The 139,537-nt window shown below is 51.3% G+C and overlaps 5 protein-coding genes and 1 pseudogene across 7 annotated transcripts in view; 4 read left to right on the top strand and 2 right to left on the bottom strand.

Moving 5' to 3' along the window:
• The window catches only part of GNL2 (G protein nucleolar 2), a 22,641-nt gene extending 183 nt beyond the window's left edge, over positions 1–22,458 (top strand). Inside the window, exons 1-16 of the mRNA XM_075554044.1 lie at positions 1–33; positions 2,341–2,425; positions 3,746–3,840; positions 5,379–5,518; positions 9,031–9,215; positions 11,044–11,110; positions 12,228–12,386; positions 12,899–13,012; positions 15,793–15,921; positions 16,589–16,693; positions 17,447–17,605; positions 17,782–17,895; positions 20,578–21,056; positions 21,529–21,596; positions 21,743–21,828; positions 22,273–22,458. The exon at positions 1–33 is cut by the window's left edge and continues 183 nt beyond it. Coding sequence (XP_075410159.1) covers positions 1–33; positions 2,341–2,425; positions 3,746–3,840; positions 5,379–5,518; positions 9,031–9,215; positions 11,044–11,110; positions 12,228–12,386; positions 12,899–13,012; positions 15,793–15,921; positions 16,589–16,693; positions 17,447–17,605; positions 17,782–17,895; positions 20,578–21,056; positions 21,529–21,596; positions 21,743–21,828; positions 22,273–22,419 — 2,165 coding nt within the window. The 3' untranslated portion in view covers positions 22,420–22,458. The remainder of the gene's footprint in view (positions 34–2,340; positions 2,426–3,745; positions 3,841–5,378; positions 5,519–9,030; positions 9,216–11,043; positions 11,111–12,227; positions 12,387–12,898; positions 13,013–15,792; positions 15,922–16,588; positions 16,694–17,446; positions 17,606–17,781; positions 17,896–20,577; positions 21,057–21,528; positions 21,597–21,742; positions 21,829–22,272) is intronic.
• A 180-nt stretch (positions 22,459–22,638) lies between these two features.
• Positions 22,639–35,823, bottom strand: DNALI1 (dynein axonemal light intermediate chain 1). The gene is made up of 6 exons (XM_075554049.1): positions 34,334–35,823; positions 33,492–33,637; positions 27,395–27,564; positions 26,004–26,182; positions 25,547–25,711; positions 22,639–24,063 (listed from the first exon to the last, which is right to left on the bottom strand). The coding sequence occupies exons 1-6, from the start codon at positions 34,412–34,414 to the stop codon at positions 24,028–24,030; spliced, it is 777 nt and encodes a 258-aa protein (XP_075410164.1). The 5' UTR covers positions 34,415–35,823; the 3' UTR covers positions 22,639–24,027.
• Positions 35,824–35,999: 176 nt separating this feature from the next.
• Positions 36,000–49,837, top strand: SNIP1 (Smad nuclear interacting protein 1). Its single transcript, XM_075554040.1, has 4 exons — positions 36,000–36,302; positions 38,755–38,857; positions 46,687–47,285; positions 48,394–49,837. Exons 1-4 carry the CDS (start codon positions 36,082–36,084, stop codon positions 48,656–48,658), a joined length of 1,188 nt encoding a protein of 395 aa, XP_075410155.1. The 5' UTR covers positions 36,000–36,081; the 3' UTR covers positions 48,659–49,837.
• A 5,122-nt stretch (positions 49,838–54,959) lies between these two features.
• LOC142438334 (U7 small nuclear RNA) lies at positions 54,960–55,034 on the top strand (annotated as a pseudogene).
• A 6,175-nt stretch (positions 55,035–61,209) lies between these two features.
• On the top strand, positions 61,210–87,064 carry MEAF6 (MYST/Esa1 associated factor 6). 3 transcript variants are annotated; one of them, XR_012785351.1, is made up of 8 exons: positions 61,210–61,366; positions 62,553–62,668; positions 67,974–68,061; positions 68,225–68,270; positions 81,758–81,950; positions 85,334–85,392; positions 86,026–86,059; positions 86,499–87,064. XR_012785351.1 is itself a non-coding variant. In XM_075554032.1 (7 exons), exons 1-7 carry the CDS (start codon positions 61,277–61,279, stop codon positions 86,505–86,507), a joined length of 576 nt encoding a protein of 191 aa, XP_075410147.1. In that variant the 5' UTR covers positions 61,210–61,276; the 3' UTR covers positions 86,508–87,064. The 3 variants fall into 3 exon arrangements, 2 of the variants coding, with proteins under 2 accessions (XP_075410147.1, XP_075410151.1); XM_075554032.1 differs by lacking the exon at positions 85,334–85,392; XM_075554036.1 differs by lacking the exons at positions 85,334–85,392; positions 86,026–86,059.
• A 7,409-nt stretch (positions 87,065–94,473) lies between these two features.
• ZC3H12A (zinc finger CCCH-type containing 12A) lies at positions 94,474–103,172 on the bottom strand. The gene is made up of 6 exons (XM_075554027.1): positions 103,026–103,172; positions 101,771–102,250; positions 97,609–97,748; positions 96,590–96,824; positions 96,133–96,239; positions 94,474–95,985 (listed from the first exon to the last, which is right to left on the bottom strand). Exons 2-6 carry the CDS (start codon positions 102,214–102,216, stop codon positions 95,111–95,113), a joined length of 1,803 nt encoding a protein of 600 aa, XP_075410142.1. The 5' UTR covers positions 102,217–102,250; positions 103,026–103,172; the 3' UTR covers positions 94,474–95,110.
• Between the last annotated feature and the right edge of the window lie 36,365 nt (positions 103,173–139,537).

The following is a 139,537-nucleotide window of genomic DNA, read 5'->3' as shown; positions in this document are numbered from 1 at the left end:
CCATCAACCCCTCCACGGCCAGCACGAACCCCGGTACGAGCGGCGGGCCCGCCGAGGGTGCTGCTGAAGGAAGCGCGGAGGACGGGCTCCGAGGAGACCGACGGGGAGGAGGGGAGCGCCGCGTTGCTTGGCGGGACCTTGAGCAGGTTCTTGGGAATGAGTAGGGGGAGGAGGGCAGTAGGGGGGTGGCGTCTGCACCCGGATGCTGCCGTCTTGCTGGCCGGAAGGGCAAGGCCCAGGCCCCTGGGGTCAAGTCGGACAAGTGGGCAGCCAGGCCTGGCAACCTGGGCGCCTTCAGGGCAGCCAGCCAAAGGCTGGCAAGCTCCGAGTTGGAGGGGAAAGAGCGCGGTTAAACTTGCCCTCTTGCGTGTCTGCGTTAGGTCAGGTGCTGAGTGCCACGCCTCCCCTCCCCACCCCTATTAGATATTCGTCTTGGATTTGCTCCAGCTCGGGAATTTGCTACAAAAACCATATCCACGAAAAAGTGGCGTTCGCCAACGCGGCGCGCATTTTAGCCCTTACAACAGGGCTGCTGCCGCCGTGGTTGTGACGGTAAAAGAGAGTAGACGCGGCACACGGAACCATCCCATCTAGTAAAGTGCATAGGAAACTGAAGATCGCTTCAACGAAGGTCTTTGGGGGAAGGGTGGATCAGAGATTGCATGAGGGCCCACCTAGAGGATGAGTCTGATCGCCTTTGATGGGAATCCCTCCCATTTCGATTGAGTCAGAAGTTGGCTGGCAAAGGTGATTTTGAGGGTTTGGGGGTGTTTTTTTTTTGACGGGCTTCAATGCATATGAAAGGTTTTCTGTGGTTGTTAACACATCATTCCACTTTTACACACTGGTATCTGAGCGTGTGGGGCCTTGGAAGGGCCCTGGTTTTTAGTTCCCTTCCAGTCTGTTCCTGCTGGCAGCCCCCACGGGTGCTGAGCAGAGCTGTTCCATAGCATTTACTGGCTTTTCGAAAGCAGGTTGTCAGGCCTTGCTTCCGGTGCACCTCCAGATGGGTTCAGGCTACCAACCCTGTGCCTAGTATGTTGAGTGAATTGTGCCACTCGTGGGCGGACGGACGCCTTTTGGAAAGCTCCGAATGGGTAAAATGAGAGATGGAGAAACTTGAGCCAATATAGAGAAAGTGCCTTGTGGCCTAAGGTCTCTCTAGTTGTCTGGTTTCTTCCGCCTGCTTATCTACACCACTTGTGGAGTAGGCAGAATTTGGAAGGCTCCTGTTATAAAAAGGTAACCTAATATTAACATGTTGACTAACCCTCTTTAGGGTTGAGATGTAAGGCACGATTTACTACCTATTTGACAGATTAGAGAAAAATCAAGTATTTCTACACTTAGGTACTAAAATTGTAGCCTTCCTGGTGCTTTGTTTATACTGGGCCCACAATTTTGGGTAAGCTGAGACCCAGGTGTGTGACGTACTGGCGCAGAGCACAGGTGCTGGCTCACTGGCCTGGGTTCACAGTCTAGCTCTGCCATGAAATAGTCACTTGCAAGGCGCATGAGCTGACTGGGCCCCAGTTTGAGTCTGAAGAAGGAGCATAATCATCTAGCCTACTTTTTAAGATGATTGTGTGCTTTCAAGCAGCGGTTCTCAACCTGTGGGTCGTGACCCCTTTGGGGGTCAGCCTTTTCACAGGGTCACCTAAGATCATCAGAAAACACATAGATCAGATATTTGCATGACGAGTCGTAACATTAGCAAAATTACAGTGATGAAGTAGCAACGAAAATCATTTTATGGTTGGGGGGGGTCACCACAGCATGAGGACCTGTATGAAAGGGTCGCGGCATTCGGAAGGTTGAGAACCACTGCTTTAAAGGAAATACTGCTGAGAATGTGGGCAGATAATTCATGCTCCAAAAAATAGGTGCTGTGATGGTTAGCAGGCCATCCTATTGAATACCAAAGAGTGGGGCAGCTGTGTTTACCGTGTAGCTCCAAATAACAGTACCCTGTGGGAGCATAGGGAGCCCTGGCGGCGTAGTGGTAACACAGTGGGCTGCCAGCTGGCAGGCCAGCAGTTCTAAACCACCAGCTGCTCCTCATGAAAGAGACAGGCCTTCTGCTACTGTAAAGAGCTACAGTCTCAGAACTTCACAGGGGCTGTTCTACACTGCCCTATAGGATCGCGCTGAGTTAGCATCAATTCGATGACAGTGACTTGGTTGTTGTTGGAACAAAATAAAGAGATCGTAGTAGAGGTTTTGCGATCAGGTAGCCAGCCACTTGACTACCGTGGGTGAGCCCGTTAGCCTTCTGTAAACAATGCTCGTCATGTAACTGCTGGGGTTCCAACAGCGTGCTTCCATCTCCCCCTCTCCTAGATCGAGTGCAGGGGGCAGGCGGACAGAACATGAGGGACCGCGCCACCATCCGACGCCTGAACATGTACAGGCAGAAGGAACGCAGGTGAGCACCAGCCACTGCCAGGGGCCCTCTCGTCGTCCCTCCGTGCCACCGTCCGAAGCGGAGTCCCATTCAGTCTTGGCTGTGCCCACCCTCTCCTTTCCCAGAGAGAAGTCATATATTTTCAGATATCGACCATCAGTGTTTTCTGTGGGCATTGTTACCAGAAACTGTCCCTTTTCAGTGGAGGCCTGGGTACTGGCTGGTGGGATGATGATTGGGCCGGGCAGGAGTGGGGTGGGGGGACCCCACAAAGTTTCTTTTCACAGCCTCAGCCTCCACCAGTAGCACAGTCTAAGCTCAGTATCTCTCGACAGAAGTGGAGTTGGTTTTTTATTAATCATTTATTGGGGGCTCGTACAACTCTTATCACAATCCATACATCAATTGAATCAGGCGTGTTTGTACATATGTTGCCCTCATTCTTTTCTAGACATTTACTTTCTTTCGAGCCCTTGGTTTCAGCTCTTTTTTTTGCCCCCTCCCTCCCCTCCCCTCCTAGCCCCCGATAGACTGTACATTGTTATTATCTTCATCTCTCACACTGACCGCTGTCTCCCTTCCCCCAGGTTTTCTGTTCTTCCCCTGATAGAGGGGTGCATGGTTATGTGTCGATCATTGTGATTGGTCCCACCTTTCTCCCTTCCTCTCCCCATCTTCCCCCTGGGGTTTTCTTTTTAACAAGAAACACAGGACTGTCGTTGGAAGCACATGCCCTTTGAATGCCACACTAGCGAGCACGGCATTCGGCCCTTGTAAACACGTGGCATGCTGGGTTCTGCTGAGGCAGCCTCTCCTGCACGAACTTGCTGAGTGCGGCACTTTATTAGCTGCTCTTAATTTGTTTGTTAATTAGATTCTTCATCCATTCTAAAAGATGTGCTTAAAACCCGACAATTAATGAACTGAATCGGCCTTAGTCACCCACTTTGCCTTAGCAGGTGCAGTTCTGGCCTAAGTTACCCTCGGCTTTCAATTGATTTGAACCAGCCCTCAAAGAATTACCCCCCAAAACACTCAAGTATGTGCTTTTTTTTTTAAGCTAACAAAGGAAGCAGCGTTTTTAGCATCGCGTTATTTGTTATTCATGTAGCAGAAGTCCTGTTGTGCTCTGTTGCAAGAGGTGAAGGGACTTTGGGGCAATCTGTTTCAGATGTGCAAGTCTTCTCGGTTTGCTTACTGAAATCTGTGTTTCACGATGCTTTACAACCAGAAAAAAAAAGAATAGGTCCTTTTGATGGAGAGGCGATTCCCTCGACCAAACTTTGCTGTGGCCTTTCTTCTGCTGGCGATTTCCAATCTATTATTATCTCCTCAATTTAGGAACAGTCGGGGTAAAGTGATTAAGCCCCTGCAGTACCAATCGACCGTGGCTTCGGGCACTGTCGCGAGAGTGGAGCCCAATATCAAGTGGTTTGGTGAGTGCTGTGGCCGTGACTGTGCTCTCCCAGAGGCTCAAGTGTCCACCTCCCCTACCCCTAATTTTTTTGTTTGGGGTGAGTGGGACTGACGAGGCTCCCATGAGAAGGGTAGCTGTGGAAAAGGACCCCAAACAGCCCTCAGTAGGGAGCGCTTCCTGCAGAGCCCTGTTGAAGCGAGCTCAGCACCGCTGGTCCTAAGTGAACCCTGCTGAGCAGCCTCAGTGACCAGCTCTGTGCTGTACCTGAAGCCCTTTTGAAACAGTGTTTCGTAATGTCCTTGTGTGCGAGCCAAGGTGGGCCCTTCCAGAGGATGAGTCGTGTCTCTCCTGAGTCCCTGTAGACCCAGGCTAGCCCCTTTGGGAACTCACCTGACAGTTCAGTACTGGTGCTTCTCCACTCCTTCCCCACTGCCGCGTGGGGGCCTCTGCAGGCCCTTGCTGGCCTGGGGCTCCCCTTTGTGCTCAGGAGCCCTGGTGGTGCTTCGGGGTAAACATTGCCCTGGCAACTGCAAGGGCAGTGGTTCAAAGCCACCAGCTACACCGCTGGAGAAGGCTTGTAAAGCTTGACACATTTCAGAAAGCCTGCTACATCGGGTAGCTCTGAGCTGGCGTCAACTCAGCGACAGTAGGCTTGGGTGGCCCTTCGTGCTTGGAGATAGACAGGAACGCCCTTCAAACATATTTGACATCCTTTCGTGGGGGTGATGCCCCCTTGGACACTGTACCCCAGATTCTCACCCACGAAAGGCCCTCAAAGGGGCATTTGGCCTGTCCTGGGCTTGGGTCGTGGCTCGACCTTCTGGGTGCCTGGGAACAAGTTAGTGATCCTCTGTGTCCTTTCCCAAACGATCATGAAAACAGGACTCACCTCCCAGGATTGCCGTAGTTTAAAAGAGTCGCTGTGTGCAAAGTGCTTAAGCGGTGCCTAGCCAAGATGTGTGCAGTGGAAGCAGGTGCTGCCGTCCGCATCGCCACCACCAGCACGCTGCTCTGCCTCCCGGCAGGTGTGCTACCGTCTCATTGCATTCGTTCTTCAGGGATGGATTCTCTCCAGGCCATGTTATCGCTACTTTATTTTGTTTCCCGTGAGTCTCGGCTTCAGAGTGGCCCCTTCAGTTCTTCTTTACCCTGCAAAGTGTGACCCCATCTGCTTACCAAAGTCGCCTTGCTTCCAGTCCCCAGCCAAATTCCACCCCGAGAGCGAGCCAGGAAGTGGGCCTTTTGCTAATCTCACTTCCATTCAGGCTGGTTTTCAGTTGCATGCAGTCAGGAGATGAGGTTCAGGAAACCAGAGAAGCCTTTGGTGTGTCTGGGTTGGTGGAGTAGTTCATGCCATACCAATGTAGGTGAGGGAGTTGGGACACCCCCCCCCCCCTTACTGTTTCTTGTACAGTAGAAACTTATCTAAAGGGTTGGGTGCAAGGGTTTGGGGCCTGGGGGCAATGTGACATCCATGTTTCGCGCATTGTGTTCGCCCATTGCAAACACAGATGCACAATGCTTCTCTTTGCAATGGCAATGTTATTTGTCCAACAGGTAACACACGTGTGATTAAGCAGTCATCTTTACAGAAGTTCCAAGAGGAAATGGACACGGTTCTGAAGGACCCCTACAAAGTCGTCATGAAGCAAAGCAAATTGCCCATGTCTCTTCTCCATGACCGGATCCGGCCTCATGTAAGCCGGGGAGGGTGGCCCCGTGCATGCCGTGGCTTGGTCAGACCCCACACAGACACCCCACCCACCTCCCACCCCTCTGAGCAGACTTGGCTTTCGTCCTGCTGGAGAGAGGGGTGGCCCGAGACCTGTGTCTGCTGGACCTGTGTCGGTCTCCCTTTCTGTGGGGCTCTGAGGCCGCCAGAGGCGCGCTCGGAGCTTTGTGGCTACAGTCCAGGTTTGAAAGTTCGTTCTGCATGTTGGTCCTTGCGCCACGCCTCCCTGGGTTCAGTCCTCAGCGAGCCTTAGCATTGCAGACTGTAAAGCAGAGGTCACCCACCTCGTAGGTCTCCATTCCACGTGGCTTAAACGTCTGTCATGCGTGCAGTGAGCTTGTAGCTAAACCGACACAGGCAAAGCAAGCCCGCTGCCAGTGAGTACCTGGATTCCCACCCCCGTGTCGAGGTTCTGAGACGTATGGGAGAAGACAGCCGGGTCTTTTCTCCCTCAGAGCAGCCGGTAGGCGTAAACCACCGACTTTGTGGTGAGCAGCTCCGTGCTTAGCACGCCCCACAGTAAGAGCTGAAGAAAGAGCTCCCAGAGAAGGCGAGCCCGCCGCGGGCAGTGGCTTGAGCTTCCGTGTCACAGAGTGGAACTGAGCCCTGTGGCGGTCTCCTGCTTTTGGCCAGAGCAGATGGCCCGGTCTTTATTCCACGCTTCAGCTGGTAGTCGAGGGCCAACTGTTGTCAACACCCAGAGCCAGCTAGATTCTCTTGTCGATGGATTCTGCTCACTGAAGCCGCACGTCACAGTGTGAAATGAGCCCACAGGTCTGCTAGGCCACATCACCGGGCCTTCGCCCCTTGGAGCATCTGGGTGGGCTCAGACCACCAGCCTTTGGATGGGCGGCTGAGCGAGCACCTCGCCATTGCGCCACCAGGGCCGCTGCTGTGAGTGCGTCCCACTCAGCAGCCCTAGAGACGGCGTTATGGGCTGCCGTCTATGGGAGCAGCGCCACATCGTTCCCTCGGGGCTTTTTAGTTAGTAGCTTAGCGCTTTAACCGCTGTGCCCGAGGTAGGTCATCACTATTACAGGTGCAGTTCCCCCTTTATCTGTATTTCTAAAAATCATTTTGTTGTGAGCTCATACATTTCTTATCTCAATCCATACATCCATCCATTGTGTCAGTCACATTTGTACACTTGTTGCCATCATCGTTCTCAAAACATTTGCCTTCTACTTGAGCCCTTAACATCGGCTCCTCATCCCCCCCCACTGCCCGCTGCCCCCTCCCTCATGAACCCTTCATGATTCATACATAATTATTACTTTGTCTCATGTTATACTGTCTGACGTTCCCCCCCTGCCCCCACTTCTCTGCTGTCCCTCCCCCCGGGAGGAGGTTATATGGAGATTCTTGCAATCGATTTCCCCTTTCCACCCCACATTCCTTCCACCCTCCAGGCATCGCCACTCTCACTGGTCCTGAAGGGGTCATCTGTCGTGGATTCCCTGTGTTTCCAGTTGCTATCTGTGCCAATGCACACCCTCTGGTCTAGCCGGATTGTAAGGTAGAATCCCCCTTTTGATTGTGTTGCATTAAGTGGCCTTTGAGGAAATGGAGAGTTGGGTTCATGTGGACAGGACTCCCTTGGGTGCTGGGTGCACCCATAAGCTTCCACGAGGCCTCGGGAGATTGTAGTTGGCTGAAGAACCGGAGCGGACTTGGGTGGAATGAGATTCTGCAGCCCCATCAAGAGGTGCAGCAGTGGCCCGTGGCCCGCGTGACCTTGCTTGGGTTGAACAATCCTTCCCGGGCCTGTCTCGAGGACAGCAGCTCAGTCCCAGTATGGGGAGGGCGGGACCACCGACAGGCAGACGTGGATTAAGCAGCACGAAGCAGAGTGGCCCCGGCCTGGGCCATTGAGTCAGGTTTTGTCAGTTCTGCTTTGTTTCATGAGAGACTAGAGAATGGCCCCTGTTAGGGGAAGGCTTGACTCCTTTCAGGCAAACACATGAGCGTCATTCATGAACCACAGACAAGTTGCTGATTTCCCTTGTTCTTTTGCTTGCCCTAAAGGCCTCTTTTAGCCCATGATTGAATCTTGTTTATGGGTGGGTGGGGGAACAGAGGTTCTATTACGGGTTTATTGCTTGGTTGCCCCTTGGGGTTGCCCATCGCATCTCAAATCCAGTGCTTCAGCTCCGGTGTCGGATGCAGGCTCCCCAGTTGTCCCCGTCCACGTGTCACAAATGGTGTGTTGTCTGTTGGGGACTGGAAACGCCTTACTGACTTTCCTGTCGTGCGGTCCGGCTCGCCCCTGGGACCCTGTCTGCACAGCGGCGTGATCAGATGTGCTGCTGCCTGTGGCGCATGCTCTCCGGCACACGCGGCCGTCGGTGCCCGTGAGCAGCATAAGCACAGTGCTGTCTGGGGCTGGCTCGTCCAGATGAGTGCGCAGAGTTAGGTGTGCATCCACAGGCGTTGTGTTCCTAGGTGCCTTGAGCAACTTTCAGGGCGTTTGGGTCATGCTCAGTTTTTGACCCAGTAGCCTAATTCTTGTGTCAGGTTGGCATCCTCTGTTTGGGGGAACCCTCTAGCTGGTGGGTAGCAAGTAAAACAAAACAGGCATTGGAGGATCGGAGAGGACAGTAAGAACTTGGGGGGCTGTGAATTGCAGAAGCGGGTGGGGTGGGGCGCTCCCTCATCCTGTGAGTCACCGGTGCTGACAGGGACTTCAGCAGAGGGCTGCTCTCACCTTCTGTAAGACAGCACCAGCTGCTGCCAGAATCCCTGCTCCTGCGCCTCCTTTACTGGCCCTTCAAGTTCAAGTGAGGATCGGGTGCCTCTCTTATCACATCTAAACTTTGATTTTGGGCCTTTGCTAGATGTTTTTCCTCCGCAGCCTTCTCCATGTGTGTTTAATAAAACAGCGTTACCTAAATTAGGGAGACTGTTATCTGAAACGAAACTGCAGCTTACAAAACAAGCAGTTCCTTTCAGCCATGCAAGAAGTGCACTTCCAAGAAAAAGCTGGCATTTACACTTGGTTTCCAAAAAACACACACATTTGACTATGATGGTCCTTGACAAAATCTGTGAATTTGGCGAATTTTACGCACTTGTTTGAAAGCTCAAAAGGGTGATCAGAAGAGATAAGTTCATTTGCATCGTTGCGCGGCCTGATTGCATCTGACCGGAACGTATGATAAATGCAATCAAGCAGGGTTTTTGGCAGGCAGGTCGCATGCAACTATCCCTCTTTGCTGTGATGATTTGTACTAGTTGTGGATTGCTCCCAGGAAGCGGGGAGAACTCTAGAATGAGGGGAGCAAGTGGGGTGGGCGCCTTGTAAGGAAGCTGTTGTGATCTGAAACTGGGCGGCAGCCACGTTTTTCTAGATTTGGGGATGGGTTGTACTTGGGGTGGGGGGGCGGGAAGCAGGGAGCATTGCCAGGTGGGCGTGTCACCACTCCGTGTTCGGCTCCCACTGCTCCCCTTACTTTCCCTAGTCGTCTCCTTCCCCTGCAGAATGCCAAAGTGCACATTCTTGATACTGAAAGCTTCGAGACGACATTTGGCCCTAAGTCTCAGAGGAAACGGCCGAATTTATTTGCCAGCGATGTGCAGTCTCTTGTGGAAAATGCCGAGACGTCCACTGAGAGCTACGACCAGGGAAAGGACCGCGACTTGGTGACGGAGGACACTGGTGTGAGGTACGGTGTGGTTCGCCGCTCACCCTCCCGGCCCGATGTGCGGCATGTGCTTTGCACAGGTCTCTGCGAGTTAGCACGTTCGACTGGGAGCGTTGGACCCCTCGCCCAGGCTGAAAATCATTTCACCTGGTTTGCTTGCCACTTGCTCTTAGGGAAGTCTTTCCCAGCTCTGTCTCTGCGTTGCCAGCGGGAGAAAGAAGGACTGTGATGTTTTCTTCTTCATGAGAAAGCCTGTACAGCTCCAGTGAAGCCTGTTAACAGATACATAATATCAGGATGAAATGTCCTTACAGGAGAGAAGACAAGTGAAAGGATATACGTTTTTTTCCCTCTCTTCCAAATAACAGTGTGTATTCTTCCTCAATACAATATAAAGCTAGGATATACTTTTGGACGAGGAGCCCAGGTTGTCCTCCAAACCACTCCCTGTACCTTCAAGACTAATCTTTACAAGAACAGACAGCCTCCTCTTTTTCCTGCAGAGCAACTGGTGGGTTTGAACTGCCCACCTTGAGGTCAGCAGCCTGATGTCTAACCCAGTGGTTCTCAGCCTTCCTAATGCCACAGTTCCTCATGTGGTGATGCCCAACCATAACATGATTTCCGTTGCTACTTCTTCACTGTCATTTTGCTGCTGTTGTGAATCGGGCGACCCCTGTGAAAGGGTCGTTTGCCCCCCCCCCCCAAGGGGTTACGCCCCACAGGTTGGGAACCACTGGTCTAACCCATAGTGCCATGTATACTTCTTAGGTTTTCCTTCAAACCCAAAACCAGCCCTTTCACCATTGGTTCTTTTCGCATTGTAGTGATCCTATATAGGTTGTCCAGGGCTTCAGCGGGAGTTAAGTCCACTTAAATTTTCCTCATCGAGTTAAAGGGTCCCAACGCCCCTCGGTGATCTCGTAAAGGAACGTAGGCGTGGTCCACGGACTCGTAGCTGTGACCTCAGGACTGTTGGCTGCTCGTCTCAGGCCCTGGCCTTGGCGCGTCTAGTCCAAGCAAAGGTGCAGCAAGTCCCTTATCCTTACAAGTCTTTGAATTGTTTGGACTTGCTGGTTGACTTCAACCTTCTGCTGACTTGAATTTTTTGCTCCTCCAAAAGCTGTAGTAAGGAGTGGGGGAAGCCAAAGCATTTTTGTTGAGTTTATCCTCGGTTTGATGCTTTTGAGGCCAGGATATAAACGGATTTGAAACATCAGCAGAACGATTTCAGCTAACTTCCGTGGGAGCTGTGCAATGTCCTAAACCCTCCCTGCCATCGAGTCGATGCGGACTCCATGGACCCAGTAGATCTGCCCCGTGGGTTTCTGAGCCTGTACCTCTCTCTGCACGGGCGCAGACGGCAGGCAGGCTTCCTCTCGCTCCGCGGAGCGCCTCGTGGTTTCAGGCGCGTGCAGCCCAGCATGTGGCGCCCCGCACAGCGTCGATTGTGGCTCGGGATGGAAGCCAGGGCGGACGGGCCGACTCTGGTGAGGGGAGTGCTGCACGGGCTCTTGTTGGCTGTCACCTTGATGGGAGCACATCACCAGGCCTTTCTTGTGCAGCGCTGTTTGCAGGTTTGAACCATTGGCCGAGAGGCTAGTGGTAGAGTGCAGTCGTTTGCCACCACCCAGCAGCCAAGGTGATGATTCAGGTGACCTGCCAGTTCCACTCCACAGTACTCTTGTGACTCAGGCTCCCTAGTTACAGTTCAATTGGTTTGTCTCCATGTCATACCCGACCATTTGGGGATTAGCCTTTCCTTCATTGCCTGGTTGGCTTTTCCCTCGAATATCTTCTGAATCTCCCGAGTGTTTCGGTTACTCATTTGGGGTGCTTTCTTATTTAGAAATGAAGCCCAGGAAGAGATCTATAAAAAGGGACAATCCAAAAGAATCTGGGGCGAGCTCTACAAGGTAAGGACCGCACGTTCTCTCGCTGAGTGCGTGGTTCCTTTGTCTCTCACAGTCCTGTGGCAGCAGGTTTTGCTCTGTTGCAGCTCTGTCCGCCCATCTTATCCCTGTTCCCCGCAAAAGCAACCAGTTACTGCAGCTGCGTGCATTCTATTGAGGTGCCAGGTAACTGCATTTTAAAGATAGCTGTGACACTAACAGCAGCCTGTTATAGACTCAAAGGTTCCTTGTTGATATTTCTTTAGAGCAGCTACCAAAATGGCACTCTGGTTTAGGTGCCCAGATCAAACCCAGCTCACCGTCCCCAAGTCCCTTCCAACTCCGCAGCCCTAGAGAACAGCAGAGCTGCCACTGTGCTTTTCTGAGCCTTTACCTGATGGGAGCAGAGAGCCGTGCCATTCTCCCTTTGAGACCCCGGGGGCTCACACCGCTGACTTTGCTATTAGCAGCTCGATGCGTGGCCCACGACGCCACCCGGGTTCCTGTACATAGATGTGTATGTGCTGAAAACCACACGAAGTTACGGTGTCCGGCCCTCTGGTTTGATCCTGAGAAAGCCCGTCTCCAAAGGTTGACAGCCTTCCGACAGGCTCCTCACACACGCACGCACGCACGCACGCAGGCCCGATACACACCCTACCCCACCCTGTAGGAGAGGCTTTGCGTACCATGAGCTCTGATCTAGTGATTTTCAACTGGCTAAACTGAATGTCCACGTGCCAGTACAGTACTGGGATCACAGACATTCAAGCAATAAATTAACACATAAAGGAAACTAGAACCATGAAGACGAACAGAATTTGTTTTCTGTAAAACTGTCTGTAACCATAGACTCTGGGGAGTTGTGAAAGTAAGATAATGCATAGCAGTCTTGCAGGTGAGGTGGGTGCCACGGAAGCCAGCTTTCCTGCCCGAGGTAGGACACCTTTCCAAGACCCACCAGCTGAAGCGGCAACTCTGCACTCGGGGCCTTGAGCGCGGCCGCCACTGACTGTTCCTGTGGTGCAGCTGCCTCTCCATATTCTCATCTCCCCTGTTTCCCGAAAACTGTCTCCCCCCCCCCTCCCGTCTCATTGTGTCTGCATCTGGTAGCCAGCCCTTACCGCCTCTGAATTTGCAGGTGATCGATTCGTCAGATGTTGTAGTTCAGGTTCTCGACGCCAGAGACCCGATGGGGACCCGCTCCCCTCACATTGAGACCTACTTGAAGAAAGAGAAACCCTGGAAACACCTCATCTTTGTTCTTAACAAATGTGACTTAGTTCCGACCTGGGCAACGGTAAGGCCGCCCGAGCACCGGCTCCGCATCCTCGGGGCCACCTCTGTTTCGTGGTTTCTGGGGTGTGGGGCACTCGCCCAAGCGCCGCCTTCTTGAGACAGCTTCGAGTCACTGGCGTGTTCTCGTTGAAAGCGGGATTCCAGTGTGCTTCCTTGGTGCCGGGCACGGGACGGGGCGGCTTTGATCCACTGGCGGTTTGCAATAGGACGGCCGCGGTGTCCCCTTCAGAGAGACAGCGCCACCACCACTGGCTGGCCTGTTTTAGATTATGCAAAATAATTGCATTTTGCTCGCAACGAAGGCATTGTTGGAATATTGTTCTGCATTTGTAGAACAAAGACGTTTATAAAACAAAAACTGCCGTACTTGGAAAACCAGTTCAAAGAATGCTAGCTAGTTAGCATTTTCCTGAAACAACTGTGTATTTGCAGGGCAATCCAAGCTTCAATTCCTCTCTGCCCTGTAAACAAACCCACTGCTAATCAGCGCGTCTTCTCTGTGTTTACCCTTAGAGACGCTGGGTTGCTGTCCTCTCTCGGGATTACCCGACGCTGGCTTTCCACGCAAGTCTCACGAACCCCTTTGGCAAGGGAGCGTTTATCCAGCTTCTCCGGCAGTTTGGAAAGGTGCTGAACGGGCCCTCTGTCCCAGGCCCCGCTCCTCGCACGTGGTCCACAGTGACGACCTGCAAAGAAGTCTTCTAGAGGAGCGACCCGAGAGGATTCGGGACCGCCTCGCAGCTCCAGCCTCTGCTCCGGCATCCGCCTCCCGCCTGTCCCGTTCCAGCACCCGAGGCTACACCCCCCCCCTTCCCCTGCCTTTACAAAGCCTGTGCACTGTCAGGCAAGCCCTGTGCCTGTCCTTGGGTAGTTGGGTGGTGACTTGATTCGTTCCCCCTGGCTACTAACAAAAAAGACCACGGTCCTTGACCCCACTTCCCAGAAGCCCTGAGCGGCCCTCTCCCTTCTGTTGTTTCCTCCACGTGTCTCACGGGTGCTTGTGGTTCTGGCTCTCCTGCCTGGCCACCCCCGTTTCTGGGTGCACTAAGGTTCTGCTACGGACGATGAAATTCTGACTTTCTTACGGGTCTCCCTCCACTCCTACTTCCTGCTCCCCTGGTCTCAGTACCATTTATATCCCAATGTTTAGTTCAGGCATTGTTGCATTCGGTGTTTCGGTTGCTATGGCAGAGTAATGGGCTGGTCACAGCTGAGCCCCCCAGGGTGCCATTGTGAAAATTCCTTTCCCCTAAGCCATGGTGCTTATGCGTCTGGCTGCAGTCTGCAAGGTTGGCAGTTCAAAGCCACCAGCTGCTCCTTGGTGAAACATCTCGGAAAACCCTACCTGTAGGGTCGCCATGAGTCAGCACTGACTCACTGGCAGTGCGTTTGGTTTGCTTGAAACCTTTTATTTTCTCAACTACAATGTGTCCTGTTGTAGTTGTGTCGGTCACTAATGTGTGTCTCCACCTTGGTCCCCAGCCCCCTTCTCTGGCTGAGTAGGAACTCCCAGAGTACTCAGGTGAGCAGGCCGCCTGTTTCAGGCGTGGCCCGTGGCCGTGTCCCTTGGGTCTGGGCCTGCTGCAGTGTCCTGCCGGGGCCTTCCTGCCCCGGCACCCAGGCATACCCACGGCTGAGCCCTGGGAAGGCACCTTGCTTGTCGGCTCTCTTCTGGAGCTCTTTACTCACCTGTTTCTTCCTTCTCCTGGAAGACACTTTTCAGAAGCTGAAAATAACCTTTGTTCTGCCCTCCCACCAAGCACACCTTGTCCAGGTGTAACATTTTGGCAGGAAATCCCTTTTTCTCAGAATGTGGCTCAGGCCCCAGCCCCCAGACTCCGCTCCCCTGGCCATGATCTTTCCTTTTTAAATTTCCATTCTAAATGTTCCCATGACGCACCTCGTGTTGTTCAGTGGGCGTGGGGCACAGCTGCCCCCCTGCTGGCACCCCGCTTCAGGAGTTGGGTGTGTTCCTTCTCTAGGTCAGTGTGATCTGTCTGGTTCTGCTCGCCGGGCCATACCCTTTACGGGCCCCTCCGGCTGCTCCATCCCAACACGTCGTTTTCCTATCCCTTTGAACTTCCAGTTTCTGAGAGCGCTTGTTTTACTCTGTTGGGTTTCTGCACCACCACCACCCCCAACACACACGCACGCACGCACTTGCATCCTGTTGTGAGTGGATGCTGCTTGCTCTCTGGCTGTTGGAGAATATTACTGAGAGAGATATTTCGAAATCCTCCCGGTCCTGTCATTGGCTTTGCCTCCTCCAGCTCTCTTCCGTGTGTTGTGCTGTTTTTCTCTTACAGCCTCACTCGACTGGGGGCTGTTCTTGGCTTGCTGTAAGCACCGGGAGGGCTTGCTGCCCAATGGACTTCACTGCAGGGTGGTTAGGCAGTTTGCTGGCAGATACCCTAGATGTCAGTGTTTGTCAGTCATCCTGGTATTGGGGGCCATTGGTTCTCCCCAGCAAGGACTCCCCCAGCCAGCAGCACTGGGAGCACCCGGGCCCTCGGGAGTAGGAGGCTGGGAACTGCTGCCTTCAGCTGATGTTTCTCTCGATCTTGGGTTTCCACAAACACTCTCTCGGTCCGTTCCTTAGGAGGCACAAGGACCCAGGCTCTGCTTTTCTTCCGAGGGGAGAGAGAGGCTATGTGCCTGGGCTGAAGGGGGGAGTGGGGCAGGGCCGTTGGCGCTGTTTACAGGGACTGCTAGCCCGGCCTCCTGCGCTCAGCCCTACCCTCACACGTTTCTGGGACCCTTCCCCCCCCAAGTCCCGAGGCTTTTGGCAATTTGTTGGCATGATCTCTGAGTCTTTCTGTTTCAGCCATTTAGCTTCGTACTTGGAAGCAGGTGAAGTCAGACAGGACTTTGTAATAAGCTGCTGGCATTTTGTCACCACCCTCCAACTGCTCCGAGTCGGTCCTCTCTGTGTCGCTCGGCTGTCTCCTCGCTCCGTCAGCAGGGCCCGGCACCGATTGACAGGCCTTCTTGGTAACTGCTGGAGACTCCCCCAGCCTCTAGCTTGTGCGGCTGCTCTCCCCACCCCTTGTTTACTTTTGTGAGTAAAAATGTTCAACGTATTGTGCAAAAACAAGGGGAAGTCATAAGAGTTGGTAAATCTCTGAAGAGCCTCTTTCCAGTGGACGGTGGTGTTCTGAATTGATGACTAATGAGCTCTTTGTTTCTCGACCCACATACTTTCAACCTTAAGACGCTCATCTCTAATTTCACATGCCCAAGGAAATGACTCACCTCTGCTTTATTAATAACGCTATGGGTCCAGCTGTGTGGGTGGCGTGGGCCTCAGCCCCATATCAAGCTTAGCAGCGGGTAAGGCAGCCCCTGTTGTCCCGGGGTCACTCAGGATTGCACGTGAACTGTGCATGGTTTTGTTGTTTCCCCACCAGCTGCACACTGACAAGAAACAGATCAGCGTTGGGTTCATAGGCTATCCAAATGTTGGCAAGAGCTCTGTGATAAATACACTGCGTTCTAAGAAGGTTTGCAACGTGGCCCCCATTGCCGGTGAAACCAAGGTACGTCTGGCTTGAGAAGGAGGTCTGGTCACGGTGGTGGGTTAGGGCCTGGGAGGTTCGCCCCTGCTGCTCTTGATCAAAGACCGCCCCTGGAGGTTGGTCTGCCACCTCCTGGTTTGGAGTGTCCCTGAATTGTTTCTGCCCGCCTTGATGGGAGCAAGGGTGACCGTGCCAGAGTGTGGTTTCATCAGTGCTCTTCGTGTGGAAGCCTGTGTCACGGGGTTGTGACTCCTATCTTTTACTTGATTCTCCAATAAAACTAACCCCAGGCCCATGTGTTGCCTGGGTCAGTTGGAGAACTCTGCCTTCCGTTGGGTTCTGACCATTGGAACATCGCCCCAGGAACACAGTGTCTGTTTAAAGCAAGAGCGGTCAGGCCAGATTGAAGTGCAGAGAAAGGTTTGCAGGGTATTCTTGCCCTAAGCAAGTTGGAAATCCGGCCTCCGCCTTATTATGACCCCCTCGCTGCTGGGAACTCTCGTTGGTGCTTGATGGCAGTGTCTCAGGCTGGCACAGAGAGAAGAGTGGATTAGTGGCTCAGTCAGTCAGCAGGTTGCTTCACTGTGCCCTCCCTCCACCCCCATCACGCCCCCGCCCCCCTTCTGGGTCTGTGTGGGTACTAGGTGGCTGGGGCGGGGCCGTGAACTTGGACGTCTCTCGTCCCCAGGTCTGGCAGTACATCACTTTGATGCGTCGGATCTTCCTGATTGACTGTCCAGGTGTGGTGTACCCCTCTGAGGACTCGGAGACCGACATTGTGCTGAAGGGGGTGGTGAGTATCGGGGTCCCGGCGGGCCCTCTCTCTGCCCCTGGGCGAAGCCTGGATCCCTTTGCTCTTTCCACATTCAAAAGGCGGTGGGGGTGTGGCAGGCTGCCCGACCAAACTCGAGGAGCTTGATGCTACACAGTCGGCCTTGCCACCCCACCAAGGGCTGTGTGAGGAGCTGGCGCAGCCACGGGAAGATCTGGGCAGTGTCATCCCACAAAAGAGTGTTTCGTTTACAGACAGGGTCCAAAGGGAAGGCAGGCCTGTTTATGTTTAGTGATAATTCATCTCCATGGGTTTATGGGCTGAGTCATTCTGGAGCCCGGTCATTTCCTCACTTCGCTGCTGAATACGACCAAGGCTCTTAGATGGTTCCACTTCACTTGAAACCAGTGCTTCTGGCTATACGTACTGTGTGTGCACCTCCCTCCCCGCTCTCCCACACGATCCTGTTCTCGGGGCCCTGGCATCAGCAGGCGCTCAGCCGTTTCTGCCAGTCCAGTGTGCACTGCTGGCGGAAGCCACAGCCAGCTCGTGGTGACCTGGGATTAGTGCTGTGTCCCGGGCTCCCTCCGCTGTGGCTGGCTTGCGGCGGTGCTCAGCCGGCCGTGTCTCGCCACCTTGGAGATGGCTCCCGCCAGGCTCCCCATGCCCGTGGTGTTGAAATCTTTTCCAGTGTGGTTCCTGAGGACAGTGGGGACATCGCTGCTGCCATTACCAAGGGGTAAGGTAAGCAGGGCACTTCCTGTCGCCGTCTAGGTTCAAGTTGAAAAAATTAAGTCTCCCGAAGACCACATTGGTGCCGTGCTTGAACGAGCAAAGCCAGAGTACATCAGCAAGACGTACAAGATTGATTCTTGGGAGCACGCTGAGGACTTCCTGGAGAAGCTGGCCTTCCGGACCGGGAAGCTGCTAAAGGTGAGCCTTCGTGGGCAGCAGGTGTTCGGCAGGGACCCCTCTGCATGCTTTCCGCGCGCCGTGTGGAACTGTCCCGCAGGGGCTGGTGAGCGCCTCCTACCTCTGAAATGCCTGGCAGCTGGCCGGTAGGTCTGTTTTGCTTTGAATTTAACTGGGGACTCTCTGTGGCACTTCAGGGCGGCGAGCCGGACTTGCAGACCGTGGGGAAGATGGTCCTCAATGACTGGCAGAGGGGCCGGATCCCCTTTTTTGTCAAGCCGCCCAATGCAGAACCCTCGGCCGCCCCGCAGGTGAGAAGATGGTTCTCAGATACCGAGCCCCCTCTTGGGAAGCCTGGGGTCCTCTGCCTGCCTCCCTCCCTTGATGGAGCCTCCCCTCTGTGCCTGGTGGTGGAAGGAAGCTGTCTGTCTCTTGCTCCCGCGACCTCTGCAGGGATAGGAAGCCCGCATTAGTCCCAGTCTTGGGGGAGTTAGCCCGAGGGCTCCCTAAGGCCTCCTGTGACCTGAATCTTGTCCAAGGCACAAGGAAAGATTTCTCCGAGCCTATGTGTCACTGGCATAGATTAGGGTGGCAGCGTGCCGGGCATGGGGGAGAGGAGCGGATCGCATCGCCGTGCCTCCAGAAGCTTGCCATCATGGCAGCGGGTGCTCAGGGAAAGGAGTCTTCGAGTTGGGCCTCCTGGGCGGAGGTGAGACGCTGCTCTCTCGTCTAGTTCTCTGAGCCAGCCAGCAGGCTCCTTCCTCGTCCCGTGGTAAGGTGTGCAGTGGTTACGCGTTGCCATGCCACCTGCAAGGTCAGCAGTGTGAAACCACCCGCGGCTCCTGGGGTGGGAGACGGCCTCCCTCCTCTCATAGAGTTACGACCTCAGCAACTCCCAGTGGTGGCTCTAGGGTCGCCGGGAGTCACTTCTGGCTCACAGGGAGCCTGGGTACAACAGAAGGAGACACCCCTCCCCCCTCCCCCCCCCCCCCCCCCCCCCGTCCGGCAACATGCTCTCGGGTTCTTCAGTGTTGGCCCGCTGTCATAGCCCCTGGTCAGTGCATCTCGTCACCGGCTTTCCTCGTCCTCCTCCCTGGCCCTTTGCTTCCCCAAGCACGCTACCCTTCTCCTGAGCCTGCTCTCTTGACGACCGGGACCAGTTCACCATCCTTCCCTCTGAGGTGCGTCGTTAGGAATGAAGTCCTGACAGCTTCTCCATGGGTCACAAGCGCCTGCTTGGTCTCCGTGCTCCAGGCTGTACTCCTTGGCCTTCACCAGCAGGCGCTTCAAGCCCTCCTCGCCTGGAGCGGGCAGGCTTGCGTATCGCAGGCTGAGTAAGCCTTCATCCCTGCCCAGGTCCGCCTTTTCATCATATAATCCAGCTTGTCTGGTGAGTGAGAGGCTGCGACACAGGCGCACACCATCCCTGACTTGAAGCTATGAAGTGGTTCCCTTGTGCACACCCACCACTGCCTCTCGATTGTGTCCCTAAGCAGGGCACCCCTGTTCCTCCTTAGTCCAGAAGCTGCGCTGACACGGGTGTCACTTGAAATACCAGTGACCTGGCTTCCGTCATCACAGCAACACAGCCACCGCAGGATGACAAACGGACAGGCTCCTCCTCTAGCTTAAAGAGGTGGCTTGGGATTTCATGTGTGTGCTGTGGTCTTGTGTGTTTCTGTGGCCCCGGGTTATCTGCTTCCTTGAGCTCCAGCGTTCCAGAATCAGCCGTTCGTGCCCCATTCTGTGGTGCATTTAGTAAGCATCTGTCGAGCAGCTCCTAAGTACCAGGTCCTCGGTCCGGTCCCGAAGGCACCCTCTGGCCTTGTCTTTCAGCCTTGGCAACGCACAGCCACCACAGTGCAGCCAACTGACAGACAGCTGGTGGGCCCCAACTGACACGCCTGGAGAAGGCCCGGAAGCCTGAGGGTTGTGAGGAGACAAGGGCAGTGCTTTTGTGTGCAGCCAGGGCGGGGAATGGCCTCGGAGCAGAGGCCTAATGATGTATGTGAGGCAGGCCCATGCTGAGACGTCCTGGGAGGCGAGCACCCAGGCAGAGGACCAGCAAGCTGCTCTGATGGAGAGCGGAGGGGAGCCACCAGGGCTGGAGTCTGGAGGGCACAGGGAAGCGTGATCCACGGGGAGCCTTGGAGGGTTTGTGTGGGTGAGGCGTCTGCTGCCCTCTCAAATGGTCTTTCTGGAAGTGTCTGTCTCTGCTCTCTGCTGACCCTGTGTGGCAGTCATGGAGTTGTCTTTAGCCCGTCACCCATATTTAGTAAAGTTTAGGCGGTTAAGATCATTCTTAACAACTGTGGTGTGTGTGTCTGTGTCTTTTGTCTGTCTCCCTGGGTCCTTGTGTCCCTCAGTGTAGAAACCTGTGAGAACCTGAACACTAAAAATCACCTCACCAGAAAAAGTTCAGCTGTCCATCCACCTTCTCCATTCAGCTCCCTGGGTGGGTTCTTGACGTCGGTCACGCTTTCTGTGACCGCTGGTGACCCAGGAGCATCTCGAGTCCTGTGAGAGCCTCCGCCGCTCCGATGAAACTGGTGCATGTACAGTGCCGTGAGAAGCCTGGCACGGGCTGGCCCTGGCACCGTTGCCGACAGCAGCCCCTTCTTCAGAGTGCCCAGCTCCAAGTACTCAGTCTTCGTCCTCCCTCACCAAGCCCCCTGGCATTGCGCCCTTCCTGCAAGAAGTCTCCTCGTACGCGAGCCTCGGGCGAGGAAACGATGCTCGTGCCCCTGTTCCCTACAACAGCGGGGCTGCCTGGCGACAGTCGCTGCAGTGGGTTTTGATGGCCAAGTGCTACTAGGACGGCCGCACTCTTTGGGACAGTGGATACATTCCTTCCGTAGTCTGAACACTGGACTAGGTCATTAACGTTGACGAGCTTCCTGAAAAGACTCCGGTGTGGGTGTTTGGGGAGTTCCCTTAGCCCTAGGAAGAGGGGTACATATTCTCATTTTGTCTGCTCTTTCCCCTTTCCACAGCCTGCCTCCTCCTCCTCTTCCTCATGTCTGGAAGTTGCCACAGAGGCTGCTCCAAACAGCCTGGAAGAGGAGCCGCTGGCCCCCGTCGGGGAGGTGTCGGCCTCTGCCCTGGAGGAGGACGGAGGGGAGGGCGAGGACGGCCCTCGGGACACCAGCTGGGCAATGCAGCAGATCCTCGCTCGCGTCCGACAGAACTTCGGCAGGATCAACGTGGCGCCTGAGTTTTCCGGGGACGACCTGGCTCCCGTGGAGGTGTCCTACAGCGATGAAGAGCCCGGGAGCTGCTCTGCGGGGGAGGAGGAGGAGGAGGAGGAGGGGCAGGAGTCGCCAGGCGACGAGGAGGAAGAGACTTGCCAGGAGCCCCAGGAAGAGCCTATGGAAAACAACAGCAGGGCCATTCTCCAAGCCCTGGATGAAAAGATCGCCAGGTACCAGAGGTTCCTCAGCAAAGCCAGAGCGAAGAGGTTTTCAGCCATCAGGTAGCGCTTTCCTTTTTCTCTTGTTTGATGTTTGTGAGTTGCTTGTGTTCCTTTCCCTCAAGTGAGCAGAGGGGTGTGGGTGTGGGTGTGCTGACTCTATGTCCCTGCAGGACAGGAGCACTGCCCCTCTCAACCACAGCAGTTGAGAATCCCACGCGAGCCTCCTTTGCACTTGGCAGCCCGAGAGCGCAGGGGCCGGCTTTGCCCTCCTGCAGGCGGGCGAATGGTCTGCGTCGTGGTAAAGCACACTGCAGTGCACGGGGAGATGGAGTAGGAAGACTCGGATTTTCCCTCTTGGAGCCACTTTGGTTTTTTAATGCCCTAGGAGCTAAGGACGCTGGGAGGGGGCATCAGTTTCGGTCAGGGGTAGGGGGCTGCATGAGCAGGGCGTCTGTTTCCCTGGCTTGTGCCCACATCACGTGTGAGCCGGGCACTTGTTGGGTGCCGCCTTCACTCCGCTTCTCCTTTGCAGAATATCCAAGGGGCTGAGCGAGCAGGTCTTTGCTAAATCGGAAGAGCCCGAAGACGCACAAGATGAAGGTAACCTGGAATTACTGAGAGCGCGCTGCATCTGTAGGGCTGGGGAAACCTGTGCGCCCTCTCCGCAGGGGTCTCCTTGTGGGCCCCACAGCCCTAGGATGGGTCCCAACCTAGCGTTTCCCTTTCTTTCCTGGGTATGTTTCTAGCACCTTCCAGGAAGGGGAAGAAGAGAAAGGCGCCCAGAGAAGAGGAACGTGGAAGTAAAACTCGCAAGACACTCACGTCCAAGGAGGTGCGTGTTTGGGCTCTCCGTCTTGCTTAGTGGGGACGCAGAACTTCTGAAGCGAATGTTCCAGAGCGGACCCGCAGGCGGCCCGGCTCCTGTTGGAGGTCTGCAGAGGGCCTGCTCCTGGCCTGCACGCACCCGGCTGCCCTGTGCCAGAGCCTGGTCTGGGAGGGCCCTGCAGTGACCCAGGCAGACAGATCGCCACCCTGTGCGTAGCGGCTGGGTGGGTGCAGGGGCCCTCGGCAGTGTTGTTCATGGGCATGTTCAACCGGAGCCCAGAAGACCACCTACCTGTCAGGACGTTGTAGAAAGCAGGTGTGCACTGAATGAGGGCGGCCTGGGAGTTGAGTGAAGGGAAGCGTAGGTCAGGGAGGCGAGGCTCCCCCAGTCGCTGTGCCCCCTCGGCCCCTCGAAGCCTGGTGTCTGACGGGCCGCGCCTTCTCTTGGCAGCGGAGGCGAGCAGCCCGGCAGCAGCACTCCAGAAAAGTCGGGGTCCGCTACTACGAGACACACAACGTGAAAAACAGAAACCGGAACAAGACCAGCAGCGGCTCGGAGGGACAGAAGCGCAGAAAACTCAAGCACAATAAGCAGTAACGGGCCAGAGGTGTTTATTAAATTATACAAAAACACGCAGTTCGACAGTACTGTCCATTTGCCTCACACACAGCTGCCATTTCTGAGCCCATAATGCACTTGTTCTGAGGCTTGACGGTGAAAGCCGTTCACCAGAGCGAGTGAGTGAAGATCAGCTGCCTCGAGAAACTTGAATTGGCCTTCCCAGTCCCTCTGACAGAAAATGGGGTATGAGCGCAGTTGCAAAGTGTGGGGTGTTTTAATGTGAGAGAGATTGGGGTAGAAACATACAAAACAGTGCAAAGAAAATCTCGGCGTAGGGTCTGTGGCCAGGGCCACAGCAGCTTCAGGTGCTCGTTGAGTGCCAAACAGCCCCCGCTAGGACCTACGGCTTGACTGCTGAGGGTCGTGGAACTAGACTTCCTGAACCACGTTCTTTGCCATGGAGATGACGACAGAGATGGAGACGGGTCACCTAACAGTCTTAGAATTCCTCGGGACATTGCAGTAGGGGTGAAACCGGCCTCCATTTGGAATTGCTTGTACACCGCATGCTCAGTTTAGGGGAGAACACTTGGGTTTCATTAAGTCCTGCCTTTCTTGAGCCTTTCGGCCCTGACCAGGGCGGTCTTTGGGTGGAGGACCTCTGCCGAGGGGCAAGTCCCTCCGGCCGCCTCAGCGGCGCCCTGCCCACGTGAGGTGTTCCAGGAAAGTGCCTGCAGAGGGTATGGTGCTTGGGAACTGTGACTCCTGCTGGAACCCAGCTGGGTGCCTGAGCCGCCCTGAATTAGATGTGTGCCGCCAAGCCAGTCCTCAGCCTACGCAACCAGAGCGGGCCTGAGCCACTGACAGGCTAGTTTAACTTAAGAGCTGGAGCTGTCTGTGGCCTGGTCATTGATCGTTAAAACTGCCTGTGAGCTGGTTAGCTACTAAAGGGGTTTAAAGTGCTCGCGTTAGGTTTGTTTTCTGCAGGATGGGGTGAGCCTTACAACTGGAGGGGAAGCTGAGGTGCAGACAATGGACACCCCAACTTGTATTTCTTTGCAGCCAACACTGACTTCTCCTAGGCGTGACTCTGCCCTTGTTTTCCTAAAGAAAGGGGCCCCGGAGACTTGGTAGGTAGGAACTCGGTACCAAACCAGAGTTCCAGAACAAGTCCCGCGAACTGCGCTAGCGTGGAGCAGGCTTCACATAAGGGAGCACTGAGGCCGGAGAAGCCCCAGCTAACGTCCAGAACAAACTGTATGGACCCCAACAGTCAGGAAGGCGGAAGCAGTTTCATTTGGTCAGAAATCTGGTGGTACGGAGCGGTGAAAAAAAAACGTCGCTTCAGCGGGGAGGGCACTGCAGACAGGCTGATTCTAAGCCTAAATGTTTGAGTTGGCAGATCCCAAAGCAAGCCACATAGTGGGACTAACCTGTGCAACCACCTTCGGGTGCGCCCCACCAGGAGCCTGGCTGCCAGGCCTTAGCTGTTTCATGACGTGGGGGCAAGAGTGTTGACTTCTAACGAGTGTGTGGGTGGTGATCAGGGGCGGGTATATGGCTTGTTCACTCGTGAAACTAGCTTTTTATTACAAAGGGCTTACGATGGGAGAGTAGACCTTCTGCCGACCCATATGGAAATTATCACTTCTTCGGTGCAATGATGCCTTCCAGTTGGGCCTGAAAAAGAAAAACAAAAACTCCATTAATATTTGAAACTAGCAGCCTAACAAATAGTTGAGAGGTGAGAAAAAGTCTCTTGGAGGATAATCCAAAGGCTGCCACTCCAAGCACCCCCCCTCCTTTGTTCCCAACTCCACGTTTTCTACATTAGCTGGGCGGGCTGTTGGGCTGGCGGCTGCGTTGGGAGAAACCAGAGCTGCCCTGGTTTCCATACAATAACAGCTCAGTACAATCTAAAGCCTGAAAAAGGAAATTGAATCAAAGTTGTTGAAATGGTGGTTTTTCAGGGCTCAGATTTCAGGCCTGAGTATGTCTGCTAAGCTAAACATTTGGTGCTCTGCTGGGACAAGAGGTTTGAGAAACAGCACATTTTCGGTCACTCGGACAACTTGACACCCAATTAGAGGAAACTGCTACTAGGAGCAGGGAGCTGTCCATCTTGTATGTAAAGCTTCAGACACGGGAGCCCCTGTTCTGCAGAGCCAGTAAAGTAATTTACTATCCTACTGCGTGCACTGGTGTTTAAGTAGGTCTATCAGGGACTGCAAACACTGCAGCTCTGAGCCACTAAAAACAACTCGCTTGCAAAATAGCCTACACCCCAGGGACTGGACTACACGGCAGCTTGGAAAGGTGCTAAGGTGAAGCCAGCTTTGCTGTTGCCGCCGCCGAGGACACTGGCGGAGGAGCTCTAGGCAGATAAGGGAAGTGGCATCGGGGACTGCTAAGTCAACAGTCTGGAGTCTGGCTGTGAAGGTTCTGTTACTGTGTCACCAACAAGACAGTCTGTCCTCTTAACTACAAACACTTCTTTATCTCAAGTGCTCTGCCCCTTGCCATTCTCAAGAACGTGAGCTTCCCACAGGCCCAGGGCTTAAGCAGCCAGGGAGGAGGGAGGGGTACTCGGGGCTCTTCTAAGAAGGCCAGCACCAGAAAATGCCAACAGCCACTATTACATAGAACTTCAGCCAGCAGCAGAGGCACCTAGTGGCCTGGGTGAAACAGTGCTGGGCCCTGGACCCAACGGTGCTTGGTGCGGGCTCAAGAATTTGTCTTGCTAAAGGTTGCTGGGTGAGGAGGGTGCTGGCCTGGGCCCATCCTTTGAGGGCCTGGAGTCGCAGGGGGCCTGGTGTCCAGCCTGCCAGCCCTAACACCAACTGCCCCATCACCTCAGCTGATCAGAGCCAGGGCAACAGTGCCTTTGGGTGCGCACGTGGGGAAGCCCCTGGCGGCCTCAAATGCCACGCCACTGGCATAACACGTCCACAGAGCCCACCAGGCAGACCCAGGCCACAGGAGAAAGACCCCCAAGTCCCAGCTAGGGCTGGGGAAGCAGAGCCACTTGGTCCTGAGGATGGACAACTGTTCTTTGCCAAGAGAGCAGCCTTCCAGGAGAGCCGGGTTGAGGGACCCTGGGCGGACAGCCCTTGCAGACGGAAGTGTCTGGCCGCGGAGGGCTGCGTGTGCGCGCAGGGCTGACCTTGAGCTGCTGGTTGGTGCGCTTGAGGAACTGGATCTCCTCATTGTGCTTCTTCTCTTCCACCTGCCGCCTCTCGCTCTCCCGCTTCTCGGTGGCCTCACACTTGGCCTTCTGCTCGTTTACTTGCCTCTCCAAGTCTCTCTTCTCCGTTTCCAACTCTGCAATCTGAGGACAGGGAGCCCCAGTCAGCTGGCCACGGCACCAGGCGGGCTCCCTGGTGGGGGTGCCTGGCATAGGGAGGGGCTGCGGGCCCAGCTGTCCAACCCAACCTATTGCTAGAGTCTGCATCGGTGACTGGCATGAGCGTCCCTGGGGGATCCAGCCACTTGGACTTGGGTGGCTGGTCGGGCACTCGGGCTTCCCTGAGCTGGTGCGAGGGTGTGGATGTCTCGCTGGGTGGTGACCGTGGGTGGTCCTGGGGTTGACCGTGACATAGGCTCCTGGGGAAGCCACTCACTCTCCTCTCCATGTCCGACTTCCCCTGCTCGGCCTGCAGCGCCTTCCTCATGCCGAAGGCCACGCTGCTCTCGTACAGGGTCTGGTAGGCGGCAATGGTCATTCGGATCTCGTCCCGCACCCGAAGCAGCAGCAGACCCCGCTCCGCACAGTTGATGGTGACCTCTCGGATGAGCTCATCTGCCGTGCACACAGCTGGGTCAGGGTGGGCGGTGCACCAAGACCACCTTCCTACTGGGAGGGCCTCTCACGTGGGGGCAGGGTTCCAGGGGAGCATCTGTGGAGCCACGTGGCCACCACCAGCTATAGTGGGCCCTCAGGAGCAGCAGGACAGAGGGAAATGGGCACCCAGGTGTCACCACCCCTTCCTGACCTCAGGCAGCAACAGGGCACGATGCAGAGATTTCATTCTTGGTGGGATGATCGTCGTGGGCCTTTCCCCAGCAACTGGGGAGTCCTGTGTACCCCTGGGTCTAGAACTCCACCCCTGGGGGGGGGTATGCAGAGGACTAAGCTCTGGGCTGTTAACCAGAAGGGTGGGGGTTCAAACCCACCAGCAGCTGCTCGGGGAGAAACGAGGCAGCCTGCTTACAAGCAGCTGTCCAGCCTCAGAAACCCAACCCTGTAGTCAAGAGTCCACCTGACAGCAGCGAGCTTGTTCTTTGGTTTAGGGCTTGCCCTGGGGAGTCCATAAGCAGCACAAATGAAGGGGAGCACCCACCAGCCGCTGAAAAGATACCCTGGACAGTCAGCTTCCGAGAGACTCCAGCCTTGGAAGCCCAATGAGCTGTGCAGCGAGTGCGCCCCAGGTGTGTCCACCAGAAGAACCTCATCCACAAGGCTGCCCGTGCTGCTGCACCTGGCAGCCGGCCCAGGACGGCCAGCCCCGGTTCCCGTTAGGGGCCCGTGATCATTTCCTGCTCCTCTTCCACGAGCTTTCTGAAGCTGCATGGAATTTTCTGGACAGAAGGCCCAATGTGGATGCATGGACGTTTATTAATGCAGAACATTTGTTTTCCGATGACTGCATTCACACGGACTTTTCCAGAAACTTTGCAAACCACCGAGATAAAAAATGCAAGCTACAGGAAATATACAAGGGGGCTTCAAAAAGTTCACGGAGAAGTGGAATGAGAAGACCCTGAGATTTGACCACAGACTTTTTGAAGCTCCTTCATAAGTTTTATTACCCAAGAGATTGGATATTATTGCCAGATTTGCTAAGCAGTGAGGCACCCAGGTTTCCAGACAGCGTGCCTGGTGGGTGTGTGGGGTGCAGAACATGGAGGAGGGTGATGAGGGTGTGCTTAGTGTCCAGGTGCGGATGAGCACAGGGCGGGGAGACCTTCCACGTGGCTGCGGATGGGAGGCTGGGGTCGGGGGTCCACTCACCAAAGCACTGGGAGTAGAGCTCCCGGCGCACAGGGCAGATGCCAGTCTCCCGGGCCTGCCGCTGCTGCAGCTTCAGGTCCAGCTGCTCCTGGAGGTGCACCACGTCCATCCTGGTGCTGGGGGTGCTGGACACTTGCTGGATCCATAGCTGAGTGTCTTCCACCCACTCCCTGCGGCACAGACAGCGCCCGCTGAGTGAAACCCACTGACCTGACGGCCCACCGGACGAGAGCAGAGGCCCTCTGAGCGGCCTGCCTGTGCGGGAGGGCGAGGAGCCTGCCAGCTCCAAAGTCACCCCCGCTAGGCTGCCTCCCCAGGGCCTTTCCATGAACCCATCAGCCCCCCTTCCCGATCCTGCCCTCTTGCGCTGAGGGCACACGAAGCTGGGGGCTTGGTGGCCATTCCCACCGGCTCGTGGGGTGACAGACACAGGACACCTCAGACCTCGTGCAAGCCAGAAGGGGTGCCATGAGTCCTGGCCAGTGGGGCATGGCGGTGGCAGGAGAGCCTCAGATGGATGCTCCTTGGTGGAAAGGATGTTGGTTCCACGAAGGGAAGGGAAACAGCCAGAAAGCCACCCTTTTCTGGCCTGGTGATCTGCTCCCCAGGGTCCCGCCCCTTTGGAAACCCAATGGAGCAGTTCTCTGCACGGAGGGCACCTAGCCACTGCTCACCTGAGCCCAGACTCTGTCACCCACAAATTACATGAAGAAGAGTCGAAAAGGTATCGTGTGTGAAGGCCTGCCTGCCCCGCTACACCCCAAGGCATGCTGAGGGGTGCATGTCACTCCAGGCGTGCCAATGGCTGCCCGGGTCCCAGGCTCACTGGAGAGCTGCCTGCTTGGCAGTGCTCAGGCCACCCTGCTGACCTCTGCTGAGCCAGCGCCGCCCATCAGCCATCTGCAGGGGGGCTCACTCTACTGCTAGTCCAAACCTCATCACCTTCCCTCTGGAATGGCTAGTCCCGCGTACAGCCACTCCACACTATCCACAGTGCTGCCATTTCTGAAGCAGACTGGGTGGTGCCTCTCGCCTTGTAAAAGTCTCCCCGGGGGCTCCCATGGCCACAGCAGTAGCGGCCACACATTCTAGCTGTGGTCTACAGTGAAAAGTAAAGGTGGCGTCATGACCTCAGCTGCACGCACACACACGCACACACCCACACACACACCTTAGGTGTCAGGGCTCTTTCAGGGACACGTTGGGCTACTAACCTCGGGGGCAGGAGTTGGAACCCGGCAATTGCTCCTCGGGAGAACGATGAGGCTTTCTACTCCCATGATGGTGCACAGCCTTGATAACTGGCAGGGGCAGCGCTGCCCTGTCCTACAGGGTTGCTGTGGGCACAGCGGACTCGATGGCAGTGAGTCTGGTTTTTGGTAAATGGGCCCACAGGTGACCTTGACCATCGAAGTTCCTGCAGGTCTACTCCCTGTCACTTCCTCTCTAGGCCTCTCTGCCCGGAATGATCTCCCCTCCCTCATCTGCCTGATCAGCTCCTTCCCCCAGCTTCACAGTCAGCTCTTTTCTGACCTGTCCCCCCTTGCCGCCACCCCCCAACACAAACACAAACAGACGGCCCCTCTGTGCATCACTGCTCCCTGGAAACTCACAGCAGATCCCAGCCGGCCCTCCCACAGCACCTGGTCCATCCTGGCAGGTCCTGAGCAATGTGCAGGGAGGGTTTGGTCGACATTGGTCTTTCAGCTTTGTGTCCTCAACACATAAGGCCTGATTTACATTTTGGAATTGAGAAGGAATGAGGGGATGCACCTAACAGTAACAGGTGAGGGGGCGGGGAGAGAAAGGATATATTTATCCCCAAATGTAGACCGCCAACTAGAAGCCCAGTGCAAGGCTCCCAAGTCGACCTGCCTAAAAGGGTCCCTGTGGACAAGGGCCTGGAGTCCTAATTCAAACAGTGACTCTGGGGCCCAGGCTGCCTCGTCAGCGTTGGCACACAACGCTAGTGGACAGTGATGGCCAGGTCCTCACTCCTTCCAGGACAATCCCATCCCCGTGACTGACTATGAGCAGTCACAGGTGAAGCAGAGGTGCCCTGTGCCATGATGGGAGCCTTTAACTCCTGGTACTCCCTGGTCTCCCAGCCCCTGTCTTCTTACGTCTCGGCGATCTGGGACGAGCTCTCGAGGGCTATGAACGCCTGAGCAGATGAGCATGAATCCGACTCCTAGGAGTGGAACCAAGCTTTTAGCAGTTTGTGATGACCACTGGACGAGATTTGCTGCGGTGCATCTTTCTCAAGCCAAAGACAGGGTGTTTTTCAGGGATTACTTTTCACGGGCAGGCCTCCCTCAGTTGGTGTCCCAAAGTCATTCTCTCAATCAACAAATGTTTTCTGAAATGCTTACGCTCCATGCACTGGGCATACAGCCAAGTCGTTATTCTCCTGGAACTTCTATGCCAGTAGTGGGGGGAGGGACAGACTACAACCCTGTGGTTATGTGCCAGCTAACGGTCAATATGGCTCCAGAAGAAGACAGCCGGGCAAGGGGATCGTGTTGGCGAGGAAGTGCTCTTTTATATTGGATTTTCAATGAAGGCCTTGTTGGAGACAAGACATTGAACAAGACCCAAGTAAAGAAATAGAGGCAGGGAGGGAGGGGATAAAAAGAGGAGCTGATACCAAGGGCTCAAGTAGAAAGAAAATGTTTTGTAATGTTGATGGCAACATATGTACAAGTGTGCTCAATACAACTGAATCATGGATTGTCATAAGATTTGTAAGAGCCCCCCCCACCAAGAAAATGATAAAATAATAATAAAAAAGAAATAAATCGAGGCAGCAACCAACTAAGGTGCAACTACTGGTCTCTCCCGGTCCAGAGCAAAGAAGAGTGAGGAAGATCAAAGACACGCGGGTCTAATCCGATAAGACTAATGGATCGTGCAAACTGAGACCAGAAGAACAAGGTGGTGCCTGGCTCCCACTACCAGCTGCGGAAGGTGTTGGAGAGAGTGGGAGAAAGATGTGGAACAAAACCCAGTCATACAAGAGACCAGGCTTACTGGTCGAACTCCCGAGACCAGGGTCCTGAGTCACCTCTCAGTCTGGGACTGAACTTACCCTGGTGGCTCAGTTTTCAGTCCAACAATAGACGAGGCTCTAAGGGAACCGCACACTCGGGAGGCACACACGCCTTCGGATAATCACCCACTTGAGATCAAAAGGACGGCACTGACTCAAGGGCCAAGTTCAAAAGGGTTAGGACAAAAGGAGGAACTTTGTGGGGATTGCAGTCTATGGCATGAAACAATGCGTATCATGGCGGTGGGGGGGGGGGGGGGAAGCAACTGGCCAGGCCCAGAGGAGGGAAAGGCCGGATTGGAGTCTCAAGTGGATTGGGAGCAGCCACCCAAAGGACACCAACGAAAGAGGTCCGGGAAATCAGAGCAGAAACTGGACTGCAGTCGCTGCTAAGAACCTCTTGCCATGTGACCAAGAGAAATAGATGGTGCTCGGCCACCATTCCTGAACACTTTGATGGAGGGCCCACTAGATGAGCCTGGTCAGGATTTCTGAGTCCGTAACAGGTTCTTCAAGGCACAGAGGAGAACGTGAGGAGGCAGGGTCCTCTGTGAGGAAACAATCCGAGCAGACTGTGAGAATGAGGACAAACAGCAGGCAGAGGTCATGTGGCTTTAGCACAGTGACCAGGAAGAATAAGAGGAGATAAGATGCATGATGTGGTTAGGTAGCTAGAGAGAGGGACAGGGGGGTGTCCCTCCCATGCCTGCGAAGGCCCCCTAGAGGCTGGAAGGGAATCAGACGACCCTGAGGCACCTAGGAAGACCCCTTAACTGAGCATACTCCAATTCAAGCCCCAGCCAGGTGGGCAGTATACCTGGGAGGCCCAAACTAGGCCCAGGAGGGCTTAATTCAGCCACTGGGGTCAACAATGCCTTCAAGCAGGCCTCCCCAGCCAGAGATGTGAGATATCCTGGCCCAAGGGAAGCCGTTCTCTGTGCTTTTTATCACGCTCCTGGTCAGGGGCAGGTGGAAATAGGAGGCGCACACACACCTCCCGGGTGAGCTCTCCTCAGCGCCCACTCTCGGCTGGCTTGGGACCCACATGCACCTGTGCTGGGCCTATTCGGGCGGGGCCCATAGCCTCTCTTTTCCCCTGCCCCAGCGCTCTGGCCTGTGGTGCACTGGCAGTGCGCTGTTCTGGGAGTTTGCTCCTGTCCAGCTGTGGGCCCCAGCACAGCTTCCGCATGGCTTGGCACGCTACCCTGAAATAGCGTGTACCCTTTTGAGACTGCGAAACCTGAAACGTCTCCCGCCCGTCATAAAAACTCACCTGGATCACAGACCAGGCTTCGGCGTGAATTCTTTCTCATGCAAAGCCAAGAACCAAGGTGTTACCCATTTGAGAAACCTCACAATGTCATGGTCCTCCAGGCCATGGTAAGGAGCTTTGGTTTTAGCCTAAGTGAAATGAGCAGCCTCTAGAGGATTCTGGGAGAAGGTTGCCATGGTGTGACTTCTGACTTAGGGGTGAAGAATAGATTGTTGAAACAGAGTGGAAGCAAGGTTTCCAAGTAGCCCAGTGGTTCTCAACCTTCCTAATGCCTCGACCCTTTCATACAGTTCCTCATGTTGTGACCCCCAACCATAAAATTATTTTCGTTGCTACTTCTTAACTGTCATTTTGCTACTGTGATGAATGGGGAGACCCCCGTGAAAGGGTTGTTTGACCCCCAAAGGGGTCAGGACCCACCACTTGAGAACTGCTGAAGTAGACAGTCCCGGGGGTGAGAACTAGTGATGGGGAGCAAGATGGTAGCGGAGAAAGTGGTCAGGTTTGGGACATCATTCAAAGGGAGCGCTAAATCATATGATGAAGGGCCTTCTGCCCTTTGTCACCCTGTGAGTGACGAGGAAGAATGAAGGGCAGCCTGGAGTTAGGATCTCTTGAGAAGGGGTTGGACTGGGGCTGAGCAGGCTGAGGGCAGAAGAAATGCAACTTTACACGTTTTGAGCTTGAGCTGCCTACTAGGCATCTTCAGGAAGATGAGGAAGCACAACCGGCGGGTCTGAGATTTAGGAGGGAAAGGAGCTGCAAGAACACATTTGGGAGTCATCATCATCACTGCTCTTCTCTGCCAGAGTCAGCCCCCAACACGTGGCAGCCATGGCCAAAGGAAGGGAAGGCTGTCCAGTCTCGTTAGACCAGCCGCTTTAGCAGTTGCGGCGGGGACTGCTGTCATGCACAGGGTTTTCCCTAGCTTGTTTTCAGAAGGTGATCACCAGGTCTTTCTTCCTAGTCTGGACTTTCTTGGACTGGACGCACCACTGAAACTTGTCCGGCACCACAGCAACACACAAGACGAATGTGGTGCGCAGACCTCCAACATTTTGGTTCGCCGCGGATACCATTGAGGAGTGAATCATTCGCACCAAACAAGGACTTCTTACTCGCATATCCCCAAACCAAACTCACTGGCTTCCGGTGGATTCCGGCTCACCTCCAGCTATGCCATCGAGTCAACCCTGATTCCTGTCCAGCCTGGAGGACAGGGTAGAACTGCCCTGGTGGCTTCCGAGAGTAGAACTTTTGACCTGAGTGGACACCCTCGTCTTTCCCTCACGGAGCAGCTGGTGGTTTCTGACTGCTGACTGCAGTTAGCCGCCCATTGGGTAGCCAGTACATCCCCAGAGCCTCCTTTTCTGACCCACAGAGCCCCTATAAGACAGTGGAACTGCCCCTGTGGGTTTCTGAGACTGGATCTTTTACAGGAGTAGAAAGCCTCATTTTTCTCTGAAGGAGAGCTGGTGGTTTCTAACTATTGACCTCGGGGTCCACAGCGCAGCGAGTAGCCCACTATGAAAGCCATGAGACTCAGTGAGAGCACTCAGAAAATGAGGGTAGATAACGAAGAGGTTTCTCCCACCCTCCCAGGAGTCAGTCGCCTGCAAGCTCTAGAAGCTTGGAATGCTGGAGGCGAGGGGAGGTGGGGGGGATGTGGAGGGACTCCAGCAGGGGCCAGAGCATGCTGCCTCTTGCCACATCCCCAAATTCTGAGATCCCCAAAACTCAGCCTTCTCCCAGCCATTGGTCTTGTTTATTTTTACCTTGGGGGCAGAATGGCATTCAAGATTTCTTCCGCCTGCTTTGTAGGGTCTGGGACACAGGATGTTGAGGGGACCTTGGTCTTTGGTGGCTGTGGGATTGGCCCTGAGGGTCCAGGCTGCTGGGGGCTGACTTTCAGTGGCCGAGCCTAAGAGGAGGCAGGTTAGGAGGTAATTCAGGCACTTGGATCCACATGTCCCAGCTCCTCAGAGTGCACCTCCTTGTCCACTCTTTCCCCCACTCTCCCCCCCAGCTTCGGCTTCTGCCTTTTCAGCAGAGGTTATGTCTCAGAGGCCAGGAATTGCAGCTGTTCTCATCCTGAGCCAATGCTTCCCGCACAAGGGCTCAGACATCTGTCTCCATCCTTCTCTCAAAAACTCACTCCATCGAGTCGATTCTGACTCATAGCAACCCTATAGGACAGGGGTAGAACTGCCCCAGTGGGATTCTGAGGCTGGAAATCTCTACTTCGCTTTCCACAGCTGAGCGACCAGTGGTTTGCAACTGCTGGCCTTGTGAGTGAGCAACCCAAAGCGCAACCCATTGCAGCACCAGGCCTCCCCATACCTCTAGTGATGGGGGAATCACTACCTCATCTACTCTTGGACCGCGCTACGCATCCATCTCCGGCTCACGTCCTTCCCCATCTGGAACCGAGCCTCTAAGGTCACACCCAGAGTCTGGGTTTCTTGAACTCTCTCCACCCTCCTTCCCAGTCCTAATCCTCTCTTGCCCTCTGTCCCTGTGGCTTCCCCACCGACCCTCAAAGAGAGGCTGCGATGCCTTTCTTCTCCGTAGCTTCCCGGCTTCCCCTGGGCCGCCCCACTCCAAGCCCCATCCTTACTTTGGGAGTCCGTTTCTCTGTGTTTCGGCTCACCAACACCGGCGTGTCATACTTGAGCAAAGAGTCCGCGGGGGGAATCATGCCGGTAACGAGGGGTAGTAACCCAGAAGTGGCCCCTTCAGGCTGGGCCTGTTTGCCGTCACCATGGAAACCTCCACTCCCAACTCCATGGTCTGGGCGGGGCTTTGGAGTGAGGCGGGTCTAGCAGCGCGAGACGCTCCTTGGGCACCGCAGCGACCCGGCCCACAAAGGTTCTGCTTTGTTAGCTTCTGGGTCTTCCGTCTCCAGTTCACCGTTGTTGCTCCGGGGCTTTTGGAGGCAGGTTCGAGTCTCTGCCCTGCTTTTAGGGTGCTCGCGATTTGAATGGACATGCCCCCTTCGTAGGCCTGTGGAGTTTCCTCCTGTTGGGTTCTTTTGTCTTTTTTAATAATCAGTGGAAATATGACTGCACTGAAGAAAGTGCTGGGAAGGAAGGAAAACGAATGATTTGTCCACAGTCCACTGTGCGTGCATTCCCTCCTCTTCTTCACGCGTCCCTAAACATACGTGCCGTCTGCACCCAGGTGTGTATCTTGTCCTTCTGAGTTTAAACAAGTCTGTGATTTTCTCCATTTGCCATTCAGGTTTCCCCTGCGACCCCAAAGGAGAACGTTCCTATGCACCCGTTGCTAAACGGAAGTGACATAAGCAAAGAAGCAATTGTCACCAATTGGTATCGGAGGGATTTTGACCATTTCTAGACTGAAAAAAAAAACCCTAGCAAATCTAAACCTAGCACATAAAACCTAAAAACAAGACAAAAAACCCCGATATTTGATAAATCCACAGCCTATATAAAGTAGAAAAATGGGAGAAGGGGGAGGAGGGATAAAGGGAGCGGATATCAAAGAGCTCACGGAGAAAGAAACGTTTTGAAAATGATCTTGGCAGTAGTTGTGCAATTATGCTTGACCTAACTGAATTGTGGGTTGTTATGATATCTGTAAGCGCTCCCAGTAAAATGAATTTTTTTTAAAGTAGCAATCATGCCGTGTAGTTCCAGGGAAACCCAAACCGACCAAACTGACTGCCATCAAGTCGAGCCGAGTCGTAGCGTCCCTACAGGGCAGGTAGGCGAGCGCACGGTGAGTTTCGGAGGCTGTCACTCTTCGGGGGAGCAGCAAGCTCACCTTCTCCGGCGGAGCGGCTGGTACCTTGCCGTCAGCGGCCCGTCGCGCCGGCTCCGGGGGTGCTGCTCCGGGGCCCGCCTCCTCGGGGGCCAAACAAACAGTGGATGCCGGCTGCACGTTTCGCCTTTTCCACCAGAGCGGACATCCTGGCCAGGCTTCCGCCGGCTGAGGTCTGAAGGCCTCTCCGCAGCGAAGCGGGCACCAGCGGCCTGGGGGAAAGCAGGGGTAAGTGGATCGAGTGTGTCCGCAGCAACACTGCAGGTCATCGGCGGCCCACACAGCTCCCTACTGAGGCACATCTGGGTTACATCCGTGTTTTATAACGACGCATGCGCGCAGTCTCAGCCTTGAAGCTGCAGTTTCTCCAGAGGCGGACTTTTGAAACTCCCGCCGCCGGCGGCCGGCGAGAAGCCCCGCCCACCGAGGGGGCGGGGAGCGACGCGCACGTGATCGACGCCTCCCGCGAGGGCTTCTGGGACTTCCCCGGACCTGGAAGCGGAAGCCCGGAGGTCAAAACGTCAGTTCCTTCTCCGAGCCGAGCTCAACGGCCCCGTGCTTTCCCTCCACCAAGCCGCTGAGATGAAGGAGACGAAGGGCGATCGGGAGCGGGGGCGCCGGCGAAGGCACCGGGACGGGGACTTGGTGGCGGCGGCGGCGGTGGTGGTGAAGCAAGAGCGCATCACCCCGGAACCCGAGCCTCCCGCCCACCGCCGCCCGGACTCCGGCCACAGCCCGTCCTCGCCCGTCGGCGAGCCGGGCCGCCCGGGGCATCGCGGGAGCCGACCCCGCGGAGGCAGCCGGTAAGTCGGGGGGCGGCCTGTCATAGATCTCGAGTGTGCGCCCTGAGATGGGAGGACGAGGCCGCAGTCAGAAGCAGGCCTTGGGTGCTGAGCTCAGCACCTTGGACTTCATCGTGGAGGTGGTAAAGCTTTGCACCTGCACCTGCCTGATAGCTGGGCGTTTAGTGCTCAGGGGGAAGAATCCCGCCCCTTCATCACGATGCCCCCAGCACCCAGCAGAATAAGGCCTAGCAGCGAGCATGGATTGTGTATTAAAGTTAAGTGGGAGGTAATTCCGTCTGCCAGCCAAGCCTTGTATAAACGATCTCTTTCCAATTAAGCACCTACCCTCAAATGCTTCCCCCCATGGAGACCCTAGGAAGTTAACCAGATAGAAACTGAAAAAATTAAATACTGCCTCTTGGTGGACTCATTCATTTACTGGTTCACTCAGCATTGCTTAGCACGGCGGTTCACAACCTGTGGGTCGAGACCTCTTCGGGGGTCGAACGACCCTTTCACAGGGGTCACCCAATTCATAACAGTAGCAAAATGACAGTGATGAAGAAGCAACGAAAATAATGTTATGGTTGGGGGGTGATCCACATGAGGAAGTATATAACGGTTGCGGCATTGGGTAGGTTGAGAACCACTGGTTTAGCACCAACGGTGTGCGGTAGAATGAGCCGCCGCGGTGGCATAGTGGGTTACAGATTGGGCTGTTAACTAACTCCAAGGTCCTCTGTTCTAAACCACCAACAGCTCCCACCAACTCCAGGGGAGAAAGAGGAGGCTTTCTGCTCTCGTTAAGATTTACAGCCTCAGAAGCCCACAGAGGGCACTGCCACTCTTCCCTGTGTGCTCGCTGTGAGTCTGAATCACTCAAAGGCAGTGAGTTTGCATTCTGTTCTGTGTTTTCCTGCTTGTGCATCATAGAAAGACCCCCCCACAGGTGAAGGGCTGTACTGCGAACTGGAAGGAGAAAGGGGGTTCTACTCCTGCAAAGAGTTAAGTGTCAAAACACACAGGGGCAGTTCTTCCCTGTCCCGTAGGCTCGCTATGAGTTGGCACCGACTGATGGCAGTGACTTTAGTTTGGTTTGCGGTTGGTGGTTCAAATCCATCCGGCTGCTCTATAGGGAGAGATGTGGCGGTCTAAAGACGACAGCCCTGCACCTCTCTGGGGCAGTTCGACTCTTTCCTGGAAGGTCTCTGGGCCAGCGAGTAAGGCAAGGGTGAACAAGATAAATGGTGTGTACCTTCATGGAGTTGATGTGCGCTAGCCCTGGAACAGACAGTAATAAGCACATAAGTAACATCACGTACTCAGTAATAAGTATTTGGGATGGGGTAAAACAGCTGCCGGATGAGCTGAGACCTTAACCAGAAGAATGATCCAGCAGAGAAGCCACACGTGCAGTGCTGTTTTCCCCCAAACCATCACTTCACATCGATTCCAACTCCTTCGAGGGCAGGGTAGAGCTGCTCCTGTGGGGTTCCAAAACTGTCACTTTTCACTGGAGTCGAAAGTCCTCGTCCTTCCTCTGGGCAGCTGGTGGTCTCAAACTGCTGACCTTGTGGTGAGCAGCCTAAGTGATTGTGTCTTAGGGAGGAGGGACAGGCCCATGTGAGTGGAGTATAAGGATCAAGGGGCGTGGCTGGAGTATGGGAAAGAGAAGGGAGGGGTGTGCTATTGGACTGAATGGAATTTGTGTGGCGGTGGAGAGGAGAATAGGGAACCAGTAGTGACTTTTAGGTTTTGGCTGGAGAGTGTCAGTTACTCAGATGGCATAGACTAGGTGAAGACCGAGTCCAGAGTTTTATCATTTTTTCCCCTTAAACCATTTTATTGGGAGCTAATATGTATATCGTTCCATAGTTCAATCACATCAAGCAGTATTGTACAATTGCTACCACAATCAGTTTCAAAATCTACTCTTCCTTCTTAAACTCCTTGACATCAGCTCCTCTTTAGCCCCACCGGCCAGGAGTTTTGTTATTTAATCGAGAAAGTCCCCAAACCAACCCCATTCCTATTGAGTCAATTCTTACTCCTGTCACCACAGTAGAACTGTCCCACAGGGTTTCCAATACTCAATCTTGATGGGAGCCTACTGGCCACCTCTTTCTCCCGCTGATCAGCGCGTGGGTTCAAACTGCTCTTCCTTGGGTCAGCAGCTGGGTGTGTAGCTCCTGACTAAGCCAAGCCCCTGTCTTCTGGTCCATTCAAACGCATAGCCACCTGACGGGACAGGGTCGAAGTGCCCCGTGGGTTTCTGAGGCTGTGATTGATGGGAACACCCTAGATTCATATGTCCGTCTGGGACTGGGGAGAAAGTGAAGAAGCTTCTGGCTCTCTCTCTCTGTTATTAGTGGGACCTTCACAGGTGTGTTTCTGTTGGTAGTCACGTCTGAATTTAGATGGGGGCACAGATAATTGAGTTCAAATCCTAAGTGTACCGTGTTCCGAAAAGGTCCCCAGCCAAAAAGAAAAGCAAATCCTCAGGGAGAAGGAGCAAGTCTCCCCGGAACAAGAGAGGCCGAAGTCCTCACCACTCAACAGTCAAAGTGAAGCAGGTAAGCAAGGGGGTGGGAGGGCACGATGGTGCTCGGGCCACGTCTGTGAGCGCACACCCAAATCCTGCTGGGGTTCCACATCCTTATGCTGTCACCACAGTGCCCCCCCCCCTGTTGCCCTTTTACAACCACACCCACCTACCTCCTCCTGACCCTCACACCTGCTCACCTGCTCTTCATTTCTATAATTTTATCATTTCCAGGATGTTACCTAAATGGAATTAATGACACAATATGTGATCTTTTAGGATTGGCTTTTTTATTCAGCAGAATCCTCTGAATTGCTCAGGCTGGTATGTCGCTCACTGGCTCCTAACTAGTGCCCCATGTTTTGGATTTCTACCAGTTTAGCCATCCCCTGTATGAGTCATTTCTAAAGCTTGGGGCTATCCGGGCCATTTCCAGGCTGAGACTGTGATGAAGAAAGCTAGTGTATCACCATTTAGATGCAGGAGTGTAGTTGCAAGAAACTGCCAGCCTTTCCCAGCGTGGCTGTCCCATTCTACATCCCACCTCCAATGCCCGAGTAGTCCCATTTCCCTGCATTTCCCAGAAATTTGATGGAGTCGCAGTGTTGTGTTTAAGCCATCCTGGTAAGCGTCTAGTGTAGTTGTGTGTGAGCCATCCTGGTAAGCGTGTAGTGTAGTTGTGTGAGAGTCATCCTGGTAAGCGTGTAGTGTAGTTGTGTGAGAGTCATCCTGGTAAGCGTGTAATGTAGTTGTGTGTGAGCCATCCTGGTAAGCGTCCTGTGTAGCGCATTTGGTTTCCCTCTAATGACTTAACTCTGTTGACCATCTTTGTGTGTGCTTATTTACACTCTGGATTTATCCGCAGGTGAATGATCCCATTTTCTAATTGGATTGTGTGCGTGCGTTTTACTGGTTGGTTTTTACTACTGGATTTTGAGAGTTCTTTGTATGTTCTAGTTATTAGTCCTTTGTTGAGTCCGTAGTGTTTAAATATCTTCTCCGAATAGCTTGCCCTTTCATTCTCTAACAGTTTTAGCAGAGCAAAGGTTTCCTATTTTAATGAAGGCCAGCGTATCCAGGTTTCCTTTTGTGAATTAGGTATTTGCTGTCCTATCTAAGCCAGCCCTGAGTCCCAGAGAATTTTCTCTTGTGCTTATATTCTGTACCTTTCACATTTTAGTCTCAATCCACTTGGAGTTTGCCTTTTACGTAGGTGTGAGGCGAAGGCGAGGTTTTTTGTTTCCGTTAGCAATGGCTACTCGTTTGCTCACGTAGCAGTTGTTGAAAAGGCTGTCCCTCCTACTTCTTTGTCAGATACCATGGGAGGTACTTGTGTGAGTCCATCACTCTCAGCTCCAACTCACCGCATGGAATCAGTTTCTGAGCTGTGATTCTCTGTGGGAGTAGGAAGCGGCATCTTTCTCTCACGGGCCACCTGGTGGTTTCACACTGCTGACCCTGTGGTTAGCAGCCCGGCCTGTAACCACTGCCCACCAGGGTTCCTTTTGAGTCCACCTCTAGGCTCTCTCGATCTGTGTGCCTACCTGTTTCCCAGGACCATACAATCTTGAAAATGATAACCCACCTGCCCACTGCCGTCACGTCACGTTTGACTCACACCCATCTCCTAACTCAGAGCGGACCTGCCCCTCAAGCTTCCCACGACTGTAAATCTTCATGGAGGCAGGGAACCCCATCGCTCTCCTGCAGGGTGGCTTGTGCTTCTGAGCTGCCAAGCCTTGGCTATCGCCCGTTGCTTAACCCACTGCGCCACCAGGAATCTGCTGAGTTGACATTGCTGCGACATATTCTTTGTTCTCAGGTAGACTGCCTCTTTTAGTCCCTTTGTCTTTTCATGTGCGTTGTAGAGCCGTCTTGTCTGTATGTATTTTTAATCTTGTTAAGATTTGCTAGAAATTGCATTACACCCTGCATATCAATTTGGGATGAAAAATAACATTTTTACTATGTTAAGCCCTCCAGTCTGTGAAACCCAATGTATTTTTCCATTGTCCCTCACAAGTAAAAAATAAAGCAAAGCAAAACTTCACTCCCCAAGGTAACTACTGACAGCTGATGTTGACATCCTTACTATCGCGGGCTGTCTGGTTCTGTAATTTTCTACCAGTGTTGTGGTGGTGTTGGTGCTATTGAGCCCGTTCTGGCTGGTGGTGCCCCTTGTGCAACAGAGCAGAGCACTGCCCAGTCCAGTGCCATCCCCTCAGTTGCTGGGTGAACTCATGCTGCAGCAACTCTGCCGGCGCACCGCGTGGAGTGTCGTTCTCTTAGCTGCCCCTCCCCTTGCCCGGCAGGAAGTCCTTTCCGTGGGGCTGGCCTCCTGGTGTTGGAGGCCACCCTCGCTTTAAGCCGGCGTGTTCCTTCCAGGACACATTTGCTGATTCACCCGGCAGTCCCTGCTGCTTTCAGGATTTCTTCACCAGCACCTTAACTCAAGTGCATCGCTTCTGTTGCAGACCTTGTTTTACACTTAGTTTATTAATGTTGCCTGATAAGTACTTGAGAGCGCGCATTTGTGATGTATTGTGACTGGGAAGGCTGTCGACAGCTGGCCAGAAAGCGTGTGGGAAGAACAGGTTTTAAGGTGATGATTAAAAAGTCCGTTTGGGCCCAAATCTTCCATATCTTCATCCTCTGGATATGTAAGTTTATCAAAGCGCATCAAAATATAGGCTTAAATGGGTGCATTTTTCGACATAGAGACTTTCATAAAATGGGCTTTATTTATTCATTTCAAGCTGTTTGGACATAGTGGGATGAGGAGACATAGCAGGGCCTCATCTACCTGTGTTGTTGTTAGGTGCCGTCGGGTCAGTTCCGACTCAGAGCAGCCCTGTGCATAGAAGGGTGCACTGCCCGGCCAGCTCTTGGGGCCACTGTCACTTCAGCTCGGTGAGGTTTCCTCTTCCGCATCAAACAGCTTTTCCAAGCGTCACGTCCCTTTGCTCTCCTGATAACACGTCCAAGGTACGTGAGACAGTCTCGCCATCCTCGCTTCTCGGGCGCACTCTGGCTGTACTGTGTCCAAGACAGACTGGTTGGTTCTCCTGGCCGTCCATGGTACTGTCCGTATTCACCAGCACCGTGGTTCATATGCACAGATTCTTCTTTGGTCTTCCTCATTCGGTGTGCAACTCTCACGGACACAGGAGGCCACTGAAAGTCCTATGGCTTGGGTCAGGCACACCTTAGTCCTTAAGGTGACCTCCTTCATCTTCAACACTGTAACAGGGTTTGTGCAGCAGGTCTACCCAGTACAGTGAGTTGTCTGATCTCTTGACTGCTGCTTCCGTGAGCATTGATCGTGGATCCAAGCAAGATGAAATCCTTGACAACTTTGACCTTTTCTCCATTGATCATAATTTGTCTATTGATCCAGTTATGGGGATTTCGGTTGTATGTACAGTGAGTTAGGAGGCCTGGTGGTATAGTGGTTATGCTTTGGGGCAGTAACTGTAAGAACAATTTGAAACCACCAGCCACTCCGTGATAAAAGGATGAGGCTTTCTACTCCCATAAAGAGTTACAGTCTCAGCAACTCCCGGCCTCGTTCGACCCTGGCCTTCAGGGTCGCATGAGTGGGCATGGAGCTGGTGACAGTGAGCATGAAATCGTGGGGAAGGCTGCAGTCCTTGGTCTTCGTCAGCAAGTGGATGTTCAGATGTATCTAAAGCGCTGGGATTAGGTAAATTACAAAGGAAATGAGAATAGACAAGAACTGAGCAGACCAAGGACTGAGCTCAGTGGTGCCTCCTGTAACAAAATCAGGAAGAAAAGGACCAATCAGCAGGAGGCTGGGGAGAAGGAAAAACAAGAATGTGGTGAGGGGGCGCCAAGAGGAAGACGTGTGCTGGAAACAGAATGGCTCTGTCAGCCGCTGCTGCTTGTAACAACTGAGACCCGGGCATGTGCATGTAGCAACCTGGAGGGCGTGGGTGACCAAGCGGAGCCGGCCATTGGAAAGGAGTATAGGCGTCTCACCGGATGGGCAAATGGCTAAGTGCTTGGCCACCAGCTTAAAAGTTGGCCATTCAAACTCCCCAGGGGCGGCCTGCCTCCACAGGGCCTCAGACCCCTGTGGAGCGCTTCTCCAGACACATGGGTCACCATGCTGGGACTGACTCAGGAAACCTGATGTGAGAGAAAGGATCAGAGGGGCAGGAGGAGAATTACATGGTGAGGCCTTTCGTGCAAAGGAGAAAAGCAACAGGGTAGAAGCCAGCATGGAAAGTGAACTTAAGAGCAGAGAGTGTCCCTTGGCTGGTGGGCTCTGCCCATGAACGAGAGGAAAATAGATTATAGAGGAGCGGCGAGGAGAGGATCACTGGAATGGTGTTTGCAGTGAGGGCACTGGATCAAGTGCCCAGGTGTAGGAACTCTCTTTAGGTAGAAGCACGGTTCATTTACAGTCAAAAGAAAGGAAGGGGGGCATCATGAGATGAGTCCTGGTGAACCCAGAGGCGCGCGTGATGGCAAGGTGTAGGGAGAGCTGGCTGTTTAAGGTTCCTTCTTGACAACAGTCTTTGAGGCCAAAAAGAAAAGTAGAGAGTCCTAACTCTGAACAAGTAGGCGCCCTCTGTGAATGACACGAAGAAGAAACAGGTGATGATTATTCTTACTGTCAAAGTGGGACCTGTTAAAAGATCTTTTACTATGTTTTATCAGCATAAAGGAAACTAGCGCTTTTCTAATGATCTTCCCTGCATCTCCCAGTTTATTTTTCATTTTTTAAAACACTTTTATTGGGGGCTCTTACATCTCTTATCACAATCTATACATTCCTCCAATATGTCAAGCACATTTGCACATATGCCGCCATCATTTTCAAAGCATCCTCTTCCCACTTAAGCCCCTGATATCAGCTCCCCATTTCTTCCCCCTCCCTCCCCTACCCCCCCTCCCTTATGAAACCTTGATCAGTTATAGATTATTATTTCCATATCTTCCATAGTCCTCTGTTGCCCCTCACCCACTTATTCGTCCCCCTGGGAGAGGGTTCTAGGTTGATCCTTGTGATCCCCTTTCTCCCCCACCTTCCCCTAATCCTCCTGGTATCTCTACTCTCTTTGTTGTCCCTGAGGGCTTTATCTGTCCTGGATTCCCTGTATTTTGGACTCTTATCTGTAGCAGTGTGCATGTTCTGGTCTAATCCAACTTGTAATGCAGAATTGAGGTCATGATAGTGGGGTGAAGGAAGCACCAAAGAGCTAGAGGAACGTTGTGTGTTTCATCAGTCCTATACTGTACTCTGACTGGATCATCTCTTCCCTGTGACCACTCTGTGAGGGGTGTCCAATTGTCTACAGATGGGCATTGGGTCTCCACTCCATGCCCCTTCCCATTCACTGTGGGTATGGTTTTATTCTGGGTCTTAGATGCTTGATACCTGATCTCATTGACACCTCATGATCACACAGGCTGGTGTGCTTCTTCCATGTGGGCTTTGTTGCTTTCGAGCTAGATGGCCGCTTGTTTATCTTCAAGCCTTTAAGACCCCAGGTGCTATATCTTTCGATAACCGGGCATCATCAGCTTTCTTCACCACATTTGCTTATGCACCCACTTTTGTCTTCAGCCATCGTCTCCAGAAGGTGGGCATCACAGAATGCCGATTCTTAGAACAAAATGTTCTTGTGTTAAGGGAGCACTTGAGTTGAGACCCAGTGTCCATCCGAAACCTTAATTTTTAACATACAGATATGAGTACATAGTTTCACCCCCCAAATTTATTTAGAAGCAAATCAAAGACATTTTCAGCATAAGTCATGTAAAAGCTAAGTATTAAAAACAATGCCAAAGCCAGTACTACACCTCATTTCAAAAATAATGATCCTTAAATGTCATTAAATATTTAATGGTATTTATTAAATACCTAGTCATTGTTCAAACGTCTGTGACTGGCTTTTACTTTTTATGTAAAGCATAGCTTTTCAAATCAGCGTCAGAGTAGTCTAACACACTGCAATTAGTCGGGCTTCTCGCTCGTCTTTTTTTATCCGTGGGTTCCTGTTTCTCTTTCCTTACAACTTATTTATAACGTGTTCCTGTGGGCTCCTTTAAGACTTCCACTGGGCCTTCTAGTTCCTATAAACTGAGAAAGCCACTATCTTGGCTCGGATTCTAGGTTATGTTTTGCTCTGTTTTTCCCTTTTGTCCTCCCTCCTAGCACAAGCCGAAACAGAGGCGCTAGGGCGTGTCCTGGGTTAGGCCTTGAACTGCTAACCACAGGTCAGAGGTTCAGACTCACCAGTGGCTCTGCCCGAGAAAGTCACCAAAGGCAGTTTCCCTCTGTGCTGCAGGGCCACTGAGCCGGCGGGCTTGGTCCTGGACACGTGCGCATTCGCAGATCTCACATAATGCCGGGCACTTTGTCAGGAGGCATATAGTGAGTGGCTAGTTGCCTCTCGTCCTGGTCATTGTTTCTTCTCCTGCTGCTTGCTGTTCAGCTTTTTGACCTTTGTATCTGTAAACATGTTGAGGGAGGTGTTGGTTTTCAGTGTTTAAATAGATCCAAGTCTGAAGCCCTTGGGGATTCGAACCTTAAGGATTTTCTGCTGTTTTGCACACACGTTGGCTTGTTTATCTCTTGGTCTTTGGTTGTAAGCTCATGTCCCCCCCCTAGAGATTTGCTTTGATTTTTGTGGCCCCAAGCATACATTAAAAATTAAATGGTTATCTCATGTTTCATTGAACTGTGATGGGGGACGTCTGAGAGCGCCTGGTCCTCTTACTGTGTATTGTGAAAACTGCCCCTCCCTCCGCTCTCCGCTTAACAGTGTATTTTTGGAGCTCTTTTTCTGTCATTGTCTCTTTTAATGAATATACAATAACTTACTCAGCTATTACAGGACCTTTGGTTCTTCAGTTTTGTTCCTACAAACAGGGTTTGCAATGAACACTACCTTGTTGAGAATTTCCTCGAGTGTAGCTATAGGCTAGCTTCAAAAGCAGGATTGCTGCTTGTTCAGACTGTATCAAATGCTCGCCGGCGGCCCCAACAGGCTGTCCCAGGTGCCCTTGCACCGCAGTGGCGGAACACATCCACCTGCCTTTGCTTTCGTTGACATTAAATATTATTGGTTTCTTGAATTGGGTTAATTTGGAAGGAGAAAAATTTCCGAACCTTATGGGGTTGATGCTTTGATTATTAGTGAGGTTAAGCTGCCTGCATGTGTTTATTAAACATTTATCTCTTAAGGAAATGGCTTGCTAATATCCTTTGCCCATTTTTGTATAGAATCGTCTGTCTTGGTGGTTTATTTTCTCAGTGGTATATTAGAGTTATGTGTTACAAACATTTTCTACTAGGCTATTTTTTAATGTGAACTCTTAAGGAGCCATGGTATGTATGTGGGTTTAAATCTTTAAAAAATGTCTATTAGTGCATTTTTACAGTTTTCTTGTAACCGTTTCACGTATTCCTTAGATTATTCCTAGTTATTGAATAATTTTTGTTACCATTAAAGTGGGATTTTTATAGAATTACTACATTGTTATTGTTGGCATAAAGAAATGCTAGCTTTCTCCCCTTGCTTATCTTATGCTAGCTATTAACTCTTTGTAGTTCCATTTTCTGTGTAGTCCTTATGTTTGCTTTGAAGTTGTCTTTGTTTCAGAGGGAAACTATTAATCCTTTTTATTTTTCCCGTACCAAATAATCCTCCTTTGTAGGACCTGGGCTAGAGTTGAATAGCACCATGGGCTACATGGTTGTGGCCTGGCACAGGGCCAGCACTGCCACGGATGAACTCCCCGTGTGTTGAGGGGCAGGATCTAAAGCACACATGACCTTTGGGGCATCACTGGTGTGCCCCTGATTGATGGAGTGGGTTTGAATTTTAGGAGCGGGAAGATCATCCCCGGAAAGGACGGGAGGATCGGCCTCACCGGGAGCCATCGGAGCAGGAGCACCGCCGAGCTCGGAACAGCGACCGAGAGCGACACCGCGGCCATTCCCACCAAAGGAGGGCCTCTACCGAACGGCCCGGCAGCGGCCAAGCGCAGGGACGGGACCGGGATGCCCAGAGCTTGCAGGCCCAGGAAGCCGAGCGGGAGCTGCACAACGCCAGGCGGCGGGAGCACCGGCAGAAGAACGAAGTGAGTGGCAACGCGAGTGCGTCCCAAGAGGCGCTTCCTCAGCCAGGCAGCAACAGCAAAGACAGAGAGGCTCCCGCCAAAGAAAAGCCAAGCCTTGAACTCTCGGGGGCGCTTCTGGAGGACACCAACACCTTCCGCGGCGTTGTCATCAAATACAGCGAGCCCCCGGAAGCACGGGTCCCGAAGAAGCGGTGGCGCCTCTACCCCTTTAAGAATGACGAGGTGCTCCCGGTCATGTACATCCACCGGCAGAGCGCCTACCTCCTGGGCCGACACCGCCGCATCGCAGACATCCCCATTGACCACCCCTCTTGTTCTAAGCAGCACGCGGTGTTTCAGTACAGGTACGTTCGCGCAGGCCGGGATGGCTCCCTTAGTTAGGCTGATGGAGATTGTGTGCGTCTTTGTCCTGCTGGAGAATGGTTCCTCTTTTTTTTGACTGCCCCTTAAAGAGTCCTTCACGTGTGTATGAGAGGAGTGTACGTGCCATTAGAAACTCAGACTGTGCCTCTCACCTCTGCCCCTGCCCAGGTAGTTGACCCTGGACAGCGGCGCTCTGGGCTTCATTTTCCACCCACCTCCCAGGGCAGTTGTGAGGTTTAAATGGGGACGCACTGCACACGCCTGGCTCCTGTCGCACCTGAATGCCCATGCTTGCACAGTGCAGCGGGTGCTGGAGTCACACAGCAGCTCTGTGCAGTGGCTAGGACCCCTCTGAGACATGAGCACCCCCAAATGAAACTCACAGCCGTCAAGTCCATTCTGACCTTATAGGACAGAGCAGAACTGGCCCTTGGTTTCCAAGGCTGCAAACTTGTATGTGAGCAAAAAGCCTCATCGTTTTCCTGTGGCGCAACTCGCTGTTGGGTTACAACTACAGACTTGTAGTAAACAGTTCATCGTGTAACAGTGGAGGTGAAAGTTGATTATAAACCCTATAAACGGTGTCTCTTCTGCCTTGGCAAGATCCCGTGATTGAAGCCAGAACTAAGGTCTGGTTTGGTCTGCAGTGGGACCCCCACGCCTCCAGTGGCCAGGTCTCCCCTTTCTGCTAAGTGTGTCTAAATGGCCCTCCAACTCTGATCTAAGGCTACTCCTTTTCTCTTGACTGCCCAGAATTTTTAACTTGAACTGTGTACAAGCCAGGTTAATGCATCATCCTCTAGGCCGGTGGTTCTCAACCTTCCTCATGCCGCGACCCTTTAATATAGTTCTCTTGTTGTGCTGACTCCTACCCCCAAACCATACAATTAATTTCATTGCTACTTCGTAACTGTTCATTTTGTAACTGTTAGGAATTGGGCGGCCCCTGTGAAAGGGCCATTGGATCCCCAAAGGGGTTGTGCCCCACAGGTTGAGAACGGCTGCTCTGGGCTGTGGTAACCAAGGGCTTTGGAGAGGCTAGGGGTCTGAGACAGGTGCTGCTCACGTGTTCTCTTTTCCTTCTGCCAGGCTGGTGGAGTACACCCGCACCGATGGGACGGTTGGCCGCAGGGTGAAGCCCTACATCATTGACCTGGGCTCGGGTAACGGGACCTTCTTAAACAACAAGCGCATCGAGCCACAGCGTTACTATGAACTAAAGGAAAAGGATGTGCTGAAATTTGGGTTCAGCAGCAGAGAGTATGTCTTGCTTCATGAGTCCTCTGACACTTCTGAAGTAGACAGGAAAGAGGAAGAAGAGGAGGAGGAAGAGGAGGAAGTATCGGACAGCTAGCAAACTAAGAAGTGACTTCCAACTATATTGAGAGACTTTTCCTTCTCCGAAGGCTTCAGGACTGACCCAGAGAGCTCCGAAATGCCTCTTACTGCCTTAAGTCTTTCCTGTGTTGCTGACCAGCTTCTGTTCCAGTGTAAGAAACTGACTTTTCGCTGGTTGGACTTCTCATCTGTGGCACCTGGGTCACACCCCCGCCCGTGGCCCTTTGTTTCAGAGCAGCCTCACCACTTCCACCACACCGTGGTCTAGTAGAAGCGGTCATGGCTTTAGTCGGTGCTTTTGAAACTGCCGCCTAGGACACTATAGGCCCTCGGCTAAAGGGGGGAATTGTGGCCTGTTCTCTTTGTACAGATACATTATTTATATAGTTGTTAACATTTTGTGGACCAGCTTTTCTTTTTTCTTGCATTTTGTGGGCAAGATCCTAAAACTTTGGTCTTCAGCCACACAGCCTCCAGTATGTACCAAAGCGTTGACCTTCTTGAGCTCTTGAGGCCTAGTGGTTGATTTGGGACTTCATTTTGGGTGGGGATGGGAGCTTACCACCTGACCTCATCATAGATTGCTGAGCTTAAACCACTGCTTTCTGGAATGGGCTTAAACATCAGACTGGACAAGAAGATCCTGGCTGCTGCCAGCAGGGGCTAACGTAGCATTGCGAGAGGCTGCCATGGGTCATCGCGGGGATTCCTGATTCCCCCATGGAGCGTGGGACAAAATAATCTTGTTCTTCAGATTTGCATTTTAACTCACCTGTTCACCTTTTTTTTCCTTCCTTCTGCAAGAAGTACAACGTCACTTACATGGCAGGGTCGTTGATCAGCTCTAACATGTGTACGTGTCCGAAAGAGCTTGTGTATTTTACATGTTTCATCTTTGGGGAAAATGTTCAGAGTGGTTGTTATTTACCTTCCCAAAGCTGGAAAGCCAGGGGCATTACCCAGTTTCCTAATTTTCTACCAGAGGAATATGTGTAAGTAGAAAAGTCCGATCTACTTCCATATATGGTATGTATATAGATGCACAAGTTTGTGTGAAAGAGCTGCATACTGATGGCCGTCGGAGAAAATTTGGTGGTGTAAATGTACGACTGCATTATAGGCAAAAACCTCCCTGCATTTGAATAGCAGGTTTTCATTTTTAATGTATTTTTGGGAAAAAAATAAAATTTGTAAATATATCTTATTTCAAAGGGTAATACTTTTTCTATCATAGAGGACTTCTTAACCTGTTTTCTGCTAAAAGAGTCCTTGTCTCCATATTTTTGAGTTAGAAAGAGGTGATTAGGTAGTGTCTCAGGGGAGAGGATAAAAGAATGAAGCAAGAGCTGACGCCTACACCGAAATCCTGATGGTTTAGTCTGGTGGGTGAGTGAGCATTGGCCACATTGGAGCAACCGTGTTTTCTCAGTCGGCAGTGCAGCGTTTCCTTCCCAGAACAGTCAGAGCGTGTGGCAGGTTCTACAGTTGTCCTCATACTGGTCTGTCCCTGGCCCTCTCCTTTCACCCTTGAGTGGTAAGATAGGGGAGGAGCAAGAGGGGATGGATGCTCTCAAGCTATTAAATTAGATTGTCTTTTTCATTGCTGTAAATCATGGTCTCCCCTACATTTTACACACACACACACACACACACACACACATACTCATGGCAAAATCCTGACCCCTGTGGAGAGGGACAGCTGACTAATGAGTGAACAAACATACCAGATCCCCTTTGAAGAGTGAACACTTGATAGGTCAATGAGTTGGAAGGGAAGATGGACCAATGGAAGAGCAATTAGCACGTCCCCTCTGCTCTCCACTGACCCACAGACACTGTGCGCCCTAGGTCACATTCCCTAGCTAAAGAGCAGGATTTCTTTGGATGATTTTTGTTCCTTTTGTGCTGCACCAGGTACTTCCTGGTAGTGCCACACTTGGCTTCAACTGCCATCCTGATGGGTACTGTGATAGATGAATAGTTTACCTACCGTTTTCAAGAAGAGGTCCCAATTAGGTAGAAAAATCTTAATGGAGGTAAAGCTTCCTGGATTAAAGCTTATTCATGAGGAACATCTACAAAGGTGGTTTCGGAAAACTTGGGCTGCTAACTGCAAGGTCATCAGTTCTGAACCACCAGGTGCTCTGGAAGAAAGATGGGGCTTTCTATCCCTGTAAAGAGTTACAGTCTCAGAAACTAACAGGCAGCTCTACCCTGCCCTATAGAGTCTTGGTGAGTTGACACCAACTCGATGGCAGTGAGAGGTCCCCCGTTTTTAGAAGAGGGTCAAAGAGAAGACACCACCCGCCTCCCAGCCAATGTCACCAGCAGACTTCCCCTTTGAAGTTGACACAACCTTAAACTCTCCTTTATCTTAGCTCTTTGCAACATCTTCCATCTAGAACGTTTCCCCGACCCTGACTGGTTGCTATGGAAATCCTGCCGTTAAACTGAAGGCAACTACAAAACCGGCCTGTCCGCTTCCTGGTCTTCTGTCCTAGTTCGCAGTCTGTTGGAGTCTGGGGCAGGTCTTCACATTTCCCTATCGCGTCTCCCCTCTATCATGTCCACAGGCAAGCTCGATAAGTCCCTACAGGTGATGTAACTTTCAGAAACGTTAATGTGTCCTAGTGTTACTGGGGTGAAAGGAGAAGAACGGTTAGATAAAGTTTTCGGTTTTCCTTAATCTGCACTGTGTATGTCAGTATATAATCTGGCTTTTAAAAGCTTAGAATATACATATGTGTCTATTGCAGGTGGATCATCATTTGATAGATTTTTTTAACGTGCAATTAGTTGTGGATCTGAAGGATACGATGATGAGTCATGTTAATCAAGCTTACATGTGTGCCAGCAGATCAGCAATGCCTGCTGTGTTCCGAGTCCACCACGTTCCTGAGGATAGGAGTTTATATCAAGTGAAAAGCCAGTCAGTGTAAACGCTAGTTTGGGGATTTAAAGCGTCACTTGGGTGCTTGGGTAAAGCTTCCAGTCTCGCTATCAAATAGGAAGCAATGAGAAGACTGTTCGTTCCCCCACACTTGCACTGCCTATTTAAAAATCCTACCTCTTACAACGGTGCCCAGCCTGTATTTGCGCATGCTTGCTGGTGTGTAGTGATTGACTGCTAATGAGTACAGTGTTTCTAAACCTAGGTGGTGACCCTGGTGGCATCATCCTGGGAGCGTACTGAGGCTGACACATAGTGTTTAAATTGGTGAATTGTGTCTCAATAAAACCTTAAAAAAACAACTACTCCCATTCGTAGGAAAAGCCCTGGTCAATTACTAATCCAAGTTGCTTCAGACCCATCCAGTAGCTTTGCAGCCAAGGAAACCCGATGGAGAAGTTCTGTCGGCTTCCTAGCACCAGCCTGTGGCCGGCCAGGCAAGCCTTTCTGCCTCATGGTAGCCGCCCCCGTGTTACAGGGTAGAACTGCTCCATACCGTTTTCTTGGTGTAACCTTTACAGTTCCCACGCCTTTCTTCCATGGCATTGCTGAGTGGTTTGACTGATCACCTTTTAGTAGATGAAGCACATGAGAAAATGCACGATAGGTCAGAACCAATTTTTAAAAAGCTATAAACTGATTCTCAAAGACTTCAGATAACTGGAATTAAAAGGCAGACTAGAAAAGTTTGGGACACAAAAGAAAGACAAGCTAAAATTACCCATAGGGAATCAAAACAAAAAGGACAGGTAAAATGGGAAGTTATCTAAAAGGTGAGTTAAAAAACCTTTAGAAATAAAAAATATAATAGCCAACATTAATGGCAAACCCATAATAGAGACGTTTAAAAGCAATTTAGAGACACCTTCAAGGAGAATTAGTGAACTGAAAATGAGTCAAAAGCAACTATCCAGGGAAATAAATTTAATAGCAACACAAATAAGCCAGTTCCTCAACACAAGCCCACCTGACCTGAAACACAAGACTGTTAAAAGAAATTAAATTTGTAATTAAGTCATTCCAAAAGAGATCACAAGGCCCAGATGGTCTCACTGCAAAGTTCTACCAAACATTTCAAGAATTAGCACTGATTCGACACCATCTCATTCAGAAAATCACGTGGGTGAAGGGAGACAGTGGACGGTGTGAAATATGGAAAACATAATTGATAAATGATGGGTTTGGAAGGGTGGAGAAGGGAGGAAAAAGGAACTGACACCAAGGGCTCAAGTAGAGAATGTTTGGAAACGTTGAGAAGAGGTCGGGAAAGTTGCACCGAGGAATTATTCCACCGCCACAAAGCACCTGCTCACCCCACATTGTCGGCCGACAAGATTTTGTTGAGAAAACAACCCCCCACCCTACAATCCTCATCTTGCCTTTCCAGCTGCTTTTTGTTGCCCAAACTTTCGAAGAACCTTTAAAAGGGAACACAATTCTTTGGGGGAAAAGTTAGAGAGATGGAAACACTGACATTAGAAATGTATCAATTTAGATGGAAGGTATATTCAGAAATAATAGCTTCACATTTTTATATTTTTAATAAAGGTTTCTATTTTATAGGAATACTTTAAAAATAATCTTATTGGGAGCTCTTACAGATGTCATAACATTCCATATGTAGCAATACTTTTTAACTTATAGATATTGTTAGGTAGCTTCATTGAGCTGAAATCATTGAAGAATCTGCAAAAGCAAAGAATAAAACTAAATGGTTCAAAACTAACATGCTATCAGAGAGTTTTGTCTGCCCAGACCACACGGGAGCAAATTAAAGAGGGAAGGGGAGAGAGAGAGGGAGAGTGGAAGCATCCTGGCCCACCACGCTTCAACAAAGACATTCCTGCTGAGAGCAACCAATGCACAGAGAGGACCACAAGACACGACGCCCCTTTATGAACCCATAGCACTACTTGGGGGGACGGGTTGGGGGGGAGCAACAGAGACACAGTGCAGGAATTGTGCCCGGTCTGACCCCCCCTCCACACCAGGGTGTAACATGAAGGAAGTGCAACAGCAGCAAGGGGAGCAAAGCAACAAAATCCCCGAGGAATTCTGAGAATAGACTTTGGACTTGGGGTCAGGGCTTGGCTCTGCATCAGACTCAATAGGAAAACATTCGTAAAGGTCAGCAAACTGACCTTGAATAGGCTTTTTTCTTTTTTCCCCCATGTCTATATAAGATAGGCAGGAGAAACCAACGGGACCAACAATTCCGGGAGCAGGGATGGGGGAGAGGAAGAGGTGGGGAAGCCAACAAACTCAGGGACAAGGTAACAACAAAAGTTCTAAAATCGATGGCAAGGAAGGCTTCAAATGTCTGGTGGGGGTTGATCGAGTGCATTGTAACCAAGAGGAAGTACAGAGAGCCCAATGAAGGTCGAACGTGATCGTGAGACAGGAGGAAAGTAAAAGGAAATAGAGGAAAAACTAGGAGCCAAAAGACATTTATAGAGGTATAAACATAGGCATGTCTATATGTAAACATTAATATCTAACTATAGGGATATAGGTCTATGTACATAGTTTTATAGGTTCAGTATTAAGGTAGCAGACGGACATTGGGTCTCTACGCAAGTGCTCCCTCAATACAAGAGCACTTTGTTCTAATAACCTGGCAGTTCTTTTTGTTTGTTTTTTATTTTATTTACTTATTTTTAACCTGGAAGTTCTGTGATGCTCACCTTTCCAACACGATCGCTGAAGACAAAATGGGTGCATAAGCTAATGTGAAGAAAGCTGATGGTGCCCAGCTATTACAAGATATAGCATCTGGGGTCTTAAAGGCTTGAAGTTAAACAAGTGGCCATCTAGCAGGGAAGCAACAAAGCCCACATGGAAGAAGCACACCAACACGTGTTCATGAGGTGTCTGTGGGATCAGGTATCAGAAGACCCAAAACAGCCAACCATTTTGGTGGGAATGAGGGGGGTCAGAATGGAGATCCAAAGCCCATCTGTAGACAATTGGACAGCCCCTTACAGAGTAAGGAAACGATGAGCCAGCCAGGGTACAGTACAGCACCAACAAAACACACAACATTCCTCTAGTTCTTTAATGCTGCCCCCCTCCCCACTATCATGGCCCCAGTTCTATCTTACAAATCTGACTAGACCAAAGCATATACACTGGTACAGAGAAGAGCTCTCGACATGCAGCATCTAGGACAGATAAACCTCTTAGCGCCAATAATGAGAGTAGCAATACCTTGAGGATAGGGGGAAGGGGAAAAAGGGGGAACCAACCACAATGATCGACATACAATGGGCCCCGCTCCCAACCCCCGCCCTCCATGGATGAATAACATATGTGGGTGAATGGGAAAGACCGTGGACAGTGTAAAATATGATAATTAAAAATAATTTATAAGTGTTACAGCTCTTTTAGAATTTGTCTAGCAGGTTTCTGTGGTTTTTTTGTTTTTGTTTTTCGGAAAACCCCTAAAAAAATAATTTATAAATTATCAAGGGTTCACGAGGGTTGGAAGGTTGGGGAGGGAGAGGCAAAAAAAAGGAGCTGATACCAAGGGCTCAAATAGAAAGAAAATGTTTTGGAAATGATGATGGCAACATATGTACAAATGTGCTTGATACAATTGATGTATGAATTGTTAAAAGCTGTGAGAGCCCCCAATAAATGAAAATAACATGTTGAGACAAAATATCTCAAAATTAAAATACTGTCATTTATTATACTGTTTATTTTCTAATCACCCAATTCTCTTTTATGATGTCTTTGCATTTGTTCATTTGTAATTATAGCCTTAATTATGAAACACATCAAAATTAAAATATGAGTTGTTTAAAGCACAATTGATGAACGTCTGTTTGGGTTTTGGAGAAGCAACAGAATTTTACATTGACTGTTGAAATAAATTAAGTTCACTGGCTGCAGTAATAATTTCACATAAAAGTGTTTTCATACCAGACTAATCTCCAAGGAGGTGGAGATTAAAGATGTGCCAAATGTCCAACTTTTCCAAGATTCTATACTGCTCCATTTCCCCCGACTCTGCCCTTTAGTTTATCTCATGTCTCTGTCTACAGGAACTTGTGGAACTTTAAGGAAATGTCCCCAAATCTGAGGCCAGGTAGAGAGACAAGCCAAATGCAGGGTGCAGAGCCAGAAGCCAAATATGTTTAAAAATCACGGCAGGTTCTTCTTGCTTCTACCAAAACTCACTCCGAAAAATGAGGTGACAGAAGAGAAGACTTTGACTGAGGTGTGGTTTCAGTCTATCAGCCGACCTGATCCCTAAGGAAAACAAAGGGTGGCCCCACCCTCTACTAAATCATACTTTAAGATTAGAAACGAAGGCTGCATCCCACCTTAATCCTTTAACAGAGACCTCCCTCCAAAATGGGGCTGAACCACCAGCATGCTGTTAGCGCCGGCTCACAGTGACCCGCTGGACAGTGAGACCAACGACTGCCTGCTCTTGGACCTTCCTCACAAACTGCTGGGTTTGAGCCCATTGTTGAAGACTAGTTGTCAATCTTTTTGTCAAGGGTCTTCTTTTTCACTGCCCTTCACCTTTACCAAATATGATGTCATTTTCTAGGAGCCTATCTCTCCTGATAACCCGTCCAAAACATGTGAATTGCCCTTGTGGATTTTCAAGGCTGTTGGTCTTTAAGGGGTTGAAAAGCCTCATCTTTTTCTTTCAGAGCAGTTGGTGGGTTTGAACTGCCCACTTTATGGTTAGCAGTCTAAAGGACAATCGACTCCATCACTAAGTGTCCTTACTAATAGTATTGTTCTTGTTGTTAGGGGCCATTGCATCAGCTCTGACCCATACTGACCCTACGCACAACAGAACAGAACACTGCCCAGTCCTGTGCCCTCCTCACAATTGTTCTCATGTCTGAGCCCATCGATGCAGCCACTGTGCCCGTCCATCTCTTCCAGGGCCTTCCTCTTTTTCCGCTGCCCTTTATGTTGCCAACCATGATGCCTTCTCCAGGAACTAGTCTTTCCTGACAATATGTCCGTAGTATATGTAAGATGAAGTCTTGCCATCCTTTAAGGAGCACTCTGACTTTACTTATTGCAGTATAGAGCTGTTGTCCTTTTAGAAGTCCATTCTTCTCAAGGTCATCCACAGTTTATTATGATCCACACACGCCAATGTCTTTGCACAGTCAATGAAACACAAGTAAACATCTTGCTGGTGTTCTCTGCTTTGAGCCAAGATCCGAATGACATCAGTAATATCTCTTGTTCCACGTCCTCTTCTGAATCCAGTCTGAACTTCTGGCAGTTCTGTCAATTGCTGTTACAACCTTTGTTGGATGATCGTAAGTAAAATTTTATTTGTGTGCGATAGCAATGATATAGTTTTATAGTTTGAGCATCTGTTGGGTCACCTTTCTGTGGAATGGGCACAAATACTGATCTCTTCAAGTCAGTTGGTCTTTTCCAAATTTCCTGGCATAGATGAGTGATTACTTCCAGGGCTGCTTCAGCTTGCTGAAACATTTCAGTGGGGACTCCATCAACTCCTGGAGCCTTGCTTTTGGCTCATGCAATCAGTGCAGTTTGAATTCTTCCTTCAGCACCATTGGTTCTGGCTCAGATGCTACCTCCTTAAATGGTGGACTGTCGACTAGGTCTTTCTGGTACAGTGACTGTGTATTTTTTCCATCGTCTATTGATGCTTCCTGCCTCATTAAACAGTTTGCCAATAGAATCTTTCAAAATTCCAATTGCAGGTTTGAATTTTTTATTGTTCTTTCAGTTTAAGATAATGCTGGACATGTTCTTCCCTTTTGTTTTACTAATTCTAGGTCCTTGCACATTTCTTTATAATGTTTGGCTTTGTCTTCTCGAGTTGCCCGAGTTGTCTTTTGAAATTTTCTATTCAGCTCTTTGACTTCATCATTTTTCCATTTTCTTTAGCTACTTACTCTACAATTAATAGCAAGTTCTTTCCTGTCCTCTTATTGACCTTTTGCTTTCTTCATGGATGGTCCTTTTTTAGTGTGTTTTATTGTATATTTTAATTAAGATACCTTATACAATCCACATTTCGGTTATGTGTTCCATCTCATCAAGGGAGGTTATACAATCATCATGAATGATGGTCTTGATGTGCTCCCACAGCTCATCAGGTCTCTGTCATTAGTGTTCAATGCATCAAATCTGTTGCTCAGATGTTTTCAAGGTTTGGGGGGGGGGGCAGACTCAAGTTCATATTTTGGTTTTTGTGGGCTTGTTTTCATTTTCTTCAACTTTACCCAGAACTTACCTTTCAACAATGAATGGTGTGTTGCACAGCCAGCCCCTGGTCTGGTTTTAGCTGCCAATACTGAGCTTCTCCATCATGTCTTCCCACAGATGTAGTCAATTTTATTTTCATATATTCCATCTGGGGAAGTCCATGTGTATAGTCATGTTTTGTGTTGTTGAAAAAAGGGGTTTGCTATAAACAAATCATTGGTTTTGCAAAATTCTGTCCTGGGATCTCCACCTTCATTTCTATCACCAAGACCATATTTTCCAACCACGCTTCCTTCCTCTTTTTTTAAAAAAATCGTTTTTTCCTTCCTTCCTCTTTAGTTCTAACTTTTGCATTCGTCACCAATAACTATTAATGCATCTTGATTGCATGTTTGATCAATTTCCGATTGAAGTCCTTGGTAGAATTCTTCATCACTTGTTTTTGTGATTGGTGCAAAAAGTTGAATAATACTTGTATTGATTGGATTGTCTTGAAGGCAGATAGATATAATTGGATCACACATAGCATTGGGCTTCCTGATGGATTAACAAGATCCTTTTTTATCATGAATGCCATGCCATTCCTCTTGATTGTATTATTCCCAGAATAGTAAATTATGATTTTTCTAATTCAAAATGACCAATATCCATCCCTTTTAGATCATTAATGCCTGGGATACTGATTGTTATGTGTTCATTTCATTCATTTTTAACCACTTTCGGTTATTCTGAATTCATGCTTTGCACATTCGTTTCGAATCATTAGATTTTTTGCAGCTGTTTCTCTTTATACCTTGAGCTGTGCCCCATCAACAAGTGAAGATCCTGAAGGCTCCATTCCCATAGACTTTATGACTCACATCGCCCTGGTCCACTCCCCTCCAAGAAATCAACTTGTCTTTGGTCACATTTTGAGTGCCCTGGGACCTGAAGGACCCATCTCCCGGCACTATCTCTGAAAATTTTCTGCCCCCATTTCCTTTGTTTAGGCTTTCATTATTTGAAAATGATTCGAAGCTATGCATAAGGCTTTGATGGCTACCTCCTTCTAAGTGGGGAGCTGAGTCCTTCTTCGTAACATGTATGTAACATGGCTCCTCTTTGTCAGTCCTGACTTAGTGGATCATATAATTGCCTTACTCAAAATGGCCAATACCAGTCCATTTCAGCTCACTAATGTTTAGGAAATACCTATCTTTAATTGTTGCATTTCATTTTTGACATTTTCCAATATTCCTGGATTCATGCTCTGTACACTGAATGAAGGCTTGCAGCTGTCTCTTCTCATTTGGAGTCATCCCCACCAGTCAATCAAGGTCCAGAAAGCTTTACTACGCCCATATCATTAAGGGTGACTTGTCCCCCAGTCATATTTCCAATGCCTTCCAACTTGAGATATCTTTTCACATTTTATCAGACAATATGCTGCTGCTATCCATAAGGTCTTCAGTCATCGATGTTCATAGATTGCCTTCTTCCTAGCCTGGCTTAGTCTAAAAGATCATCTAGCCGGTCTACCATTGGCCAACCTGTATTTCAAATACTGGTGATTTAGCTTCTAGCATCAAAACAACATGCAAGCCATCACATTTTGATAAACTGATAGTTGGATGTTAGACTATATTGTCAGTTCTATTATTCACTCCATTCTGCAGATGAGGAAGCAGAGAGTCAAGTGAGATCTATTTATTTCCCCAGGGTGGCACAGCTAGGGAATTATAGAGATGGGATTTTGAACCAGGTATTTCTGTCATCAATTTGTGTTCTTATACAGATGAGGGGGCTTCAAAATGTTCATGCAGAAATGCCATTGTTTTTAAATTTCATTTTCCATGAACTTTTCTGGGAACCCTTGTACTTGTCTCTCTAAAGAGCAATAGGAAAATACTGAAAGGTTTTAGCCAGAGGAGTGACATCCGACTCTGTTTTGTAGATCAGTAGATTGAAGGAAATTTAGGGTAGAAATAAAGTAATGTATTGCATTGGACACAACACAAAAGACTTATTTAAAGTATTAAAAAGCAAAAATATCACTTTGAGGACTCAACTGCTGTGGGGGCCCAGTCTCTTCAACTGAATTGGTCCTAAAGGGGTAGTTGTGTAATTGAAGGGTAAATTAAGGAGACATCAGACAAGATATGCAAAGGTTCGTCTATTCTGATGGCAGGATTGAGAGCTAATGTATTCTCTAACAGGTTTATATAATCTCAGGTATGCAAGCCATGTCATACACATACATAACAGGATGGGGACATGTTAGAGGCATACAAGTAACAGGAAGATACATGTATAACAAGATGGGTGGGTTCTAGAGTTAAGATGGCAGCTTACCCTTGGTCATCTGTGAGCTGGCTTGACCGTAAGTGTCCCTGAGCTCTTCTCCAGGGGAGCAATCTATGATTCTTATCAGAAGGGAGCAGGCCCTACTTTAGGGTGAGGTGGTCTGACAGCTCTCAATGGCAGACAGCTTTCAGGCAAATAACCTTCAAGTGTGTAGAACCCCGTGCTTGCAAACAGCATCTTAAAAACAGGCATTATTGGGGGGGGGGGGTAACGTTTCATTAGGAGAATGTGACTGGGATTCATCTTCAACTCATGATTGTGAGGCCTCCCTCCATTAGTGTCTTAGCCTCTCGGCCTCCTTAAATGCTAGCGTAGACAACTTGTCTGCATATACTCTTTCCAGTTCTGTTTCCCACAAAGTGTGTCTGACAGAAGTCCTGATATTGAGACATAGAAGGTATAGTCTGCAGACAGAATGAAGCAAAAGGGGGAATCAGAAGCTTTGGGCCAAGGGCAAGATGTCTGGCGTGATTTCAGCAGCCTACGAATATTTAAATCTTATAACTGCAGGCAGAAAGACCTCTAAGCTGATTCTCAAACCCAAGACTGCTTTTGCTGGGGGCATTGCATGCTTACTTCCCTGTCCGAACCTTTGTAAGATCTGGTTATGAAGAGGCTGTTCAAACAATATAGCTGAGAATAGGGAATGTCCGAGATGATAAGCAACAGTTAGTGGATTTGTGAGCTCTTTTAGAATAAAAAAAAAAAAAAGAATCCAGAGAGAGCTTGGTTTTGGACAAGCTTACCAGGTAAAACTGACACACAGGTTTCTGACTTGGAAAATTCAAAGAAGGCAAACTCATTCACTGAGGTTTCTGAAGAAAACACAGTCTTAGGAGTCTTACGAAGTTTGGGGTCGGGTATGGGGAGTTCGTGGTGTCTCTAACGCCCAGACGTCAAGTGAGGCGAGCCGATCGGGAGGAGCCAGGCTCGCTAGCGCCACCCTCCTGAGCCAATGAGCGAGCGCCAAAGGGCCGGCGGAGCGCGCCGAGGGGCCGCGAGCGGCTTCCGGAAGCCGCGCGCGCAGCCGCAGTGCAGCGGTGGAGCGCCCCCTCGCGGCGCGACCGTGGCGCGCAGGGCCCGCCCCCAGCTTCGCGCCGCCGCCTCCCGCCCCAGCCCAACATGGCGATGCATAACAAGGCGACGCCGCCGCAGATCCCGGACACGCGGCGGGAGCTGGCCGAGCTGGTGAAGCGGAAGCAGGAGCTGGCGGTAAAGAGGCGAGGGCCAGGTGGAGGCGCCGGCCCGGCCGCCAGGCCCCGGTTCGGCCGCGCCAGGCCGTTACTGTGAGGGCGCCGCGCGGCGGGCCGAGCCCCGCGGCCTGAGCCCCGGCTGCGCAGTCGGCGGCCCGCGGGCGGCTCCATTTCCCGACGGTGCCGAGCGGGGCCGGGCTTTGGGCCTGGGGGGCGGGGCGCGGGCGCCGCGAGGGCTCGGAGGGGGCGTGGAAGGGAGCCGGGCGGCCGGCGCCGGGGCCGCGGGCGAGCGTGGGAGCCGCAGCTGGGCGAGTCGGGGGCTGTGGAAGCGCCGAACGTGGTGTGTGGGGCCTTCGGAGGGGCGCGCGGGCGAGGGCAGGCGTGCCCTCGAGTGTGAGGGTGGGGGCGGGCTTGTCTGGGCTTTGAGGGGTGGGGTTGGGGTAGGAGACCGACGTGGGTGGGGGACGTAGTCTCCCCCGGGAGACGGAGAGGGTGTGTCTTTGGGGGACTTGAGGTAGATCCGGTGGTTGGGGCTTTTGATGGGCGGGGTGTGGTATGTTTAGGGTCTCTAGAAGGCGATGGGTGACGGGGGTGGGTGGGGATAGGAACGGGGCGGGGGGTTGTGATGTGCATCCTGGTCCCCAGGAGCCCTGGTGGCGAAGACATCCCGCCAACACCCACCTACCACCCCCACCACCCCCCCCTCCGCCTTTTAGCGTGGGTCTGGGAGGCCGGCTCACCTGAAGCTGGCCTTCCAGGTTTCCATGGCAACCAGCAGCCTCGGCAGAGGGGAGGCGGTGGTGCTGGAGGACTAATCCTGCCCTCTCCCGGGGTCGGGCCCTACCTTGAGTGCGTGGGGGAGGAAGCTGTCCATGTTCTGCCGCAGCTGCGCTTTCTGACACCCTGGGCTACCGTGAACCCCCCCCCCCCCCAGAGATACACAGACTATTGCATGTGTCTTACGTTTTTCTGAGGACAGGCCCCGTATATTCTCATCTGTGCTCTGTGTGGCGCAGTACCCCTCAATGGTCAGGACCACCTCATCCTGAACAGCCTGCCTGGTGACCACACTGCGCGCCCCAGTGCGCTTTCCTGTCCCTGAGCTTGGTTAGGCGGGTACCTCACATACCACAATTTTAGTTTGGTCATGGCTTCATAGGGTCTTTTAGAAGGCATTACCCATCTCCCTGCTTTTCATCTCCTAGGAGACGCTCGCAAACTTGGAAAGGCAGATCTATGCTTTTGAAGGAAGCTACCTGGAAGACACTCAGATGTATGGCAATATTATTCGTGGCTGGGATCGGTATCTGACCAATCAGAAGTGAGTGTCAGAAGCTTATTACGATATTCTGAAATGAGCCCTAGTAATCCTTGTTTTTAGGATTCTTGTTTCTTGGCTGGAATGAGGCCTGGATTTGAACTTGAATTCTGACTTGGTCTCACTGAGTAGCCTTGAACATTTCCCATGTCTGTAAAATAGAAACGGTTGGCATGTGGCACAGGATTGATGAGTTAGAAGATGAAATGCAGCACATGATCACTCACTAGTGTTTTCCACATTTTATTCAGGCTGGCTTCCACCTTGTAATGTTTGCCATACTTGTGGGCCCACTGTACCATTCTGTTGTTTTAGGTGCCATAGAGTCGGCTCTGACCCATAGCAACCGTATGCACAACAGAACAAAACCCTGCAAAATGTCCTGCGCCATCCTCAATTGTTCCTATGCCTGAGCCAATCCATCTCAAGGGCGTCCTCTTTTGGGCCACCCTTCTACTATGCCAAGCATGATGTCCTTCTCCAGGGACTGGTCTCTCCCACCAACCATGTCCAAAGCATGTGAGATGAAGCCTTGCCATGCTTGCCTCCAAGGAGCACTCTGGCTTGCTTCTTGCAAGACGATCCGTGTGTCCTCTTAGCAGCTGTAGTACTTTCAGGAGTCTTCTCCAGCACCGTAATTCAAATGTGTCGGTTCTTCTAGTCTTCCTTGTTCAATGACCAATTTTTCACATGCATGTGACGCAATGGAATTACCCTGGCGTGGGTCACTCTCACTCCTTGTCCTCAGAGTAACAGTCTTGCTTTTCAGTACTCTAAAGAGATCCTGTGCAGCAGATTTATCTTTTTTTTTCTCCCCTGAAATAGATTTTATTTAAAATTTTTTAAAAAAACATTTTATTAGGGACTCATTTAACTCTTATCACAATCCATACATGCATCAATTGTGTAAAGCACATCTGTACATTCTCTGTCCTCATCATTTCAAAGCATTTGCTCTCCACTTAAGCCCTTTGCATCAAGTCCTCTTTTTTCCCCCTCCCCCTGCTCTCCCCTCCCTCATGAGCCCTTGATAATTTATAGATTATTATTTTGTCATACAGCAGAGTTACCTCTTGACATCCAAATATTCTTAGAAGATTTCTAAGTTTCTGAAAATTATCAGGACTGTAGAAAAATGGAAAAAATAGTACATAACACTTGATGGCCTTCTATATTCTGGCATGTTATACTTGCTTTTCCCTCATTGTCTGGTTTGCATTGGACTACTAACCACAGGATTACCTGTTCAAATCCACCAGCTGCTTCAAGAGAGAAAGTTGAGGCTGTCTGCTCCTATGTAGATGTACTGCTTTAGAAACCTGTATTGGGTCCCTATGAGTTGGGATTGACTTGATGGCAGTGGGTTTGGGTTCTGGGGGTGGTGGTGGTGATGGTGGTAGTGTGTGTGTTTTGTGCATAACTTGCTGAAGATAGTTAAAAAATGGTTGAAAATAATTAAAAATTTTAAAATGGGGAACTGCCTGAAATTCAAGCTAGATGTTGAATGAGGGACATCCTTGCTGAAGTCAGGGAATACAAGAAAGATGTTTACCTGTATTTTATTGACTATGCAAAAGTGCTCAATTGTGTAGATAGCAAATTATGGCTAATCTTGGGAAGAATGGGAATTCCAGGACTCTTGAATATTCTCGTGTGGAAACTGTTCAAATGGAACAAAAGGACAGTGTGTGGGTTACAGTCAGGACAGTTTAAAGTAGGGTAGTATCTCACTCATTCTTGTTCAGTCTGTGTGCTGAGCCAATAATCTGAGAAGCTGCACATCGAGGAGGATTCGAGGAGTACTCATTGACATCTTGTGGTGTGCAAGACAACTTGAAGTATTTATTAGTGAAGGTCAAAGAGTACATCCTTCAACATGGAATACACTTCAACATAACCCCAAACTCACTACTGAGTGGATCCCAACGCAGCAACCCTATAGGACAGAGTAGAACTGCCTCTCAGTTTCCCAGACTGTAAGTCTCCTTTGTGGTTTTGAACTGCTGACCTTGTGATTTGGCGCCAACATGCAACCTCCAGGGCTCCTTACTGCAACCTAAAGGACACACAAATCCTCATAACTAGACCAACAGACAGCCTTATGAAAGAGGGGACATTTTAGAGTTGTCAGGGATTTCATTTGACTTAGATGCTCAATCCGCGTAGAAGCAGCAGACCATTTTTCATTGGGAACATTTGTTGCTCAAGATCTCCTTAGAGTGATTACAATCAAAGACAGCGCTTTGGGGACGAAGATGTTCTGTGGTATTTTAATCGCCTCCCATATGTGAACAAAGCTGGGCAATGGATAGGGAGAAGGAAGCCGAGTCAAAGCATTTAAACTATAATCTTGGCAGGAAATTTTGAATTTGCCACAGACCAGTTCCTGGAGAAGACTCTCCTGCTGGGTAAAGCCCCTGGAAGAGATGGATGACACAGCGGCTGTGTGTGAGGATGGGACAGACGGAGCTGCACTTGCCGGTACCTAACAACAAAGACACAACTTACAAACCAAGCCGACTTTATTTCGACACGATTGGAGATTTTTAGGAAGCTTCAGAATGGCAGTGTCGTGTCCAGCGACGGCACTCCGTTCCCCTGGTATTGACTCTTGCACACCCACAGCACAGTATCCCGAGTCAGAAATTGACATAGGAACACCAGGGGTTCTTTTCTGTCATTTTACGACTGGAGAGTTGACTCCTTGCCGCCACCACCAAGGTACAAAACCACTCTGCGACCATCCTGAATCCTGAAGCTCTCCCTCCTTCTCCTTAATTGTCACCTACCTCCTTCCCTCATGAACTTTTCTCCTAAACCATTTGAAAGTTCCACACAGTAGACCTGTCGTGATTCTTGGCTCAAATACGTCCGCGTGCACATCCTTAGAGTAAGACTGTTTCTCTCGGCCACAATTTTCTCCCTGAGAAATTAATGTTATGTTAACAGTATCATCTAATATGCAGCCTTAATTTTTAAGTCACCACATGCTGTGACTTTGTTTGGATTCAAGGCTAGTCAGTGTTGAGGCATTCTATTGGTGCTGTGTCTGAGTACCAGGGAGGCTCTTTTTTTTTTTTTAAGGTTGCGGTTTTTTAAAATCTTTATTGGGGCTCATAAAGCTCTTATCACAATCTGTACATACATCAATTGAGCAAAGCACCCTTATACATTCGTTGCACTCGTCATTCTCGTAATTCACCTTCCACTTGGGTTCCTGGAATCAGCTCGGTTTCCCTTTTTTTTACCCCCCTTCCCTTCCCTCCCCGCTCCCCCCCTGATCCCTTGATAGTTTATAAATAATTATTATATCTTATCTTACACTCCCCGGCGTCTCCCCTCACCCGCCTCCCCATTGCCCATCTCCCAGAGAGGAGGTTACACGTAGATCTCCAAGATCAGTTCTCAGGGAGGCTTTTTTGTGGTTAGTGCTTTTTGTGCCGTTGTCTGACAGTGCCACGGGCTCGGGATTCCTACTGCACCCGCGAGTGCATTGTTGTCAGCAATGCTCAACAGTGACGTATCAGCTCGCCCTGCTGCTGGTGTTGCTCACTTTGATTGATTTCGCCATTGTAAAAATTTTTGTTTTTCCTTTGTAATTGAATAATTCGGGGGCCTATGCAGGCAATGTGAATGAATATACTGTTCCCTCAGATGTTTTATTCAGTGGCTTAGTTTACTTTTCTTACTGGCATTCTCAAAAAGAGCCTTCTACTTGTGTTCTCTTTCATTCACTGTCTTCTCTTTACCTCCTCTCTCTCCCATCTGTCTTATCCCTGTATACTCGCGAATTAAAAGAAAAAAAAATCTGTGTTGGGATTTACTATGTCACTCTCCCTCCTCCCCCAGAGGTGTGGCTGTCAGTTGGGCTGCTAACTGCACGGTCAGCAGTTTGAAACCACCAGCTGTCTGGAGGGAGAAAGATGAGGCTTTCTACTCCCAGGAAGAGTTAGAGTTTTAGAAACCCCCAGGGGCAGCTCTGCCCTCCTATAAGGTCGCTGTGAGTCGGAAAAGCCTGGCTGGCAATGAGTCTGGTTTGAGAGGCTTCTTAGTCTTTTAGTAAAATGTTTGGAATACGTAGAGATGTATAGAAATGACAAGCTCAGTGACTTCACAACCATAACTGTTCACTCTTGGCCCCAAATGCGGCTAGGAGGAGCCGTTGCAGGCTGGTTCTTGTTGGATTGACCTGACCCTGTCAGTCTTAGGACACGGTCCTGCTTTGTGATTTCTTTGGCTCACCTTGCCCTTTTTCTGCCCCTACCTGGAGAACCCTTTTCTGTAAGGAACCCTGGTTTTCACTTTATGACTTAAAAATGAAGTTTATCTAACAGACAACTTCGTAACAGAGACACAGCTAGGTATTTATGAATTTCTGAGTAGTACCCAAGCTATGAGGCAAACGGACTCATGACACCTACCACAAAATTATCACCTGAGTCTCCGAAATTCTAGTTTCTAGTTTTCCATTTCATCCAGGGACTGTGTTGTCATTAGGTGCCACCACATTGCCAGTTCACATTGACCCATGTGACAGTAGAATTGCCCCATTGGAGCCCTGGTGGCAAACTCAGCAACCACTCCAAGGGACAAAGACAAGGCTCTCTGCTGCACAAGGATTTTCAAAGCCTCATAAACCCTGCAAAGGGGTCGCTGTGCGCCAGAACTGATTGGCAGTCGGAGGAATCACTGCTTCGCTGGCACTGGACGGGCCGCAGCCTGGGCGGGGCAGATCCCCAGGCCTTCGTTCTGCAGAGCCACTGGGTGGGTTCAGGCGTCCCTGGCCTTTTGGTTGGGTCTACTTAGAAGGACCATAGTGTTCTTTGTTGTGTGTAGGCCTGTCCGTGTGGCTGTAGGCCTCCACTCTGCATGCGTGGATACCATGTCTCAGTTTAGGAACCTCTTCATCTGTGTCTGTATGGCCTTTATCCATCTCTTACCCATTTTTTGGTTTCAAAGATTTCTTTCTGAGCCTGTTTTCACATAATCTTCATCTGAATGATCTTTTTTTGGCCTCTGCCTTTGCTCTTCCTCCTCCTCCACTCCTTCTCCTCCTCTTTCCCTTCTGTTAATGATGGCGTTTTAAATTATTAAGTAAAACTTCATATCCCCAGTTCTTCATTTTGAAAACAGATGCATGTTTTATTTTCTCTAAGCAACAACTCCACCTGAAGGTAATTCTTCCTTGGGAGTGGCCATTAATTACGGTGCCATTCTTTGATGGAATGTGGTAGGAAAATAAAAAGTTTGTTAACACTTGACCCTGAGCTATTCATTTTCGAACCTGAGTTTCTTCTGTGTGTTTTAGAAACTCCAACAGCAAAAACGATCGAAGGAACCGGAAGTTTAAGGAGGCTGAGCGGCTCTTCAGTAAATCCTCCGTGACCTCAGCAGCTGTAAGTCTGGCCGGGGTGGCGGTGGGCTCTTGCACAGCCCATTGTTGAGGATAACCTCAAGTTTCAGTTCTGTGAGTTTTTGCTTCCCCTGCCTCCCTTCCTGAGTGGTTGCCGGAGGTCTGTGACGACTTCTGTAGCAATTGGTACATTTTTTGTTTTTCAGGCAGTAAGTGCACTGGCAGGAGTTCAGGACCAGCTCATTGAAAAAAGTAAGTTGGGTTTTTATTTATTTTTTTAAAATTTCCTGTCATTTTTAGGCCACTACAGTCCCTCTGTTTAAGTCCCCCTCCAGCTGTGTGTCTGAGAACTACATCTCTTGGTTCTTGCCTCTTCTCTACAGTTAACAGTGCTCTTGGGTACTCCTGGGTGAGTAAATTGTGGTTGTCTTTGGAGGGAGAAACTGCTGTGTTCCTCCACCTCGTACCATCTAAAAGTTGATTTTAAATGATCAGAGACAGCTAGGCCCTCAGCGCTGCTCAGCCCATTGCTGTTGCCCCAGGCACTACAGAGTGGAGCTGCTCCACGGGGTTTCTGCCCTGCCCGTCTCCAGAGCAGGTCCCCGGGCCTTTCTCTCCTGGTGCTGCTGGGCCACTTGGAGCTGCCAACTGGGGGCGTTTAATAGCGGAGCACAAACTGTGTGTGCCCCAGGGACTTCCATCCCTGATAAGGCTTTTAAATTCTTATGGACTACCCTTCTCTCACTGCTTTAAAATTAAAGGAAAGGGAACTAGAAAACTTCGAACGTATTTATGTGGAAATGGCGTAGGGGTTGCAGCCAGCCTCCTCCAGCCTCCATAGCTTATTGCCACGAGGCAGGGGTCAGCTGTGCCTCCACACTCCATCCTTCTAGATCCTGTTTTGACACCGACAGTCCCTCTCACGGCACTACACTCATTTCTCTACTGGGTTCAAAAATGTATGGCAGTGACCACACGGAACTCACAACGTTCATGACTGTGGGGCTTGCTTGGGAAGTCTACAGGTTATAGTTGAGGTGAGACGTCAGGATACACCGGTTCATTCAGGACAGTTTTTGTTTTTGTTTTGCTGTGCCTGCTGGCAGGCCTCTCTCAGGCCCTCAACCTCTGTCCGGCTCATGCGATGGTAAAAAAGCTTTAGGGCTGCCAATAAGGGCCTGAAAGGCATGCCCATCTCACCGAGCTCCATGCGTCAGCAAACCCAGTACCCACAGGCACTCCACTCCACAAACCAGCTGCTTGCCCAAAGCACTCTGCTTCTTGGTGCTCTTGCCGCTGCTCCTCTGTCTTCCAGACTAAGGAGGGTCAGTGAGCAGGGCTTTCAGGGGTCTGAAGAGACAGGAGTACTCCTGACTCTTTTTTGTTGGGTAGTGAGATTCCCCACTGCATGTTTCTGAGCGGGCTCATTTTATTCCAGTAAGGTGGCAATCACAGTTAACCTTCTTAACAATCACTCACAGCTGAATGACACAATCCAGTCACTTCCCCACCTTCCTACCTAGACCATCAGGAAATGAAAGGTTCATTTGGGAGTAATCAAAGCTAAGGCTGGAAGAGCCATATTAAAGAATTCACTACATTGCACTTAATAAATCCCACTGAACTCATTTCAGTAATTCTTAGATACTTTTGATCTTGTAAACAGATTATATGTTTATCCCCAAATATGAAGTGGAGATTAGAAAATATTTACTTCGAAGATGAGTTGTGTCATTCTTGATATAGGCCATAGAGTCTAAGTCTTCTCTGGTTTAGTGACAGCAGAGAGATGTGTCAGACTCCACGCGGGGCGCTATCGGATGCTTCCTCTGCAAGCCGTGCAGTCTGTCCTTCTGCATCATGGTAATAGACGTCCTTCAAATGGCTTATCTTAGGAAATCCAGGTCTTTTGATGGCATTTTAGCCAAGGCTTTGAGGGGAAAGGATTTTTTTAAAATCATTTTATTGGGGGCTCTTACAGACCTTTTAATATTCCACACAACAATTGTATCAAGCATATTTGTACATATTTTACTATCATTGTTTCCAAAACATGTTCTTTCTACTAGAGCCCCCTTTTTTTTTTTAACAATTTATTAGGGGCTCATACAACTCTTATCACAATCCATACATATACATACATCAATTGTATAAAGCACATCTGTACATTCTTTGCCCTAATCATTTTCTTTTTTTTCTCCTCTTTTTTTACAGTTTATTTAAAATTGTTTTATTTGGGGCTCGTACAATTCTTATCACAATCCATACACACATCCACTGTGTCGAGAACATATGTACATTTGTTGCCATCATCTTTCTCAAAACATTTGCTTTCTACTTGAGCCCTTAATATCTGCTTCTCATTTTCCCCCTCCCTCCCCCCTCCCCCCTCCCTCAAGAACCCTTCATCGTTCATACATTATTATTATTTTGTCATGTTACACTGTCTGACGTCTCCCCCCGCCTTCTTCTCTGCTGTCCCTCCTCCAGGGAAGAGGCTGTATGTAGATTCTTGTAATCGGTTCCCCCTTTCTACCCCACATTCCCTCCACCCTCCAGGCATCGCCACTCTCACCACTGGTCCTGAAGGGGTCATCTGTCCTGGATTCCCTGTGTTTCCAGTTGCTATCTGTACCAGTGTACATCCTCTGGTCTAGTCAGATTTGTAAGGTAGAATTGGGATCATGATAGTGGGGGAGGAGGAAGCATTTAGGAACTAGAGGAAAGTTATATGTTTCATCGTTGCTACCCTGCACCCTGACTGGCTCATCTCCTCCCCACAAACCTTTAGTAAGGGGGTGTCTGGTTGGCTACCAATGGGCTTTGAGTCTCCACTCTGCACTCAGAGGAAAAGGGTTTTTAAGGGAAAAAAAATCATTTTGGGGGCTCGTACAGCTCTCATCACAGTCCATACACACATCATTGTGTCGTGCACATTTGTACATATGTTGCCATCATTCTCCTGGAGCCCTTGATGAGGATAGGATTTTGTCGTCTGGGAATTTATTATCTCCACGGTACAGATTTCTAAACCATTAGTTCTGCCCCTGACCTTTTCAACTGTAGTCATGCATTTTCTTCTGGAAATACCCATGCAGATGCATTAAAAAAAATACTTCTCTGCCCTGTTCCCCTAAATTTGTCCAGTTCCTCCATTATGGTACTTCTCTCCCATTTAGAACTTGGTAGGCATTTTAACTCCTTCCTTCCTAACCTTACCATTGCACTGAGTCTTTGATTTTTCTTTCCCATAACACTCGGGTAGATTTTTTTAAATTGGTTTACTCCTAGACTGTAGACCTAGATCATCATCTTTGTTTGGAGTAGTGAGACTGCTTAAAGGACATCTTTGACCTCGTTCCTTTGGATTGAGATGGAATGACTGTCTCTTTAGTGCAGGTGTCCTTGATTGATGCCTCTGTTCCCTGAGGACTTGTAGTCCACCCTGGCTCAGTTGATAGTTCTGTATATGGCTCTGAACTACCCACCAGGATTGATTAGATGCGCCTCTGTACTTACAGAAGAAAGGTCAGCCAAATGTTTACTTAGTGAAGATTTTTGGGATCCTTTGCAGTCCACCCATTCCTCTAAAGCAGCGGTTCTCAACCTGTGGGTCGCAACCCCTTTGGGGGTCGAACGACCCTTTCTCAGGGGTCGCCCGTTTCATAACAGCAGTGAAATTGCAGGTATGAAGTAGCAATGAAAATCATTTTATGGATGTGTGTGTGGGGAGGGGTCACCACACGTGAGGACCTGTGGTAAAGGGTCGCGGCATGAGGAAGGTGGAGAACCGCTGCTCTAAAGCCTTCTTCCTGGATCACGCTACACCGCTGGGCTGCATCAGCGCAGTTGTAACTAATGTCTGTTTTACCTCTGGTTCCATTATCCATTGCAATGGTTACATAGAACTCACAGACAAAATTTATGATGAAAGACTTCATTAAGGGGGCCTAACAAGTTGTAATGCCGGTGAGAAATGCTCGGAGTTTAGTTCTTCATCAGGACATGTTACAAAGTTCTTTCAGATCGGCTAATACATGCCCAAAGGGGCGTTCAACTCAGGCTCTCTGGGGTCCACAAACCCAGCTCCCTGAATTAGTGCCTGGAGCCATCCCACTCTAGTAAGCCTCAGTGCCTCTGAAGGCACTCACTCCACTTCGGTGGGTCAGCAAGTCCAACTTACCCGATTAAGTGCCCAGAGGCACCCCACTCCACAAACTTGCTCCATGGGCTGGGAAGGCCATCAGTCTGTTCCAAGCTCCAGCTTCTGGTTCTGCAGCTGCTCCTCTGATGGTAGAGCTGTCTTCTGGATCCCAAAGTTCATGGTGTAGGGATCTCAGGTCCAGATGACACTCTCCTGACTTGCTGGTAATGAGATCCCTTCTCCTGCTTTTCAGAGAACTCATTTTATACACACCAGGCTGGCATGCCAGGGAATCCGGTTCCCAATCCCTCACAGGTGAATCCTATCAGTAATCCTCCGCAAGCTTTTACCAGATCCATGCAGGGAAAGGTAATTGGTGGGAGTTGGAGACTTTGTCTGGAAGAGCCACATTAAATAATTCACTGCTCCTGGGCATCATATTCTATTTTTGGTCTGCCTTATAAAGTGGATTTTGCTAAATTACACTTGGGGGATGTCCTGTAAATGGTGGCGCTATATTTACTGTGAGATGCTGTAGATGTTTTTACTATCACTGCTCACTTCAGGAATAGTTGTTTTCCCTGAGTAACTGGTTGGCCTTGGCTGCAAACCTTGCAGTGGACTCTGGGTAGGTGTTAAAATGTGGAGAGACACATCTGGGATCCCTTCTGGAGTAAGTAGGCATTTAGAACAAGCATCTGTCTCTGCCTTGGTTTTCTCAATTTACATTTATTCTACTGGGCTTTGTTACATAAATCTTGGTGCCCTTGAATCTGTTTTGGAATAAAGCAGAGTATCCAGAATCACACAAATTCGGGATTTTGTGCATTCAAACGGTCAGCAGCCCCCTTTTCTTGTGCGCTGTGCTATTCCCCCCACCGCTTACATGCTGAGTGCTGGTTTATCTGCTTTTGTTTGGGGCTTGATTTTCTTTAGTTCACTATGATGTGGCTGAGTATGAATTTCTCTTTATTTATTGGGCTTGGGTTTTATTGGACTTCTGGAAATTGTGGTTTGGTATTTTTCATCAAGGTTTGGAAAATTTCCCAGCGCGTCTCTTCAGATACCGCATTGGCTGTCTCTCCTCTCTCTCTGATACTCTGGTTAACCCTTAAATGGACAGCAAACCTGATTTTATCTTTAGTCATCTCTTCTAGAGAGCGTTTTGTTTCTGTATGTGTTGCCCTTGAATTTTGTTCTGTAGTTCTTTAATCCTTCCAGTGGTATCTGATCTTCTATTGAACATTCCTTGATTAAAAAAATAGTTATTTCTTCAGTTTCCAGAAATTCTTTTTTTAAAAATCATTTTATTGGGTCTCATACAACTCCTATCACAATCCACACATACATCACTTGTGCAAAGCACACCTATACACTCGCTGCTCCCATCATTCCCCAAACTCTCGCTCTCCACCTGGGCCTCTGGAATCAGCTCCTCATTTTTCTTCCTCCCTGCTCCCTCTTCCCCCACGAACCCTTGATAATACACAAATCATTATTTTATCATATCCTGCACTGCCCGGTGTCTCCTTCACTCACCCCTCTGCTGCCCATCCCCCAGGGAGGATGTCCATGTAGATCCTTGCAATCAGTTCCCCGCCTCCACCCCACCCTCTTTTATTTTATTTTTTGTTAACTCTGCTGTTTAATTTTAAAAGTCGTTTTCTCTGCACGTATTTCCACACTTGTCTTTACTTTTTTATGCACAGTGAAGTGTAGTTCTCTAATGTGAACTCGAGTCTGTAAGGATCACCCTCTGTCATCCGTTTCTTCTGGTGAGTCCTCAAGTGTGTTGGCTTGTCTGTCATTGGACTGAAGAGGATTAGTAAGAACCCCGTGAGGGCTAGGCTGAAGGGATTTGCTTACTTTCTAGATCATGTTCTTGACGCAACGGTCCCTGGAAGGCCCAGGTGGCTCATAGCTGGGCTTCAACCCAGTTCACGCTGGTTCAGGCACAGCTGATTAATTGAAACCTTGACAGACAAGACTTGACAGAATCTGTGCCTGGGTCCTGACCTGGGCTCCTGGAATGACAACTGGAGTGGAGGACATTACTGGTTGGACGCCTGGAAGGGGAGACTTGCTAGAGGCGAACAGAGCCCTTTCAGGAACTCAGAGAGGAACCTATTTGAAGTGGGCTTGGGCTACATCTATGCAGTACGCTGTTGTGCCAGCCCGGGAAGAGGCTTGGTTGCTATGTAGCCTGTGCACTGCCCTTGTTTTCTCAGAAGGAAATTGCGTCCAGCAGGTGTTGACCGGTTTTCCCATTGAAGATCCCCACGTTTTATCAGTCTGGCCCATTGTGGTTTTGCTTTGTTGGCTGTGGCTGAATCAGGAAGAACCGGTCAGCCTTGATTCAAACCCAGCTTTAATTTCTTGAAGGGCCTGGTCTGCTTCTGCCTTTCCATTTGATAGCATCCGTCACATCTCGGCTTCTGTATCACACATTGCCTTGAAAGGCTTTGGATCGTTGATAGAATACAGCACACATTGGATTTTTTTCCCTTAGAATTTTGGCTTTCATATCTGTAGATTAAAAAAAATCATTTTATTGGGGCTCTTACAGGTCTTACAACAATCTATACATCACTTGTATCAAGCACATTTATGCATATGTTGCCACCATCATGTCCAATCATTTTCTTTTTACCTGAGCCCTCATATTTGTAGATTTTAAAGAGTTGGGAGTTTGTACTTTTGTCTTCTTTTAGTGCATTTTGGAGATTTCCCCCAGGAGTGGCCTCTTTTTTGCTTTCTTTGTCTTCCTGTTTGATCCCAACTGGAAGAACACAGTGAATTAGTTTGGTTTCCAAGGGGGCATTGCATGCACGTTGTGAAGCATCACATATTTTTCTGAAAAGCATGGAGTAAAGGAAAAGTGAAATAGGCAGATTTGAGCCAGTTTCCTTTCAAGGTACTGGTTTTATTGGATCTCTGGAGTCTTCCTCAAGCCCAACCTTTCTTCAGCACTTAGCTCATTCCCGCAGGTCAGTAAAGGACAGCTGGAATCTTTGCTCTCAGATCTCCTTTTGTTCCCATACCGTTTCCTGTGTTAGTCATAAGTTACTGTTGTGCCCCCAATTAGTAGCCATCCTTTCTTTAATGAGTGTCTCATTGGCTAGTTTGTTAGACCTAGTCATCATCGGACATTCTTACCTTTAAAACGAGTCACTCACGTTCATGAAGGAGAAACAGCTTTATGGTCCTCACACGGTGGCAGTATTCTCTCTCTCACTACCCTTGAGTCTTTGCTGACTGAGAGCGTCTCTGCAGCACTGTGAGGGTTAGTAAGTGATTTGCTGCTCCCTCCGTGTCCGCTCCTCCTCTGCTTGTATGAGCCACAGAAGAAAATCATCCGCACTTTGTAGTTGTACTGGGACTTCAGTAGCGCCGTGTTTAGTCTTCCTATCTGGCTGCTCTGATAAAACACTTCTAGCCTAATAATCCCAGAACACAGGCTTGGACCGAGGGCTCCATAGCTATTCATTATTTGTTCTGCCTCTGATTTCCTAGTGGCTTCCCCTGGTTACGTCCTGCTCATGACTTTGACTGCACACTTGGCAGGATTGTACTACAGCCCCACTGAGGAGCGATAGAAATGGCGTGCTCTGTGGTGTGGGGCCCAGAGCCCAGCAGGGCCTGGTCTTTAAGAGATACTCAGACATTGGTGACACAGGAGAGGAAGAATTCTCATCTTCCAGAGGAGGGAACCAAGCCAGGGCGAACCAAGGTTATGCAACCAATTGATTCTCTTAACTATCACCTCACACTGCCCCCCCCCCCCCATAAAAATTCCGTAGTCTGACATTTGGAACTCCCCTCAACTTGCCTTCCCAACTCATCTCTCCTTTTCTAAGATCTCTGTTTTAGAGCGAACGTTCGCTCCTCAGTGAACTTCCTCATTTCTGCATCTCTGCTTGGGCTACAGGTGTCGTGTGTTTCCCTTTTCATTTCCCATGTCTGGTGTAAATCCCATTCCTTCAGTGAAGAAGGTTTTCCTGAACTGTATCCACTCTTCTCTGCCACAGCCCTCAATGTCCATGAAGTCCTTTGCGACTCCTGTTAGTGCCTGTGGCGCTACCTTTTTCGGTCCTCAGGAGGGTTCTCTGTTCATGGCTTTGATTTGCTTTTACTATGTGCGGTGAGAATCCGGAGGCTTGCCCACTGAACATGGCACTCCAGTAGCTGCTGGCACCAAATGAGGTGACAGTTGGTTTTGCCCATCAGTGTCTTTAGTAGTTAGCTATGGTTGATTTGATTCTGACTTGCGTGAGCTTCCCCTCAACCCCGGTGTAATAGAACAAAACTTTCCATAGCCTGTTCTTGGCTGTCATTTTCATGTAAACTGGTCGAGAGGCCTTTTCTTCTAATCGCAGTACCTCTAGAGTTGGGTTCAACCACCAACCTGTAGATTAGCAGTCTGGGGCAAACCCTGTGCACCTCCCCAGGGACCTGCGAGTTAAGCCTCCCCTCCCCTGCTAATACTTTGTCCCTTCCATCAATTTATGGTTTAAAACTTCTGTGACCACATGCCCCTGCCAGCCTCTTACTTCTCCACCCTCCCAGGCCTCCACTATTGGCATTGTTCGGGGTGAGATGTATGTTTGCCTAAATAAGTCCCTACTCGGAGATTGGGTATGGGAGAGGCAGGCTGCCTAGGTCCTTCTCCTCCATCTTTTTATATTTCGCCAGAACTTGAATTCATTCTCATTACAGTCAGTCCAGTGTCAGAGATCGTTTGAACAGGCGAATCACCTCCTGCTTTACTTTAGTCCCAACTTCCTGAGTATGGTAATGACTTAACACATCTTCCTTGGCGCTTAGGCAGCGTCCTATGACACATGCAGAGTTGGTGATTTGTTTATGAAATTGGGTATGATTGTGCATATGACTGTGCATTTCTCAGTTATTCTATTACACGTACTCCTGGGAGTGCAGGACATACCGAGAGGCAGTGTGGGCTAAGTGACTGGATTCAAATCCTAGCTCTGTCCTTCCTTAGCTGTGAGACATGGTGCAGATCTGGGCTCGCTCTGCTTCGTCTCCTCTCGGTACAGTGAAGGAGGATGCATATAGCGTTGTTGTGAGCCGAGCATCTATAATGAAGACTTCTAAACTGCCCCAAGGAGCCCCTGACTGACAGCACACAGTGTGTGTTAGCTGTTGTTACCATCTTACATTCTTTTTACAAGCTGGAAAGTATCTCGCGGTCTGGCTGTGCCTTCCTCCGTGGTGGTTCATATTATCTCTGCTGTCGCCCCAGGGCAGACAGTGCCACTGGGAAGTTCTTTCCGTACGTGCACCTTCTCAGCAGGGGGTTTCCATTTCTGACACTGCATGAGGTTGACAGAAAAGTGACCTTACGGTGTCAGAGGGTGATTCTCGTGGATATAGCATAATTACTTCTGCAATAGGTTATCTCCATTCCTAAAAGCCTTGCTTGAAAGGGAGAGCTTGTTGTACTGTCAATCAGGGGTTGGGGGAAGCATCTTCTCTATTTACTTATATTCATATGTATTTTAAAAACCTTTCATTATAAGAGAAAATGATGTACCTCGATATGTCACCATTGGAGTCCTTGGATGGGACAAATAATGTACTCAGTGTGGTGTCCCATCCCACCCCCTCCCTCAAAGGTGCCTTGGAAGAAAGGTGTAGCAATCTACTGAAAAACTGGCCATTGAAAACTTCATAGAGCCTCAAAGGGACGAGCCAGTCAGCGTGCGATGTAGCAACGATGAAAACATACAACCTTCCTCTGGTTCCTAAATGCTTTCCTCCACTCCACTATCATGATCCCAATTCTACTTTACAAATCTGGCTAGACCAGAGGATGTACACTGGTACAGATGGGAACTGGAAACACAGGGAATCCAGGGCGGATGATCCCTTGAGGACCAGTGGTGCAAGTGGTGATGGCAATACCAGGAGGGTGGAGGGATAGTTGGTTGGAAAGAGGGAACTGATTACAAGGATTTACATGTGACCTCCTCCCTGGGGGACGGACAACAGAAAAGGGGGTGAAGGGAAACGTCAGACAGGGCATGATATGACAAAATAATAATTTATAAATTATCAAGGGTTCATGATGGAGGGGGGAGTGGGGAGGGAGGGGAAACATGAGGAGCTGATGCCAGGGGTTTAGGTGGTGAGCAAATGTTTTGAGAATGATAAGGGCAATGAATGTACAGATGTGCTTTACACAATTGATGTATGCATGGATTGTGATATTTGTATGAGCCCCTAATAAAATGATTTTTAAAAAAACTTCATAGAGCACAGGTCTACTCTGAGCTACCTGGTTTGCCATGCATCAGAATCAACTTGATGGGAAACTGTTCACACCTATCACCCTAACACCAAATCATCAACTCATAGCCAGTTCTGCCCTGTCCACACTAGCCACTTTCTCGTTAAAGGAAATCTTAGACAATATACAATTTTTGGGGGGTATGTGTGTGTGTGTGTACACACATACATACACACACATATATATACATACATACATATGTTAATATCTATATCCTAATTACAGTTTTTTCCCAATTGCAAGGAATTTTTAAGAATATAGCATACACCCAACAACTCACTGACTGACATGATTCAGCTCCAAAGGCGAGTTCTGTGAAGTCAGTGAGTCTGAGGCCTGACCTGTCGTTCTGGTGCCCATGTGCCTGTTCCCCTTATCCCCCTACCTCCACTGTCCATCGGGTACATGGCCAGAGGGGCCTTCCCACCATCATGGAGCCTGCAAGGGTTAGGAATGGTGGTCAGGGGTTGCCCCACCCTGGAAGGTGACCCCATTCCTCCCATGTCTGTTCCTCATAACTCAATAGGGCCCCATTTATTAGCCCCAACTTCCTGGCTCCCCCCACTGACCACCCTCCATGCTTGCCTCAACTTCTGTGGCTAGACTGAGACATCACAGATAAATGGGAGAAGGTGTCCACAGCCTAGACCACCCCTCAGGTTCCCTGGTTGTTGACGGCTAGCTCATGGAGTGGGCCACGGCCTCATGTGATCAGGCCATTGGAGGTGCCACATGCTTGCGGGTTTTTTCATACTGTCATAAATGTGAAATAGTGGATAACAATGGCGGCAGTAGGTGTACAACACGACTTTGTCAGTGCAGCGTTTTCATGTGTATGGTATGGTAAATGAAAGACTCTTACTTACACTGTTAGGACTGCTCCTCCCCAAACCCGATGTCTTGTTTTCCAGTTGACTGTTCTGAATGATGCTGCTATGGCGGTTGATGTATAAGCTCTGTGTTCTCCTGGACATATACTTGAGAGTGGACTGGCAGGTTCTTTGGAGCCCCGGGGGTACAAGTGTTACACGTTGACCTGCCTAAAGGCTGCCAGTGTGAACCTACAGTGCTTCGTGGCGAAACGATGGAGCAGTCTGCGTCCATAGACTGTCAGCCATGGCAACCCTGTGGGGCACTTCTTTTGTCACTGCTTTTGTTGTTGTATCTACCAACTGATTTTAAGAGTTTTATAGCTTTAATACATTTAGGTCTATCCTTTTGTGTTCATTTTTATGGATGGTGTGAAGTAGGGGCTCCAATTTCATACTTTGATAGGTGGTTTTCCAGTTGTCTCAGCACTTTTCATTGAACAGATTATCTCTCCCCTGTTGAATTACCTTGATAGCTTTTTAAAAAAAGAATACGCTTTTTATAGATCAGTTGACCGTAAGTTTAATCCTTTGATTTCTAGATCTGTTCTTATATTCAGAAGAGATCTTCCTCCATATGTGTGTGTCTATATAGATGTGTGTGTGTGTATCCTCTCACTAATTCCACACAGTTTTGATTATTTAGTTTTGTACTAAAATTTGAAAACCTTTTGCTAATCTTCACGTGAAAATCACCTTTCCTGAAGTTTAGAAAGGTCGGAGTACTTTTTATAGCCCTAGCGCTCCCCCTTATGTTGTCTTTTTGAAGTGCAAGTAGGTTTCATGGCTTGAAATCTGGTTCTATTTCCGTTATCTGTTCTGGGGAACAGGAGAAATCATTCTTTCATGTCTCTTCTCCACGTGCTGCTCAGTTTGGACATTCTTATCAGCAATTTCTAACATTGAGACAAAAAGAAGCCATCTGGTTGTGTTACTCACATGACTCCTGGGCAGTGTTTAGAAACAGCTAATGGACATACATAGAAACTTTGGATGCTTCAGTAAAGGGAAAGGCTTACCCTGACCTTTTTAAACTTTCAAGAACTTTGGGGGCTAGGGAGCATGCATTTACCAAAGTGTAATTAGAGTCTTAAAAATACATAATTATATAAGTTGCTTTGGACCTTGCTTTATTAATTTTTTTGTTTCCCTTAAACGCTTGCAAATGTTTTCTAATCAAATCCCAATTAAGTAAGGTTACATTATATAGGTAAGGGGTTACACAGAAATCAGTTACATTCTAGTCACATTTTAGCATTAATTGATAAGTCACTAATGTATAAAATGCTCATTTATGCTAGAGCCCCAGAGTGTCCTTTAGACAGCATCAGCAATGGAAGAAATACCTCAGCAGGCACGATTGCCATTCTCAGGAATCTGCAAGGTTTTCTTGACATTTTGGATAACTTCAGTAACAGGACAGGGTCAGGTCACAGCATCAGCTTCCCTCCTTTCTTCTAGACCTTGCGAGCTGAAGAGAACTCCACCTGTCTATCTCCTTTGTCTGTAGAAACATAAACAGCTAGCCCCTCTCTTTGGGGTGTCAGCAATCTGGAAACAGAATCATGGTTAAGATTGGGCTGTTTCCTCATCTCTTCCCTGTCCATCTTTCTTCAAACGTGATTGCTTCCTTCTAAAGGGAGCCCATCAGCTTCATTCTCAGCCCCGCTGGCTGGTCCACATGGGGATGTGGAAGGTGGGAATGGCAGGGGAGAGAGGGCAATCTTGCTTTATTTAAGTCACCCAGAAGTTGTTTTTAAATGAGAACTCTATGTCAACTCTTGTTAAAGACCTATTTCAGACTACCTGGAGTTCTTCAGGAAACGGAGTTCTCTTCCCTCTGGGGGCCTCTTATCTGTGATTTGGGGAGTTGCGGGGGCAGCTGCAGGTGGTGTCGGTTCTCACCTCTCACCCATCACCCCCCAGAAATCTTAATGTTTTCAGGAATGCTTTTAGTGTGGCGATTCATCGCATTCGTGTATTTGGTTCAAGTCCTCTGTCTGGAGTAGGTCTTCTCAGTCTTAGGTTTCCCTTAGGGCATTTGCCTTGGTTACTGGGTTTCAGATGATGAATTTCTCAGGGACGGAGTGACCGTGATGGTTGGATGATCTGTCAGTTGGACTGTAGAGAACAAACTGTATTCAGCATCCTCATGCTCAAGGGAGCCCTAGTGGTGCACTGATTAAGCATTTGGCTGTTTACTCAGTAGTTCCATGGGAAGAAGCCCTGGTGATCTGCTTCCAAAAGGTGACAGCCTTGGAGACATCTTTGGGCCGTCACGCGGTGGGTTTGGCTTAGACTCGACTGGATGCTAGCGTACAGCAGCAGCCGTGCGCAGAGCACCTTTCTAGTCTGATGGGCGCTTTGCCTGAGGAGAGCTGATGGTGTTTTGGGGACTTGGGTTTCTTCCCTCCAGGGGAGCCAGGAAGTGGCACAGAAAGCGATACTTCTCCAGACTTCCACAACCAGGAAAACGAGCCTGCCCAGGAGGACCCCGAGGAGCTGGACGGCTCTGTGCAGGGTGTGAAACCTCAGAAGGCTGCTTCTTCCACGTCCTCAGGGAGCCACCACAGCAGCCATAAAAAACGGAAGAATAAAAATCGGCACAGGTAAGGGGCAGTGCTGCCACCTGCAGAGCACCCACAGCCACTGCTGCCCTGTGCTTCCCCCAGATTACCACCCCTCAGGGCGCTGCAGAGGCTTGCTCTAGCTGAGGGCAGGGGATTCCTCTGGGCTGAAAGATGGGCTCTGAGTTTTCCAAGCAGGGAGCTGGTGGGCAGTAGTAGCTGGTGACCTGCAGGGTTCCCTCCTCCCTCTTGGCCGTGCAGAAGCATGTTACTCCCTTAGACTTGGTTCATTTGCTGAAAGGGGCTCTGGGAGTGGAAACTGTAATGGCAGTTGAAAATTAATCCTGGTCCCTGCCTCCTCTCGTTCTCTTGGGAATGGAGAAAACTGATCCCTTCCGCCGTGGTTTGCATTTTGAACTCTTGTAAGCACTCGATTTTGTGTGTCTGCAATGTGCTGACTTACGATCTTGGAGGAGCACTATAGAGTTTGACATGTGACGGTGTCTCCCTAACTAACACTGTCTGCTATGGGGTTTTTGCAGTGTGTCATGAGATAGGAACAACCTTAGTGGACAGAGGTCAGGTGTTACCCAGAGAGGATGCTAGCAGCCACTCTTCCTGGGGTGGTGTGTATGATAAACAAGCGACTTGGAAATGTGTTCTCAGAGAGGGGGTGCCAGCTTCCAGACTCAAGAATCTTGCTGTGGTCTCACGCCACCTGGGAAGCAGGGAAACCCAGTACCCAGAGACTACTTTTGTCCCACTCCTTTCGGAAAAATGCATGTGGAGGAGGTCAAAAGGGACATTGGAGAAATGGTGTGGGGCTTGCTCTCCAATTCATTTGTGGGGTAGGCTGCTTTGCAGACCTGTGGGGTCGACCTGCTCCAAGTGCCCCAGGCATGAAAAGCATTAACTTAGGGAATTTACCTATCTTGTCTGAACTTGGATGGCACCCACTGATAATAAGTCTTTTATCATTTTCTTTTCTCACCGGTGGCTGCCTTGGGTTTTAGGCTACAGAAGCAGTACTTCCTCCAAGTAGTGCTGCTTTGTGCAAACCAGAGTTCCCAGTCTAATCGTAAAACTATAGAAAGAATTCACATTTTTTTTGGCGGGGGGGGGGGGGCAAGGATAAGGCTACAGGTTGTTTGACTTTTGTGATCAGATTAGTTCTAACTTACAAATTTAAGTTTACAAGTAGTAGCATAGGACAACCATCCTCTCAGAAATACGTACTTTAAGGACATTCAGGCTAATGAAATGTCACACTCTGTATTGCTTTCATTAAGTTTACTCTGCTGTTTTTAATGCGTAATTCTTTAACTATTTCAGAGTGTCTATAGAGTAAGGGGCAATTTATTGAATGTTTCTGTGCCCTCCATCCCATACTATAGGTTCTAAATAGCTGTTGTTTCATATTCAGTAATGGCATGATCAGCTGATGACTACTGCAGGGACTGAAGCCTTAACTGTAACTTTCTTCCTAGAGAATTTTAGTACATTCCCATGAGAAAACAGTGCTTTAATACCCTTTGCTCTTTGGGCATTACAAAAGAATGCCTTCCAGAAAAAGACTTCAGATTTATAAAGATCTTTGCTAGCTGTTTTGCTGTGCAGTGTTTTCTCCTTGGAAAACCAGGTGTAGTGGTCCTGTTTTCCTCTCCCCTCTCACTGCCCTACTTTCCAGGGAAGCCGGGCTCCTGGGCCACCAGAGGGCTGCCTAAGGGTTTTAGAGTCCTGCCTTCTTAACTCTGGGCTTGTGTTTGGCCACCTGTCTTTATGGGCCAACAGGTCAGCCATGGGGGTGAGCACTGGTGCCTATCTGTAAGTTTGCCCCCAGCACCAGTACAGTCGTGTGTCTCCTCAGCTTGCCTCACCCGTTTGTCTGTCAGAAGACGGGCACAGCAATGTCTGATTGCCCACGTGTGCCTGGCACTGCCTAGTGGTGAATAAAGCAGAGTGGAAATCAATAGGGTACTTTAGCCAAAGGGAATAACTTGAATCCGCCCTTTTCAAGAATGTGAAAATTAGCCAGGGATTTTTAATGTTCATAAATGAACACCATGTTCTGACTTGTGTTTCTTGCCCTTGCCTAACAGTGATGAAGTCCCAGTGTTGGTAGAGAAGGAAAGTTAAAAATCGTCACTGAGGGCTGCCTGCCCTTCCACCTACACCAAACCGTAGACTTCTTCCAGGTAGTTGGTGAAATCAGGAGGAGTTAGGCATAGTGGATTGGGGCTTAGCAGAGTTCAGGAGCTAATTTCTGCTTTGTTCACTTTTTTGTATGCTCCTTCCTAAACATCTTCAGTGAACCTAATGTACAAAGGGTGTTGGAAGGAAGCTTGCTTGGTGCTTGCTACCTCCTGCAGACTCGGCTAGGAGGGAACAGCAGTCATTTGCTGATGCTGTCCCACCTGGCTCCAGTCTGGAAGGTGCTGTCCTGGAGGCCTGCCCAGACCACAGCCCACTCTTGGTCTGCCAGAAGGGGGCCTTCCCGCTGTCCTGCCCCCCGCCACCCCCGAGTTAGGGGCGACTTGTGGCTGTCCACTGTCCTGTGTTCTCAGTGGGTCTCTGCAGACTTTGGTGTGCCTTCCAGTGGCCCTGACCGTCCCCAGTTCAGTGTCCAGAGAAATGTAAGCTCTCCGCCTTCTGGAAGCAGACTCCACCACTCGTTGGCCTCCAGGCTTCTAAAGCTGAATGTTGAAGAAAAAGAACGCCTTGTCCCATGGGTACATGGAGAGCAAACACTTGAGTACAATGTTGCAGAAATATTTTCTGTGTTTCAAAGTTTAGAATGTTGCTGCCATCTTTAGTTTTAGCTGAAGTATACAAGGGGGCTTCAAAAAGCTGGTGGGCATATTCCATCACCTTTTCATCCCATGTTCCCCATGGGTTACTCGGAGTTTCTGGTACTGGCTACAGAGCACTGCCATGGTCTCACGGAACCCTTCTTTCTCTGTGTTTTCTAATGCTCTAACTCGATTCTCTTTGTCAGAATTAAGTATTTTAAAAGTTCTAATGCTCAATCTGGCCACTAATAAAAGGGCTCCAGGTATCTCTCTCTCTTGTTTTCTAATGAAATAACGCTTCCTTTCGAAGTCTGTTCTTCTGATAGGAAACCGTTGAGGAAAGGGGGTCTCCTGACCACAAAACCTTTGGTGCTTTGTTTTTTCAAACCTTATGGCTTAAAAGCTTAAAGCTGAGACCTTGCTAGGGTGGCTAATCGACTAATTCGTTCAAGTAGTGTATTAATTTCTATTGCTTTCTTCCTTTCCATTGCTGCCCCGCAGCCCGTCTGGCATGTTTGATTATGACTTTGAGTAAGTTTGATTTGCATTAGTATTTGTGCTGTGTTGTTTAGTGTGTAGACACCAATGTGCCTTTTTGAGACCTTTCTAACCCATAGTTTATCTGTTTAATTGTAGGTATGTATATTAGGTTAGGCTGGGAAGTTTTTTTTAAAAACAGAAAAAACGTGATGGAGGTAACATTTTATTTAATAACTTAAGCAAAATTACGTAAACTTCACCTTTGTGCATTTTACTTTCTTTTTAAATAGCCAACCTTTACTTTAATTCATATTTAAATTGATTTTCTGGCTTTGCTTCATAAAGAGATTAGTAGTTTAAGATTTTGACACTTTGGAAAGATTTAAAAATTGAAATTCATGTAATTTCTTTTGTGTTTCTCATCCAGAAATACAAACGCTTAGTCTCTTTCCTGATCTTAATCATCATGTGTCTCAGTAATTTTCAGCACTATAGTTTCAGAGCTAACATATTAATATAGAGCATGCCCTTTTAATCCAATCTCTTTAACATGTAGTTTTGGAATAATTTTTTTTTAAGTCTATGGCTTTCATAACTGCCTGTGTCTTTCTTTCTGAGTCATCTCAGTTTGCCTGGTAGCAGGAATATCTGCTCATATTTTTAAACTGATACTTGGCTTAATAACATCTGGGTAAGCAACTAAATCTGGCTTAGTTAGTCTGGTTAAGGATTTGGACTTTACTTAACCAAATAGTCTTTGTTATAGCTTGTGCCCTATGCAGTAGCTGACTCTTGGACCTTTTTTCTTTACATTAAAATGCAAATATCTTTTATCTTTCCTATCACAGGATTGATCTGAAGTTAAACAAAAAACCACGAGCTGTAAGTATCAGCAGGCCATTTCAGAGAGGCTGGCCATTTTGTAGCCGATTCTAAACTGGTTGAGTGTTGCTCTGCTGGGCTCACCGCTCCCCTCCCACTTAAAGTCTGCGTGTGGGACTGGGCAGATTGGACCTTGCACGTGCTGTGGGTGCTGCCGCCTCCTTCTCTGTTGGAGAGGAAGCCGCTCTACACATTTTTACTAGAGCAATCTCTCCTTTGAGCCGACAGTAAATTGCAAGCACTGGCCTTCCCTTCTTGTCCAGTCCTGTCCCGTGAGGATCAGAAGCCGGGCGTATGCAGCTGTGACCGTGTAGACAGTGTTTAGCTGCAGAACAGCCGCCTGGCAGAGTTGTTTGTGAGCCCCTCTCCCCCCCGCCCCCCAAGTTCAAATGAATGTTCTGTGAAGAATAAACATAGACTTTTGTTTTTCTCTCTCTAGGACTATTAGAAGACTCGTTAGTATGGAAGCTTCCAGGTTATAGAGCCCAGCCTCCCTCCCCCACCTCACAAAGCTAAGCACCTCTCCCCCGAGTGCGGGGGCGTCTGCATCTGCTATCCTCAACCCAGCGTCCCGACTCCAAGTAGTTTGTTGTGAAATGTGGTGATCAAAGAGTCATTTCGGCTAGGCCACATCGGACCCTTTACTTTGTGTCAGTTTTAGTAGCCCAGCTGCCGGGAGACCACGCCTGCCTGTAGCGCCAGCATGGTGCTCACTGTGCGAGGCCCCTTCCTGGACTGCCAGCCGCCCGACTCCATCCCTGAGAGCCATCAGAAACGCTCAGCGGCCGCTGCTTAGAGCCCGAGCTGTGTCTCACACGGAGGCTGTAAATACCTGGCATTTCCTTTGTGTTTTATTGATTTTTATTGTTGTTTTTACCATCTTATTTTCTTTTGGGACTTTTTATAATGCCACTTGTACAGCTCATACCTTCTTGCCGACATCTCTGTTTTGTGAAGTTGCCAATATTCTTAATCTGGTTTAGCATAAATAAAAAGGGGAACTTGGCTAGCTTGTCTTTGTGCAGAGGAAAGGTAAAGAGTGATTATTTCATAACTGTCTGTATGAAATCTTTCTCAATTGAAAGCAGCTTCGTGCTCAGTGAACAGGAATAGCTGAAAAATGCCAGCTTTTTCACTCCTTTACAAATAGCTATTATTTTATATAAATAAAATGCCACAGGCTTTGACCGCTCAAACTTTGTTTTTAAATCTGAGGTTTTTTAATCTCTCCCCCTCCCCCACCCTATTTATTTTTTAATTTATATCATGCCTTATGGAAATTTATTTTTCCATCTTTTCTGATATTTGCTGATTAAGTCTTACTCTAAAAATCACCTGTGGAAAGGCAGGCTCTAAACTGCATGACAGGCTGATAAGTACAGATTTCTTGAGCAGAATGAAACCCCTCCCATACCCTGCTCCTCACCAGGGTCCATGCATTGAGAGTAGGGGTGGTTTACCTCGGTGACACTTTGAAGCCAAAAAAATCCAATCAGTTCTGAAGTTTGGGCCCCTCCTAGGAGGCACAGCCTGTGCTTGGGGGGTGGGGAGGGGGGTGTTCTTCTTTCAGAGTTTGCTTGGGATTCTGGTCTGAAGCCAAGGTGAGGCCACTGCTTGAGAGGGTTGGTTGAAATCCCATCCTGCCTGTTGAGTTAGTCCAGGTGCTAAGTGCAGGACTCCCCCTCCCTTTGGCGCTGACCAGTCGCAGTCTTGTCAGAAGCACAGACTGCCCTGTGGTCATGTTGGTGGAGCTCAGCATGGCGGCAGTCCTCTGACAGGGCTGCCTTGCACGCGCTCTCTCGCCAAAGGCTTTCACTGCTGTTCTTCTCAAACATGGGGGGAAGGGGAGATGTTTTTTCCCCTTGGTAGTGGAACTCAATGTTCCAGAGTTTTTAGGGACCTTCTCTCTTATCTTTAGATTGTTCTTTACAAACAAACCGATGGAAACTCAAAGCATTCTGTATCCTTCTTTGTCAACGTCTCTTCTTTTTGGCCGGATGGAGGGAATGGGGATACGCAGTTTCCTGAACGCCAAGGAAAACCCTCCCGTGGTCCTTAGGCAACTAGTCCGACATCTGCTGGAGACGTAGTGGGGCTCTTAACAAGTTGTGTGTGCTGGTTAAACGCACATGCAGGTGCCCACATCGAGTCCAGATGTAATCTTAGAGCCCTGTGAGGTTTGCTCATTGATTAGGGCACTCCCCTTTTTCCTGTAAGTTGACCAGGCTTACTGGAGACAGTCAAGTCCCGAGGAATTGTCCAGCTCCCCTACAGCGGAGGGTGGGGGGTGTAGACAATACCTGTGCACCCCCTGCCTGCTATGCTTGTGATTGGTGCAGCCTCTTCGCTGCCTGAGGTCATGATGGATCAACTATCTCCAGCCAAGAGAATACATGTGCTAGCAGGGAGGGAGACAGTGGTTTCAAGGGCAGCTGCCTTTCCAGCACCCATCCATCACCCTTGCGGGAAGTTTGCTGGGGTGGCCTGCGCCTTCCCCTCTTAGCCCTCTTTTACAGGTGTGTAAAAGTTAGTGTTTTCTCTGGGCAGGCCTTCACCTTGTGTGTAAGGGGGGGGGGTGTCAATTAGAGAAACAAATCCAGTGACACTCATCTCTGTAAGAGAGACCTTTGTATCAAGAAGTGGTTCTGTATCAGGAAAACATCCCAGCCCAGTCCAGATCCAGTCCTTAAGTCTGGTACTCCTCCTAAGTCCCTGTTTAGACGCACGCAGCCACAAGCAGTGATGCAAAGTACAGGAAGATCGCAGGCTGGTGGCGAAAAGTCTTGTGGATCCAGTGCGCCACAGGGCTGGCGCAGGTCTGTGGCTCATCAACAGGAAGGTGAAGGCAGAGAGAGAGAGGTCCTCAGGGCCCTCTCGTCGTCCACAAGGAGGCACCATCAGACTGTGACCTGAGTGACAAGCTAGTCTCCACCCCTCCACTTTTATGTATCCACTTTGTATTTTGTTGACACAAAATCATGGGACTACCACACCTTGATACAGTATTTTGCTTCATGTCTTGGGGCCTGAGAATGAACTGGCTTAAAGAAACCTGGCCCCGTCCTAGGGTGCGGACTCCCGTCTTTCTGCTGTGCTCCAGAGGGCCTAGGGGATAGGGGTGGCAGCAGTCCAGTTGATATGTGCCACCTGGGTATGTGATTTCCTGAACTTCAGCCTTCCCATCACTCAAGTGGAAATGGAACTCCTTTGGAGGTAGTTCTAAGACATGTCAAGAAAAGGCCTTATGTATGTATGTATGTCTTTGGGCTTGCCCAGTGCTTCATGGGGAATCTCAAGTTTATTCTCCACGGGACTGGGATCAGAGTTTATTCTAGTTACACTGTAAATGTTCAACATGATCAGATGCAGAAACAACTCACCCAGTAAGAGAAACTATTGGGGGTGGGGCTGTAAGGGCACTTAATGAAATTGGGTGTGATCAACATGGACTTGGAAGGCTTTTGTACTGATTGATTTGGGGGTGGTTTAGGAAATTTGTCAGTAATTAAGTAGCTTAGACTTTTTCCCCACGGCTGAGTTCATAATGTTTGCTTCGAAACATCTCATTCTGAAGAGTAGGAAGCAGGCATCATCAGAATTATTTGCAACTCCAGAATGCGCCGCACAGGTGAGGAGGGGAGTCTGTGTCTCACATACTTTGGGTGTGGTACCAGGACGGCCAGGTGGTACTCGGTGAGGAGAGAGCGAGTCAGTAAAAAGGAAGATGCTGGATGCTTGAGATGATTGATAAGGTGGCTGCAACAGTGGAGGATGATGAGGACCAGGCTGTGCTCCATTCTCATTGGAGCCGACTCCACAGCTAGGCCTGGGTACCCGAGGGTTGCACTCTGAAGAATTCTACAGGTTTCTCTACACGGTTTCACCTTACTTGGTAAGAAGATGAAAACGGTGAGCGGGCCGAAACTTGGAGGCCGTAAAGGTGCTGCTTTGAGACATTCCATGACTTAGCCTTTCCCCATTTTTGAACATTTCCTTAAATAGGGTGGCCTGTGCTGCTTTGTAAGCAGGAAGTACTTCCAGGGTGGGGGCACAGGCTGTGACTCAAGGGTGGTGGTGTTAGTGAGAGGCGCAGAGATGAGAAGGGATTGGAATTCTAATTCCTGAACCATCTAAAGTAACAGCTTGGTGCCTGAATTCAGTTGAATGGTGGTAAGCAGCATCATGATTGGAAACAAATTTTCACTTTAACTGCTTCTGTGAATCAGCCTGGTTGTCAGCACTGGGAGCGCGGTGGTGGCGGGTGGCGCTGATGGGGCCCCTTGCTCCTCAAGGCAGTGGTCCCCAAGGGACCATTCCACCAAGGGCCAGTGTGGGGAGCTAGTGTTGAAGAGCGTTCATGTGTACTTACTTTCAGGGTTGGCGGTTAGTGAGCTCCTACTTTTGAGCGTGTTCAGTGACATGCATACATGCTGACATACATACAGTGTTTCTGTTGTACATAGAGTTTATCAATAAAAAGTCGGGCCCACAGAGAACGGCTGATATTTGGCTATTTTAACCCGCAGACATGACACTTAACCATGCTTTAACAACCTGACCATTAAGTAACTTGGGGGTGCGAGTGTCCACTTTTCACTGCTACAATGCACGCGTAAGCTTTGGAGACCCCTGGCCACTACCGCTGTCTCCAGCCCCCTACTCCCTTGGTGTCCGCCCCGGGGAAACAACTAATTTGAATAAATAGCCCATGCAAATAGCATCCATGCCAGTTGCTCAGAAGCCCATGTTCCGTGAAGATTTGCCCTTCAGCCGTGCAGGTGGTTCCTCTGCCCATGGGCAACGACGACACACAGGCTCTGCTGTGTGTTCTCCTGGGGAAGTTTTGTACACGAGCAATAGGCGTGTATGTGTGTGTTTTTACAAAATCGGGGGCACACTGCCTTGGCAGTGGTGTGCCTTTTTGCCCCTTTGCTTTATTTTCACATTGGCAACCTAGAGAACGCTCCCCATGTGCAACTGCTGCCCCTTTGCTGGCTAGTCCATTGCCCACGGCACCACATCTAGCCTGACCTCTGTGAGTTGGAATCTACTTGATAGCAGTGAGTTTTTCCTTCAGTTTCACACTCCATCGCGTGCATGTGCTAGCCTGTGTGTGAGCGAGCTCCTGTTGGCAGTGGCATAGGGCCCATCTTTGGGTTGTTTCCGACAGCGTTGTAGGGAGCAGCCTTACACTGGTAGTTTTGCAAACGTGAGTGCGTGTGGAAACATTCTTAGTGGAAGGGCACCTAGAGCCCTCGCCAACTTTGTCACTGTCGTGGCCACCAGCAGTAGGGCATGTCCTCTAGGTCCCGTGAACTTTTCTTGGGTGACTTGTTTTCTGGGGCTTTAGACTTAGCAGATGGAACTTTAGATGCTGTAAAGAACACTCTGCCCACCTTAGCCCTTTCATGGTCATCTTACTCCTCAGCTCCTGAAGATGCTCTGGTTCCTTGGTTCCTGGCAGACCTCCTGCTCCACAGGTAGTAGTTCCAGGAGGCGCCTGCAGGTGGCAGGCAGGACACCTTGGCCACCGACGAAGCTCTGGTCTAGAGCGCAGCCCAAACCAGAGCCTCTGGATCACCCCCAGTGACACGACCTCTGAGTAACCTGCCTGGCCCCTGGGGCTGCTGGCAGGTGTGTATGGCAGAGTTGCCTGACCCTTTCCCCCCACCGTATTTGGCAGCCATTTCTTGGTGGGGGAACTGTTGAAAAGTAGAGCTGAGGCCACACCCTAGGTGACAACCGGGGCCCCTCCCCCTCCACGCACTAGCCGGAAGGATCTACATGCCTTGGACTGGGGTGGCTTGGGCTTCTTTAATTGTAGGGCCCTCCTTCCTGCCTCTCAGCCAAATCTCCCACACCCTTCCTGTGAACTAGGAGGTGCCCAACTGGCCCTTACCTCCTTGGCTCTGCCCACTGGGCTTTGGCCTGAGGGTTGAGAGCTGGGCTAAGTGCTGGGTCCTGGGTTGCCTTTGTGGGCATGAGCCCTTGGGGACCAGACCTTGTATCCTTCAACTTGTGGCTACGTGTCCCAATTGACCCCATGTCCCAAGGCTCACTGGTGTGTGGAGGCCCAGGGTGGGGTCTTGCGGGGTACGTGCCTCCAAGTGGTGGTTCGGGGCGGTGAGAGGAAGGGCCTTCCTAGCAACCCCTCAAGAGTAGAACCGCTTCCTGGGGTTTTTCTGTCATCTTTGCCGGAGGACACGGCAGGTCTTTGCACACGGCCTGGTTTCCCCATCAGCTCTGCAGCTCCCAGTGGGGTGAGTTCACCCACTAGTCTTTTCGGTGAGCTGAGTCATGCCTAACCTTTGTGCCACCGGGACTCCTCCAGGGCAAGCCCTGACTTTCCCAGGCAACAGGAGCCCGAGGAAGTGCCCTTGCTGGAGACCAGCTGTTGGGGTGGCAGAGTCCTGGGAGAGTTTTCCCCGGAGCCCCACAGCTCCCCTGCTCAGCATAGGTCCTCCACTCTCCAAGGGTGCCGGGTTTCCCCCAGGCTGCCAAAGTGGGTGGTCAGATGGGAAGTAAGCGTAGGTGGGGACGTCCAGGATGGAAAGACAGTGGTCGGACTCTGCCTGGGAAGCCCAAGGTTCTCTGAGGACAGACTGGACACGGTCACCCTGGCTGCCAGCCTGAGCTCTGAGATGGAGTGAACCCTGTGGGGGACCAGAGTTAAGAATACCCAGAGTTAGCTCAGCTGGGGAGAACTACAGGGACACGGGGACCGTGGGGTGGGGTTGGGCTGCTGGAGGCCCTGGAGCACCGCCCTGGAACTTTCCGTAATGGGCCAGGATTTGCATTCACCCTGGTTTCCCCACCAGTTTCAAGTTCCTAGAACCAGGAAAGCCAGAGGAGGAATGTGCCCCCAGCAGCCACTGCTAGTCCTACGGGGTCCAGCACATACCTGAGGGGCTTGCGCGTCTGTTGGGAGCCACATCCTGGCCTGGCCTCCCTCTCCCATCTGTACACCAGCCTGGGATGGCCGGGAAGCTCTGGGAAGGGGCCTCACAGGCCCAAGGGACATAGGGAGTGCGACAGGAACCCAGGCCACCACCTGCCCGCAGTCACCCAGGAACTGACATCTTGTTCAATCCAGAGGCAAGGGTCCTGGTCTGCACGCTTTTACAGGTGGCGCTGAGCTGAGGCCACCTGTCCACGCTGCCCTAGTGGGTAGAGCAGAGGTGGCAGAGTGAACTTTCAAGTGAAAGCCCAAATCGTGGGAGAGAAATGGCTGGGCGGTTAGGCCTGGCAGCTTTCTAGTGGCTCTGCCTGGAAACCAGATTGAGAAAGCGGCATGAGGACAGGTTCCAAGCCCCGGATGGCTAGTCTTCCCGGAAATCACCGGATGTTGGCTTGGGTCCAGTGGGACTGAATTGACTATCCTGAGCCCAGCCGGGCTGCCACAGGGACTCTACCTAGCCCTGTCAGCACCTGCCAGCAGATCAACCAGGCTGACAGCATCTAGGCGTGCACCACAGCCAGCTTGCAGTCCCCATACGGAGGTGGCAGCAGTAGCAAACGGTCCAGAGTAGAGCTAGGGTCAAGGGGCTACTGTGTACCCGTCTGGCCATCTGGTGGCAGGATGAGAAGAGAGGTGAGAGAACTTCCTAATTCTCAACACCCACAAGGCTGTTGGCTAATTACACCAGTGTGCAGAGGCAGAGAGGCCTGTGCCCCTCAGCTGGCTAGATAGCAGGGGAGGGCTGGCATTCTAGCTCCTGTGCTGGAGGGATGCCTAGGTGGACGGGTTGTCAACCTAAGAGGCCTGTGAAGGGTGGGTGGGGGCAGTCCACCTTCCCATCCCTGTAGGGTCCTCAAACTAGTGTCTCCCCTCCTCATGGCCACGATCAATCTGCCTCTTCAGTGGGAACTTAAGCAAGTGACAGCACTGTTGGGTAGCTGACTAAGCTATGTGCTAGGGCGGGGTCCTGCCCTCCACATGTGTGGCCACCTGCTCTGCTTCTGGTTACCCCACTTCACTGAATCAGGGACCATGCCCCCTGCCTCCTCCAGTGTCCCCACAGCCCTGGCCAGCCCTGCCCTAGCACCTGGTCTGCGGGCCAAGAGCTGAGTGCCCAAGGCCTCCCCCTCACAATCCACCTGGTCCATGCCACAGCTCCCGGAAGCCATCTTCTCTCTGCAGGTGGGCTTCCTACCCTCACCGGTGTGGGTGTGCCAGTGTAGGAAAGGAAGCACTGCCTTCCCCCAGCTCCTGCCACAGGGCTTGGAGCTGGCTCACACATCCCCCTCCAGATGATGCCCAGCCCTAGGCCTCTGCCCACCACAGCGAGGGGCAGCAACCGCTATAGGCCCCAGGATCCTCCCAGAGGTGGGCAGAGGGCAGTGCACCCCTGAGGGGCCCCCACCACCCAGACCAGCTCCACTCCCACACAGGACAGACAGCCTACCTTTGGAGGGACTCACTTTATTGGTGTGTGCTGGGAGGAAAGCGCCTTTGCACTTCAGCTACTTAGAATGAACACCTTTGTGCGTGCACACCTGAGTGGGGGGGTGGGGGTGGAGGGAGGAAGGCCGGCGAGGACAGAGGCCCGTCCTTCTCCTCCCCCCTCCCCCGACACAGGCAGCAGCATGACAGAGAGGTGGGGTATTAAAGAAGCATTTTGCTTACTAACACGAAGCCCCGTGTGCCCGGTGCGAGCGCGGACGAGGCCTCATTGGCTTAGAGGAGGGGCCCTTGCAGGGCAGGCACACGGTGCCCAACTAGCCGGCCAAGGCCAGCATCCCAGGGACAGGGGGAGGTGGGGGCGTGCACAGGGCCCCCCGGCCCAGGCCTCTGCGCCCCAGCCTCCCTCCGAGCCCTGAGAAGAGAGGGTTTGGGCCTTAACCACGGACCGACAGCCGTTACCAGCAGCGTCTCCTTAGACTACAGGGATACAATGTGCATCAACAGGGCGATCGCTCCTGATCCCCGGGCAGACAGCTCGAGGTGCCCACGGGGCCAGAATCAATCCTACAGTATCTTTAGTTTGTGGGTTCCTCCCCAGTCCACAGCCACCAGGGTGGGCTTTGGGTTCCCTGTGGGTGCCAGCCGGCTTACCCACTGAGGTGCTGGGCCTTGTAGGAAACTATTTTGGCTGCCAGCTGCTGGGGGTCCAGGAGTTGCGGGAAGCGTCCCATCACCGCCTCCACCAGGTGCGGGGGGAAGACGCCGCACAGCTTAGTATACACACTGGCTCGCTCCTTGGCCAGGCCGCTGGCCCCAGCCCCAGCCCATGGCCCCCCGTCAGCCCCTGGGCCCTGCACTCGGCGCTCCTGTCGGACTGGGGTGGGTGGAGGCAGTGGGTATGGCTCTGACCAGTACTCTCGAGCCGGGTAGGCAGGGGGTGGGGGGGTGTAGTCGGCGGGCACACTAAAGTGGCCAGCACCCACGGCCTGCCCGTAGGCAGGGAAGGCAGGAGTGGCCGGGAGCTCAGACCCATAGGGGCCATAACCGGGGTAGGGACACCTAGGGGGGCCCGGCTCCCCAGGGCCGCCTCCACGAGCACCCCACAGTTCTGACATCTGGCTCTCCAGGGAGCCGATACCGGAGTCCAGGCGGTCCTGGGAAGTGTAGGGCAGGGACTCCAGGGTTTGGGGGAACCAGTCTGTGGGCCCAAAGCTGCCGCCACTGCCCCCACTAGGGGGGAGGCTTGGGCCCACTGGGGGGAAGGTCTGCGTCAGGCCCTCCCGGCGGGGCCCTGGGGATGCCCGGGCCCCCAGCTTCTTCCTGTCAGGGCTACACTGCTCGCCCTCGGCGGGTAGTGAGCTGGGCTGAGGTGACGGTCGCTGGCTACTCTTGCCCTTGCCTGGGGTCCTGGGGGGCGAGGAGCGGGCGTTGGCGCGGAGCTCATCAGCCACGGAGCGCTGGGGGCAGCTCGGCCGCTCTGGGTGGAAGAATCGGCACTTGATCCCGTAAGTGCATTTCCTCCCTGGAAAAGGAATTCCATGGGACTTGGAGCAGGGAGCTGGGACCCCGGGCAGCAGAGGGAGGAGGGGGCATGGGAACTGGGGCTGGGTGGTCCAGGTGTGGGGTTCAGGCAAAAAGCGGGGTGGTGGAGGGCGAGTCTGGGTCTCACCATAGGGGCAAGGCTGTTTCTTCTGCTCCGAGCAGAGAGGCTTCTTACGCAGGAAGTTGTCCAGGCTGGGCCCATGCCTGCCCAGGGGGTCGTCGGGGGGCATAAACCTGCAGAGGGAGAAGGCGCTCAGCAGGCGGGGGATTTGTGACTGCTGAGGTGGGTCTTGCCTGGATGAACAGAACAGCTTCTGAAACTGGCCCCTCACAGCGGGACACTCCCCTCCCCGCCCAGGGACTCTAGAGCCCGCAGGGGTCACCCCAGTTAGTGAGGTGCCTTTCTCATGCTGCGAAATCCAAAGCCAGCAGCCATAGTTACCTGAGCCCAGACCTGGCCGTCCTGGAACCACTGACCACATCCTGGTTCCCCGTATGCTCGTGGAGGTCAGCCTCACTCTCAGATTTAAGGTCACTGCCCCCCCCACCCCCACCCCGTCGCCCGCCGGGTGAGGGGCACGTACTTGTCGTTGACAAAGGAGTACATGAGCAGTCGCTCCTCGATGAAGCGCCTCCACTCCTGCCGCTCGCCCTGGAGGTCGCGGTACGTGTCATTGGACACCACGACGCCGTCCGACTCGTAGGCTAGCTTCACGATGAAGCGGTCATCGTAGCACACCACCCGCCTGCCCCCCACACGCCGCGACGGCGTGAACACCAGGACCTTCTTCTTCTCCAGCTCCCGCAGGATGTACTGGTCTGGAGGGGAGGGGAGGGGACGGGCCAGGTTAGGTTAGCTCAGAGATAAGCCTGCAGGGTCCGCTGGGGCCAAGGCTGTGTCTAGTGGTGGGGAGGAGGGAGTGACTCCTCCTGCTCAGACGGCCCCCAGGGCACACCTGGGACCACCCTTCTCCCCCCTGGCCCTGTGTCAATTCAGGCTATGCATCCCCCAGCCTCATGGGAGGGAGCCCCGGTCTGAGCAGGGCAGGAGAGGGTCCTCGCTATGCCCTCTCTTCCCCTGGAAGGGGCTGCTAGGCCCCATTGGGAAAAGCACACTTTTCCCAGAGGTCAGTCTCCACCAGCCAGCTCCCTAGTCTTAAGCCCAAAGGCCGGGGCTTCTGTGGTAAGAACCCGTACTAAGCACCAGCATCGAGCACGTGTTATGTGCCAGGCTCCACTCTGCATACAGCCCGTCCAAGGAACCCTCCCAGCCCTGCCAGGCTCCCCACCCGTTCTAGGAATGGGAAGCAAGTGAGTGGCTGAGGGCCGGGAGTTGTGACCCTCTGCAGGGTCACAGAGCCAGGAGTGGAGTCAAGCCCCAGCCCCAGCCCCGAGCTCACAGGAACAGCCTCGCAGGTGGGCTATGGGCACAGGGATGTGGGGATGCTGAGGGAGCAGCCCACCAGGAGGGGGGAGGGCACTGCATTGGCTGCTTCAGGTGCCCTGAGTGACTGCTGAGGACAGGCCTAGCTGGGGAAGGAATTCGGGTCCCTGTGTGAGGTCCAGCAGTGGCTCGCACTGGGGGCAGCAGGGAGGCACTTACCGGTGATGGGCACGTCGGGCCGTGGCTGCTCCTTCCTCCAGGAGGGCACAAACACTGTGATGTCGGTGTGGCCCCTCTCCAGGAACCAGTTCACGGCCAGCAGGATGCCTCGGCAGGAGAAGACCTCCTTGTTCCCATGGCTGGGGGCACAGGAGTACAAGATCAGCTCCCAGTGGCTACCAGCCTAACATCTCCCTGTGGGCTCTGCTGGCTGGCCGTGGAGCCCCCTAGCCTGGTTCCCACCGTGCCTGGGATGACCAGGCCCTGCCCTGGTTCCCACCGTGCCTGGGATGACCAGGCCCTGCCCTGGTTCCCACTGTGCCTGGGATGACCAGGCCAGGGACTTTCCCTGAAAGTGAGGAAACACCCAAGGAATCTGGCAGCACCCGCTCCCCACAGTGGGGGAGGGCCAGCTGCTTGCAACACACCTGGGGGTGGGGGAAGGTGCTGCTAGAGACTTCTGGTTCCTGCCCCACCCGGGAGCTGCTGGGACCATGGGACACCAAAGCCAACTGAGTCACCACCCTGCCCAGCTGGCTGCCAGTGCTTGGGGTGGGGGTGGGGGTGGGGGCAGGCAGGATGAAAGGGAGCAGGAAGTGACAGAGGGCAGACAATGACGCTCCTTTGGGACCTTTCAACTTAAAAGTGAAAGGATGCCCGGCTTTCCCTCCCAGGCCCGGCCACCAGTTCCCCCCAAAGAAAGGTACTGAGGGACCCTGCTAAAGGGGGTGTGGGACATCCTCCTGCCTCCGTCTGATGGCCACAACTCCCACCCAAAGCTGGAGGCAAGAGCCTTAGGGGGGCCTGGGCTGCTCTGGCTCTCGGTCTCTTTTGTCAAATGGGCCCACTAGTCTGTAGCAGCTCAGGAGCAGCTCGGGTTGGGGTGGGGGTGTTAGGAGTCCAGACCGGCTTGGCTGTGGTTCACAGCTATGTCAGTGGGAGACCTTCCTGGTGGCTTGACACTGTTCGACCAAAGAGAGGTTCCAGCCAGGATTTCTTGGGAGCTGGGTGGTGGAGCTTGGGGCTCCCAGGAAACACTAGATGACAAGAAGGGGCCTTTGGGACAGGCTTGGTTGCCCGCGCCCCTTCCAGCACCCCAACCCACTCACTGCCCCCTCAGTACACAGTGCAGGTACTCCTGTCTGGCAAATAGAACAGAAGCAACGTTATGCAAGAGGCAAGTCGGGAGGAGACCCCATCCTGTGGGTGGCTTTGGGGGGGTGGGGGAAGGGCTGGAGTCCTGAGAGTACAAAGGCAGGTGGGGCAGCTGGGGAACCACGTAGACTATTTGGGGGTGACTCTGGGGCTGCAGGTCTCTGTAAACTGAGAGAGGCCAAGTCCAATCCCCAGAGAGGACTTCTTGCCTGGGCTCCTGCTTATAATGCACAGTCCCAGAAGCCAGGCCCCGCTCGGGCTAGGGGCCGCACATTTATTCAACAAACCTACGAGGAGGGCACTATCAATGCCTTCCTTCACCCCGTTCTTTGGAGGTGACACAACTAGAAAGTAGCGGCTACTAGGACAACAGACTCTAAGCTCTCAAAAACTCACTGCCACTGCGTGGATGCCAACTCACAGCAACCCTCCAGGACAGGGTGGAGTGGCCCTGCGGGGTCCGAGGCTGTAACTCTTTACGGGAGGAAGGAGCCTTGGCTTTCTGGGTCTTAAGCTGTTCTGTCGTCTCCTTTGCTCAGAGGACACTGTAGTTTAGAAAGGGTGACTGAGCTGCCATGGTCATACAGCAGTCGTGGTCGAGTGGCGTCCACCACACCTCAGGGCGACGCTACAGGGTCGAGCACCCCTGCCCCTTACTTTCCAGACTGTCACAACTTTCCTCTGGGCAGATTCAGAGGGAGGGGCTGGCTGGTGGCAAGAAAAGTCCTGCACCTGGCAAACTCCTACTCTACCTTTAGGGTCCCCATGGGCCACCATCCCGGCTGAGATAGTTTATTGTGCCAGCCTGGCCGATACACACATGTGGGATTAATGGAAGGGCAGAGAGAAGTCATCCCTGACCTTTGGGAAAGGGTCAGGGCCCTGGTTTGTGTCTCCACAGTGCCCTGGGCTTTGTGCCGGGGTTCCCCTCAGGTCATGAGGGTACAGCCATCGATGTGGCTCCCCTCCAAGGAGTGCAGCCTCCACCACCTGGACTAGCAGGCCAGTATCCTGCCTCCAGACCCCAGAAACCTGCCCTCCGCAGCCCTGGCCCCAGAATGGCACTTGGGCCGGTGGACAGAGTCCTCCTTTGGGGGAAGTAGGACATACTTTCTAGTCCCTTGAATGGAGGTCAGGCACTGCCTTCTCAGGCCCAAAGTGTCTTCCTACTGCTAGCCCGAGCCCCCCGACTCCCATTCCCCAAAGGATCAGGCCCCGGTTTGCAGAGAGAGGCATGAGGAGCTCAGAATGGAGCCTTAGCTGGAACGAGAGCCTGTCTATCCCAGGGCAAGGGGGCAGGGCAGGGCAGGGCCAACTCTCTAGGTGAGAAGATCAGGGTGGGCCGTGGAGAAAAATTCCCTTAGAAGGAAACAGAGGTGAATTTCCCCACGATTTGCATACAGTGGGGGCTGGCCTGCCTGCTCTTGTGGGGAGGGAGGAGGCGGTCAGGCAGGAACCTGATAGAAGCAGAGAGACAGGAAGTCTGAGGCTGGAATTCCCCTCCTGCCCTGGCCTGGCCAGCAGCTCAGCCTTGTGGGTGCCAGCTCCCCTGGCCCCACCTCCCTCTCAGGCCCCTCCTCCTTCAGCTTGGACACAAACATACAGCACATGGCAGGGGCCAAGGTCTCCGCTCATCTCACCAGCCCCCACACCCCCTAACCCTCAGGGAAGGAGGGCTGTAGTCATCCGGGCTCCTGACCCCGCCAGTCCATGCTGGGCACTAACACACAATGCACCGGCTGTGACCAGCTGCTCCTGGGTGTCCGTTTTGCTCAACCTCTCACGGGGTCCACTTCAGGGATGGGGAGACTGACTGGCAGTAGCAGCAGCAGAGGGCTGCAGGCATGAGTGCCAACCTAGGGCCAGGAGCAGCCAGAAAGCCGGTTTGCCCAGCTAGGCCAGGAGTGGGAGGGGTTGGACAACAGGGCCAGCAGAGGCAACCCCTGGGGTCTCCCAGTTCATCCCAGCAAGAATTTTTCCCTGTGAGTTCCACACAGCCTGACTCACCAGCCTTGGAGGACACTGGGAGAAAGCAGGGCCAGAGGGCGGGCTCCCTGGGGCCAGCAGCCTCTCCTGCTGCCCAGCCCTACTCTGTTGAAGGAGACTTGGGAGGGTTGGGCCCAGTTCCGGAACTGGCTCTGGGGAGACTTGCAGAGCCCAGTGCTGCCCATTGGCTTGATCGGAATCAGAGGGACCAGAGTCACAGCTCACCTGCACCACCACCGCATCCCCTAGTGACTGAGCCAGCCTGCCAGCCAGCCTCAAGGTCACTCCTGGTCCCAGCCACCAAAGCAGTAGCAGCTGGGCGCCCAGGTCAGGGGCCAGCCTCTGAATAATAGCGACTGTTTACTGAGCACGTTCTATTCACCAGGCTGTTAGTATTAGCGTACAGATGCAGAAATAGGACTCAGACTGGCTTATAGTCACACATCTCTGGATTCAAACCCAAGCAGTTGGCGGATGGTGCCTAGGCTAACCCACTGCACTGCCTCCTATCACAGGAAACGATGGACAGTGGGAGTTGTGGCACCCAGGAGCCAATCCACAGCAGGTGGAACCAGACAGACCTGAGGTCGAATCCTCACTCCACCACCCTAGAACAGTGTGACCATGGGCAAGCCTTTGAGCCTGTGCACACATCCTCTCACCTCTACCTCAAGAAGCTGGGAGTGTTAAGGGAGCCAAAGGGACCTGGTGGCGCTGTGGGTTAGAACTGGTAATCGCAAGACCGGTGAGTTCATACCGCCCCCGCCCCCCCCCCAGCCGCTTCTTGGGAGAAAGATGAGGCTGCCTGCTTCCTTAAAGACTTACAGCCTTAGAAACTGTGCCACATGAGGTCACTTAGAGTTGGAAATGACCTGATGGGACTGGGTTTTAATTGAAGTGGCACACAGTGCCTCAATAAGGAACTTTCCGAGTTCTTAGATCAATCTGTGGGAAGCTTCCATAGCCCAAGACAGGGCCACCCCCACCCCAGCCTCGTCTTGGCCACAGAAAGGACACTTACCTCATGGCCACATTGCTGCCATCAATGACCACTGGTCTCAGGTCACTGCCCTCCTTGTCCTCCTCAGGGGGTGGAGCCTCCTGGGTGAGAGTCTTGGGGGTGCCCCCGCCCCGGGGGACCAGGGGCAGCTGAGGGCAGGGGTCTGGTGAGGCCTGGTGCTCGCGCTCGGCAGCTGACCCATGCTTCACCAGCTCGCCCAGCACGGTGTTGGTGTCCGCCTGGACTCCCAGCTTCTGCAGGACGCTGTGGATCTCAGCCGACGTGTAGCCCAGCTTCCGGAAGAAGTCCACTTTCATTTGTAGCTCCGCAGCCGCCGAGGCCTGCTCTGTGGCAGGCTCCTGGGCTGGCTCAGCGGTGCCCGCCCAGCTCTGGCTGACCCCGGGCTCCCACACACTCATGGCAGGGCTGGCTGCCGGAATGGGGCTCTCTCCGCAGGGGGCACTCATAGATCAGATTCCCCGCAGGCACCTGCCACAGCTCCTGTGGGGTACATACAAGGGTCAAGAGCAGGGCACGGGGGGGGGGGTGTCACGCTGCCTCGGCGGCACCCAACACCATCAAACAACATGCACCTGTGGCACCGTACAGGGCCCTCCCGCCCCGAGACGCCGCACCCTCCCCCACCGGGGGGAAGGGACCCCAGGCAGAGGCGTCAAGCGCTAGTCATGGGTCTCAGCGCTCAGCCGGTGGCTCCGGGGTTTCGGCTCCTTCGGTCTGACTCCGCCTCCTACCCCACGCCAACCCTGGGAACCCCAAGGGCAAGGGAGGCCACGGTGGAGTTCGCCGCGGCGCCGCAGCTGCGGGGCGGGGCCTGGACGTGGAAAGCTCGGGCTGGAAGTGCCTCTGAAGCCGGGGCTTCCCCTCCGCCGCCTCCGCCGCGCGGCCCCGCCCGGGGCCCAGGCCGCGCGGGGCCGGACTCCCGGCTCCGAGGCGGGGAAGTTCCGAGGAGACCCGCCGCGGAGAAAAGTTGCTGGGAAACTCTGGCTGGCCGCCGGGCGCCGGCAACGCGGATGCTGGCCCGGCCCCAGCCCCGCGCGCGCTCGGCTCCTCCGCCCGGACCTTGGCCCCCCTCCTCGGGCTCTCCGAACTTAGCCAAGTTGGAAAGGGGTCCCGAGGAGCGGCAGGGCCCGGGAGGGGAAGCGGAGGCGGGCCCGGCGTCTCTCGCGCTCCGATCGGACCCGGCCGGGGCCCTCCCCACCCCCCACGCCCGGCCGGACCGCGAGGCCCGCGCCCCCTCCCCGCCGCGGGCGCTCACCCAGCCGTGCGCCCGCCGCGGCCGGCGGCGTCTCCATGGGGCCGAGTCCCGGGGGGCGAGGCCGGCGGCGTCTTTATACGGCCGGTGGCGAGCAGGTGGGGTTACGGACAGTGACGCGGAAGCCAAGCACGGGAGGCGAGCGGCGGCCCTTGGGGAGGGAGGGGGCGGGGCGGCCACCACCCCTTCCTGCTCCGCCCCGGCCCCGCCCCCAGTCCGGCCCCGCCCCCGTGACTCCGCGCCGGGACAGCCCGGGCGAGGTCCGGGCGAGGCGGGCGCGTGCGCGCGCAATCGGAATGGGGCGGTGGGACGCAAGCCCCTTCCCGGAGCCTCCAGGCCCGGGGCGCGAGGACGCTAGCAGAGGTGTGGCGGGGCCGCAAGCGTCAGGTTGGCACGGAGAGAGACAGGTCTACGCTTGGAGTCTTCAGATGATACCAATGCACAGTCTGCCACGTACATTCAGACCCAAGAACACTCAACAGGTGCTGTGCAGGTGCCGGGCGCCAGGTACAGTCAGATACACACTGAGGGCATCCGGTACCCGGAAGTCAGTCCGTAGCGATGAAAGCAGGTACCCCACGCCCTCGCCCCCAGACACTTTCCAGATGGAGCCGGGACCAGGGTCCTGGAGCGCCCGGCCGAAGCAGACCCTTATAGGGCACACTGTCTTTGAAGCAGATGCACAACATGGAGTGGAGCCGCACCCCGGCCAGGCACCCTTTTTCTGAAATCGGTGCTGAGATAGAAAGACAAGGACTACCAGCGACGGTAATGCCCAATGGCAGGCAGAACTCCCCACTCTCCCCTAGGCAGCTCCAGCCACCCCAGCCACCAGGCCAGTATGCGCAGAGTATCCCCAAACACTCCTGGCTCCCTCACCCCCCCAACCCCCCACCTAAGCAGCCCCTACCTACTCCTCCATGAGCTTGCTTTTCCATCACTGGCCAGGCATTCACTCATCACACACACACACACACACACACACACACACACACACACCACCACCACCACCACCACCACCCCACCCCACCCCACCACCACCCAACCATCCATCTGTGGGCTGGCTGAGGAGAACAGAGGTTAGTGTGCTCTCTTGGCAGATGGAAAAACAAATTGAGAAAATGCAAAATTGCCCCAGCTAGAACGACAAAACTCCTCTCCCATGTCCCAGGTGCTACTTCTGCCCTTTGGGGACCATCAGTCTCCTATGGCTTGAGGGGGCGACTTCCAGTAGGGGGCTGAGGCTTGATCAGCAGGGTGTAAGGGGTGGGGGAGGGGCTGGGAAGGAAGCACAGAACCCACAAGCTAGGGTACAAAGCCTTAGTCAAAGTGCTTCCACTGCAGTTTGCAGGAGGGAAACTGAGGCCCAGGAAGCCAAAGAGCTAAAACACATGCTTACACTGTGTGCCCACACCTCGCCTCTGCCTGTATCATAGGCACGCATCTTAGTAGCTTTGAGTGTTATGTTCCAATTGTACATAACTGTACACATACCACTTTGTGCTTTATTGAAGGATACTAGTGATCATAATAAAATATCCTTGTGTTCATCAGTCTTCACTATCTTAAAAAAACTTCAAACTCATTGCCATCGAGTTAATCCCGAATCAGTGACTCTGGAGGACAGGGTAGCGTGGCAGCAGGAAGAATCTGTGGGTTTTTGTAACGTTCCCTGTTGCCTCTGAGGGGCAGTCCTTGTCTCCTTCCAACATTCGTGGCATTCTTTGGAGACCACCGTTTGTCATGGCAGCGATTTCCCTCTGGGTCTAGGAGGTTCTCAGTGCCCTGCTCCTGAGGTCCTCCCCTTTCTGCTTGCTTTTGTCTCCTTTTGTCCCTTGTAAGATCAAAGGTGATGCTGATACCTAATTCCTTCGACACCGCATGATCACACAGGCTGGTGTGTTTCTTCCATGTGGGCTTTGTTGCTTCTCAGCTAGATGGCCGCTTGTTTACCTTCAAGCCTTTAAGACCCTCATGATAGCCGAGCACCATGTGAATGAGGGGGAGTGTGGAGTGGAGACCCAAAGTCCATCTGTAGACAACTGGACATCCCCTCACAGAGTGGTCACATGTAAGAGACGAGACAGTCAGGGTGCTGTACAGCACTGATGAAACATACATCTTTCCTCTAGTTCTTTAATGCTTCCCTCCCCCCGCCCCCGACTATCATGACCCCAATTTTACCTTACAAATCTGGCTAGACCAGAGGATGTACACTGGTACAGATAAGAGCTGGAAACACGGGGAATCCAGGATAGATAAACCCCTCAGGACCAATAATGACAGTAGCCTTACCAGGAGGATAAGGGGAAGGTGTGGGGAGAAAGGGGGGACTGATCACAATGATCTACATATAACCCCCTCCCAGGAGAAGGACAACAGAAAAGTGGATGAAGGGAGACATCAGTCAGTGTAAGACATAAAAAAAAAAAAAGAAGATAAATTATCAAAGGTTCATGAGAGAGGGAGGGAAAAAATGAGCTGATATTAAGGGCTCAAATAGAAAATATACTAGCAACATATGTACAAATGTGCTTGACACGATGGCTGGATGTATGGATTGTGATAAGAGCTGTATGAGTCCCCAATAAAATTATTTTTTTAAAAAAGAAAAAGGTCAAAATTGATACAAGCCACACCCCGGAGAAAGTCCCATGTACCCATCACATAACATACTTCTCCCCTGCACCCACTTCCACCCCGAAGTTTATAGTCTTCTTCCCAGCCTGCAGAACCTGTACCTCCATTTCATTTTACTTATGTGAATAGTTACCCGGATCTTCTCTTTCTTTTACCACCTTTGTATGGATCTCTAAATATTGCGTTACAACTCAAAACTCAACTCACTGCTATCGGTGATTCTTAGCAAACTGCCACCCCCTTCCTGCCCCCAGGGTTTCAGAGACGTAACTATTACTGTTCCCGGGAGAAAAAAGCCCTGTTGTTCTCCCGTGGAGCTGCTGGTGATTGTGAACTGCTGACCACGAGGTTGGTGGCCCCGCGGGTAAGTGCTGCCCCTCCAGGGCTCCTGCCAATATCACATTAAGCTCTCCTTTTTCTTTTTTGTTTATATAAATGGCATCATTCTATAGTTAAGACGTTCTTTTTCACATCGCATATGGTTTTGTTTTATAAATCGTTCTCTGTTGCCTGTGTCCCTTTAGTTCAGTGGTTCTCAACCTTCCTCATGCCGCGACTACTTTCATACAGTACCTCGTGTTATGGTGACCCCCCCAACCATAAGATTATTTTCATTGCTACCTCATCACTGTCATTTTGCTACTGTTATGAATCGGGTGACCCCTCTGAAAACGGTCGTTCGAACCCCCAAAGGGGTCACAGCCCACAGGTTGAGAACCGCTGCTTTAGTTGGTTTCTATAACTACTAGGTGGTATGCCTAAGGATCGATGCCTTGGAATTAGGGTCAGGAGGAGATTGTTGAAAGTACCACGGACCACCAAGAGAACAAACACATCCGTCTTGGCAGAAGTACAGTCAGACGGCCCCTTCGTGTCAAGGAGGGCGAGACTGCGTCTCCTGGACTTTGGACACGCTGTCAGGAGAGACCGGTGCCTGGAAATGGCGCTCACGCTTAGGAAAGTAGAGGGGCGGACCCTCAGGGAGGGGGATGGACACAGTGGCTGCAGCAAAGGACTCAAACGTAATAGCAGTTGCGGGGATGGCACAGCACCGGGAGGCTTTCCTGGTGGTACACGGGGTCACTGTGAGCTGGCACCGACCTGGTGGCACCACCATAACCATGACATCAAGAGAGGGACCAGTCTGTGAAAAGGGCATCCTGCTTGGTAGCAGGGCAGCCACAGACAGCAAGACTCTGGAGGAGACGGTTTGACTCAGGGGCTGCCACCGTGGATGCAAACTTGGCCAGAGTCGTGAGGGCTGCCCTGGGCTGGGTAGTTTTTTATTGATGTGCTGTTCCGAGGGTCCCTATGGCTCAGGACCCACTGGATGGCCTCTCACAGCCGCTACCGTGGAGAGAGTGCGAGGGAGTGGCTAAGTGATGTGTCTCGGTCCATAATACTGATGATAAGTCAATCTAAGCGATAATACCGCACATTAACTCAAGGAGGCCAGGCCCCGTGCCAAGTGCCTTGCCGTCACTTCCGGACCTTTGTGCTCTCCTTTCGCTCTGCTGGGAGTGCCCTGCCCTTTGCCCCACCCCTGCCTTATGCCTCCCGGTCCATTCTATTTGGTCAATGCCTTTCGACAGATCCATTCATCCTCCTCCCGATGATGTCACCTCCTCCCTGAGGCTCTCACAGTCCCCTGCCTCAGGCCCTACATCCAGCTGGGCCATCCTCCAGGGCTCAGACTGCTGGGAGCCAGTCAGATGGCTGATGAGTCCTACAACGCCCAGGCCTCCCCAGTAAGCCACAGCCTCTCTGCCAGCCCAGGGGAGGGCTCCTTCTGGCCACGCTGACTTTCCTCCCTGGAGCCCAGGGCTGCTCCTCCTACCGCTGGAGTGTGCAAGCCCGGGTCCCCATCCCAGGAGCCCTCGGCTTCAGGGTGCAGAGACCACCCACCTCCGCTCCTCTCCTTCCGGCTGACTTGCCAACTCCCTGGAGGCTGCCTTCCTGGGTCTCCCTCCAGGCTCCAGGCTCCAGAAAGGGCCACCCCTGCCACTGAGAAAAGGAACTGGTGAGGGAAGGGCCTCAGAGATGACCTTTGCCCCACTCTGGCTTCGGGGATGGAGAAGCTGGCCACTGCAGTAGGGGGGCAGGGTGGGGGCGGACTGGGCCCTGAGCCTTCGCAGAGTGACTGTAGAGTTGCTGGTTAAATCCAACAAGCTCACAGGATCATTTATTTCTCATACACACCTTCCAGGGAAATTCAATTAGCAGAAGATGTTTCTGTGCCTTTATATAAACACAAATGGTTTGTGCCTTTCTGAAGTCCTATTAGCCTTTAAAAAGGGGACTTAACAAAATCTAACGGCTTCGAGTTTAGTCCTAGAATAAAATGAGCTCCTCCGTACCTCAAAACAAAACAAAACAAAACTCACTTCTATCGAATAGATCCCGATTCACGGTGACCCTGCAGGAAAGACCTGCCTCGGTGGATTTTCTAGACTCTTTACGGGAGTAGAGAGCCTCGTTTTTCTCCCGTGGATTGACTGGCGGTTTCGAAAGGCTGGCTCTGTGTTTAGCAGCCCAGTGCTTACTGTTTTATATTGAGGGGAAAATTCCACCAACCTCTTGAGTAGAGAAAGGGCCAGCCCCCTCCCGTGGGCGGAAACACCTGGCCTATTAAATAAAGGGCTGTCAAAACAGTTGTAAAACTGGAGACCTGTTTCAAGTGAGAATTGAACAAATTCACTTTTTGTCACGTATTCAGTAGTGCAGAACGCATCTGGATGATCAACGGTTGCGATAAAATGGTGTCATTTCCTTGCAGGAGCTCTGGTGGTGTAGTGACTGTAGTGGTTATGCATTGAGCTGCTAACCACAAGGCCAGTGGTTCAAACCCACCAGTCGCTCTGCAGGAGAAAGATGAGGCTGTGTATGTTCCTAAAGATTTAAAGTCTCAGGAAACAAAATGGGAAGTTCTACGGAAGTTTGGGTTTGGAGAACTGGGGAAGGAAAACACTGGATCCGGGGCATCCAGGGATGCGGCAATGAAGGTGAAACAGAATTCACAAGGCCGGGCTGTGCCAAAGGGACCCAGAGGGCAGGAGAGCATTTACTGGCAGAGCTGGAATAATTAAAACAATAAAATGCATAGGATAGTGTTTGGTCATAACCCCAGAGCATAGAGTAATAGTCCATAAATCCGCCCCCAACCCCAACTCCCAAACCCAGTGCTGTTGAGTCAATGCTGACTCACAGCGACCCTAATGGGCGGAGTCGAACCGCCCATGGACGCCCACTGCCTCATCTGTCCTCCATGACCTTGCAGTTCACAGCCGAGCACTTAATACCCGCCACGGTCCCTCCACGAGACGAGGCCGACACACGTAAGTGATTGGGAACAGACATCAATGGGGAGCGAAAGACTCAGAACGTGGTTGGAGCTGGTAGCCTTCATTGCTGAGTGGCCTTCGTCCATCTCAAAAGGATCGAGTCCACGAGACCACTGCAGAAAGACCACTACTGTCAAAAGCCAAGGGGAGGTTTTTCACAGAAAAGGCAGCCTTCTTTGATGGTTCCCAGGACAGGAGGGCAGGAGCGGGAGACGAGGCTGTGGGCTGGAGGGTCGAAGGGTGCTGCCTCAGGAGAAGGGGGAGGCAACAGAGAGTAAGAGGGAGGTCGGCAAACCACGAGGGAGGCAGGAGAAGACACTGGAAGGTGTTCAAGTGTGCGAGGCCACAGAGGCAAATGCTGTCATAAACACGGTCCTGCAATTGAGGTGATCTCCGAGCAGGTGTGTGGATAGACGCGCGGGCTGACAGGTATGGGTGGGATGGTGGGAGGACGCCATGGGTAGATACAGATTTGGCAAAGGTATATTTGTGTGTGTATATATATAACTTTGCTGCAAATATATCCTTGAAATATGGTTGAGCAGACAGGAGGCCAAGCTATCAAACCCCCTTAGGGAGGGTCTGACCTCGAGGGAATGAGTCCCTGGGCTGGGGGCTCAGGACCAGAGTCTCAGGGCACACTGAGGTCCAATGGCATAACCTATGTCATAACTCCTTGGGTGAGTGATAACTGGGGCCTTAAAAGCTCGTGAGCAACCATGTGCCACTGCTGGTCTTTCCCATCTGCAGGAAAGAGGAGTGGTGACGTTCCAAAGACTAGGGCAACAGTGAGCCCAGTGGATTCGTGAGCCACGCCAACATCAGCGTGTCAGTCTGGGGAGACTAGGGAAACAAATCCCCAGATGCCCATATGTGTGTTGGAAAGAGCTTTATCTACAAGAGCCCAGTCCAGATCAAGTCCGTAAGTCCGATATTAGCCCATATGTCTAACACCAATCTATAAAGTCCTCTTCAGACTCACAAAACACATGCAATGATACCGAATGAAGGAAGATCACAGGCCAGTGGGTGGAAACTCTTGTAGATCCAGTGGCAGTGGAAGATCTCAGCGCTGGCAGGGGTCTCCATGTGACTCCTTCAGCTCCCAGGGCTCTGGCTCCATCAGGGTAGTTTCATGAGCTTCTCGTCAGAACTGTCTCACAGGGAGTGAGCGTGTGTCCTGCCTCCAATGAGCTATTTATCTTTTTAGCACCTCCAAATGAGGTCATCAAGCTGTGAACTGATTGACAGGCTAAACCCCACCCCTTCAATCTTAAACCTCAAATTGACAATGGACTATGTAACTACCACAATCAGTCTCCACAACCCTGAGACCGGAAGAACTTGATGGTACCCAGCCATCACAGCCAACTCTGCCCCAAAGGATCACAACAGAAAACTCTTCATCGAGCGGGAGAAAAATGTGGAGCACAATTCCCAAATCCTCACAGAGCCCAGGTGTGCTGGTTGATAAAGACTGGTTGAATCCCTAAGACTACAGACCTTCCTTCGTCACCCTTCAGGTCCGGAAGGGATCTCACTCCAGGGGTAGACTCATCAGCCATGTTTAATATCAGAAGGGCAGCACTCACCCAAGGCCAAAGTCCAGGGGGTGAGGAAAGTGGGAGGAATGGAAACAGGAAGCTCAGCGAGGAAGTGGGGTACGTGATAGCCCTTCGAGGGGACGGCGGTGGGGGAGTTGAAGCAAACTCATATAAACGGTTGAATGTGAAGCTGAGTATAATAAAAAGCTGAGTAAATAAATCAACCGGGGAGAAGAGACCAGTCTCATTTGCCACGGGCTCCATTTGAGAATAGTCTGAAATGACTGAATTGCTTCTAAATAACAGAATGGGGGCGGGATGCGGGTGGTGGGCAGTGGTGGCTCGGTGGTGGAATCCTCACCTACCATGTGAGACCCCAGTCCGATGCCCCACGGCACCTTCTGGACAGCTATCACCCAGCCCTCCGTGGACACGTGCGGGCCGCTCTGAGGCCGAGCAGGTTTCAGCCGAGCTTCCGGACCGAGACCGGGAGGCAGGAGAGTTGCTTTTGGACATTAGCCGAGGAGCCCCGGTGGTCACAGTGATCCAGGAGGAGAGGCTGTGGCCTTGGAAAGCACATTCCCGGTCTGCGTCCTAGGCGCCGAGGGGGGAACTGGCAACCATCTGGTTAGTCGTCAAAACCTTAGCTCTTTGCATCACCTGGGGACTGAGCGCGAGTACGCTTCCACAGCGGCGCCTGGAGTCTTGGTCCAGCCTGCAGGAAGGATATCCCGTGACACAGGATAATCCCCCTTGGAGAGGATCCCCAACGTCAAAACTTGAGACCTTCCTGCCCATGGGGCGCAGGCCTTCCCTCTCTTCCTTGCCTCCCAAATTCGGCTCCCTCTGTTTCTTCCCGAATTCCTGAGTGCACCCCTTCCAGACTCAGCCTGGGAAGCTCCACAGAGATGGCTTAGCAGGATCCTCTGATTTAGAGGCGGAGGTTGAGACCGAAAGGGACTGGCCGTGGCCACATGGCGAGCCACGTGAGGCAGAGCCGAGTCCTGGGTTGGCGCAGAGTTCATGAGCTCAGCAGTAACCCGCGAAATCGGAGGTCTGAGTCTGTCCCACGGCACCTTAGAGGACAGGCCCTGCGATCCCGACTTCCGAGAACGCGCACAGGGGCTTCAGGAGTAGGAGCAGGACGGGCCAGGTTTGCTCCCTTTCAGGCATGCAATCCGATTCTGGTCCCGCATGCCACAGCGACAGGATCAGGTACACCTGAGCACCTGGAAGGGGCAAGGTTTAACTCGGAGGCACGCGGACTCTCAGGCATCTGAAGTGGGTGTGCTGTGGGTGGAAGGCTTCGCAGAGGCCTTGCTACCTGCCCCCTTAGCAAGTGAGCCCGCCTGCTCGAGGCCAGGAAGTGGAGTTGATCTCTGAGGTCAAAGGGCCAGAGGGAAATGTGCTCAGGCCTGGCGATGAGGAGAGGGAGTGGGTCCCCAGTCTTGGAGTCAAAGGTTCCTTAATCAGCACTAATGACACAGCACCAGTTGCCAGAGAAACCTGAGTCCTAGAGCCCTTGCCAGGGCCTGGGGTGGGGCGCTCCTGTCTGTCCTCAGAGTCCCTGCTGCTTTCTGTCCTCGGTTTACAACTGAGCGCACAACTGTCTCCCTCCCGCCTGACGTTAGCTACTTAGACGGGGTCCCTGCATTTTCTTCTTCTCTACACCCTGGCACAGGGCCTGGCCTGGGGGCGGGGAGGTGTTGGCGGACCAGTGGGCTGAGCTGGTGTGGGGCTGTGTACACCTCGGTGGCACCCTCCTTGCCAAGTCCTGTGTGTGAATCCCTTGTAACTGGAAAGGGACAGGAGTCGCCTGGGCACTTAGGTCTCCATCTGAGCCATCCAGGAAGATCCAGATGAGAAACTGGCCGTGGAGGAACTTGAAACGAGGTCAGGTCTGACCACAGAGTCAGGTGGTCACTGTGGGCTGGGATGACGTTGCCTCACGTGGTCACCAGCGCAGGCACTCACGTGGTCAGCGTGGTCATCCACAGATGGGTGGCTTTAGGGAGTGCCTTATAAGTTCTGGGAGGTCACCAGTGGGCAGCTCAATGCTGGCAAAAGTTCTGATGGGCGATGGGAGATGCCACTGGCCAATTAAAGTATCTCAGAGGACTTGCAGGAACCCTGGTGGCCTATGGGTTACACATTGAGCTGCTAACTGCAAGGTCAGCAGTTCAAAAACACCAGCCACTCTGAAGGAGAAAGCTGAGTCTTTCTCTTCCCATAGAGAGGTACAGTCTCTGAAACTCGCTGGAGCAGTTCTGCCCTGTCCTATAGGGTTGCTATGAGTCAGCATCCACTCAATGGCAGCCAGAGCCCAAGAGGATTTGCTGGCTGTCCAGAAATCTTTGTCCCATCCCCCTTCCTGACCAACCAGCCCAACCCAGCTGCCATTGAGTCAATCCTGACTCACAGTGACCCTATATAGGAGTTTTAATACTGTACATATATTTTTTCATGTTAAAAATCATTTTATTGGAGGCTCATACAACTCTTACCACAATCCATACATACATCAATTGTGTAAAGCACATCTGTACATTCTTTGCCCTCATCATTCTCAAAACATTTGCTCTCCACTTAAGACCTTGGCATCAGCTCCTCATTCCCTCCCCCACACACCCTCTCTCATGAACCCTTGATCATTTATAAATTATTATTTTGTCATATTTTACACTGTCTGACGTCTCCCTTCACCCACTTTTCTGTTGTCCATCCCGCAGGGAGGAGGTTATATGTAGATCCTTGTAATCGATTCCCCCTTTCCACTCCACCCTCCCTCCACAATACTGTACATCGTTTTTGTTCTAAGATTCTCTTATTATTTTTTAATTGTTTTATTAGGGGCTCATACAACTCTTGTCACAATCCATGCATACATCAATTGTGTAAAGCACATTTGTACATTCCTTGCCCTCATCATTCTCAAAACATCTGGTTTCCACTTAAGCCCCTGGCATCAGCTCATTTTTTCCCCTCCCTCCCCCCTCCCCCCTCCCTCGTGAACCCTTGATAATTTATAAATTATTATTTTGTCATATCTCTCCCTGTCCAACTTCTCCCTTCACCCACTTTTCGGTTGTCTGTCCCCCAGGGAGGAGGTTATATGTAGATCCTGTAGTCGGTTCCCTGTTTCCATCCCCCTCCCCCAACAATACTGCACATCCTGATGTGGGGCAGACAGCCGTATCTTTCTCCCGAAGAGCAGCTGGTGGCTTTGAACTGCTGGCTTTGCATCTAATCCACAGCATCACCAGACTTCCTTTCCTGCGAAATCCCCTGGCCTTGCGACCCAGGCTGAAGTCATCCCATCCCAGGAGTGAGGTCTAGTAATTTAAAGCAATCAAACGACCCCGTTCCCTAACCTCATGCGAACAACAACAGTTTCCCCCCAAACACAAGCCAAGGAGCCCATTCTGACTGCTGGCAATCTGCTAGGACAGAGTAGAGCCTCCCCTCAGTGTTGACTAGGCTGTCAGTCCATCTGCAGGCTTGCCTCCTCCTCCTGGTGAGTGGCCGGCGGGCTCCCACCATGGGCCTTGCCATTAGCGGCCCAGTGCTTCACCTCAAGGCCTCTGGCTCCTTTTTGATGGTGAAAGGTCAGCAAACTGCTGTCAGACCCATTCCCTGCTTTGCCACCTGGCACGTGGTGAACTGGAGGCTCTGGGAGGTCAGGAGACTCGCTCTGGGTTTCTCAGCTGCCCCGTAGGCTCAGACTCCAAATCCTCAGCCCAGGAACTCTGGATGCTTAATGATTATCATGGGCATGTTTGGATTTCTGTGATTTTCAGTGGGATCACCACTACATGTTTCTATCTTGGGCCCATCCACCGGGTTTCCTGCGAGGGAGGAATGGTCATATTCTCTTCGTGGTGCAGATAAGGAGGTGGAAGCTCAGAGAGGCTCAAAGGTCACAGAGCCCCTGTGGGTTTCCAAGACTGTCACTCTCTACAGGGGTAGAAAGTCTCTTTCTTCCAAGGAGCAGCGAGTGGTTTTGAACTGCCAGCCTTGAGGTTAGCAGCCCAACACATAACCACCACACCACCAGGGCTCCTTCTGTAGGGTATCAGAGCCTGCCCATTGTTACAGGAGCAGACAGCCGCATCTTCCTCCCTCTATGAAGCTGATGGAATTGAACCACCGACCTTGTGGTTAGCAGCTTTGCATTCAACTCCTAACCCAGAGGCTGGCAGTTGGAGCCCACTAGCGGTGCTGTGGAAGAAAGGCCTGGTGACCCGCTTCCACGAGGATTACAATTTTTAAAAACCACTTGGAGCACATCTAGGGTGGCCAGGAGTCAGAATGGACTAAGGAATTTGGTTCAGTTTGGTGTGTGCCAATGAGACTTGTAGATGCTTACACCGGTTCTCTGTGATGGAATCCCTGTTTGAAAACATTTCCATGTAGTTTATCGGGCACAGGGGGGTTGGTGGGGAGGGTGAGGAGTATTGAGGGGCAAACAATGAATGGGGGATGGGGGAGGGAACACCAGAATGGATTGTGATGATGTAGATGCAACTCTTTTAGAGAGAGATTTAACTATGGAAAGGTATGATAGCTGAATATTAAATCAAGAACACTCCTGAAAGAAAGAAAAGAAACCAATCTTGCCCTATGATTACCCTGGGTGAAGGAGGGAGAGTTTCTGCTGAGGGGCATTGAGTTTATGTCAATGGTGGTGGAAAAATTTGGAAAAGCCTCTTAATACTGGATGTACAACATGAAGAGGATCATCGATGGCCCCGAATGACACATGTTAAAGTGGAGCTGGAGAGTGTTTTGGTGTGGATATTTTTGCCACAATTAAAAGGTTACACATAACAAAATGTAATTTCATTACTTTCAGAAGATTAAGAAGATATTTTGAGAGAATTTACCCGATACCAAAAATTGTATCCAAAAGTTTATGTTCAGTATAATATTTAATAAGATTCCTAATTCTTAAGGGCAAATGCTTTTGACTCTTTTTTATTTAATAAGTGATGTCTACTGTTTAATATAATTTAAATTAATTTCTGGAGGAAAAGCAAGATTTATAGATGAACGCATTAAAAAGTCATTTGTCAGGCTTGGTTTGGGGCCTGAGTATATACTGAAATGATTATTATCGATTAAAATGTAACTGCATGCTATAAATTAAAAAATAATAATTATGCTCGCTTGCAATGTGGGGTTTAGAATCCATGCACCTTGGGCTTCGTTTTTGTGATTTATTTAGTTATCTCAGAAACAATTTTGTGTGTGTCTTGTTTCTAAACGAAGAGATGAGAGAGAAGACAGGCTCTCGTCAAATAACCCTCTTCGGGTCCAAATAGCTGTTATTTTCAAGAGATGAAAAGCTAAAATGGCTATCATATTTTCTCTCTCTCTCATTTTTCTTTTCATATTTTCTCTTTCGTGCTGGTTTGTGAAGTACTCGAGACATCTTGATGTTCTACATATTTTTTGAACAGGTGATATACAAACAATGTAAAAGGTTCAAAAGGCACAGGTGTGTTTTTAGTAGAAACAACATCTCCTTCCCGCAGCCCTGAGAGTGGCTCAGCGCTCCAGGAGCGGCCACGGTGAGCGGCTCCGTGTGTGTCTTTGCAGATAGAATCTGTGCAGATGCAGGCAAATATTTGCACACGTACAGTCTGCCTTGGTTCCTTTGTACCCGTATCCACAAAGAGCCTGCCACACCCCCAATGGCACACCTGGCTTTTCTTCTTGTTAATACACCTTTGGGATCACTCTAATCTAAAGCGTCATGCTGCCTGCCACGTGACTGTTAATAATGGAGAAACGCGGATTCCACCTCAGGATGTCCCGTCACTTACTCAGCCCGTGTGTGGCCGGCAGACAAGGCTTATCGAGGTTGTTTCCAGCCTTCAGCCATTACAAACACCCCTGCAACGCAGAGCTCCTGTCCATTCACACACCAACGTGCACCTGTGCAAACAAACCCAGCGTGCAGACGCGGACGGACGGAGCGGGGTCAGATCCGCCTGCTGGGCCAAAGGGTATAAGAACCGGTTTGCGTTTCACTTGTAAGTAGGGATAATGTGTTTCCCCCAGCTCATATATGGAAGACAAACTTGTATTGTTTTTGTGATTCACTGTTTGTGTCTTTCCTCTATTTTTCTGCTAAACGATTAGTCTTTTTATTTTTTCTTTAGCGGTTGGCTCTCTCTCTCTCTCTCTCTCTCTCTCTGGCAGTGAGTTTGGGTTTCTTTCTTTTGTTACCGTTTTATTGGCACATAACCCACATGTCATACACTTGACAGATGTCCACATGTTTCAATCATATCAGGAAGAATTGTACAATCATCACCCCTATCAATTTTAGAACAGTTTCTTTTCCCAGGCTACAGCTGTTTAAAGGAAAGGGGAAATGACTGCTGGCGACAGGTTGAGAAGAGGCCTTTTCGGGTCAGTCAGTTGTTGTTTGATGTTGAGTTCATTTATGTTTTCTTTTCTCGTCTTTCTTGCCAAACCAGAAGGAACTGATCTGCTTTAGGTAGACGAATGGAGCGTTTTATTTGATAGCTTTTGGGGCTCACTGTGACATTGTGGAAGGCCATCCCCAGTATAGATTATGGCCCCAATTCTCTCATCTTTTTTTCTAACACATATACAGCTTCATTTGAAAAAACAAAACAAAATAAAAAAGGGGTGGGGAAACGACATAATAGCACATGCTACAATCTGTACACAGGCAAGTCGGTAATTCTGAGTGCATTGTTCAAACACTGCAGCCATTCTTCATTCTGCGCAGGGGGTGGAATGAACTCAAGGAAGCAAACACTCCCAATCTCCCCTCCCACCCACTCCTGGTAATCATTCATAATCTTTGCTTTCTATGGGCTTATTTCATATAAGTGAGCTCAGACAGTATTTGTCCTTTTGCTACAGTTTTGCTCAGCACGAGGCTCTCAAGGTGACCCATTTGTACTGGCTTCATTTTTTAAGTACAGTTTTCCACCTGTTGGAGTTAATTTTGGTTGAAGGCACGGGGTAGGGAGCCAACTTAATTATTCTGATGGGCACACGGTGGTCCTAAGAGCCTTTATCAACTGCAGTCAGATGTAAGCCGTACGTGAAGAGGTGGAGTTGACAGCACATCTTCATTTGAACAAGAAGTGCCTATGGAAGAGGAAGTGGGCCCCGTGGCTAACTGTCTCCGCGGACGACTGCCTCCTTTGCCAGGAGACCAGACTAACTGGGTGGGGCCTGCACGCCTACCAGCATAGAGCATTGCAAACCAGAGATTCTGCAGAAGAATCCTGATCTAAAGGGCAGGGGGGAAGGCAGAACAAAATTGAAAATTTTCATGGATCTGGACTTTCTGTGTGAGGCTCCAAAAATTATCACCCTGAGGAAAAGTTATGAACATTTCATAGCCATAGCCAAATAACTGGAGGGAAGACGTTTCTGGACCCGAGAACTTAGGACCCATCAATGTAGCCCATAAAGAAAATATTCTATGTCTTACTTTGGCGAAGGAGTGGGATCTTCAAAGCTTGCGGTGCGTAGTTATGACAGGTACGACGATTGGTCTCCCCTGTCCAGAGCAAGACATAGAACAGATGATCGAAGGCACGAGGAAATAATGGGTCCACAGGACTAAAGGACCACACGGGCCTCCTCCTCAGCGACCTTGCTAGCTGACGAACTAGACGACGCCTGCTTCCACTGCCAGCTGCTTGTCCAGGAATCACGACAGAGGGTCCTGGATGGAATGGGGGAAATGTTCACCCAAACTCAAACTCTTAACAAAAAAAGACCAGGCTTAGTGCTTGGCTAGAGACTGACGGAGCCTTGAAGACTACGACTTTCAACCACTCTTCAGGCCTGGAATGAAACTTACCCTCCTGGCTCAATCTCGGCCAAACAATGAGCCGATCCGTCAGGTGAGTTGGGAGAGCTTCACTCTTGGAAATAATTGGCCATTGAGCTCAAACCCACTGCCGCAGAGCAAGCAGATCCTGACTCAGAGCGACCCGTTCAGGGCAGAGAAGACCTGCGTTAGCTTTCTCCTTCAGAGCAGCTGGTGGATTAGAACCATAGACCTTCAGGCACAAGCCTAACGATGAACCCAAGGCCCTACCCGGCTCCTTGGTAAAGTCCGCATAGGCCCACGAATGGTCCCGTTAGAACCATGGCTGCTGCTATACACTGTCTAGAAGGGTTGAACTTACGGTGAGGGCAGAACAGAACTGGCCCTCCGGGGTTTCCTTTGGGTAAATCTGCGGCATAAGACAGACCCCTCTACAGTGTTGACAAGCAAGGAGGTTACTTCGAGGATTAAGGTGCATCTGACCCAAGCCGCAGTGTTTTCCGTGGCCTCATATGCACACGACCGTTGAACGTGGGGAAAGGAAGCCCCACGCAGAACTGACGAGGGGGAAGTGGTGCTGGCGAAGAACACCGGAAGGCCCACGGGCTGCCAAAGAGCAAACCAGTCTGTCTTGGAGGGAGTGCAGTCAGAATGCTCCTTAGAGGCAAGGAGCGTACTTTGGGCAGGTTGTCAGGAGAGGCCAATCCCTGGAGAGGGACATCGCGCTTAGTGAAGCAGCGGGCTGGCGGCTGAAGGACGGGTCGACACAGTGGCTGCGTTGACATCAGAACAACTGTGGGGGCGCCACAGGACTGGGGAGCGCGGCCGCGTTTTGTTGTACATGGGGTGGCTGTGAGACGCCATCCACCCGCCAGCACCTAAGAACAAGTGCTTCCTAAATGGAATCTTTACATCCGGAGCCCCGGGATACAGTGTCTAAAGGTTTGAACCCCACCAGCTGCTCCGAAGGAGACAGATGTGGCAATTTTGCTTTCGTAAGCTTGACAGCCTTGGGAGGTGGGGTGAGGGTGGGGGTGCTGTGTGCAGGGTGGGGGTGGGGGGCAGTCCTACTCTGTCCTGGAGGCTCACTGAGGCGGAATGGATTCCAGGACAGTGGGTGTGGTCGGCTTAATCTTTCTGGGAACGGATCACCAGATCTGCTCTCCCGCAGAGCGATGACTTTTTGATTAGTAGTCAAAGGATGAAGCATGTGTGTCATCAGGGGTCCTTAGTTTAAAACATGAATAAATGATCTCTATTAATTCCTTACAACATAGACCCAGATGCTAGCACAGCATTTAAGGACTTGAACCCGCTGGGGAAACTCTCTCGGGACTTGCATTTGATTGAACTGTGCCCCTTAAAGCTACATTGGAGCCCGGCCTCTGCACCGATGACTGTGACCTTGTTAGGGGAAATAAGATTTTTCTTTACAGATGTTGTAAGTTAAATGAAGGTACATCGCAGGGCCGATGCTAATCCTCATCCCTTTTGAGGGGTGGTTTGTAAAAGGGAGTCACAGGCAGAATGGGGACACGGAGGACAGCACCTCCTTCAGAAATGCCATGATGTCTGCAGAGGGGCTAACATCGCACCTGATGTCTAATACATGGGATCTATGAATAGACTCATCTTTTCACGCTCCGTGTTGCTTCGATGGGGAAAGTGAGCTCTCAAGGGCACTGGCTGGCTGGGGCCACACCTCCAACATGTCTATGAGCAGCTGGGGAAGAGGCACAGGAAAAACAAACAAACAAACAAATAAACAAACACACCGCCATCAAGTTAGTCCCGACTCCTAGGGGCCCTACAGGACAGGGTACAGCTGCCTCTCTGGGTTTCCAAGACTGTGAATCTTTACAGGAGTAGGCTGGTGGGCTCGAACCCCTGACCTGAGGCTAGCAGCTCAGTGTGTTGTTGTTAGGTGCCACCGAGATGGTTCTGACCCGTAAAGACCCAACGCACAACAGAACAAGACCCTGCCCGGACCTGTGCCATGCTCACACTTGTCCCCATGTCCCACAGTGGCCGTCACGCTGTCACCCCCTCGTGGAGGGCCTGCCTCTTTTTCGCTGCCCCTCTGCTTTCCCAAGCGTGAGGTTCTTCTCCAGGGACTGCCTCTCCTGACAACATGCCCGAAGTTAAAACCTTCTGTGTGAAACCTCAGGCATAGAATGGAAACGTTGTCAGTAAAGGCCGAGTGGACCGCATGAAAGGCAGCCCCTTGGCCCTGAGAGAGGACTAGAAGGTACCCCACCACTACCGTGATTGCAGGGGCCACCATCGGAGGCCCAGGATTGAAGGGAGAAAACTGCAGACCCAAATCGAAAAGCCTCAGCCAGACAGGCGGAACCCTTGAGACAATGCCACCCCCCTCCCCCGGCACTGATCTAAACCACCCTCCTGGCCAACTTCTAGCCAAATGGTAGTCAGGCCTAGCAGGTGAGCGCCACCAGCAGGAAGGCTCACCAAAGAGCTCAAGGGCCCCATTTGCCCAGGGACAAAGCTGAGGTCAGGAAGGGATGGGCGAGAAAAGGGGAAGGTGCACACTGGGAGGAAGGAGGGCGGAAGAGCACGGTGACAGTGTGGGGACTGAAGTCCGTGCCACAAAGCGACATGTGTGCGAACTGTTGAATGCGACACAAGTTCTCACCCAAATCACACTAAAGAAGAAAGTGAGAAAAAAGAAAGTGATCGCTCTCTTTCATGGATTGAGTTGTGCCCTCAACTCCCCAAACAAAAAACAACAGATGAAATGATAGACTAAACCTCCAAAGTAACATACAATTAGTGTGGATGTAAAACATTTTTGGTAATTGCATGAAACACTTGTGGGATTGGGGTCGGAGGTTCAGTAGGACCCCAATTTAAGATGACTGTTCCCACAACCAGTGTGATCTCGGGCTGGGCCCAGAGAGGTATAGAATTCAGCGTGAGGCCATAGAGTTGACCTGGAGGGCTGTGCTCAATTCTGCTCTGCGTCTCTACTCTGTGACTGTGAGCACTGACCTGTGATGAAAAGGGGTGCCTTCAGAGGGACTGAGCTCCCCATCCCTGGTGGGGGGCAAGTACAGTGAGGTTACACCGCCCACCATCAGGAATGTGGGAAGAATTTCTCCTGTGGGTTCTGAGATGATGTCAACAAAAAATTTCAGACTTAACAAAAATTTTTTTAGCTATGAAATTATTTTTAATAATAACACTGCAGAAAGATACTCTTAATAGTCTTTAGTATAGCTATTTTTCAACAAAAATCTTTGTTGGCTAAATACACCCATATGTTGCCGCTGTTGCTAGGTGCCATCAAGTCCGTTCCAGCTCATAGCGACCCTGCCTATGCACAACAGAACGAAACACCGCTTGTTCCTGTGCCAGCCTCCCAATTGTCCTTATGTTGTTAGCTGATGTCACGTCAGCCTTGACTCAGCACACTTCCTGTCCCCATGGTGGGCTATGGATCGGACACTGGGCTTTTACCGGCTGATTTTCTAGAGTAGATCGCCAGGTGTTTCTTCCTCTTCTGTCTCTGTCTAGAAGTTCTGCGGGAACTTGATCCGAATCATAACATCTGACAGCAGGTGCTGTGCCTCGCCTTGTGCACGAGGGCCTTGCCTGGGAATCAAACTGGGGTCTTGTGGGTTCCCAGCACCTGATACACATATTGTAGCCAACAGATGCGTGTCATCCACATGTCCTGCTTTAAGATACATGTTTAAAACCAGCATTGCTGGCATCGTGATGACCTTATATTCAGCATCTCAGGTGACTGCATCCTTCTTTTCTGAACAACGTTTGTTCAAACAGTGCCATCTTTGAAGCAAGCAAGTCAAGAATTTTTGTTGTTGACAAGACAATCTGTATTTCATCTTATACATGTCCTATTACAAGGTATGTCTTGAAATGTAAAAAGTGTGTCCAAATAAAAGCTATTACAAACAAACAAACAACCCCAGCATTCCTCTGTGTTAGTCTGGGTTGACTGGAGAAACAAATCCAAGGAGCCACTCATTATGTGTATAAGAACTTTATATCACAGAGTAATTGTGTATCATGAAAACATCTCAGAATAGTCCCGATTAAGTCCATAAGTCTGATATGTTCGATACCATCTATAAATTCCTCTTAAGACTCACGCAACACGTGCAATGACGCTGAATGCAGGAAGATCCCAGGCCAGTGGGTGGAAAGTCTTGTGGACCCAGTGGCAGTGGAAGCGTCTCAGTGCTGGCGTGGGTCTCCACGTGGCTCCTCCAGCTCCAGGGCTCTGGCTCCATCAGGGTAGCTCCATGTGTCTTGTCGACAGGAATGTCTCACAGGGAGTATCTAGGTATCTGGCCTCCAGTGAGCTATTTATTTCCGTGGTGCCTGTGAAAGAGGTCATCAAGCTGTGACTTGATTGACAGGTTTGACTCCACACCTCCGCAAACTGACACCCGATTATGTAACTACCACATCCTCTTAGTAATTCCATGCTCCATCTGTTGGTGACACTGCATTGTCACCTGCCGGGAACAGACTGGAAACAGGCTATTAAACCGTCTCCATCAAATTCTGAGCCGCAGGTTCTTGGCTGGGGAAGGAAGAAGAAAATATCTCCACTCCTCAAGAGTTGCTGGAAATCCCTACAAAGGAAGAGAGCCTACTTGTCCACAAAGGGACTTGGGCGGGACCTCTTTGTTCTGCCTGGACAACATCTGGATTTGACGGTGCTCATCCTCAAAGGGAGGCTCCTCCTGATGGAACAAAGGAGGCCCTGGCCTCCCAGTCCCTGGAGGGCAGCTCTCACACTGAAGGCGGTCAGTCTCCCGCCCACCGCCACTCCACCAACTGGTGCGCGCGTGCACACACGCACATACACACACACACACACCCCACCACACACACACACACACACGCCCGCACCCCCTCCACACAGGCCCGTAGGGACGGTCGCCAGCAGATGGCACACACACACACACACACACACACACACACACACACACACACACGACGGCCGCCAAAACAGCGCCGAGGGCCGGGGTCGGGGGCCCGGCGGTGCTGGGAAGCGGGTTTGAATCCCGGCCACTTCCACCGTGACCTTGGGGAAGTTGCGTCACCTCGGCCTCCGTGACGCCCTTTCCTGGAGACCGCAGCCTGGAGCCCTGACATCAGACGTGACGTGAGGCGTGAGGAGGCGGCACCCGCCGCCGCGCCTTTCTCCTTACGCCGCGTCGGAGCTGGCCGACTGCCCGCCCCGGGGACCCGCGGCTCCCACGGCGCCCCGCCCCTCCCGGCCCCGCCCTCGCCACGCCCTCTCCCGGCCCCGCCCCGCCCTCGCCCGGCCCCGCCCCGGCCTGTGGCGCCCTCTGCTGGTGGCCGCAGGGACCGGGGCTCCCCGAGGAAGCCACGCCCACATCCCCAGCAGAGACAAGAACGCAGCCTTGGCATCCGTCCACGTGGGCCAGGTGTGCCGGGGGCTGCCGGAAGAAGGGACACGTCTGCCTCGGAAGATGGACAGCCAGAGGGTCCTCAGAAGCGAGGATGGCGAGACTACGGTCCCGTGCTTTTGGAGCTGTCCTTGGAAAAGGACCGCATGCAAGGTGCAGGGGCAGGGGGAAGGAGGATTAGACGGTGGACAGGAGCGAGTGTGAGCCTGCGCAGGACCAGGCCGTGTTTCACCCACATGGACTGAGGGTCACTAGGAGGCAGGCCTGATGCCCGGGGCCTTGACGAAAACCACGAATGAACGAAGAGAAGTTCTTTCTGAGGTCGTACCTCTCCCTCTCTTGGGACGGTTTGACGGTCGTTGGCAGTCTCTTGGAAAAGGAGGCCATGAGCCGTCCATTGATGTTCTCAGGTGGGCCAGCCATCCCGACAGCCAGCCAGGGGCCCCACGTAGAATAGGGCCTTGGCAGGACTTCTGGGCTGAGAGGACCCTTTGGGAGTCAGACGGAGGTATGTTAGTAGGTGGGTGGGGTACATGAAGAGGTGCTCCCCCTTGGGCAGGGCCGGGCAGGGGGACCGTGGAAGAGAGGAGGTAGGTTTGAGCTTTCTGGCGCAGGGGAAGGAGAACAGACCGGGACACTGAGGCCTGAAGGATGGGTCTCAGTGTAGCCCCAACTCCCCTTCTGCCCGTCATGGGCCCACAAGGACAGAGGAAGCATGAAGGGCTCAGCATCGACACAACTCCCAACTGTGAGGGCCGCAGGGCGTCCTGCAGGGGAGAGCCCCCAGAGGAGGAGAGAGGTGCACGGAGAAGGGAAGAGATGGCTCCCAGAGCCCCTTGTCTGCCTGGAAGGACCGGTGCCTTGGGTGTGGACGTTGGGGTCCCAGGGCTGGAAGACCTTTTGTGAGAGTCTTGGAGGTATGGCCTTGCTTCTTGCTGGTGGACTGGGAGATGAGGGTGGGCAGGAGAAGACGCGGAGACCCAGAGTCGCTGTGATAACCAGGTCCCCATCCTGCCTCATTTGGCAAGCTCATCCTTCACCTCTCCACTGGCCTCCTCTGGGGGTGTTTCCTGAGTCTCTAGAAGAGGCTGGGGTGCTCCCCCCCTCCCCTCCCCCTCCCGCTCCTGGTATCTCTTCCCTGCTGGGCTATGCAGTCCTCTGGGGTGAAGCTGTTCATTTTGTCTCCCCCTAGCTTGTGGATTGGCTTGACGCCATGTTTTGCTACTATTTGAAGACATCAGCTGACCTGGGAAGGGGCTCCAGGTCTTCCCTGGGTGGCGTCAGCTTGGTTTTAGAGAGATTTGGACAGGTGGTAGGGGAGGAGGGGCCCAAGACTTCACTGTAGGGGTCTCTGCAGCAGCCTCCTCTCAGGCTCCATTCCCCAGGCCTGCTGAACCCTCGCCGGTTTAGACACCTCTGCCCCCTGCCTCAGAGTCTGATATCCACATGGGGCTGGCCCACGCAGGGCACCTCTCATCGCCACACTGAGGCCACCCCTCCAACTTGGCTGCCCCTCTCACTCTGCTTGGCTCTGCCTCTCCCCCATCCCCTAACCCCTCACCCCTGCCCCCTCCGTGAAGATGCTCCATCATCCCATTTGGACAGACTCCTGCTCAGCTTGGGTTCTCTGGGATCCTCAGCCCCTTGTGGTGTCTTCCTGGCTTTTAGAACTAAAGAACTCAGGAAGGGAAGGAATGGGGACAATGAGCAGAATAGTGGTTTTTTGGTGTGTGTGTGTGTGTGTGTGTGTGTGTGTGTAGAAAAACAACAACTTTTAGTTGTGGAAATTTTTGTGGCAGCAACATCTTGAACAGAAGCCCAACATATAGAGTAGACCTGCTCCGACTGGAGAGAGCGGGGAGAAAGATGGGGCTTTCTGCTCTGGTAGACAGTGACAGTGTCGGGAGCACCAGGGGCTGCCCTGCCCTGCCCTCTAGGGTCGCCGTGAGTTGGCATCACCTCGATGGCAGTGATTTTGGTTGGGACTGGAAAGAGGGTGCCTGGAGTGCCACCCATGTCGTGAAACCCCAGGGGTTCCTTGGGGCAGTGTTGGGGAAGATACTGGAAGAGCCTGGAGTCAGCTGGGCACTGTGGTCCAGCCACTGAGCTGCCCTCTCTGGGCTTCTCAGGCAGGCAGCATGCTCCCCTGCGCTCCACGCAACTCTCACAGTTGGCGGATGGACAGGTGGGAGGGAGCTCCGGGGCAGCAGGAGGACCTGAGGGTGCTGGGCAGGTGTGGGAAGAATTGAGCCCCCAGCCCCCACTCTGCCCCCTTTGATCCTCTGTACCCCACCTTGATTTCGTTTTACTTGGATCCACGATCAACACCAAGAAATCCAATGATCGCTCATTGGGCGACTCTGCTACACAGGAGCTCCTGCTGTAAAGAGGGAAGCCATCGCTTTGAGGACGCAGGTGTGTCTGAGCCAAGCCCTGGCCTTTTCAATCTGCCTGTGCAGAGCTGGACAGTGACTAAGGATTGACGCGTGTGAGTGACGGCTCTGGTGAGGAACATTGACCGCACCGTGGACTGCCGAGGGAACAAACGAGTCTGCCTCGCAAGAAGTGCAGCCAGAGTGCTGCTTAGAAGCAAGGATGGCGAGACTTCGTCTCAGGTACTTTGGGCATAATCACAGGGGAGACCAAACCAAACCAGATGAGTCCATGCCGACTCACAGCGACCCTGTAACTGGGTCTGTCTGAGACTGTGACTCTTCACGGCAGTGGAAAGCTCAGTCCCTCTCACGTCAGGAGAGATCAGTTCCTGGAGAAGGACATCATGCTGGATGAAGTAGGGGGGGCAGTGAAAGAGAGCAAGACCCTCAGGGAGATGGCTTTGACCCTGTGGCTGCAATACTGATTGCAAACATAACAATCGTGAGATGGACACAGGCTGGGACCGGGTTTCCTTCTGTGGAGTTGGGACTGACTAGGTGGTGTCTAACCACATCCTCCATCTCTGCCCTCTCGATGGCTTCCTCCAGGGACCAGAACCAGTTACCATCCAGGTAACTAAGAAAAAAAGACATGCCCTGGAACAGGGCACAAACCATTTGCTTCCAAGTTGTTCTGATCCCTGGTAGAACCAGGGCAGAGCCGTGCTCCCTCCCTAGGGTTTCCACGGCACGATTTTCTGGAAGGAGGCCACCAGCTCTTTTTCTTGATGTTTCTCGGAGTGCCCTTGAACCTGCAACCTTTTCTGATTTGCAGTTGAGGATGTAATTGCACCTTCTCTGCTCCCTCCCCAAGGAACTTCTTTCCAGGAATGCCCCTCCCCACCCCAGGGCCATGAAGTAGATTCTGGCTGACTCTTAGGGTTTCTGAGGCTGTGAATCTATCAATCGATCTATCGATTATCATCATCTATTTATTTATTTTGAGGCTGAGTCTTCACCGAAGCAGAAAGCTTGAGCTTTCCTCAGCAGAGCAGTTGCTGGCCGGAGGGGGCACTGCCTCGCCCACTCTCCCCGCAGGGCTCTCTCCAGCAGCGCCTGGGGATGCACGCTGCTTGGTCTCCCAGTGCTTCTCAGAGGGTGGTGCACGTCTCCTTTGACACAGTCAGTTCACACCCATAGTGGTCTTTGCACCACTGATTAGGGGTGAGGCGGCGAGTCCCCTGATCTGAAAGAGGAAGTGAAAGAACAAGGTGACGTCAGTTGCCCCAAGTAGCTGAAGTAGGGCCCTGAAAGCCTGACCCACTCAAATCCGGTCACTTTCCCGGAACCAGCTGCTTTTCCCAGACATGTTGCCCCACCCCGGCTCTGTATATTGCTTAACTGAAGCAATGAGTTTCCGATGCCTACGCCGGAGGGAGTGGGCAGGCTGTTAGAGCTCCACCATCCAGTGTTTCCCGGGCAAGAGCGATGTTGGCCCAAGGGTGGGGTGCCTGTTCCATGTTCTCTTAAAGCTCCTGTTTCGTTGGGTGTCCTTGAGTCAGTTAGGGCAACAAGAGGCCTCCCGTCCGGCACTGGACTTCCCCAGGGGCTTTCTTGGCTGGGAGAGTGCGCTGGTGCAGTGCTGGGAGCTAATGGAAAGGTGCACGGTGCTGCAGCTCCAACTCGGAGCGCTTGGTTTGTGGAAAGCTATGGACGACAGCTTGAAGTTATCACGGATTCCATCTGGCTTGGAACCACGATTAGTGTTCGTGGGAGCAGCCGTCAAGAGATTAAAGGACACATGACTTGGAGTTAATCTGCACAAGACCTCTTTTAAAGTGTTGACAAGCAAGGAGGTTACTTTGAGGGCCAAGGTGCTCCTGACCCAAGCCAGTGGTATTTTCTATTGCTTCATAAGCCTGTGAAATTTGGCCATTGAATCAGGAAAACTGAAGAAAAACCAATGCATTGGAACCGTGGTGCTGGTGACGAATGTTGAAAGAACCACGGACCGCCAAAAGAACCAACTAATCTGTCTTGGAAGAAGTCCAGCCAGAATGCTCGTTAGAAGCAAGGATGGCGAGACTTCATCTCAGGTGCTTCGGACATGTTGTCAGGAGAGACCAACAGAAAGATAACCCGGCTTCGTAAAGTGGAGGGACAGGGACAAAGAGGAAGGGCCTCTAGGAGGTGGAGTGACACAGTGGCTGCAACAATGGTGTGTTAGTACGGGTGGACTAGAGAAATCCAGGGACACTCATGTGTGTAACAGATAACTTGATATCAGAGAGTAATTATATATTAAGAAAACATCCCAGCCCAGTCCAGATCAAGTCCATAGGCCAATATTAGCTCATATGTCCCATACCATTCTGTAAATTCTTCTTCAGACTCGCGCAACACATGCAATGACACCGAATGCAGGAAGATAACAGGCCAGTGGGTGGAAAGTCTTGTAGATCCAGTGGCGGTCAACGCATCTTAGCGCTGGCGTGGGTCTCCATATGACCCCTCCAGCTCCAAGGCTCTGACTGCCATCACAATAGTTCCATGTGTCTCGTCAACGGGAATGTCTTGCAGGGAGAGAGTGTGTCTGCCTCCAGTGAGCTATTTATCTCCTTTGCGCCTCCAAAAGAGGTCATCAAGCTCCACCCCTTTGTGAGTTGACAAGAGATCATGTAACTGCCACAAATGGGCTCAAACATATGAGCGATTGTGAGGATGGGGCAGGAGAGGACAGCGCTTGGTTCTGCTGTGGTTCGCGAGCTCCTAGCAACATGGATGGCAGCAGAAACCCTCAATCCATTTGTGGCGCCCTCACCTGGATTGATCCTCCATTGAATTCCTCCTGGCCATTGACCAGGGAGGTGAATCGTCTCCACCCCAGGCAGAATGTGTTGGAAAGGCGACTGCTCCACCTTCTTCAGCCAGCACAGGATGGGGCAGTGGCCCCTAGGGATTTACCTGGGTCTATCCTTAATGGAGACCCCCAGACTGGGGACAGTACTGGGGCTGCATAGTCAGGAGTCATGGTCTATTGCTTTTGCCCTGATTTCCTTGGTGGGAAGGCCCTGGACCCATCTGGGAAGCTCTTCTGTCTGACGTGATGCATGTGTTCCAGCTCACGGTCCTGTGCCTGACTCTGTAGTCCCACCTGTAACTCTGATGTACTGATCTGCTGCCAGCCAGGAGCTTGTGACAGTGTCTTTTGTGTTCCATGCCTTAGTTAAGCAGCTACGTGACTGTAAATCCTGGATTTCCATTATGACCTCGTGCTAATGGCCTCCCTCATTTGGATGCTATGTCTGTCTTTGTCTTGTCTTTGTTCCATTTAAGGCTTAATAAATGTTCTTCTTAAATTACATATTGAGACTTCGCATCTCTTTTGTCCCCTAAAACAGTACAAACCCACTGAGCGCCTCCAAAGAAAAAAGACATTGATGGACTTCAAGATTACAGCCTAGAAAGCCCTACGGTGCAGTCCCACTTTGTCCATGGGGGCGCTACGAGTCAGCAGTCTGTCTTGTTTGTTTGAATTTAGCATTCTGACCAGCAGTATTAATACAACCAACTCCTTGGTGGCTCGTAGTCCAGAGCATGGCTTTTTGTCTTCTTTTCAACTTGTTATTTTCAGTTGGGTGAAGGCTCACAGAGCGGTGGTCAGGCTGACACTCAGCGTTTCACATCCGTCCTGTCCCCTGTCATCCACGGTCATCCCCACAGTGTGACATCACTCAGCCTACTTCCTGCCTTTCCTGTTTCCATTCCTCCTCCTGTGCTAACCCTCTGAACTTCCCTCCTTGGGTTAACGCTGCCCTTTTGATCTCGGCTGCCTGGCTGTTGTAAGGTGTGTGCACCCCTCGTGCTCTTGTCTCCCTCATACCGTGTTGTTCGGTGCCATCCAGTTGGGTCCGACCCTGTGCTCGATGGAGGGAAACACTGCCCGGCCCGGCCCTGGCCTCGCGAGATGCTGGAACCCTTTGTTGCCCCCCTGTGTCAGTCCATCTCCTTGAAGGGCCTTCTTCGTGGTAGCTGTCCCTCTACTTTAACGAACATGATGTCCTCCTTCAGGGACAGGTCTCTCCTGAAGACATGTTGGTTGTACGCAAGAGTATGTCTCTCTATCCTTGTCTCGAAGGAGTACGCTGTCCAGACTTCTTCCAAGACGGATGTTTGTCCGTTCAGCAGTCCATGCTACTTTCCTCGTATCGACTTGTCCGCTAGGCTGCAAGGTTAGCCATTTGAAACCACCAGCTGCGTCTCGGAAGAAAGCCGGGGCTTTCTACTCCCATAAGGTGTTAGTTACAGTCTCGCCTACTCCCAGGGGCACTTCTACTCGGTCCTCTGGGGTCGCTGTGAGTCAGCATCGACTCGATGGCAGTGAGAGCGAATTGACTGATCATTGGGGCAGGAGTGAGTTTGGAGGGGTGGTGAGTTTGGGGTATATTTCTAGACCTGAAGTGTACCTAACTAAGGGAATTGTCCCTGGGGTCCGCCATTCTCTAACCAACCAGTAAGCCCGGGCATTTTTATGAGTTTGAGTTGTGTTCCACAGTTTCCTCCCACGCGATCCGGGACCTTCTGATGTGACCCCGTCCAGAGCATTCCAACCACAGTGATCTTTGTGGCGGTCAAGGACTAGGCCTTTTCTTCTGAAGAGGCACTGCGTGCGTACCAACCACCAAGCTGATGGTAAACTGCTTGAGCCAAGCAGACTCCTTCCAGAACCCCCAGTGAACCTTCCGGAAGCTGTCTTCCTGCAGGGGGCGCAGGAGGGCAGCAATGGAGACGCGGCCCCCCTACCACCTTCTGCGACAGCTCATTTCCTTTAAATGATTCTCCCTCTCTGTTTTTAAATCTAATTTTTCAGCTTCTGTTTTATCTTCACTCAAGTTGCTTTAATGAAACGAAAATGTGTCTGTTTCCCTCTGCTGGAGCTGCCCTGGGAATTTCAATAGAAAGCAAACAAGTTGGCTTTTAAAATTAAAATTTTATAGGTGGCATTTCCTCATTTAATGGGAGGCACAAAAGGCTGGAGTAAAACCAATTAACATGAGGTGGAGACTCAGTGTTCAGCAAAATTAAACAACAGGGGCTGCGGGCCAGGGAGTGCAGGGCTGGGGAGGGTGCTGGCGGGGCTGGCGGGGAGGGCTGCGGGCCGTGTCCTCCCAGCACCCAGGGCACAGGGGAACCAGCCCAGCTCATATGTAAGTGAGGACCTTATATTCCCCCATACCTGCCTTGTGCGTTCAGGTGGACAGTGATATGGGGCATGAGACAGAGGGGTTGGCTACTGTGGGGCTCTAGGACACTGGACACTGAACCTAGCTAAGGCCAATGCAAAGGTCAGAGTTCACTCTCCCAGCTCACCTAGTTGGTAAGTGGTAAAGCCACCCAGGAAGTCCAATTCCAGAGCTCCCTTGTAGCCCCCTTCCCCGACCCTGGGACAGTATGAATCTCCCTCATGCAGGCAGGGGTGTTGTCTTGATCACAGATGTTCCTAGGGCCTGGGACAGCACCTGGAGTGTAGTGTAGTAGGTGCTCAACAAACACTGATGGCTGAGTGAGCGACGGACTTCATGTAAGGTACCCCCTTCAGCCGCTCAACATCCAGTGCAGGATGAACTCAGGGGGTAGAAACAGTGGAATGAGTAGGGAGGGGTGAAATAAGCAACAGCAGTGTGAACGGCACAAGAGCAGCAGGTGATCCAAATCCGGGGACCGGCAGGAGGGAAGGTTTGGAGGTGAGAAGTGGATGATGTCTGGATCCAGCGGGAAAGCAGGGTATGAAAGAGGCGGGTGAGTCGGGAGAGTGAACAGCGGCTGGCTGTGAAAGGTGGGCCAAAGAACTTCCACATGGGAGCCACGGGAGGCTCTAGAGCAGGGGTTAATGACGGAGCAACACAAAACTGGTTCCTATGAGCCAGGTGGCAACAATGCCCAGCGTTTCCAAACTTCTGTACCAGTCGTCCTCTAATGTCAACTGCTTCCCCTCTCAGTCCCCTCCCTCCCTTCCCAGGGTGCTGCGCTGCAGTGCCACATCTCACAGATCCCCTGGACGGCCAGGGCAATGGCTCCCATGGTTGTGGAGGCTGGCAAGTCCTAAAGCCGTGAGTCAGGCATCAGTCTGGAGGATCTTATTCCTCACATCATCGTAGGAGTCCACGAACCCAAATTGGTAGGACAGACAACAGGCTGCTGGTGGACAAGGTTGTGGAGGCTGGTGGATCAGGCCAGATGACAGGCTGCTGGCTCCAGGACCAGAAGTCAGATGATGATGAGCCAGGGACCAGCTTCAACTCTGCCAGAGCATCCACGTATCTATTGAATGCAGACCGTACCCGCAAGCAAACCCCTTCACTTGAACTCCACGGTGTAAGATGTGACCTGAATCAAGGTGGCGACTTGAATCACACCCTCCAGTTAGGTGATACCTCGAGATACGCCCCATCCTAATTCTGCTTCATTAACGTAGCAGACAACTCATTCCTACATGGGTCCATGACCACAGTTGCCGTTCAGTGCTGTCAGGTGGACTCCACGTCAAAGCAACCCGATGTACAACAGTGAGCAGAGCATGAAAGATAGAGCAGCCGTGGACATTACAAAGGCTGACAAGAGGCCACCAAGAACAAAGAAGCAAACCACAAAATGGAAACTGCCCAGAATCCAAGGTGTGGTGGTTACATAATCTGTTGTCAATTTGAGACTTAAGAGTGAAGGGGTGGAGTTTAGCCTGTCAATCAGGTCGCTGCTTGATGTCCTCTTTGGAGGTGCTACGGAGATAAATAACTCACTGGAGCCAGGACAGATACACTCTGCTTCACCTTCCTTCTGATAAGACACATGGAGCTACGCTAGAGCCCTGGAGCTAGAGGAGTCACATGGAGACCCCTGCCAGCGCTGCAATGCTTCCACTACCACTGGATCCACAGGGCTTTCCATCCACTGGCCTGTGATCATCCTACATTTGGCATGATTGCATGTGTTGTGTGAGTAAGAGGAGGAATTTATAGATTGGTGTCGGACATAGGCTAATATCAGACAGAGGGATTTGATCTGGACTGGGCTGGGGTGTCCTCTCAACATTCAATTGTTCTTGTCTATCACGCTCTTTCTTACACACGTGTCTGATTTGTGTCTCTAGTCCACACGGTAACACACAGGCTGTTGACTAAACACTGCAGGTTGTACTCTGTATCGCACCGAACACTCCCGACCCCGCTGATGGCTTACTGCCCCCCCCCCCCACTACATTGCACGGGAACCCAACTAGACCCAGGGGGGTAGGGCTTCCTGACCGCTGCAATGAAACCCCCCCCTCTCTTTCTTGCTCTGGCTGATAAGTTTTGCTTGTTTTATTCTTAACTTGCTGTTGATATATGCGAATGCCCATTGGGATAAATTGGTTAAAAGACTGTGTGGCTCAGAATGTGTTGTGCCCCTGAAAGAACCTGGCTTAGTCTCTGTGTGAAGCTTAGAGACCGCAAGGTTGCTGCTCCAGTGCATAAGCCGACTGATTCCTATTTCTGTTTTGGACTGTCGTACGGTGCTCCGGACAGACAGAAGGAACACCCCCGGTCCTGCGCCATCTTCACAATTGCTCCGTTGGAGCCCATTGTGGCAGTTGCTGGGTCAGTTCACCTTGTCGTGAGTCTTCCCCTGTTTCGCTCACCTTCTGCTTTACCGAGCTTTATGCCCTTCTCCGAGACTGGGCTCTCCCGGTGGCATGCCCCACGTATGTGAGATGAAGGCTCAGCATCCTCACCTCGAAGGGGCTTGTTCTTCTGGCAGTCCCTGGTAGACCACATTTTTCACCAACGCCTGCGGTCAGACGCAGCCATTCTTCTCTAGTCTTCCTCATCCAGTGTTCAGCTTGCATCCTTAAGAGGGCTTGGGTCAGGGGCACCTTCGTCCTTAAAGTCACATCTTTGCTCTTTAACAGTTTAGCAGTTTAACATTCAAGAAGTCTTGTGCAGCAAATTTGCCTAATATGATTTGACTTCTCGGCTGCTGCTTCCGTGAGCAGTGATTGCTTATCTAAGGAAGAGGAAATCCTTGACAACGTCAACCTTTTCTCCATTTATCGTCATGTCAAAGCCACAGGCACAGACAGCACAGCACAGACCGCAGGATTATTCCATCCGCTCACAAGGTGGCGGCGTTGATATCATGACGTAACTGCCAAATTGCATCATTACATGACAGCCAAGCCACTGAAAATCATGACCAGCTAAGTGGACACAGAACCTTCACGATCACTTTTTAAGCACTCTATTGGCATTGGCAGCACTCCCCTTGGTGGGCCACAAGCACCTTATTTGCACGGTGCCATCCATCGTGGTGTGAGGGTCACAAGGGCTGTGACGAGGAGGGCTATACTCAGTACTTGACCGCACTGCAAGCAGGATGTAATCCGGGCTTCTGGAGACCAACTGTGAAGGCTGCTGGGAGAGACTGGAGGGGCGGAGCCCTTTGGGGACTGTGGCAGTGGTCCTGGCTGGGCAAGGGGAGCTGTGGCTGCTGGGAGAAGGACCCTGGGTGCTGATGGGTTCCTCTCTGAGGTGCGGCACCTGGAGGAGGGAACGCGCTCCTCGGTAGTGGGGACACCGCGGCCCGACTCCAGGGATGGAGGCAGCTGTGCCGAGACACAGGGAGTGCTTCTCCACGGGCAGTTGGGTCTCAGGACACAGACCTCGGGGCTTTGTGACAAAGGGCTGGTTCACCTCTGCTGGTCCCATTCCCTGACTCTCTGCACCATCCTTTCGCCCTGCACTGGGGCAGCTGCCCCCCCCCATGCTCTGACCATGAGTCTATGGGGAGCAGAACCCCAGCAGCGATGTGGGGGGAGGCACCACTGCCCTAGTCTCTTGAGACAGGAAGTCATGCTGGTCTCCATGGGACCAGTTAGTGCTCACCCACGGGGCCTTCCCTCCTGCAGACAGGGTGGCCAGCCCTCTAGACAGGCTGTAGACAGTGGGGGCTAAGTCTCCTCTCCCCGAGCCAGGTGCAGCTGAGGGAGGGGGAAGGGGCTTTCTGGTGCAGGTCTCTGCTCTGATCCATGCTCTTCGAAGGTCCCTCTAAGCCAGTGGTTCTCAACCTTCCTAATGCTGTGACCCTTTAATACGGTTCCTCGTGTTGTGGTGACCCCCCCTCCAACCATAAAATTATATTCATTGCTACGTCATCACTGTAGTTTTGCTACTGTTATGAATCAGGCAACCCCTGTGAAAGGGTCATTTGACCCTCAAGGGGGTCTCGACCCACAGGTTGAGAACCGCTACTCTAAGACCTGACTGAAGACCTGAAAAGGGGTCTCTTTGAAACCAATTGGTGAGCCTGTCAGAGGTTGCCCAGTCAGTCTCTCTGGGGCCTCATTGCAGGTCCAAAATTGTATGGGCTGGTCAGAGGGTCAGTAGAATGAGACCAACAAAAACAGGCCCAGTCAAGGCCCACATTGACCCTTCTTTTCCTTCCACGGGCCAAAGAGAGGAAGTTTGACGCAGGCTCTTTCTCATGGCCAGGGGGCTGTTGGGTTTTTCTGTTCGTGGCGGATGATGAAATGTATCCCCGAGTATAAAATAATTGACCAGAGCCCCGACTCCGTTTCAACAGTCAGCTGGTTGACCTTGTAAAGCCTGATAAAGGCAACTTCACCACCTGCCCAAAGCTCTCTGGGCACCACTGCGCCTGGCCCGCACCGGGTTTGTAAGTCTGAGCAGGAGTTTCCTGGGCGACAGGGTGGGAAAGCCAGTGCCACTGAAGGACTCCCGTGAAGATGCAGCAGAGTGGGGCCGTGATAGGTTTCACCAACTGCCAGTGTGAGTTCTTCCTGTAGGGCCGACCTTGCCGAGTGCGACACATGCCATCAGACAAGAGAAAAGGATTCCCCCAGAGCAAGGCTTGTTATTTCTGCTCGTCCCTCCTGCCTGCTGCTGGAGCCGCCTGCGTCGAGACATGTGAAGCTGCACCGTACATTGGAAAAAAGCGTTCTTTCAAAGTGTTAATTAATATATTTAGAGAGGAGGTAGATTAAGTGTGAGAATGTGGAGCTGATGCAGACAATGAACATATCTACTAATTTCTCTCTTGAATTCACATTTTAGGAAATGTTTGTAAACTGAGAATTCTAATTGCTTTTCTCCCACACACCTCTTTCCCCCGCCCCCACCCCCAGATGAAACCACTTTTAGAGAATTACAGCACCTATTACAAACATAGGGAGCCCTGGTGGCATAGTGGCTATGCTTTGGGCTGTGATCTCAAAGGCTGGAGGTTTGAGACCACCAGCTCCTCTAAGGGAGAAAGATGGGGCTTTCTACTTCCATAAACTGTTACAGTTCTTGGATATCTACAGGAGCAATTCTGCCCTGTCCAGTAGGGTCAGCATGGAGGTTTTTAAACAATTTCCTTTTGCAAACATTGTCAATTTCCTGGTATATCAGCTAGGACTTCTTTTACCGTGGGAAACAGAAGAAACAGCACTGATGGGCTCAACCCATACAGGGAATTGTAGTACAGATGACCGGAAGCTCCAGAAGTCGTTTCAGGATGAGTTTGACCCAGGGTCAGCACTCGCGATGCCAGGTTGGCTTCTTCATGTGCCGGTGACTCCTAGTCCTTCAGGAATCTTCCTCCAAACCCTGGGAGAAACCAAGTTCCCAAACTTCACTTCTGCTTGGACCATTCTCAGGGATCAAATTGTGTCCACCCAAGTCCTCAATTTAGCTAGGCCATGATCCCTAGTAGCAGGTGTGGTTATCCTCCATTGTGTGCTGTGCTCTAAATCCTCATCTCTGCTTGTTATGGTAGCGAGGCAGCATGAGGGCGAGATCCATCCTTTTTAGGAAAGCCAACCCTTACCCCCAGCCTTGATCTGATGTAAGGAGAGTTTCTACTTTTCTCTTCAAGCTGGAGAGGAGAGGAGAGAGGAGGGAGCAAGAGAGAGGGACATGGAGAAAGAAGAGCTGAGAGTAGGACGTGTCATTTGGACTTGGGTCTTCAATGCGATCAAGATGCATTGGTGGGGGAGGGAGGGGGAAACGAGGAGCTGATACCAAGGGCTCAAGTAGAAAGCATATGTTTTGAGAATGATGATGGCAACAAATGTACAAATGTGCATGACACAGTGGATGTATGGATGGATTGTGATAAGAGTTGTATGAGCCCCCAATAAAATTATTTAAAAAAAACTGAATGAAAAAGCTTGAAGCTTCTAGCTTTAACGAATGATTATTCAAAAATAAATTTAAATATTAAAAAAGATGTATTGATATTCATTGGCTACCAGAATGCAAAATTTGGAAACAAGGAAGGAACAGGAGTTAGGAAACATGGTCTTGGTGATAGAGAGGAAGCTGGAGATTGCATGATTGCATTTTGCAAGACCTATGACCTGTTTGGAGCAAATGTCTTTCTTCAACAACACCAAAGGCGACATATACAGATTCTTCAGATGGAATATACAGAATCAAATGGATTCCATCTGTGGGAAGAAGTGATGGAGCTACAGCCAGGTTAGAGGCTGGCTGTGGAGTCGCTCATCTGTGAGTTCAGGTTGAGGAAATGAAAAGACCTTGAGAGCCTTGAGCGTGGACCACATGGATTTGGAGAACAGAACCGATTTGATGCTTTAAACGTCAGTGACAGAAGACCAGGTGAGCTGTGGGAGGACACCAAGAGCATCATTCACGAAGAAAGCAAAAGGTCATAATGAAGACAGCAAAGGAAGAGCAGATCAAGTGGGTGTCAGAAGAGACTCTGAAACTTGCTCTTAATCATGGAGAGAGTGGAAGAAAGAGTGAAGTCAGAGAGCCTAACAGAAAATGCCAAAGGGCGGCCAGGGAAGACAAAGTTATTTATGTTAGTCTGGAGAAACAAATCCACAGAAACTCATGGATAAGAGAGAGTTTTATATAAAGGGCAAGTGCACATCAAGACAACATCCCAACCCAGTGCTGCCCAAGTCCACAAGCCCAACATTAACCCATTAATCCATATGTCCAACACCAATCCACAAAGTCCTCCTCCATCTCACAGAATGCCGACTGCAGGAGGAAAGCAGAATCAGTGAACATGTAAGCATCTCAGCGCTGGCAGGGGTCTCCACGTGGCTGCTCCAGCATCCACGGCTGCATCAGGGTAGGTCCTTGCGGCTTCTCCTCAGGGGTGCCTTGCAGGAAGTGATCCTTGCCAGCTGAAGCAGGGAACTGGCTAAGGCAGCTGCACCATCACAAATAAGAGACCCAAGAACTCGAAAGGCGAGGCTCACCGAGCCATTTATCCCTCTGCCCTTCAATTAACCCCACATGTGTTTATCGGCCAGCTTGGCACAATGAGCTAACTACCTCAGTCGTATAATGCGAGGTGCAAAGACCTGGAGATGGAACGCCAAAAAAGAACACACTCAGCATCTTAAAGGGAAAGAACAAAGGAAAAGCTTCGAGCTTTGAAGTGTGATCTTGAGAGATTCTATTGGCAAAACAGTGAATGATGCAGGCAACCTCCATAGAAGATGGAGAGAAACCAGTCAGTACACCAAAACGAGCTAGTCAACCTTCGACCGTGTCAAGAGGTAGCATCTGAGCAAGAACCGACGGTGCCGAAGGAAGAAGTGCCAGCGGCACAGAACATTAGCCCAAACAAGGCTCCAGGAATTGATGGCATTTGGAAGCCAGCTGCTTGACCAACTGGCTGGAAGCTATCTCTGTTTGTTGGGTCATCTTTCTTTGGAATGGGTACAAATAGAGAGTGCTTCCAGTCAGTTGGTCAAGTAGATGTCTTCCAAATTGCGTGGCATAGACGACTGAGTGCTTCCAGTGCTTCACCAGCCTGTTGAAACATTTCCATTGGTGTTCCACCAATTCTTGGATGGCTCAACTTATAGAACAATATCATCATTAATATCACATGCAAGTAAAATTTTGCTGAAGATCTCTAACACTAGTTGCAGCAGTACATTGACTGAGACCTAGGCTGGATTCAGAAGAGGATGTAGAACAAGGAGTATCATTATTGATATCAGATGGATCTTGGCTGAAAGCACAGATACCAGAAAGTGTTTACTTGTGTTTCATTGACTATGTCAAGATACTCAACTGTGTTGATCTTAACAAGCTATGGATAGTCTTGAGAAGAATGGGAATTCTGGAACACATCCTTATGCTTATGCAAAACCTGTACATGGATCAGGAGGCAGTTATTGGAGCAGAACAAGGAAATACTGCCTGGTTTGACATCAGGAAAGGAGTGCATCAGGGCGGTATCCTCTCACCAGACTTCTTCAGTCTGTATGCTGAGAAAGTAATCAGAGAAGCTGCATGGTATGAAGAAGAATGTGGCATCAGGATTGGAGGGAGGCTTAT

The sequence above is a fragment of the Tenrec ecaudatus genome, chromosome 1 (genome assembly GCF_050624435.1).
Source record: "Tenrec ecaudatus isolate mTenEca1 chromosome 1, mTenEca1.hap1, whole genome shotgun sequence".
In the NCBI taxonomy this organism is placed as follows: Eukaryota; Metazoa; Chordata; class Mammalia; order Afrosoricida; family Tenrecidae; genus Tenrec; species Tenrec ecaudatus.
Note: the sequence above shows the minus strand (reverse complement) of the source record. Positions and strands in the feature narration are given on the sequence as shown.

Coding starts and splice junctions, on each gene's coding strand:
- DNALI1 (XM_075554049.1), bottom strand. CDS start 34,414: ATGATTCCCCCCGCGGACTCTTTGCTCAAGTATGACACGCCGGTGTTG. Junction 33,638..34,333: donor CAGAGAAACGGACTCCCAAA/GTAAGGATGGGG, acceptor GCCTCCTCTTAG/GCTCGGCCACTGAAAGTCAG. Junction 25,712..26,003: donor AGTCGGACATGGAGAGGAGA/GTGAGTGGCTTC, acceptor CCCTGTCCTCAG/ATTGCAGAGTTGGAAACGGA.
- SNIP1 (XM_075554040.1), top strand. CDS start 36,082: ATGAAGGAGACGAAGGGCGATCGGGAGCGGGGGCGCCGGCGAAGGCAC. Junction 36,303..38,754: donor CGACCCCGCGGAGGCAGCCG/GTAAGTCGGGGG, acceptor TGTTCCGAAAAG/GTCCCCAGCCAAAAAGAAAA. Junction 38,858..46,686: donor CAACAGTCAAAGTGAAGCAG/GTAAGCAAGGGG, acceptor TTTGAATTTTAG/GAGCGGGAAGATCATCCCCG.
- MEAF6 (XM_075554036.1), top strand. CDS start 61,277: ATGGCGATGCATAACAAGGCGACGCCGCCGCAGATCCCGGACACGCGG. Junction 62,669..67,973: donor CGGTATCTGACCAATCAGAA/GTGAGTGTCAGA, acceptor TGTGTGTTTTAG/AAACTCCAACAGCAAAAACG. Junction 68,271..81,757: donor GGACCAGCTCATTGAAAAAA/GTAAGTTGGGTT, acceptor TCTTCCCTCCAG/GGGAGCCAGGAAGTGGCACA.
- ZC3H12A (XM_075554027.1), bottom strand. CDS start 102,216: ATGAGTGCCCCCTGCGGAGAGAGCCCCATTCCGGCAGCCAGCCCTGCC. Junction 96,825..97,608: donor GCCCGACGTGCCCATCACCG/GTAAGTGCCTCC, acceptor CCTCCCCTCCAG/ACCAGTACATCCTGCGGGAG. Junction 95,986..96,132: donor GAAACAGCCTTGCCCCTATG/GTGAGACCCAGA, acceptor TTCCTTTTCCAG/GGAGGAAATGCACTTACGGG.